Source organism: Clarias gariepinus, chromosome 21, assembly GCF_024256425.1.
Source record: "Clarias gariepinus isolate MV-2021 ecotype Netherlands chromosome 21, CGAR_prim_01v2, whole genome shotgun sequence".
NCBI classification, from domain to species: Eukaryota; Metazoa; Chordata; class Actinopteri; order Siluriformes; family Clariidae; genus Clarias; species Clarias gariepinus.
In genome coordinates, this window is record NC_071120.1 from 9,977,952 (window position 1) to 10,108,264 (window position 130,313).

Below are 130,313 nucleotides of genomic sequence, written 5' to 3' on the forward strand. Positions count from 1 at the left end.
TCCCAGGCAGACCACACGTGGCATCCATGCGACGAGATCTCCAACCAGAAGCAGGACACCAGGACGAGTCAGACACCTGATATTATATACTGATATTCTACTGATAGTACTGTACACTCCCACTCGCCTGAAGAAAAAGAAATCCTACAACCACAGATACAGTGGCACTTTCACGAAACACAGACAAAAGCAACAGTGGAGAGAGTTGAACTCTGCTTGCTGACCACACATTTCTTTTTTTTATCGCCTTTTTATTAAAAAAAAGCTTAAGACTGTGTGTTTGTTAAAACACAAACACTGATTTTAGTTCATTGCCAATGTGCATATGCATTACTGTATTTGCGTGTGCTTGCAGGTGTGCAGTGTAGCACAATTGAACTATAAAAGCAGCTCATTCTGATTCTGACCTGCGGGGCAAAGTGGTCCAACGGAAGAAAGGCCAGAGTGAGAGAGATACTGTGTGTGTGTGTGTGTGTGTGTGTGTGTATGTGTGTTGAGTGTGGAGAGCTTTTTAAGTGCAACAGACCGAGCTATGCATGCAGGAATGTCTAGACGATCCAAAGTAGAATAGAGTGCTTTTTATGAGCATGTCTGCCCATCTCAGAAACCCACTGCCACATCTCTCATTTAACCCCGAGGCCGGCAGGCACACTCAAGTACCCCAGCATGGTTAAATCACATGAGCATGCGTTAAACTAGATCGTTCTCATTGATTTCAAGAATAAATACAGTGGGGGTTCATCTTTAAGATTCACTGAGCTTGACCTGATTATTATTATTATTATTATTATTATTATTATTATAAGTATTATTATTATTATTATTGTTATTATTATTATTATTATTATTATTATAAGTATTATTATTATTATTATTATTATTATTATTATTATTATAAGTATTATTATTATTATTATTATTATTATTATTATTATTTACTCAGAAACAAATTGACCTTATCAGTTTACTTTCAGACATAGATCTCAAGGCTTCAATTACAAGGTTGGACTGAAGGTGCACATAATTGCTGGTTCAGACCTACTGTATAATGGTTTGATGTGTGGATAAGCAGAAGCAGCAGCAATTTTTGAAGGACTGCAGCATCAAAGGAATCTATAATCTATATTATGCCTACATATCACTCTGTTACCCTCTGTTATCACCCAGATGAGGATGGGTTCCCTGTTGAGTCTGGTTCCTCTCAAGGTTTCTTCCTATTGCCATCTCAGGGAGTTTTTCCTTGCCACTGTCGCCGTCACCCTTGGCTTGCTTATCAGAGACATTTCATTCATCATTCATTCATTTAATTATTATCTAGACACATTTTTCTCACACATACACACTTCCAAATATTTTCTTTTCTTTTCTTTCTTAAAAAAAAAAAAAAATCTTTCATTTTTTTTCTTGTGAAGCTGCTTTGGGACAATGACCATTGTTAAAAGCGCTATATAAATAAAATTGAATTAAATTGAATTGAATACATGATATCTGTATAGGAATTATATTTTTGGGATAAGACTATACTTATACAGATGTTATACTGGTCTTGAGTTACCTAGTCAGTCAATCAGACAATAATACATATGGCGGTGTATTGATAGTGAAAGTGTATTTATGGTTTTAAATACATGGGTGGCCTGTGATTGACTCTAATGAGTTTAGAGAAAGTGTAGGGTATATAGGGGTCTGATAGTATAAAGCATTGTGGTATAGAGGCAAAAAAGGTCGTTTATAGGGATTGCATGTGTGAGATTGTGGTGGATATTGTAGATGCAATAGAGAGGTTTTAGGGGTTTGGGTTAAGAGAGCCGTTTAGGGGATTAGATGTAAAACACTGTGGTGTACAGGTGGTATTACCAGGTTTGGTGTAGTGGGGGTGGATGTATTTAGGGGTTTGGATGTAGAATGTTGTGGTTGAGAGGAAGTATGTGTATTTTGGGGTATATTTGTGGAACAATTCAGTGTAGAGGTGGTGGAGGGTATTTAGGGGTTTGTTTTTAGAACATTGTGGTTTAAAGGTTTAGATGTAGAACATTGAGGTGTAGAAGTGGGGAGAAGGTATTTAGGTGTTTAGTTGTAGAATATTGTGTTGTAAAGACTGTGGGTGTATTTAGGGATTTGGATGTAGAAGATTGTGGTGGAGAGCCAGTTGGTCTATTTAGTTTGGATGTAAAATGTGCTTGTGAAGATGCAGTGGGGGAATTAAGGGGTTTGGATGTAGAACATTCTATTGTAGAGGCAGGTTACTGTATTTAGAGATTTGGATGTAGAACATTGTGGTGTAGAGACAGTGGAGGATATTTAGGGGTTTGGATATAGAACATTGTGGTGTAGAGACAGTGGAGGATATTTAGGGGTTTGGATATAGAACATTGTGGTGTAGCAGCAGTGGAGGATATTTAGGGGTTTGGATATAGAACATTGTGGTGTAGCAGCAGTGGAGGATATTTAGGGGTTTGGATATAGAACATTGTGGTGTAGCAGCAGTGGAGGATATTTAGGGGTTTGGATATAGAACATTGTGGTGTAGCAGCAGTGGAGTGTATTTAGAGGTTTAGATGTAGAGCATTGTGGTGGAGAGGTGGTGGGTGTATTTAGGGGTTAGGATATAGAACATTGTGGTATATTTAACATCCTAATGTTCAGGTCACAACCCCTAGTTTGGGAATTCCTGCAGCAGATGATATTCAAACACTAAATGACTGTAGGGCCTAAGCCACTAACCAGAACACCTTTCCCCAACATGGTGAACACACACCGACATCCCCGCAAGGCATGCTGGTCGTCAGCCGCCGCCCCGCCCACGCCACACTGCCCCCACCCGAGCTGTGACCGTCCCTGGTCACCATGACGGACTTTGTATTGGAGGCGTGGAGGCGGTCGGCGCTGGCGGTGGGAACGCCGGCGTCCTCTGGCAGGTGAGGGGTGAACGCGAATGTAGTCCTGAGGCGGTCCGGCCTCCAGAGTTCGATGGTTCCAGGGCGTGCGGCTGGTGAGGCGCAAGACGGTCCCGGTGGGGCAAAACTCGTGCCCGCCCTGCCAACCGCACCCGGTAGATGACATCGGAGAGCCGAGCTGGCTGTAAGTGTCCACGCCCATTCGCCCCATAGGTGCCCCCACCCAAAAGTCTTGCAGCGGTGCCCGCGAGCGCTGGGTGGGGCCCTTCTGCCTCGCGATGAGCGGTTCACAGTTCCACAACCCGTGGGAAACAGTGGAGCCGGTGTCCACGAGCGCCCGCAGTAAGACGCCGTCCGGCACACAGTCGATGTAAAGCCCCGCGGGGCTCCCCAACCGTCCACCCGGCGCTAGGTTAGCGGCTGCTGGTGTACGCTGTCCCTCAGGCCTGAGAACGTTGAAGCGGTAGTCCGGCTGTCCCTCAGGCCTGAGAACGTTGCAGTGGTAGTCCGGCGGTCCCTGGCCTCGGCGTCGTCGCGGAATCTCGGAAGCGGTGTCGAGGCCTAGCCGCGACGGGTAGCCCTGTCCCCGGCTAGGTTCACCTACCAAGCGCCACTGAGCTGCGGGCGGTCGCTCGGCTCTTTCGCTGTGATGTGCCGCCATTATGGGCTCAGCCCGCTCGACCTCGCGCAGCGCCTCCTTACGGTCACCCGCGCCGTCGCCTCGCCGCGAAACGTCGGAGAGCTGCTCGTTGCCTAGCCGCGACGGGTAGCCCTGTCCCTGGCTAGGTTCACGAACCGAGCGCCACTGAGCTGCGGGCGGTCGCTCGGCTCTTCCGCCGTGGTGTGCCGCCGATATGGGCTCAGCGCGCTCGGCCTCGCGCAGCGGCAGGTCGCTTTGCCGGCTAACGGCGCACGGAGCTGTATCCTGCTCCGGCGCTTGCGCAGCGCCAGCCTCCGCCCCGAGATCCAGCGCCGGGATTTTCTGCTTCCCGCTCCGCGTTGGTTGACGTGGTGTGCTCGCGCTAGCTCCGCCAGGAAAGCGCTTCTTCTGCGCGCGTAGTCGCTCCGCTACTCGGCGGCCCGCTTGGATTTTTAGAAGGTCCTCCTTTGTGCGCTCGAACCCGTTATTCTCCATCCCACTTCTGACACCAATGTAGCGTTTTTACGCCGGAAAGGATGGTGGAGAGACGAGTGAGCTTATTTGCTGCCCAATGCAATGGCTGGGAGTACTTTATTAGGTACACAGCAGGTATGGCATGAACAGCACCTTCACTCGGGAGCCTACATCCAATTCAGCCTTAGCAGGAATTGAAGCACATTTCACACGTCACACCCCCACACACACAAACAGGGCCGAAGCCACTCACCCAAACACCCTTCCCCATCATGGTGAGCACACCGACATCCCCGCAAGGCATGCTGGTCGTCAGCCGCCGCCCCGCCCACGCCACAATATACACGGTGGAGGGTATTTACTGTAGAAGACCACAGATGTATGTGGTTGTTGAAAAGGCGGAATTTAAGGATTTGAATGTATTGTATATGGAAGAGAAGAGTTGTGGGATATTTTAGAATTTTGATCCATTTAGTTGTGGCACTGGGTTCAAAACCCTCTTTGAGAGGTTAGTCCTTGACACAGCAGGAGAAGAACTTCCCAAACTGATGATTGGAGGCATCCATTATTGATGATGTCCTGATGTGACTAATCAAGCTCATTCAAGTACATTCTTTTTAAACCTCCTTCATTTTTTCCTCCTATTCAAACCAATAACAGCATTATTACATTCTAATCGCCATGAACAATGAATATTTATATCAGAGGGAAAATTGTGCTTTCCATATTCATGACCTTTTCTGTTTTTGTTTTCCTCTTTTATCTGCAGGAGGTCTTTTCTCCACTGATTTAATTATATTATAGCATTGGATATTTATTTTAATAGCGATGGCAGATATTTCTAATATTTGTTACAGTCCGTGTAAGTGGACTCATAGAAGCTAAAGTCAGTGACCTTATACTGTACAGTATGAACCCTACACGAACCCTACACACAGGACCTTGTAATATTGGGGGAGTCTGGTGTTTAATATTTATTGTCCATATCATATTTGTACAATTTACAACATTGATGCTTGATTTGTAAGTACATCGGAACCGTGGCATAGGAATAAGATAATTTTGTTTTATGCAGATTTTTTCACTAATTTCATGCTAATTTCCATAATTTTTTTTTGTAAATTCTGTAAAGCTGCTTTGCAACAATGACCATTGTTAAAAGTGCTACACAAATAAAATTGAATTAAATTGAATTCATTCTGAAAATTTGTATTGCAATACACATTTTAAACAAAAAATGATGTAAATTCAGAAAATCCATTCCAACCGGGCCAAAAATATTCTAAAAAATATATAGTATATATCACTATTATAGTGTATATACTATATACTGTAAACTGTAGTGCTATGCAGTGGGACACATTTCAAACTAATTTCATTAACAGAAGACACAAAGGTCTCATATATGCATATTAATAGCATTAAATATTCAAGCTCTAGGGGACAGAGATGAGGCGTGAACCAGAGAAAGAGGCTTGAACCAGAGAAAGGTTACAGAAAGCCTCCAGTGTGGATGTGTAAGCAATGCTATGCAGATTATCCTTAACCAAATGTCCTAAGAGGTGTTTTTGGGCAATTTGTAAAAGGTCAATTTATAGAAATTATTAATACTATTTGTACTTAAAAGTAATTTGTGGGAAAAAAAAAACACTACTTCAAGGCAACATGGCAAGTGTGTAGGACATGTGTGGTGGGCACAGCAGTCACTAAAAGGACCAATCTATCCCCTCTTGAGTAACAGGAAACGTAAAAAGGTTTGCTCCGGTTCCTTACTGCTTCAGTGATTTATTTTGTGTGTGTGTGTGTGTGTGTGTGTGTGTGTGTGTGTGTGTCAGGTGTATGGGTTCCCTGCAGCAATGTGTAATAAGCAGTATCTCCCTTGTTGGGACGCATGGAGAGGAAATGGATTAGGCGAGGGACATTGCAGGACATGATGACAGTGATGTGTTAAAAATCTGCCCTCTGGCTCTCTCTCTATCTCATTCAATACCACTCTGTTTTTCTCTCTTTTTCCCCCTCGCCACCCCCCCTCCATTTCTCTTTTCCACCCCCTCGGTCTCTCACTCTGCAACCATGAACAGTGGATCTCCAGCAACTCTGTCAATAAGCATACATCAGTCCATAGAGAATACACCGATTACACACACACACACACACACACACACACACACTCTCTCTCTCTCTTTCTTTACACAGCCAGAGGGCTTCCATTAGTTTGACCACCTGCTGTGTGTGTGTGCCCCCATACCTCTTTCTACGCAGGTCTCAAAGCAAACCCCCTCTGAACTGTGTTCCCCCATCTCCCAGTCGTTTGCTCTTTAGCTTTTATCCTCCCTCTATCCCTTCATTTGGTTCATGCTACCTCATTTCAACCTTTGTACCTCCCTTTTTTCAGCTCTCTGTGCATTTGTTCTCGCTGCTCCTCTGACATCGTCGTAGCTCAAACCCACACGGCTCTCTGATTGCCTTTGGCCTTCCCAACCATCCATAAGCACAGACGTGAAGTTTGTAAGAGAGCGAGGGAGAGAGAGAGAGAGAGAGAGAGAGAGAGAAGCTCCTGCTCCTGTACTCCCCCTTTTCCCTCTCCCCTCGTACTCACTGGGTGAAGACGAGGTGACGCGCTGCAATTACTTTAATTGGTTGTGACTTCTTCATTTACATGACAAGTGTTTGCACATCCTGGGAAACAACGGTCTGTTTCTCCTGGAGAAGAGAACCATGGACTGGCGTGGGACACTGAGTTTCGGGGGGGGAGGGGATGTCGGTGGGGGGCGGTCACAGGGGAACACCGACACGGCTGAACAAAATTGCCGGATGTCCAACCATTTCAGCACAGTTTACTTACTTACTCCAGTCTGGGACTTCTAGATCTAGGATGATCAAGAAAAGCTTAGCACAACTACTGTTGCTTCATAACCACCTTAGACATTTGAATGCAATGCCTTTAGCATTGTATGACATTAAAAAAACAAAATTATACAGTAGTGCTATTAAATACTTTACTAATATTTGTACATAAACAGCAGTTCCACTTGCAAGGTTTATAAATGTGTGATTCAATACTTTATGTAAATACCTTGCACAGTGACTTTTAAATGGAGTTTGCATGTTCTCCCTGTGCTTGGTGGGTTTCCTCTGGGTACTCCGGTTTCCTCCCATAGTCCAAAGATATGCAGGTTAGGCTAATTGGCGTTCCCCAATTACCCGTAGTGTTTGAATGGGTGTGTATGTGTGTGTGCCCTGTGATGGATTGGCACCCTGTCCAGGGTCTACCCTGCTTCGTGCCCTAAGTCTCCTGGGATAGGCTCCAGGCCCCCTTGCGACCCTGTAGACAGGATAAGGTTGTATAGATGATGAGTGATTGAGTATTTGGAGGTACTATTTCATTAATCATGCCAATCCCTGGACCTTCAGTAAGATCCACCACCTTCGCAGACAGCATTGCTCCTATGCAAATAGATTTCGCTATTTGACTCAACATTCAAACCTACGTCCACATAACCTACAGTAGCCAAGACAGGATACCCTATAGCATTGCGAACCCTCATCGCTGCAACCATGCTGTCTAACTGCTACAAGCTTTTAGTCTCAGACGTGGCTTTTCCGTTGGTTTTTCATAATGAGGCTACTCAAGTGAGGCGGTATTATGGTAATTTTGCGTACCCTTTTGTCGCATCTTTGCTATGCAGATAAAATGGCATCTTGCCCCCGAAGTTCCTGTCAGCTTTAATCTCATTTATATGTGTAATCTCTAATTTGGTGCTCACTGTGTAAGGAGGAAAACACTCTTCACTATGACCATTGGCAATTCCAAACTGTTACATGTATATTTATCATTTAGCAGATGTATTTATCCGAAGTGACTAATAAGTGAGGCAGAATAAAAACTAAGCACAGAGCTTTTAAAGGGAAAACTCCGTCCTAATAATGGCTGTATTCAAAGGTTTGTTGGTTGGTTATTCTTGTGCGAAGGCCACAGGAGAAAATGTTCAATAACAAATCCAAACTTAACTAATAACAGTCCATTTTAACCGCTAACTCACCTAAGACAGTTTTGGTTACAACCTAAAAGAGACTTAGCGTTGCTAGTTAAAAATCTTAATCTTACTGAGATAATTAGTGTGATGGTGTAAATAGTGGTGTTAGCATGAATGTTTAAGCTTTGGAAGTCGTTGAGTAGATTTTATAGACGTGGAGGTGAAAGTTGCAGACGCTAAAGTGCTGCTACAGTGTATCTCTCATTTTATTAGAAACTTGAGGTCACCCTCAGAGCCACAGGTCCGGATGCTTGTGTGCTAACATTACCTGCGAATGGAGTGTGTGGTTAACTCGCCGCGGCTTCTCTCGCTGCTTGCTCTTTAGGCAGCCTTTACTTCTGCCTGTCGAATGCGGTGTCGCTGTAGCGTCGCAGGTTTTGTTTGCTTATCGCATGTACTGTTCCTGTAAACACTCGACAGTGTGATAGCTATGAGCTTGGCCTGACATACCTGTTTTCACAACTGTTATGTTCTTTTCTCCTTTTTCATCTTTTGGTTAACCATCACACCCAAATACTTAAAATATGAGCTTGCCCTGACATACCCGACACCTGTGTGCTACCCTTTCCTGCGAATGGATTGTGCAGCCAACTCACTGCCATTTTTCACACTACTCCATGGTTTCGTCAGCCCTTAATTCTGTATATCGTATGTGCTTCCTATTTGTTACATTCAGTGCAGAAAGCCTGTGACATGCTCACTGTTCGGCATAAAAGTTGTTGATGATGATGATGATGGTGATGATGATGTCTACTGTGCCGATGTCTTGCCTGTGACAAAACTAGAACCTACCAAGGATTTCTGTTTTATATTAAAAGACTAGCATTAGTCATCGTAGTTGATGGGTACAGTATGTAGAAATAGTTAAAAAGTTAAAGCTAAAAATAAGCTAATCTGCTTTAATGCAATCAGTGATATTATTATTTCAGGTTGAAGTCCACGTACAGCACGTGTCTGTCTGTCTGTCTTTCTGTAACTTATTAATACAATGAAATAAAATTTTGTAAGGTTGAGTATCTCACACCTTGTTTACGCTAAGTTGTACTTCTTTCATCGTCAGCCCAATACACTCCCTGTTTGGTAATCGGAGAGTAAATCACAGTTGAGAAATTTAAAAAGTTGGATAAAGCACATTAAAATTCACTTATACCACTTAAGCGCTGTTATTTCAGCGGTAAAAATATGAACTAATCCCAGTAAAAATATTCGGTTTAACTTTTCTAATGAATATCTATTGGTGCAGGTGTTTGTTTACATTGAACAAGTATTAAGCCAATGGCTGGACAGACATACAGACAGACAGACAGACAGACAATTTTCTCAGATGAGTTTCGGGTCCTCCAATGTATGAAATATAAAGATATCATTCAAATGTACTGGTTAAAACCATTGGTTTATTTGTATAGATGAAGCTCCCGTTGCTCTGTATGCAGATGAGAGAAAGTCGAACTGAAAGAGTCGACTCAGATTTGCATTATAAATGAAATATTGGAAGCCATTGAATATGACATGATTGTAGACATATTTTCTACAGTAACCATGATGATTTGTTTGGTGAGAGCGCCACATAAATCAGTTAAAAATACTGTTCTTTAACAAATAAAAACCTAAAATGATAAAATACTGTATGGTGATTTGCAGTTTCATTATTTAATATTGTATCAGTCACGGTGCTCTGTGAAGAGGAGTTTTCATTTTTCAGTTTCCACAAGCTGCATTATATTTTTGTCTTGTCTGTATTATTAAAAAAAAAGACTTGACAGTCTATTACGTTATTCCATCCATCCATCTTCAACCGCTTATCCAAAGTCGGGTCGCGGGGTACGTTATTCCTTTCTTATTAAAGAACATATATAAAACTGACACTGAATTACTGCAGCAACAGCTAGTGTCTCTTTCCTGAACATGCAGTTCACTGTTGTAAAGCAAGGATATTATTTAATTCATTTAGATTTATAATATTAATTATTAATTTGTTCAAAAACCTTACTTTTCATTCCAAATAAAAGCTATTTTAGTATTTATGTACTGCATGTATCATTGAGTTCAATGAAAACCCAGTGAAGAGAATATTCGGTTCCTTAAGACAGGTGCGGATAATAGTGTAATAAAACACATTTCATGTCCATGTCCAAGCCTGCTCTTTTTTACATCCATATAATTATCATTCAGGTAAGAATATCAGTAATGCCACCCTTTCATACTGTATATCCGTATTAGATAATTCTGTAATTCTGATAATCACTTCTAATTGCCCAAACACACTGTACAGCATACAGACAGGTTTCAAGGTATATTTAAGTGCAGTGAATAAAGTGATGGGGACAATTTCATGACCTTGAAGTCCAAATCATTTCCAAGAGTGTGTGCACACTCGAGCTGCGGCTCTAGATTAGCACAAATGAAGGGAAATCAATTCTGTTTCGCAGCTCCCAGGGGTCTCATCTGACTTTGGCTCGTACGCGCCGCCACCGTCACATCACCTCGGCGCTGGAGAGGTGTGCGTTCTCGTGTGGAGGCGGCACAAAGCCACCTTTGTGGTGAATGTGAGGGAATCTTTTAAAACAAGTGCCTCATCAATGGCAGAGTGAGTGATACCAAACTAACCCTGGTCTACCTTTCCAGCTGACAATGAGAAAAAGAATGGCGCGATGTGTGCGATACGGTCTAACAAAGGAGCGGCTTTTCTTCCGCCGGGAGCGCACCGCTGCCAGCTTTATGGGCAAGAAGAAGAGGAAGGTGTAACTCTAGGCGGCCGTTTTGGGTTGATTCAGGTCTGGTTCAGCTTTTCTCACGCCCGCCGGGGTGTGTCCCACAGAGAGAGGGGTTTTCTAACATTTTCACACACGCACACACAGTGAAGCGAACTCTGATACCTACCATACTCGCTAACAGACTTTGAGTTGTGCATACTCGACCATGTTACCTTAAGATCACTCTACTTTCTAGGAGATTTGGTCATTTGATTTCCTGGAACGTAGTTGTGAGACAGAGAGAGCGAAAGAGATCGGCATGTCTTGTAAAAGAAACCTCAGCATCGCTTCCTTTTATAGCTTACCCGCTCTGTCAGTCTTCTCCTTCTACCCATCCCTCAATCTCTCTCTGGGCCCGGTTGCTTTTTTTAATAGTAGTTCAATCCTGAGCAAGGTCATTAATTGCGGCTGGGACCTGGGTTATCCCAGCTCTACTACTACAAAGAGCGACAGAGAAAAGAAAAGAGAGGAAGAGTGAGACTTTTGAATACCAGGCGTCTACTGAGATTGCCCGTGATTGCTTCGTAAGGACCCCATGGCCCACAGCAATTAGGAATGGTGGACCTCGTCGGACTGTGACCTTCTGACCCTCTGTCTTTCTCGCGCTCTTCTTCTGATGGAGGGAAGAGAGGAGGCAGGAGGTCTGGGAGAGCTTAATGACTTCTCGAGCTAGGGACATGAGTAGTGGGTAATTGGTAAAGGATGGCATAATGAAACAATTAGAGACGTAATGACTCTGTACACGTGTGGAAGCAGGGAGCGAGCTGGATCGTGGCACTCGAGAGGTTCAGATAGGGAGGGGGCGAGAAACAGAAAGTATAAAGTGCAAAGAAAAAATGAATAGTATGAATAAGCACTGTTTGCTTCCTGGCTCGTACTGTTGAAAATTTCAAAGCCATTACCAAGAAATAGTTTTCATTTTAAACTAATACAAATTAACCAGATGATAGGACTGTGTAAATAAGGCTGAACGTAATTTGAAGGCCAAATGAGTGTGTATAAATATATAAAAATATATATATATTATTGAAGCACAAGCAAACAGTACTGAAAGATTAGAAAAAGAGAGATGAGAAGGATCAGCAGCGTATGGCAGGACTACCTTGATAACAGAGCAAAATGAACAAAGCAAAACTACAAGCAACAGGCAAGGGACACAACAAGTCAAGAGAACTGAATATAGTGTGTGATCAAGGTGACAAGTGGCAATCAAGGAAATGGGTTTGGCTGCTGATGAGGGAATTCTAGTTTTCAAGAAAAATATATAATCCAATATTTCATTGTCAGATTACCCTTACCAAAAAGATATTTATTTACATGCGTTCGTATATTTATTACATTAGTTTTAAATTAAAAATAAGTAAGTATGCTTTGGGGTCACTTTTATATACTTATTAGAGATACGTTAAACAAAAATATTCTTGGCTTGAACTGATAAGTATACAGAATAGTTTAGTATAGCTTGGCGTATATTTTGTACCTAATAATTTTATCAACACATACTTAAAATAATTATAATTTAGTATTATTGCCTTATCCATCAAGTTCAAGTTGGTGGCTCAGTGGTAGGTTTCTCGCCTGCCATGCAGAAGGCCTGGGTTTAATTTCAACCCAGTGCCTAAACCCCAGCCACTGGATGCAGTGCCGGTTCCAAGGCCGGATAAAATGGGACTGTTCTTTCAGGGGGAGCATTCAGCGTAAATCCTGTGCCAAGTTGTATGCAGATCGAGTGGTCTGCTGTAGCGACCCCTCAATGGGAGCAGCCAAAAACCAATAACATAAAGTTCAAGTATACTTTTGATAGAATAATATAGAGTAAATAGTACATGTATGGGTGGAAGTAAACCTGATATTTTGTGTACACATTGTTATTAACTCACTCAAAAACTAATAAACATTTAGTTGATTTTACTGACAAATGTTTTAAGGTGTTAGAGTTGGAGTATAATCTATGATGATGTGTATGTGTGGGATATTCCCAGTTCACCCAAAATGGTCCAAGGTTTCATGTACACTACACCTACAATTTGCAAATTAGCATCAGAACTAGACCTCAAAGCGGTGAAAGTAGGTGGCCTTGTCTGATTAACCACATTTTCTTTTACACCATATGGTTGGTGGGTGGGTGTGTGTTGCTTATCTATGCATTTATGCCTACAGCTGCATCACAGCCATGATGATGAACTCATCCTGTGATTGTGATCATGTAGTGAGCCACTGGGAGCAAATTGGAACAAGGTAAAAAAAAGTGTTAAGATTTGGTGTGCACAGTCCTTTCTAAAGTAATTACAAAGATTGTTGAATATCATGAGAAAAATTATAAACAATGCATCATCAGCCTCCTACTCCACCAGTTTCAATTTCACTTTTGTTGTTGACGTCAGCATTTTATTATGTGTATCTTGTTATATGTACCGTATAACATCCATCTACTCCTTGTCCAGCTGTATGCACCTGTTGGCCCATAAAGTTGCAGGATATTATACTTCAAATATCCCATGAATGTCTCATGTATTTTTTATGGGTTGTAGAAAAATATTACCATAACATGCATCATGGCGCCCAAATGCAGCGAAAACAGTGCTAGTCATGGATTTAAAAGTAAAACAAATTGGTACAGTATAACACATACAGTCACTTTGGTAGGTGATTCATACAACATTAAAATTGCATAATGTCTTGTTTTGCAAAAATACTGTATCGCGGACAGTAATTGATGAATCTCTGTAGTTCGATATTGCTGGAGTAATTGCAGTAAAAGAAATCATTTTCCAACATTCTCTAAAAATCTGTTCAACACATTTAGTTCACCCACGGTCGGTTGCTTTTCTGCAAAGCAGTCAGTGATTAATGTAAAAGCATTGATTTTTACTATAAAATGTGTCCATTTCTTGTTATAGTTTGCCTAAAATATACATGTTCAGTGCTTTTAAATAAGAAATATATAGCAGTTTTTAAATGAAATGTGTTTTATAGACAACTTTGAGTTTTCCAAAATGAGTAAAAGTCAAAAACATGATGTTTACTGCATTCTGCACAGGGTTCAATTATACATTTAAAAGTATGCAGCGAGATAACATTTTATTAATTTTTTTATTATCTTTTTTTACCGAAAACATTTTCAGCAAAGGAGCATCAATCTTTAATTTGTAAAGCCAAAAGTCATCCAATCAAACGGCTAATCATTACATTATGAAAAAAGTCAAAACACCTCTCATTCCCAGACAAGAGGCAAGTTGCTTCACAGACAAGGTGTATACAGTAAAGTTCATAACAACAAAGCGTCTGCAACATGTGAACGATAACTTTAGGTGTTTTCAGGCATTTATGTGCACAAAGTAAATCCCAAGTCAGAATCAGCTTAAACTGGGCTAGATGAATACCCGAAGTGAAAATTAAGATTTCATCCCATGAGATATTGTCCAATAACCAATACAAGGACTACATGCTACACGGCTCACACAGGAGTAAACACCAATCCCACATATAAAAAAATAACACATTTGTTTTAGGTTATTTCTACCACTAAAATTTATATAATTGAATTGTGTTTCAGTCGGAACAAATTGACTGTGTTAGCAAATTAAATAATCCTTTACTAATATAAATGTAATGGTTCTGATGAATAGAAAGATTAGGGAAAGATGCGATGAAACCCATTTACACACAAACCACACACACATGGACACACACATCAACTGTGTATTGGTAAGTCTCATTCACTTACTGTATCACCCTGAGGCATTTACGCTCTCTCATAGCCATTCCCCCAAACGCTCACCACCTCCCAACATACACACACTCACACACTCCTGAACACTGGCACGCATAATTGACATTATGGTTAACCCCAGATGATGAACGCCCTTGATTTCCCATGAGTCTAAGAAACAGCATGAAGTCTAGGGTTTACAGGACTAAGTCTCATGACCTCTATCCACTACACACACACTCTCACTCACTCACACACACACACACACACACACACACACACACACACACACACACACACACACACACACACACATGCATACACTCACTCACTCACATTTAGACATGCTCACACACACACACGCACACACACACATGCACACACGCACACACACACACACACACACACACACACACAGGACTGCGGGAGGACACTTGGGTTTTGGTTAGTTAAATTATTGATTCTGTTTGTAAAGAGCTCAAAGAAATCATTTTACTGCCTTGAATTTATTGCTTGTCACTAGGAAAAAAAATCTATTTTTAAAACAGTTTTATAAGTAAAGCACTGAAATCCTTGATGTGGGTAATCCATATGTATGTTTTTTCACTGTGGTGTTTGGAATAAAAAATCTTTCATATTGTAAAACTCTTGTATAGTGGTGTCCATAAATGAACACAGAAATCAAGCAGAAATGTTTCTAGATCTCCACATAAATAGATTTAGGAATTAATTTTTGTTTGTTTGTTTGTTTGTTTGTTTTTAAGTCAATCTAGTTTGACCAATACCCAAAAAAATTTTTTTATCTTGGTTAAATTTATTTTCTATCGTATTCCTTTTTATTCATATTTATTTCTTATCTATAAGCTTTTATTTTTAAGGTCACTGGCGGTCGTATAAGCATTTCACTGCATATCGTACTGTGTATAACTTTTGTGTGAGAAATAAAATTTTAATTGAAATTTTTAATTTAACAAAATGTGCAAAAACCCTTAGACAGAAAGCAGGAACTTATATGAATTACATTTTTATAAAGCAGGAATGCACTTGTGGTCTCAGCAACAATAACATATCAAAAAGGTGGGTGTATGATTGTAAAAGTCTGTGATTAAAGACATGCCTGGATGAATAAAAACTACTGATAACACACGGATGGAAAGACCACAATTATGCTATAATTAAAAACTATTCTCCTCATTCTTTATTCCAAACACCACCGTTTGATCTAAACATTAACTGAAGTTCTTGACCTTTTATTCACTGGACTGTTGCCACATGATTGGCAAATTAGATAAATGCATAAATGAGCAGGTTTGCAGGTGTTCTTATTAAAGTGGACAGCGAGTGTACATGCAGAAGCTCAAGAGAGATTGTAGCAACCGTTGCTCAACCCTCATCTTTTCTTATTTATTACCATGCAATAATAATAATATTAATAATAATAATAAACCATAGGCATGGCATTTATAGTGATTATGTTTTTTTTTTTTTTTTACAAGCATGTTATCATAAGGTCTATTGTGGCACCCAAATCTCACAAAACAACAGTGCTAGTGAGCATCAGCAAGAGGCAATGAGAAGTCTGGATTTGCTTGTGAATACAAGATCGAAGCACAGTATAGCTTTACTATCATAATTAATCTTGTGTTTGAATAACAGCCAAATATATTTCACTTCATTAGGTGTGCAGCTAACCATTAATGCAAATATCTAATCAGCCAATCACATGGCAGCAGCTCAATGCATTTAAGCATGTACACATGGGCAAGGCAATTTCCTGTTCAAACCGAGCATCAGCATTGATAAGAAAGGTGATTTAAATTACTTTTAACATGGCATGGTTCTTGGTGCAAGAAGAGAAGGTCTCTATTTTTAAAGTATTTATGAAACTGCTGTGTATCTACTGTGTGTTTCTGAAAAAGAGAAAATATCCAGTAAAGGCAATTCTTTGGGCAATAATGCCTGTTTAATGCCAGTATTCTGACCAGACTGGTTAGAAGTAATAACAGGAATAACATCTTGTTACAAACAAGGTATGTCGAAGAGCATCTCTGTATACAGTACACAATACGCCGAACATTGAAGCAGATGGGCTACAGCAGCAAAAGATCACAAAAGGTGCCACTTCCTGTCAGCTAAGAACTGAGGCTACGTTTTGCATGGGCTTACCAAAATTGGACAATAAACAGTTGGAAAAACGTCGCCTGATCTGATGAGGCTCGATTTTTGCTGCGACATTCGGATGATAGGGTCAGAATTTGGCATAAACAATATAAAACTTATATCCGTGGTTTAGGCTGAAGATGGTGCTGTAATGGTGTTGTCTGGTTTACCTTTCAGTACCCATTAAACATGGTTTAAATGCCACCGTCTGATGGCGTATTGTTGCTGACCATGTCTCACCCTTTATGACCACAGGATAGAACGCCATGTCACAAAGTTAAAATGATCTCAAACTGGTTACTTGAATATGTGATGATGAGAAGACTTAAAAAGTATACACATTTTAAATAATTTAATTACTTATAAAATACGTCTTTTCATCCATGTCAAAATCAAACTTTGAAAACAAACTTTGTGCACAACTTTGAAACTTTTAAAGCTTCACACGTGCTTTTGTTCATTTTAATAATGTTCAATCATTTTTATCATGCATGAGTTCCATGTGGCTTTCAGAATCATTTTCTTTCTTTTTACATTTCTAATTCATATGTTATTTGTTTATATAGATTAATTATTTACCATTTGTCTGCATTTTCACAAAAGTTCTAGGTTGCAGTTAATGACCCTCCCAATGTTGTTTTTCTCTTTTTCATTTCTTTCTTTTTTTTTTTTTTTTAGTTTTTTTTTCTTTGTTCTGGAATAAAAACCGCATAATTCATGTACATCGGCAGAAAGTGTATTAATTATTGCCTTCTTTTTGGTTATGGCTTCATGGTGTTTTGTTGTTCTTGTTTTTCAGGAGGGAGAGAGAGAAAGGCGGAAGTCCATTAGGTCTAAGCTCGTAAAGCAAGCATAAGGTCAAATGAGGTGATCATTGAGGAGTTAAACTTCCATCAGAAGAAAGTGTGTGCGCGTGTGTGTGTAAGAGAGAGAGAGAGAGAGAGAGAGAAGTTTGTTGGAAAACAGAGATGTAAATGGCCTTGTTTAGTAATTTATAGATGTGGGAATTGAGCACGAGTCTCTACAGAGTCATAAACTATTGATGAAGCTAATCTTTTAGATCCTGCCAACATGATAATCAGAATGTGAATGACAGCGAGAGGCAAAGCTTCATCCACACATGTACACACACACACACACACACACACACACACACACTGAATTCACGCAATCTGCATTACTGTTCATCTGTTTTAAGTAATATAGCGTACCCTAATGGTAACCATGCCCTGTTGTTACAGTATTATATACAGACACCTTTTATAAACATGTATGTTCAAAAATACAGTACAGAACACGTCAAAGTAAAAGTCTTCAGCTCATGCACTCGGGATGAAGTGTGGACATTTCTCATGCTCGAGAAGTTTGCATGGTGTTTACAGGAGTGGTAAATGTGCAGGGACGTTACTGTTAGCTCCAAAATGCACTAAAGAGCAAGAGTGTCTTTACTGGAGATGTGATTTCCTAGTGATCTGTTTAACACTGACAGTCTTCGTAACAAATTCACAAAAAAATCTGATTTTATTCTGCATTTCCATTGAAGTTTCCTTCTAATTCAGTTCAATTTCTTTAACACCTTACTTACCACGTCTCTCTTTAAATCACACTTCTGCTGTTTGTACAGTATAAGGTCAATAGAATCGTGTATTCAATAGAATTGTGTATTATCATACATCAGTCAAATCTTGTACAAACCAGAATTTGAACCAGCACTGCTTTCTCGATCCTTGCACTGTCTCCTCTTGATTAATTAAACTAAAAGAAAACCACAGCTCAGCGTCATCGGACTCCTAATTTATTCTGACAATTACGAAGCCTCCTATTACAAAGGAACGGATGAATAATGTACAGCACTCCACTGAGCATGGCTGTAATATCCCCCATGAGCGAAGACGCAACAGAGGTTTATACAGCATACTGATTAAACATATTCTTTCAGCGCATCTTTAACGTTTGCCATAAAATGTAAATTATGCAATGACTCGGATAAATTTTTAAATCTTTTGGTCGGGACGGTGTGTGGAACGGCCTTGCGAAAGTCACGCTTAGGTGAGGAATTTGTGTAATGAGCAAATACTGTACATGTGATCAATAAAGGTGTGTGGGTGGAAAAGTAAAAGGTGAAGGAAATTTGCTGTAGGTTAAATGTTTTCTAAGCCTTTAGGGTCAGGTCCAGTTATTATAAAACTACTCGAACTTTTCAGATCCATTATTATTTATGGTAATATCATACTTCAGAATAAACAGCAGTTTAATTCATATGTTGACCATTTGAAACATTATTGTCAATTCTGGGATAGATTTGTGATAACTGTGTAAACATTTATAATGACTATAATTTAATGATAATAGGAGGAAAATGTGTCTGAAGTAAAAATTCGAATAAAAAATCAATGACTGTAATATTAAAAATTCTAACATAATTATCTTAACTAAAAACTTTTGATGTCTTGATGGTGTAAAAACTATAAATAAGTATTATAATACAATATTACCATTAACATTATTACAATAATAATAATAATAATAATAATAATAATTATTATTATTATTATTATTATTATTATTTAGTTCTTTATTTTTACACATTTTAGCACTCTGTATAATTTACTGCAGTCTTGATTATTTTTTTATTAAGTTTAACAAATTGGAACCTGTGTTAATTGATTCCATTCATACATTTCATTCCATATTTTTTTCTTTCTATTTTGATTACAAATATACCGTTTATTATAACATTAACTCTGTAAATGAATTTATAAACAACACTTCAATACAGCCTTACAAGTTTACATATAGTATAATTTAGAAAGTGATCCCAAAGGTTTAAGCGGTTGTGTACACAGTGATATACACAGTTTGACAGTGGCTTAAACAGTTAAGGCTGTGAATTACCGATCGAAGGTCGAGGGTTTGAGCCAGCCCCAGACAATTTGCAACTGTTAAGCCCTTGAGCAAGGGCCTTAACCTTCTCTGCTCCAGGGGCGCTGTTTCCCGGCTGAGCCTGTGCTCTGACGCCAGCTTCCTAAGTCGGATATGTGAAAAATTTATATATATATATCATTATTATTATTATTATTATTATTATTCCTGTTCAACAAAGCAGGTGCCATGAGTGGTTTAAATGTGTTCGAAGGCATTTTGGAGAATGTTAAACGTCATGGCTGAAGCTGCTGTGAGCTGAAATATATATATATATATAGCTACATTTATATATATATACCTTTACCTCCAGGGTCTGTGTTCGATTCCTGCCTTGGGTCTGTGTGCGTGGAGTTTGCATGTTTTGCAGGGTTTCCTTCCACAATCCCAAAATGTCCATACTGTCTATTTGTATATATATATATATATATATACAGGCTCCATATACACACACACACACACACATACAGTACTGCTGCATAAGTATAAATACTGAAGTAAAAGTATTCGTGTCCATTTGAAGTGCTTTTCTTTGCACTGGAAGCATAATTCAACATATGACATAAAAACTGTTGTTTACTGTGCATAAAAAACAGAGAAGGAGAGAGTGTGAAAGTTCATTGTAATCTATAATTAAACCTGCCAGCCACACACACACACATACACACGCACACACACACGCACACACACACACACACACACACACACACACACACACACACACACACACACACGCGCGCACACACACACACACACACACACACACACACACACACACACACACACACACACACACACACACATATACACTTAGCCATTAATGACCAAGTCCCAGGCAACTGTGTATGCTGCTGGAGCCGATGCCTGATAGAAAGTGACAGCACAGCCCAGGGCTTTCCCAGAGAGGGCGGAGCTTAGTGGAGGACCATGTCAGAAAAGCAACCCTCTTGAGCAACTAATTTTACTAATAGGATTGATATTAAGTTCAAAAGATGAATCAGGTGTGTACGAATAATGTGATAATAGTAACATATTATCGCTTTAGTGTTTATACTCTACTTAAGCATACATGCCTCATGTGGCGTGCACTACACATGCATATTCTATGTTTAAAAACAGGCAGGGCAAAGGTGTATTTAGTTACAGGTGTGTAATTGTATCACTGTTGTATTCTCCCAGATGCACAGATGGTATAAGCGCATGCATACCCAAACCCATATGTGTTTCTAAACACATGCACTGAAAATAACACTGAATATGGAAACAGAGTTGCATAGCACATGCTCTAATGATCATTGACAGCATGCGGCAAAGTGACGTTTTCTTTTTTTGCCCAGCTGTTCTTTCCCATAATATCTGCACTTTAATTCAGCACCCTGACACCCTGTGCCAAATGTTATGAAGCAGCCGGCACAACAAGACTGTTGGTGTATCATTCTATCTTGAATTTGTATAGTAACAGTATTTTAAATTTCACATAATACCCAATATAAGTTTTACAATGGGTTGACAAATTTTATATTAATAACCTGCTAATATATAGTACTGGCACCAGGTCTTTTTATGTATTTATTTTTATTAAATTTGTTATACATGTTTATTTTATAAAATCATTATTAAATCAGTACACACAAAACATTTTTGGTTTCCAAATTTTTGGAAACCAATTTTTTGGTTTCCAAGCATTGGTATTCCAGCATAAATTTTAATCATACAGGAAATAATCTGTAGGCCAGAAAAGAAAACTTTGGTCATTAATGCATAGCCTGCAATCAGTTTAGGCAATTTTATCTTTACCAAAAAGTAGTAGTAGCTTTTTCTTTTATTTTGTAAAAAGGTCATTATCTGCCACAATAGGTTATAATGACACAACCATAACCAAGAGTTTAAAAAAATATATATTATAATATTTACAGGGAAGTACTTGCAAGCGTTACTTGAGAAAAAGTACAATTATCCTACAAGGAAATGACTTTGAAGTTACTTTAAGAAAATGACTTTAAAGCTTAAATCTGCTGTTTACTGAATTTACATATCAAACGTAGTTTGCTGACATTAAATGTACTTTAATTAAAGAAAAAATTACTCGTTAGTCTTGTTGTTCCATTAGCCATATATCTGAACAGGCTTATGTTAATAACTAACTACAGTAACTAACATTAAATCACATTTAAATAGTATACATTAATTGCATTAAATAGCATTTAGTAGTACTTCACTTCACCAACATTAATTTAACTTACCTTTTTAGGTTGGGGGGGAGGTTTTTGAATTCTAATATTTGAGTGACTTTCAGTAGATATAAGAAGGACCTCATCAGTGGAGGAAGAATCTTTCAATTCACTGCAAGAAACATTTCTTAGAAATAGGGCCAGGCGTGTGTAAAGTTACAGTATATTTGTCACCACTACGGAGTTCACCGAGTTCACCAGGGTGGTCAGGGTGATCATGACTTGGCAGTCTGCTAAAGGCAGACATTACATCATCAACTTGAAGTGGTGCATTAACTTGCAATCAAGGAGAACTGATTCACCAAAACCCGCTTTCTTGCAATCTAACAAATTTCTTCTGATTTTATTTTGCAGTATCGATTAACAAAGATGCTTAGGGGAAATGTATCACAGTAAAAGTATACATTTTATTTAGAAAAAGTAGTGGAGTAAATGTAAAAGTTTCCAGAAGTATAAATAACAAAGTAAAGCACTAATATATGAAAATCTTATTTGAATACAGTAACCAGGTATTTGTAGTTTACAGTTTACTACACTGTAGCCGTGCAACAATTCAGCCCAGTTTGACTTAACGATTGTACTAAAAACAAACCAAAAAAAGGAAAAATAGATTTATGAACCAAGCTTTATAATTGCAACTCAAGTGTACTGGAGGTTCATCATATCTTCATTAATAAATACAAACAAAAAATTCTCCAAATTATGTAATTGAATAATCAAGTTTTGATTTAAATAATTGAATAATTTGCCTTTTTCTCAGAGAAACTGATTGAAGCTTAGTACGAGTGCCTGAGACATCATTTTACCTTCCAAATATAAATTTGTATAAGATTTTACATGGCATTTGAAAGTCATGATGCAGTTCAATATTTAGAAAGTAACATTTGCAAAAAAATATTAAGCTGAGAGATAAGGTGCAACACTTAGGAGCCATGAGATCGCTTTGTGTACAAGAGACATCAAATACAAATAATGTGTGTGGGAAGCTGTTATAGAGATACGTAATAATTTTAGGGGCTATTGACGCATAGACATTTGTTTGGAAATGCTGTAAACTAAAGTTTTTGTGGTGTTTTAAATGTCCATCTATATTTGTCATGATCTTTAACAAACACTTCTAATGGCACGCCATCTAATCGATTTTCTCCAGGTGTATCTAAACTTCTGGATTTAACTGTATGCATATTTAAATATAAATTAAACATACTTATTAATCCTGGCCAGGTCAATTTATTATTATTATTATTATTATTATTATTATTATTATTATTATTATTATTATAAAATAATAAGGTTGAAAGTGAATCTCTGGGACTAGTGACACACTGGAATTGTCTTTTGTGACCTGTTTATCTTTAAAAGTCATAAATAAACATTTCATAGAGATTTTTAAAAACTCCCACACAGGTTTATCAATTACCAGATTTTATTCATGCAGAAAATGTACCTAGTAATTCACATGCATTACTTTTCTCCTGAGAGCTGCAGGAAGTAATTCATTTGCTAGAAAACAGTTCAGTAGCTTGAAAAATATAATAAAATAAAAATCAATGCCACTAATGCTTTCTCTGTTAATTAATGGACTGGACAATTGAATACAACACTATTTAACTATAATAGTGAGTAACAATGGATTTGCGTAAACTGTTCAAAAGCTGTTTATAAGGGTCTGGCTATATGAATGTGTTTTGATATATGGACTGAAGTGCTTAGAGTCTCACTGAAGTAAAAAGGTCAAAGGCCATATCGGGTTTATGCATTAGTGAGACAACAGAGAGCCTGATAGCCATGAATAAAATATTGTAAAGCATAAAAACGCAAGGCTTTCAAGCTGCCAAACAGGGAAAAACATAGCAGAGGATTACATACATTATATGTTGTCTGAGTGGGTTCATATTTGTAGTTGTTTATGTATATACCTATGACATCTAGCAAATTTAAACATATATTTAAAATATTAAAAATTGAGACATTATTGGAACAAGCGTCCAATGTTTTCAATGCCCTAGCTAGCGTTTTGACGTCCCACATGTCTGGCTTAATTTTGCATTCTGCATAATTCTGGTCAGCATTATGTTCTTAGCAAAACATGAAGTAACCACAAGTATTAAATTAGATGATTGTTTGATTGTTATGAGGCTTATTATTTGTCCAATTGGATTCCATGTTGACTGAACTGGACCACTTGGGGAGGTGCTAGGTCACTAGCTTCGAGGCTGAACCATATAGGCAGTGATATGATTTATATTGACATCTATATTTACAGCATTTATCCAGAGTGATTTGTATAGTAAGTGCTTTGACGCTAGACCAATTTGGGAGGCACCAGATAACTTACCCCTTGTTCAGACTGCAGACAAATCTAGTTTGTTTCACGAATCTTATCTTTAGGACTGAATGTCCACAGTGTTATTTGAAAGTGTTCAGATTTGTCCCTAGTTCAGACTAGCAGTCAAAATCTGACATTTCTTGACGTATCTGTGTTGTTTTCAGGCATAACAATGCCATAACAATGTTGTAAATTGTAATTATTTATAATAATTGTAATTATTTATTTCATTTCAGTTTTCATCCATGTTTTTCAACCCATGATGACCCACCACATGGTCATGTGGACTTGAACTTCCAGATGAGGTTAAGTGGGTAAAGCATCCAGATTTTAGGGATTAGGGCCCGTATTCACAAAGCTTCTTAAGCCTAAAACTTGCTCCTAGTGATGAAATTCTCAACAAAACAAAAAGAATTATTAGAATTATGCCATTTTTTTTTAGAATTCCCCCTTCAATTTAGGACTAAATCTTAGAAAAGGTGAGCAATTTTGCTCTCATTAATCTGAAATGGAATAGTAATAAAATTAAAATCGGTATGGTAAATAAATGTAAGAACTAACTACTGTGTGGAAATTGGTTGCTTTAAAAGTAGACACATTTTAATTAACGTTGAGATATTAGAAGCCTATAAAAGAAACTTTGCATAAATTAGCCTGTAGTCATGATTATATTTCTTTATATACAAACATGATGTCATTGATTTCACTGTTATTTTATTATTATTTATTCTATTTTCAGAAAAAGAGCGCATTTCAAGACCTTTACAGATTTTCTTTATCAACCAATCACAGTCCTTGAATTGCTGCGTCATCCTTAGCAATGGGGTCGACCACACCTCCTCCCTAAGATAAAGGTTTTTGTACTTTCCTTACTCAGAGCTGCTCTGAAAAGTTTCCTAAATCACTTTTAGTCTAGGACTCCCAGGTAGGACTTTTCAGCTAAGATAGGAGCTCTCTCAGAGAATTCGTAAGGCAGTTTGTAGAGAGAGAGAGAGCATGCTTTTAGAGAAAGCTAGAAGTGAGAGCTGGAAGAGAGTGCTGTGAAAGAGCTGAAACACTTTGTGAGGGGTTTAACCAATTAGAAATGGAATTTATCATGTATTTTAAGATCTGGTTATGGTTACAATGCCTGATTGTTGATGATTGTTATTTCTCTAATTTCTCAATATAAACAATTGTACTTCAATGCCAGTGAAAACGTGTGTTGAGTGTGCTGGTCAGTGGGAGCAAGTGTATTGCTTTATGCTATGTCCTGAGTCTAGACACAAGCTAGCCAAGCTGGCCTGGTGACCTACATGCAGCATTTACTACACCACTTACTCTATTCAGAGAATAAGAAAAGGGAAGGGATAAGAATGCAGGGGGATGGAGAAAGGTCAGAAAATGGGTGACATTAAAAAAATGCAAGAAAAAAATGTGTTTGTACAGTGCATCTTGAAAATCTTGGTTATTCATTTTCTTTTAACTATGACTATTAAGATTCTTTCAAAATTTAATTTAAAAAGTGAAATTCAAATCTTCTAAATTAATTATATGTAAAGTTTACAGCTCTTGAAAATATTTTTTTAATGGATTCCAAACATTGTTAGACAACAAGGAGGAAAAAGAAAAAACTCAAAAATGCACTCAAAATATCTTAAAATATTATAATATTTTTTTAAGATCAATCAAAAAGCATTTACAATACTGTACTTCTGAAAATGTTTGTTAATTTATGCCCTCAGTAAATGGTCGGTGCTCCTTTAGCATCATGACATGTGGGTCTCTGAGGCATCATTAAAGACCAGGATGCTTTAATAGCAGCCTTCAGCTCGTCTGTACTGTTGGGTCAGGTGTTTCTCATCGTCCTATGGACAATAGGCCATAGATTCTCTATGAGGTTCAAGTCAGTGATGTTGACTGGCCAATCAAGCACAGTAATATCATGGTCAGGAAAGTAGTTAGTGGTAGTTCTGGCTTAGTGGTAGTTAGTGTGGCTTTCACTCCTTGTGAAGGGTGCCAGTGATTATCTTCTGGACAACTGTCAGGTCAGCAGTCCCCATATGTGTACTGAACTTGACAAAGAGATGCGTAGATTTATTTATCTCTCTCAGAGATTTATTCATCTCGCAATGAAATGATCTAATATTTAGACGTTTTTATTATTATTTTCATAAGCTGTAGGTCATATTAATGAATATGGAAAATATGAAAATATCTGCAAGAATAACAGATAAAGACAGAGGTAGAAAAATGATATAGGTGTAACCTTAAATAGTTCTAAACTAACAGGAGAATTATCTCATGTGTGTCAAAGGGCTAATTAAGTCCCATTTGCACTTTATTCTCTATTCAATTATAGATCCCGTTCAGATGTGAACACATTTTACCTATTTACTTACACATATCTGCACAAATACATCCTCTCTCTCTCGCACATTAATATATCAATATTAATTCTTCTTTCAGGATAAAACCTTTAAATGTACTTAGCTAATTTGAACATGTATTGATTAATTGAAGACAATTACAACCATGCTTTATTACATTTCTTCTAGCGGACACTGTTAAGTCTAGGCAGATACAAAGTCTATCTATAACATTTAAGCCACTAAAAGTTTGAATAAATTATGTTAATTCTCTCCTCACCATGATACTTGTCAGTGAGAAGAACATATTAATCAGCAGGTGAATTGTATTTGTAATGCATTGGTCAGTACCAAAATTGGTCCAATTGTGTTGCTTCATGTATGGAATCATGTATTCAGAATGTTCTTTATTGCTCTTTGCTGTTTAGATTAGTCTGAAGCTGAAGGTGAGTGTGTAGATGGTCATGGAGGTGGTAAGAAGCAGTGTCCAGAATAAACAGCAGACTACCAAGTATCTTCTTTTGGGAGGTCCAGGGAGGTTTGTCCTGAAGACCTGTTTGGCCGTGGTGATCAGTTTTTTCAGTGTGCTGGGATCTCCTGGAATGTAAAACACTAAAAAACACTAATAGACAATAGAAGACATGGTCTAAAGGACAATGGATGACCATAGAAATATTTTCTGGTTGAAGTAAACTATTTTTGATGAAGTAAATTTTGTTAAGGTCTGCAATAAAGAGATGCTTCATGAACATAAATACATTTAGTATACATCAAAATGCAAACCACTGATAAACTTCAAGAACAGTAAGAGCGGATCAAACTTGGAAAACATTTAAAAACAAAGATTTCTCATTTCTGGAATAAAATTTGATTGGACACATAAAACCAAGATTAATTTATACCATTGAGGAAAGAGAAGAATATGGAGATGGAAAGGAAGGGCTTTTGATCCAAAGCTTACAAAATCAAACATGCGTCTATCAAACATGGTGGAGGCTGTGTTATGATATATGTGCGGTGACACTGATGGTATTGCTGATATGATTTTGATGAAGAGATCTTTATCTTCTGTCAAATGTTGAAAAACTGAAAGGACAAATGGTTCACAGTACAGATGGATAAGAACCAAAAAATGACTCCAAAAGCTATCTAAGTGATTTTTACGACAATCAGATGGAATAGTCTTGAATGGCTGAGTCAGTGATCTGAGCTTAATCCGCTTGAGCCCCTTTACACTTACTAAAGACAAAGACAAAGACAAAAACTGACAAATATTTAGAGATTGAAGGTGGCTACAGCAAACCTCTGGCAATGAGGAAAAACCTCTTACTGTACAGTATATGAGGAAATTTGATGATGTCTGTGGGTTTTAGACTTAACTCTTTGATGCACAAATCATTTGCAAAGTGTTTGTCAATTACTTTAAAGCATTTGAAAATGAAGAAATTGTTGTTTGTAAACACCTTGAATTAAAGTCTACACGTAAACCACATACAGTAAGAACTGCTTCATTTTAAATCCAATGTGGTTGGAGGCGAACTTATACTGTAGGCAAATACTTATGGACCACACTGTATATTTGAAAAACCTGTTTATAAAGCATTTGCTTAATATTATTTGCCACTCTCAGAGAGTCAGCATAAGGATAATCCTGCACGTGTGGCATATGAACTGCTGCTTTTTGTGTTGTGTTGTGTTGGTGTGGTGGGTGCAGCACTAATCCCACTCCTAGACGCGGATTAAATCCAACAAAAGCTAAGAAGGAGAGTTGTGTAGAGGGGTAAACAGGATGTCTTATAACCCCTCAGTATCATTATTAACCCTATACTCACACTCAACAGTAGAAGTGTCTCTGCATTAGCAGCTGAGGAGAGTAAGACGATAGACCAATGATTTCCTTTCATGTCATCTGGAAAATGGCTCCAGATAGCACAGGGTCAGGGTTTAATTGTTAAGTGTGGCTGATTGAGATTGGGCTTTACAAGTGTCATTGAATTCTGGGGCATTTAAGTTTAACCATGAGGAATGTGGCATGACAATGAAACCTAGATTTGGGTTATAATTGTTTTGTTAAAATTCTTAAGTGATACATTTACTACTGTGACATAAGAGTGTCTTCCAATGACCCTGGGTATTACATGACCCAGGTAGATAATGAAGTCATTTGTTTACTAATTTCCCTGTATGACTTTGAGAACAACACTGATTAAGTAAACCAATAGTGCAGCTTCCCCAAAAACACATTGGTACGGCTTTATTCGACCTTGCTAATATGAGAAGCGACAATATATGCCTTGACGCTACACTATACATGGTATCTATAGTACACAGGGAAAAAAAGCAAAGTTTGTTTGCTTAATGGATTTGATGACTCAATAGCTAAGGTTAGAGAAAGCAATGTGCAGTATATATACAGTATATATATATATATATCCCATATGTTGTAAGAACACTAATCACACTGCTTTCTCTAACCTTAGCCATCAAATCCATTAAGCGAAGTGAACCAAACTATTTAAGTGCACCACTTACAATCCCAATTTGTATGTAAAGTCATAAATGATTAAAGTCAGAGCATTGCTTTGAAATAGTTGTAGTTTATGACTTAATTGAAATGAAATCCAACAATATTTGTCCTTTGATGTGACAAACCTGTTTTTTTTTTTTTTTTTAATCAAATTCCAGAATATAGAGTGCTTTAGAGAGATCTAGCAAAAATAGCCAGGTTATACCCTCACTTTGTGTGCATAGCGCTGAAAGCGCTGAAATTAACCAATGACAAAGCATCAAGGTGTGTACCCAGTAATACAAGAACCAGTTGAGGAGTGTAACGAGTAAACCAACATCTAAAAGTTTTTGGGTCTATAAATATCAAACGCCTTCTAATATCATGATATTCGCTAAGTAGACTAGCCCAGACTAGCTAAGCAGGAGGATACAACTCATAAATGTAATGTGTATACAGTAGGTTGCAAAAGTCCAGTCTTGGGTAATAATTGAAAGCATTGCGGATACATGGACGTTTTTAGTAATCCCACACTAATTAAAGTGGTTTGTTTGTGGTAATGCTGCCTTACTTGGTCTAAGTACGCTCATTCTCGGCTTCCAAAGGCTGGATGGTCATAAATTCTTAAGTTAATCTGTTATTCGCAAGAAAGAAAAGGTGACGTAGTATTTTGGACTGTTAAGTGGTGGGCTGTGCTTTGTCTCTTGCAAACATAAATGTCAATAAAAGTACAATACATACCATGTGTATACAGTAAGTAGATAAAATTTTCGTTTAAAATGTGATGTATTTCATCTCTGTACAATATATCTGTTTGAGTGATATAGAGAGAAATAAAATTGACAGTGCTTTCTCTGTGAAGCATAGAGGGCAGAAAATAGAGTTTGACAAAGTGGAAAAAATGATGTTCTTTCTTGTTTCGCACATCTTGTAAGCGTGTGTGTGTGTGTGTGTGTGTGTGTGTGTGTGTGCTGTCAGTGGTTCTCTTAAGGACAAGGTGAATAATTTAGTCAGTGCAGAAGCTTGTTCCATTACCTCAGCCTTCTGTTTCAGCCATACAGTCCTGTAGGTTACTGTTTCAACCGGGCCCATAGTTATCACAGCAGGAAATCAGTTTTAATCAATGAAACATTTTCATTCCTTTACAGATCTGTGTTCCAACCAAGTACTATTTGAAAAAGAAATTGCATGACAATTACAAGAATATTTCTAAGAAATATAACCATTAGGTCACCAGTTATGAATGCAGCCTTCACAGTATCAGTAAGAGTGATGGACAGGATTGATACCTAGGAGTTTTCAAAAGATGGGCACAAACGGAAAACTTGTGGACAGTTAAAGTAAATTTTATCATGTTCAGGGTCAAAGGGGTATGGAGCCAGTCCTAGTAAGACTTTGAAAGACAAGATGAGAGAATTGCTCTAGATGAGATGTAAGTCTATTGCAGGGTACCACAAACATTAACACAATGTTTGGGGTAATCTGGCATAATGATTCCACCTACCTGGATATCGAACAGTGGGAGAACACCTGAATGTCTGGAGGAAAATATGTGAAAAAACATGTGAAAGCAATCACAGGATCTCAAGATCGGACCAGGTACTAGAAGCTCTGAAGGTGCAATGCTGTCCACTACCACCAACAACAATTTGAGAATTGTACTGTATATTGTATTGAAATACCATATTTTACATGGATGTCAATTTCTGTAAAGCTCACCACGAGACAAAAAAGTTACAACTCTGATAAAGTGATAATGAGGGGCCAGAAAATACTTATCCTTGGAATTACAGTACTTGCTATGAGCAAAATGCTGATCCCTAGACTTTCTACCGGCAAACGAGCACTCTATATAAGAACACCTTCTTCTGGTTGAACAAACTAGTGATTATGCTACAGAAGGAGCTGGGCACTGTAGACCAATAGAGTGCAGCTCTCTGTATAAACTTTTAGAACTTTTAAAGCAAGTTGGATTCACTTGCCAACTATGTTGGATCCCTTGCGTCATGTCAGTTTTTTTTTTTTTTTTAATAAAGCCATGCAAAAGACTTCACTGATCAAATATGTAGGTGTGAATTATTAAGGACAGATTTGTTATCAGATGAATAAGAAATGCAGAGTTAATGGCCAAGTTCTACAGTATGAGTGTAAGAACTTCTCAAAAGTGCATCTTGCTGTTTGAACTGGCGTATTTAAGATAAAGAGTGGTTGTAATGTTTCTGATCAAAGGAAGATAAAATATCTTTTTCTAGTCTCTGAAAGCAGTGGTGATAATGCATACCTGCATATGAAGACTGCGCGGATTCAGTCACATGTTAGGGCTTTGGGAGGTGATAGTGATAATTATCTCAGAATAAAAAGAATGCCAGTGTAAATATTAAAATAGAAACTTTCGAGGACATTTTTAGCAGGTGTTTATTTACTTGCATTTACAAAAGTTTTTTTTTTTCTCTCTCTCTGATTAAACTGAGAGGGACTGGCATCCGTCCTTGCAACCAGTGAACCTACAGTAGGATGTGCTCTGGATTCACCAGGATTGACACTTATTGAAGGGGAATAAACTAATAAATTAATGTATTAAATAAATATTAAAAATGTTTGCCCTTTGTCTTTTATAATACAGTACCACAATTAATTGAATAATACCAACTGAAGTGGCAGAAGTTAGTAGTGTCTGGTCTGATATCAGTGTTTTCTCCAACGCTCTCCACGTTTTTCCCGCTATTGTATTCGAAGCTGCCTCATATAAAAAATGGTCTTGTGAAAATACGAGTTGGAATTTCAAAGATTCAGCGTCGACATTTGTTACCCTTTGGAAACTAAATCAGTGGTACGTTTATTTTGAGAACTTGCCTCAGGCCACATGAGCATATTTTAATATGCTTGTTAAAAAAAAAAAAAAAAACTCCCCACAGTAAAAGCAACACTAATATCTTAATGGCCTCGTTTAAAAAAGGAAGAAAGAAAAAAATGATATGCAGAAAAACATGGATTATGAAGAAATCCAATTATAATCAACTGATTGGCTGTCTGTAGTAATAATTTGATGAAGAAGAGGCAGTTCAATTTTGGAGCGATTGCCCTTATTAAAACGCTTTGAGGAGAAGCATGCTTATTACTCTGTTTTGATACAGATGAGATGGAGTCTAACTTTATTAATTTCCCGTAATATTAATAATCATGTTATCCCTTCGGCTGTGCTGCATTGGGAGAAGAAGCTGAAATTATTCCTTGATGATTCCTGAAATTATTCCACACATGGGATTCCTAAAAGCAATCATGTTTTTAAAGTATAATTTGCCTTTTCCTTTTTTCCTTTTTTGGAGTTTATAGCCCTAAATCTACCCATTCCATTTGCAATCAGAGTAAATAAACAGGTTCTGAAGCTATAAATTATAATGAGGCAATAAGGCCAGTCTAGATTTGTTTGTTATTTCTGTCAAGAATATAGTAATACATGTTAAACATGGTCTCAAAGGTGCAAATTAATACTTATTCACATTAACCAGGGCTATGGTTATTATGACGTAATAACAGAAGACTTGTAAAAGGGCAATTACGTACATAAATCTAAACAAATACTAAAACCCTAATACTGGTAAAAGTTGAAATACATGTTTTCTATATAGTAATATATAGAAATATATATAAATATATATATATATATATATATATATATATATATATATATATATATATATACCTATTCTCAATATATACAGTATCTGCTTTTCCTTATGGAACCAACTTAGCAAGGACAGCAGCTGTATTCCTGACCTAAGAAATGTTAGCTACCATGATTATATGTATGATATCATATTCGGTTTACAGTGTTTTTTATTTTTTGCTGATCTTAAAACTCTGGGGAGATTTGTCAAAATCTGCATAACACATTCAGAAGCTGATCTCAATAGATACAGCAATGGTTATGAATTTGCATAAAATCATGCTGGCAGATCACTTCATTTATTTACTGTACATTGTATTAATGTTACTTAGGTTTTAGATTTTTACAAGATCCACAGTCCACATTACCTCTATCATATTACAAAACCAGAGAGCTTCTCATGAGACAACTGCTCCTTTCTACTTTATAGACAAGGGTTTCTCAGCTCTAGTCCTGGACCCACTGGATGGCAGTTTCAGATTTTTTTTATTCCCTATTCCCAGCACACCTGAGGCAAAGCGTCGAAGCGCTTGATAATTAGTGGGTTAGATGTATTAGGAGTGTTGACAATAAAAAAAAAATGTTAAAAATGGAAAAAGAAAAAGGACAGTGTGACATAATATGGAAATCTGGAATATCGTGTTATATAATTCCAGCGTTATTGAATACTAAAAACTATTTGGCCACAAGGTGTAGATTTTTTTTTATTAATCGCCTGATTCCAACATATTTTAAGTTGCAATTTTCAAATTAATGTAATTGTTTACAGTGACATGTTGTCATTTACAGTAAGTGCAAAAACCAGAAGCATTGATATGCCTTTTTTTGTCTGATTAATGTCTATTCTGTTATGCATGGTGACAGAATTACTGTATAGATCTGCTACCATGCATTTTCATAACAGGAATGACTTGCAGATGTTCTGCAACGTTAAATGTATAATACCATAAAACTATAAGCTTTTATTCTTTGAATTATTTAATAGCAGATTTCTGTTGTGTAAAAGACATACACCACCCTGAGACATGCAATCTGGAGCAGCATCACACCCCTGTCATTAACTTAACTGATGTTACAAAAACTTATTTATATATCCTTACTGTTAGAGGGGTTTTTTGCCTTGTGAAATTGATTATCTAAAGATACAGAACAGGAAGCTAAAAGCAAGTCCTAACATGGCAGGAACTCTTTGTAGATCTTTGAGCATGGTGGTGGTAGCATTTTGCCATGGGACAACAAAAATTAAAAGGACAAAGCCAATACCAGAATCACTTAGGGACACATCTCTGATTGTGCTTAATTGAGAGAAATTGGGCAAATATAGGTGTGCAAAACTTGTCCCCAAGCGTATACTCCAAGCTGTAATGGTTCCAAATAAATAAAATAAATAAATAATAAAAAAAAAAACTTTAAATTAATTGATTATTGCAAATTCAATGTGGACATTACCAGGCAAAAGTCTATTTAAAATAAAATCTTTAACAAGGGGTCTGAATACATTGCATGTATCTCCACATATAATTATTTATTTAATTATCTGTGTACAACTGCCAACTTAAACTTATGTTTTTTATTGTTAATAAAAAATGTTAAAAAGTTGATCTTGCATGAGTGCAATATGACATCAGCTAACAATATATTTGTTTAATTGCAAAATCAATTAAAAATAAATAAATAAAAGTTTTATTATGCAATTTAACTTCTTCAGACAGTTTGGCGTCATCCAGGAATTCTTTCTATTTTCATGTTTACCTTTGACTGAATCACTTTGTAATGAGAGCGTTATAAAGACGTAAAACAAGGGCCAGCATTGGAAAGTTCCATGAGACACGACACATACACACACTTTTTAATTGCTCTGTGTGTGTGTGTGTGTGTGTGTGTGTGTGTGTGTGTGTGTGTGTGTGTGTGTGTGTGTATAATTTGGTGCTCTTTTCTTCCACCATTTTTCAAGGTGACACCGCAGGGTCCTTCAGGGCTTTCTTTCCAATCCTTTTTGGGATTGAAATTATGATGGAGTAATTTTTCCACCGAAAATTGCCTCTGTCACTTGTGGTCGGTATCTCTCCGTATATTTCTCAAGTGGATTTCTCTCTCTCTCTCTCTCTCTCTCTCTCTCTCTTTCTGTCTTTCTGACAGATACTATGGCAATCCGGTTCTACTCATTAATCCTTAGTATGATGTTGCCCGAGATAAGTTGATTTAACATTCAAGTTTTTATAACGTTATGGGTCTTTACGTTGCTTCTGAATATCTCAATTATTTATGACTGCCTAACAATCGGGCAATCACCAGAAAGCTATTTAAAAAAAAAGAGAAAAAAAAAATATATATATATATATAATGTATGTAACATAAAATCTCACATTCAAAATAAAAATAAAACCAAATACACTTGTGCTTGCAAATACACCTGCTTGTTTCTGGTGTAAAATAAAAAAAGGGTTGTGTCATTAGAGATTTACTGGCTGATTCCTCTGAGGAAACTTGCCCTCATTTTTATTTTCAATAGAAACTTCTCTAATTATATTGAAGTTAACTTCCTGGTGGTCGATTCAAGGGCAAAAGAGTTACGTGAGCGTGGTTTAACCCTAAAAGCACGGCTAGGTGGAATATTTCTGCTATTTTTAGCCCCGCAACGTGGTACAGTCGCTGAACGAGCATGATGCAGGTGACAGTTACGTGGGATTAAAAAGGAGGGCAGGAAATAATATCACATTTAGACTTGAAGCAATGTGAAAGGAAAAAAACTAGAATGGAAAAAAAAGAAGACAAGATTAAGTAAAGTGAAGAGAATAGTGACAAAATATTTTAAAAACGAAAAATAAAGATAAGAAACGATGACCGTTAAACATGCAGGAGTCTCAGGAGAGAACACTGAGAAGATTCAGGCAATACAATAATATTATAATATAAAATATAAAAAATATTATTTGAACACAACTGAGAAGGAAAGAGAAGACAAGAGCAGAGGCAGTGCTTGGGTTTTAATCAGTACACCAAAGCCTTTAGCCACTCCAGACTTCTTTCTGCTTCAGGGTTTTTAGACACCATATGGCGTTGAGAGATGAATCATTCATCTCCCACTGTAATTCTGTAATTCTGCCTCCACGTCCGTAACCCTGGACAAACATATTTTCATACAACTCCTGACCTGCACTTAAGGAGATTTTTTTTTTTTGGTAATATTTGTAATTTGTCCCCAGGCTTGTTTTGAATACACATACAGTACAAAGCTGAAAAACCACATCAAATTCACACAGACGTCTAAAACATAACGATTTGACTTCGCAGGTGAGCTGACACAGATTTTTTTTCCACCCTTTTGAATAGGAATACAAAAAGCTCCTTTTTTTCTCCAGCGTGAGACCGTCTGCCCTGTCCAGCACACATCCATTTGTCTGCTCTGGCTTATTGTCCTGCCTGCTTGCTTCGGTCATTACATCACAATTATGAGGGGGGAAAAGGAAACGGCCAGAGAGAGAGAGAGAGAAAGAGAGAGAGAGAGAGAGAGAGAGAGAGAGAGAGAGAGAAATTTAGGTCAGTGGAGATGAGCTTGCGGCGATCTGTCTACCACGGGAGGAGTACACACACACACATACACTCATATATGAACGCACACACACACATGGGAGAAGGGTCACTCACTAGCATCATTTCCATTTTAATGAGAAATAACTGATTACAGGTTCTTATTATACAATAAGTGTATGTTATCTACTGTTAAATAATTTCACTAAAAATATTACAAATTGAAATATTACAGACTTGATTGTAACTAAACAGGAAGTGAATTTCCTGTAAATCAGGGTGTTGAGACATCCCTCACTCTTTAACATTCCTATTAATTTCAATGAATACAGAAGCTACTGAATAATGTGCTTTAAAATGAATAGCTGAGAGTTTAATATGTAAAATTTACCGCTCACTTTAGAAACATACCTTATAGTGCATGTTATCTTCACTTATACAGTACTTGAACTGATTCTCTATCTCATGCCTATACAGTATATGGAAGCTGTGATTTTATCCCCAGCAAGCGTTTGGCCAGGTCGAACATGGCACCACACTGTCAGTGTTAAACAGTGACAGAGCAAAGATCAAAAGCCTGTAATTGTGACAAGTTAAAGCACCAGGTTTGTTAAGACTGCCAAAGTCAAAAGAACAAGGGCAAGTTTAATACAGCGGAACAGAAATTAGAATTAGCCTTATATAAATAATTGACAAAACATCTTTAAAAAACTCACATACCTCTTTTCAATTAGACTTTGTAGTAATGTTTTTTTGTGACATTTTTTAATTCCATCCATATTTGACGTTCCTTTGGATCTCTTCTAAGATCTTTATGAGTGGGAGTATCCAGGTAATAACCATCTTAAATGTTTTTGCCGTATCAGCTATTTCTGAATGAAAAGGTACCGGAGACAGGCCAGTGAGAATCACCTTCATCACAAAAGCCAGGAATGTCATAAAAAGGACTCACCTTTGCACTAACCATAAAGGTGGTCAGAAATAGCCACAAAACTTACACTATTAAGATGGATGATGTTAAGGTTGTAGAACCTGTAGAAGGTTCAAGATGATGCCATGTAGCAGCAAAACTGACCCCTAGGAGCCAAATAAACTAAAAGGAAGAGACATTGCTTGGACATTGTTATTTGTCTGACCTTTAAATAGGCCATGGCACTGACACTCACCACCCAGCAGATCAGGATCTGCTCAGACAAGCCTGCCATATCGATGTCAGATACTACTTTTTATCATAGGTAATTTGAAAGTAAATATACTAATACATTTTTTTGGCTGAGATATCTTTTTATTTAAAGCATGGATTTACACAAAATAAGACACATCAAATGCTTTTGAGGGATGTAAGGGCAGGAATTCGATTAAAATGTTAAAAGGATTTGTTTTTAAAATGTTAAAAATGTGGCATTTGAACAAAAAACAGAAGAACTGGTGAAAATTTATTTCATGCGAATTGTTTCAATAGAACGTAAAAATCACTCCATTTTCCAAACTCCTACGTCCAAACTCCATAACTTGTGAGACATGTTACTCTATGTGATTCTACTCGGATTAAAAGTGTTTCTTGCCACTTTACATGCCTTCTATGGGAATATTTTATTGTTTGCTTTGCATCTCTTTCTTTTCAGCTTCTCAAATATTTTTATCATCTTTGGTCATGTAACAAAGTGCAGCTTTTACAAACTTCTGCAACTGAAAAAAATTATAACCATGTAATAAGCCTGTTGTTGAAGGGTGGAGAGTAACATTGTATTGCGTGCATTTCCCCAAAGTCGGAGTGACATGTTAGACCTACAGAATGAATAGGGTGATAAAATAAAATGTTAAAAAGTCACATGTTTTAGTCAAAAGTTTTGACACGTCTACTTGTAGAATTCTTCACATGCTACTTTTAATATAAAAAAATATTATTATAAAAATATAATAATAATAATAATAACTTATTAAGTTATTATACACTGGATGTTGAGATGGCACTGTGCTTTACTTGGTTTGCCATCTCTCAGTCATTATCAATTTTTAGACATTTGTAAATATATTTTAATAAGATTGATTTCTAAGATGGCATCAATGCTTGATTATTGTATTAGAATTATATATTTTATATATAATATATATATATATAATATTTAACACACGAGCTTTTTATAAGAAGTTAAGGAGGGGCATAAAGTACAAAAAAAAAAAAACGAATAAACAAACAGCTGTGCGGAAGTAATTGACCGGGGGCGGGGCGATCGGTGATGAGGGCGGAGCTTAGCGGGCGCTCGAGAGTGGGCGGAGCGGAGAGCGTCGCTCCAATCAGCGGCGCGCTCGCGCGGTTGCTCGCGCCCGGCGCGGTGAAAACCTCGCGGCCGCAGGTGTCATGTGAAGCGCCGCGTGCTCGCTGTGTCTGCAGCAGTGTATCCGTGTGTGTGTGTGTGTGTGTGTGCGCGTGCTGGAGGAGATGTTTCTGTTCTCTGTTGCACAGTGACACCGGGCAAAAACTTTCTCTCCGAGGATCTTGATTTTGTCCTTCTTGCTGTTGTTACTTGTGTCCTAAGTGTGAGTGTGTTTGTGTATGAGTGCGTGCGTGTGTGTTTCTTCATGCCTGCCGCGTCCGGGAGCGAGTCGCCACCACTATGCGAGGTAAGAACTCGGACTCCGTGCCTGCCTGCGCGCGCGTGTGCGCTCGTGTGCGCTAATGCATAATTCATTACGGAGCAGGTTCATATGGACCATGACTCTGATTCATCTGCTCAATGTTTGTTTTTCTCTCGTATCAGCCGCTGTGGGACAGTGTAGTGTGTGTACGCTTTGTAAACTCACAACAGCAGTGCATATGAACACTGACGTTTAAAAAAATATATATAAATCCTTTCATTTATATGGTTAACTTCATTATTACTGTGTGCATTGTCTTTGGCATCCTAACTGTTGCATTAGTACTGTTATGGTATTTATTATACTGTAACACTGCTGTACACTTTGCTTACTGCAGCACTCCAACAGTGTTAACTCAACACTGGCTTCTGTTTGTACGATCATCATCAGACACTAAAGTTATTGTGTTTAAATGTGTTTGCTCGAACTTTCTCCTTATAATTGGGTTGTGTGACCACTGTATTTATTCCCATTTTTACAATGGTCATTATTCACACGTGCATTCACACTCTACGGGTAATTTGCCTAAACTGGGTGTCTTTGGACTGTGGGAGAAAACTGGAGAACCCGGAGAAAAACCCACCAAGCGCAGGGAGAACATGATGCACACAGACCCCGAGGCGCGGGGTGACAGTGCTAACCACTAAGCTACTGTGTGCTGTTATGGTATTTATTATACTGTACGCCTGTAAACTATGCTTACAGAAGCACTCAACAGTGTTGATTCAACCGGACACCTATTTTTCCGTGTTTACAGACGTCTGGCTGCGAAATATACTCTGTGGCAACCTGTAATTTTATTATATTTCCTATTTTAATTTAATATAGGAGTTTATACGCTTTAGGTTTAATACTGAACAGATTTACTTCTCTCTCACTACAGTATGTATGTGTGTAATTTATTTATTTTTGTTTGCACAGTGATTGAAAGCTGTAACATTTCCTCCTACAAATGTTTATTTATTGATTCATTCACTAAATGTACTCTAGTCAGTCCATCCACCTCTATCTGGCTCTCTGACGCTCATCATCTCGACTCTGTGCAGCTCCTGGCACGGCCCGCTCCATGTAGTAGTTGTACAATTGTATTTATTTTACAGTATATTTTTTCAGGTTTAATACATGTTTACTCCCATACTTTCCTTATTTCCCCGCTACATTATGTCCTAATGTCTTTACTTATTTATGTCTTTCCAAGCCTGAGAAATAACTAACTGTTAGCGGTTGCTAGCTGACTGAGCCTTTGTCCAAACTGACAGAGTGCACTGATGGAGAACAGATACAAACAGACATGTTAATAAGGCAGATGTATAATTATGAGAAAATAGGCTGAAAAATGGAACAATGTCAGATATTATTCATACTTACATTTATGGAAGAGAAGAAGAAGAAGAAGAAAAAAAAAAACACTGCTCTGAAATGTGGAAAAACAGTGTTGACATGTTGAGGTCGTCCACAAGGCGCCGCTTCGCGCCCAAAGCCCTCACTGCAGCTTCCGGTCGGACGCTTCCTTCCTACACCTTTTTAAAAATGATTATTATTATTATTATCCTTTCCATACTTTCTGTCCCCTACAATTATTTGGAGGCTTTTATACTTGGAATTTCTTCTTTAATATAGAGAACAAACTCTCTATATATGAAGCGTTTTGTATGTTGTCATGCACATTACCGGGCCTTGCGGAAAGAGACACATGTCCACACATCACTAACTGCATTTATTTTGCTCGCAGCTACCGGGTGATTAAGTGACATAAGATATAAGAACGTATTATTCCTTATTTCATTGTTTCTGGATCAATACATTTGCTAATGCAAGTTGAAGGGAAATTAAAAGCTAGACGTACTCTGAGTTTCTGTTATGGTTAAAAAACAAAAAAAGGTTACCAAACTGTAAGTTAGCTTGTCCCAGAGGTGTGTATCTTTTACACAGTAATGTTAATGTGGTGCAAATGATTTACAGTGCATATTTCTATCTTTAGAGGACTTTAAGTTCCCAGGTGAAAAATACACACTAAAAGGACAAATCATAAACGCACCTGATTGACTATGAACAATACAGCTTACTGAGAATAATAAGACTATAACAATAACTCAATAACTGTTTTATTGATCATTTTAAAATAACAACGTGTCTATAGCCTATATATTTTTAATCACAGAGACAAAGCTGGATCTGTTTGACTTTATAAATTTGAAGATGTTTGCCAGTGACGTGCTAACGTTGATTAATCCACTATTTCTTCTTTTCATGCTCTATATTAATGACTGTAGCACTCTTTAGGCATAGATAAGGTCATAGATAAGTATAAATATGTTTAAACCTTCTTTCCTCTTGTGCAAAAAGAATAATAAAAAAAAGTTATGGAAACTTATGCAAGTTATTACAGAATGCCCTTTTTTAACATATGGATGTGAACAGATTGTGCTTAATTGTCCGTGAGGCAGCAATTATTTTTGCCCCAGGGATTTTGTCCTTGTAAAAGCAGGTATAACCATGTATATACAATATAATATTGAACTGGTCATTTTTATATTAGTTTAAAAATCAAAACAATAAAAGGCATATCTTAATGATTTTTACAAATGAATTTTCATTGTCCTTTATTTTCCATTGTAACTTAAATATTTTTAAGCCTAATAATAAGTTGAAACGAACATGCAGCTTTAAACCCAGTGATTAAAAATATCAGCAGTCCATAAAGTTTTAAAAGCATGTTAGCTTGTGTGAGTTACGTGACTAGACACACACTGACGTTTAATCTTTGTTTAGGTAAGGTTTGTGCATAATATTAATGGTTGTTGTATTAAGTTATGGTTTATAACTTATAGTTTAACTCATGTCTTTAGAAAAAAAAAACAAAGATTTTGATATTATTTAGTGGAAATCTGCCAAAGTGTTGTGCGAGATTTATGACAGTATGTTGTTGCTGATGGATTTCATCATGTTGTGAGTTTTACATGAGGATACAGTTAGAATGGCCTGCATGTCGCATTGTAGCATTCGACTCTTTTAGACTTCTAACCATCCACCGTACGTATCGTTGGACTCTAGTAACTCCTGTTAGTAAGTCGTAAAGCTTCTGCCTGCCAGTCACGTCCGAATGTGTTGTAGGAGGCTCACATGTTTCAATGTTATACAGGAATCAAAAGCTTTCTCTGATTGCCAGATTGATTAAAAGTACACCAGCAAAGCATCCGATCTAGTAACCCGAGACCTGGTTGCCTTCCAGAAGCCTTTCTCTATTTCACCAGGATGTAATTCCTATACACTCTCTCTCTTTAGAGAAACAGAGAGAGAAAGAGAGAGAGATTTGGAAATAATTGAAAATATATTAGCAAGGTTTTTACTTTCTCTAAAGTTTGCTTCAGTTCTGATTAGAGTGAGAATCTCTCCTTCACCCCATTTTTGTCTGTTTCCACCATAAAAAAGACCAAAAACCTAAACTGAACCCCACTTTCAGTGAGTTTGTTGGGAAATTTTTCTCGATTTTGGTAAAGAAACAATTACGATTCTGTGTTACACTTGCTCTAGATTCTGTCACAATGTGTGTAGTAGTGTTAGTGTGTAGTAGTAGGGCGTGTAAAAAAAAAAAAAAGGTCTCGACAGTAGTGTTGTTGGCATTAGGCACCACAACCACTAGTGCTCACATCATAACACAACCACCTTTTACACAATCTGATTAGTTCTAGACCGTAAAGCCTGGAACAGACGGTCAGAACAGGAAACTAATTAAAAAAAATATTCAGTAAGTTGAGGAATGCACTTGAGTATTCCTGTAGCAAAGGATGAATCGTAAATCCTTGGCTTAAAAAAAAAAATGACATGACAGCGTTTTGGAAGAAGACTGTTGTGATTGGTGATCTTGTAATACAATGGGGAAAGTCAGCAAATTATTAAAAAACTAAGATGTTTCTGATGTATGGAGAGGAATAGTATGTGTAACTGTTTATGCCTCAGATTTGTTTTGTTGTTGTTGTTGTTTACAGTTTCTAATGTTATGTCAGGTTGACGTGTGAATGAGGGCAAAATATCAGCTAAACACGTCCTTGTCATTTTGAGCGATGTTTTGTTCATTTAAATTTAGATTTGCACGACAAATACTGAAACGTGACGTTGTTTATGCATTACACTTTTGTGTGTAAAAGTTTAAAAGTCAGAAACATAATAATAAAACTTCATTTGATGATAAAATAACGACCACTTCTTCAATCAGAATGATCAGGATCAATCAGCAACAATGTTTAGAAGTTAAAAGATTTATTATTGCTCTTTTTCTTCAGAGTCAACAAAACATTGTGTAAGGAATCAAATATTAAATATTTTTTTATATTGTGTATTCTCATTGAATTCTGAGGAATTCTCTTGTCTTGCCTTCATAGCAGCCTCCAGTCAACAACGTGAGGGACAACTCCTAAATTAGGAAAAACAAATAATGCACTTTCACAGTACATTAGCTGACTTAATTTCTTTCTCTTTGTGTACATATGTGTGCATGTGTTGCCCTCTGTTTTTAAAAGAAAAAGCGTGTCCGCGTCTACTTCTAGCCAGGCGCACAGGCAACACAGCAGCTCCAGGCTCTAAGGCGGGGGTACTCCGCTAACATAGCGCTGTACATGCACGATTGTTTACCCGAGATGCTCAGGGAGGATGGGTTTCACCTGTGGGAGTTGTTTCAGGCTCTGGAAAGAATACAGAAGAATGCATACCTGTGCTGCACGTTAACCTCAGAGTGCTCTATAGTTTCCACGGCGGTCTAAAGTTCCCGCAGTGCCATAAGAGGAGATGTGAATGAAGTGAATGGGGGGGGGGGTGCATAGGAAAGTAGACATGCATGGTGATCTCGTGTTGTGCCAGTGGATACTTAAACGTGCACGGTTAGGAAAGGCTAAGGATGAATTTCAGATTGATGCTACTACCACCATGCTTCACCGTGAGCATTATGGTAATTAAACGGGGGAGGGGATTCCAGTTAAGTGCACTGACTTACTCCATCAGCGTCGCTCTCCTGTCAGTATTTTGACTACTCACCATGATTATGTCAGATCACTAGCACACACATGATGAACACACACATACAAACACCGCGGCTAAGTCAGTTTCAGCTTTCAGTAAGAAGTTACCTGCCTGTAGTGTGCGATAAACAGTGTAAAATCTGATGGGCCTGAAAACGAACAGCTTTCAGCCAGGGTGTGTGTCCGCTTGCGTGTTGCTTTTTTTGTCAGTGTGAAAGTGAGATCCGTAAAAAGATTCCAAAGAAGGGTGTGAACGATGGGAGAGAAAGGAATAGATAAGCGGGGCCTAGGGAGAGGAGGAAGAAAGAGATGTTAGAGAAATGCTGGCTAGATAAGCGTGTTAAGGTAGAACAAGGATGTGTGTGAAAGGGAAAAAGAGCCAAAGCTGTGAGAGGACAAGTCAGATAGAAGAGAATGTAAAGAAAGACCAGTGTGTGTGTGAAAGCGCGCGCGCACGCGAGAGAGAGAGGGAGAGAGAGAGAGAGAGAGAGAGCTCACGGCTGAAGAAATGTCTGTGATGGTTTTGCGTCAGGCTCATGGGGCCACTTTGGGGAAAAACCTCGTTATCCTGAATCAAATTGTGGCCCGAGGCGAGCTATTAACATTCTGCCCTGGGAGAGGAAGCACACACATATACACACACACACACACACACACACACACACACACGAATATTTGCACACTTTTCAGAAAACCGGGTCCCTGTTCAGGTGCGTTCTCAGCTGATGACTGCAACGAACAGTAACGTTTAACACCTAAAGCTTTAATATGACATCACAGAGGAACGGGAACACAGAGAGAGAGGAGGAAAAATGAAACAATCAAACAAATAAACAGATAAAGAAATAAGGCAGGGAGAAATAAGCAAAAAAGAGAGGGATGTGGAATGGGTGAAAAGAAGGAAAAGACAAAAACAGACAAATAATCGGCGTAGGAAAAAGAAAAGAAACACAACAGAATTGAAGTAATATAGGAAGACAGATAGAAAGAAAATAAGAAAGGGAAAAAAGGGAGGTAGAAGAAAGAAAAAAAGGGAAGCAACAGAACGAAAAACAGGAAAAAACAGAGTGAGCAAGAGAACAAACAAACACAAAAATACATCATAAAGAAATAAAAAAAGAAGGAAAAGGGAAAAATGAGAGAGAGTCAGAGAGAGAGAACGTAAATACAAAAATACATAAAGGGAGGAAGAAAGAAAAACAAACACGCATTTAAAAGAGAGGAAGAAGTAAATAAAAACAAGAAAGAGAAATAAATAGAAACAAAGCGGGATGACAAAAAAAATAAACAAATAAAACAAAGAAAGGAACATGCAGAGAAAAAAAAGAAAAACTAAACAATTAAAAAGGTAGAATTAAAGAAATAAAGAACTTGGGCAGTTTATATTAATAAGGGAGACAGTCAAGCAATTAATCAGAGTAAAATAAAAAGGAGAAAGATAAAGTTAATTCATCAGTAACCCTCATTACGTTTGTATACAGCTGCAGGACGATGTGTGTCTCTGACAGATGTTGTTACGTGTCAGTGATTCAAAGTCCAGCATTAAGATTAAAACACACTCTTTGCGTGTAAACTCTATCTAAATGTAATTTAAATGTCTGGTGTTTAGACACGTGTTGGTAAGTGATTGAGATCATCGTTGTAGATATTTTAAACCCTGGCCGTTCCCATGTTCCACTTAAGAGCCTCGATTTCTCCAAGGAGACTGATGAAATCTCTCAGGAGCTGAAGGCCAGCCATCGTCTTCATTTTGGACAAAACGGGAGGCGTCCTTCAGAGATTTCTATGACGGTTTAAAAAGACGGAAGACAGGACTGTCGCTCTGACTGCATGATACATTTACACACTAAGATAAACATTTCTTTTCATTTGATTTGATAATAGGTCACGTAGAGTATCATTTATTAATAAACGCGTGACGCCTCGTATTAGTTCGAATAGGTGATAGTTTGATGTTGTTTTTGTTTGTTTGTTTCAAGGACTAATTTTATTTTGAAATAATTAGAAGAATAAGTGAATATAAACCCTGCGATTTCTTGTAAAGTGCAAAGGTGAAGGTTATGTTTAAGGGTTAAGAAGATGGAAGGGGAACACAATGCAAACTGCATATACACAAATTACAAATGAGTGTGTGTGTGTGTGTGTGTGTGAGAGAGAGGGAGAGGATGCTGTTCCACAAACAGCGAGTTACGACACTGTTGTACCACCCTGAGGCAAGTGTCATACTAACCTACTTAAATAGTTTAAAGCCACCCCCCCCCAACACACACACACACACTTACACACTATCTTTAGAATCTAACTTTAACATCACAGATTAAAATTAATTAATCTACTATTAAGTGGGTTTTTTTTAGTAACCCTCTAATAGGCAGCTGTGATTCGACAACATACAATCATCCAGTGTACAGTGTATCAGCTTGCTTTGTGAGGTTTATGCGTACCTTAGCAAAAATGCTAAAGCTAGCTCAAGACATCACATGGCAGGTGATCCACATGCATTTGTAATGTACAGTACATGCAATTTTTACCACATAGTCCCAATTTTCTTCAGACATTTTATTTTATTATACACTGTTTGCACTTGCACATTAGCTGTTTAGGGTAATTAAGAAAAAATATATATAAAAATGAAAACATATCAAAACAAATCCTCTTGTTTCCTCACAAAGGATTTTTAAACTATTAAACCATTTTGTCCTTAAATGTCCAGTCCACTTCACCTCCTGCTCGGGAAATGTTAATAGTGGTAAGCATGGGGCAGCTCGATCCTCATTTCTTCATAGTAAGTCAAATTAATTTATATAGATTGAATTAAATAAATAAGAACTAATGTTAAAGCACCTAAAGATACAATTTAAAAATTGGTTGTTTATGTGACAACTTCAGCAGCTACCTCATTTTCCCTCTCGTCTGTTGTACCCGTATAATAAAGCAACCAGCCTGATCATCTGTCATCATCTGCACCTGTTTCTCACTGGATCATGTCTGAAGTTAGATGTTTTTTATGCTTGAATTTTAAGTGAGTTCATGAGAATGTACATGGGTGAGAATGTCCATTTGTGAGCAAATATGTATAAAAGTACGTAGGTACATAAATAAGTATTTAAGCAAGTAAGTAATTAAATACTTATGGAGGTAGGAAGGAAAGAAGGAAGAAAGTATGGATGAAAGAACTTTCCTTCACGTATTTATCATCAGATTATCATAAACCATCATTTAATAATTGTTAAAATAAATGAAAATATATGTTCTTTATATCGTTATATATAATATGAATGTATGTGTGTGTGTTATTGAAGTGTGTATGTCATAGAGGAAGTACATGTGCTACACTTAAAGAAAGAAATTTGGATCTTTGTCATCCATGTGCAGAGCAAAAGCATACAATAACTGTACTGAGCCCAATATATTTGCATATGTATGTCACATACTGGACTCCAGCCATAGACAGCCTTCTGTTATTTTAGTGAATTAGTCATTCCCAGCTCAGTGCTACAGTCAGGAACAGATGATACCAGGCCAGCCAGGGAATGCCCTCAGCGTCACCAACAGTTTCCCACAGTTCCAGGCAGTCTCCCACCGCGGGGTTATACAGGCCGACTCAAGCCCCTGCTCTGCTTGTGGATCTACAAATTACTATTGGGGTGACATCTTCTCAAAGTGGTTTATAGGGTGTCAACCTTTTTCCAAGAGTTCTACATAGAGTTACCAGAACCTGCACGGAGGCCGACTCTCCCGAGGGCTAGATTTTCTATCTCTAGTAAAGATACAAACTATCTCTATCTCTAGTTAGGATATTCGATACCGGTATCAGGACTGGCCAATAGATGGCTGCACTATCTATGTGATGGCTATCATGCTGAACAATTCAGACGTCTGTGGGAAAACGTCAGTTCACAGCTGTGAGAGTAAAATATAAATTGGGTTAAATCTTGTAATTTGTGTTCCCTTTTAGGCCGTTCTGTAGTTCTATACAAACCACAATCTGCAATGTTTGGAGCAGCCTGAATGCCTCATGGGTTTCGCCATGCTTATAATCTTATTACTGGTAATGCCTGAAGATCTATCGTCCATATCTGACTGCTCCAAGCATGTGTCTTTGGAGCCTACCCGAAGGCAAAAGTTCTTAAACATAGATGAGCGCCACATGCCAGTCCAATCTGTGGCCTCTTGGTCATATTTTTACAAGCACCGATCAGTCAGTGCGTACTACTTTAGACAGTTTGACATGGTTTTTGCAATCCTAACAACATCCACACCTGGCACACATGATGCACTTCTTTACAAATGTTAAGCAAGATTTAAATAATAATAATAATAATAATAATAATAAAATAGGAGCAATCTGTAAGGCATTTACATAAATTAGACTGAACTTTTTTCGTTTACTATAAAAAAAATGACAAAACCTTTAAATACTTATTTCTTTACAAATTATACACATTATTGACTGTAAAACTATTAGAGGTGTGTTGAATTTAGTTTTATGTATTTCCTGGTTCCTGGCTTACTGATTGGAACCCAAAAAGAATCAACAAGCTGCCTCTGTTGAGCCCTCGAGCAAGGCCCTTAACCCTATTTGCCCCAGGAGCGATGTATCCTGGCTAACCCTGCTCTCTGACTCTTAATTCCTAACTGGGGTATACAAAAAAATAATAATTTCATTGTGCTATAAGGTACTGTACATGCAACAAATCATTGAATCGTATTCTTAATGTCCTGATGCATCCTTGTCCACACTACTTGTCCATGCTACCAAACATTTTTTTACCGGATTTTCTTCGGGTTCAATAAAATATCCGTCCATCCATCCATCAGATAAAGTCTTTTGCAGTTTCCTAACACCTTGTATTTTTACTGCACTCAATAACCTGATTAGGGCTACTGCTCTGACCAGTCACCTTGGCCAATCTCATGGTCTAAGTAAAATATTTTATCATTTTAAGATGTCTTTTGCGGGAAGACGCAAGAATTTTCACAGTACACACCTTGCAATCAGGGACAGGGTTCCATCACAACATATCAGATGTACCAGTATCCCTTTTAAAGCTGTTATTGAAAAACCTCATCTCAAAAAAACCTCTAACCAGCAACATACCTCATGTAGTGAGCTGCATATACTGTAGTGTAAATAATCGCTCGCCTCCACAGTGCAAATCTCTGATTAGAATATTCATACACAGCTTTAGCATGTCAACAGGCAAAAAGCCAAATAACACAACACTGGAAGTAAGCTCATAAATATTTCTCAGAAATTAACCTCAAGCTTTATTATATATCTTTCAACTTTTATATATTTTAACTTTAAAAACTTTTTAAAAAATGTTCTTTTTGCATAGGTTAAATACATTTTTCTAGGAATGCTTATAATGATAACGATTATTATTAATGGACTATTATTAATGGACCATTTATTAGGATAACAATTTAGACATTTTTACATTTCATTTTTACATTTCATTTTAACTCTTTTATTGTGTGCGTTTGTGTGTGTTTGAGTTGACCTGTACCACGTCCACACTAAACTGCAGTATGCTAAAGCAGCGTGGTTCAGTGGACCGATGGCATTTAGCCTACATGCTAGCAGCTAGGCTAGCAGAAGCACAGGCATTACAGTGTCATCTGTCCTCGGCTAAGCTGAATTAAGCATGGAATCGCCAGCGCTGCATTCCCTGCCTTACATAATCTAAAGATAAAGAAGCCCTCGTGGCTAATAGGCCTTAGCGCATACAGACGCGCCTTTTATACACACCAGCATTCGGCAAGGTCGCTTGATTTTGTGGCACTTTCTCTTAGTGGATTTAAACTAACATATGTGTTAATATGATAGATATGGTCAAAAAAAAACTATAAATACTGATGTATATACTGTAGTAGGAGGGTGAAAATAAATCAGTTAACAAATGAAGTTATATATAACGATGCTGAATTTAATTTGTATTATAAATGATATCTATCAGATATAAGCCATACTGATAAAACATTCTGTAGACTGGGACGGTCATACTGACATCATATCCTGCCTGAACGTGACGGTGGCATGGATGATCGCAGTGACAGGGCAACTATACGCGCCTCCTACCCACAAACCCCAGGGAGGCGCTGGTCGTCCTGGCAACGGAGGCACAGACACGGACATCTCCTTATTTTTTATGACAGGCCTACGCATGTAGAGCCTCTGGCCATTCTAACACACACACACTCACACGCACACACACACACACACACACACACACACACACACACACACCCTTAAGAGTGTCTTCGTGCTCTTCAGCATCCCAATATCACATTCATCTTACAAACCGATTTCAAAGTTAAACAAAATGGCAGTTTCTTTGTTTTTCAAACTCATTTGGTCATACTATAAAGAAAGATTACATCATCACTGAACTCTGACCCACACCTGGCTGTCCTGCTTTCAAGAGGACAAAAATAGACCAAGGTCTGCGTTTTATGGACAGTTTGGACTTGACATAATTTTACACAACACCGCAGCATTTTATGAGTCTGTGTGTGTCCTCTCCATGCAGTTACACTGTTTGACCCAGTTTGGCTCTGGTGCGAGGCGAAATTGGCCAGCGTTTCTTGATGGCAGACAGCTGGACATAACTGACATCTGCGTGTTGATGAGTTTGTCCTGTGGAAATGATCCTTTTTTAAATTAGACAGTTTGATTCAGTTTTGTAAACAAAACCACAGTTATAATCGCTGTTCACAAAACTCATTGACTCTAGGAATCACTAAAGCACTGCATTTCCATATTTATTTAGAACCCTGATTGACCCTTAAAGGACTTGTCCTTGTCTTGGTCTCAGCTAGTCCTGGTCCTGGCTTTGATCCCTTCACGACTTAGCCTTGACTCACTGGCTAGTCTTGGCATTAAACCCTTTTAAGGATCGCCCTTGACTCAATCTTGGCCTTTTAACTCTAAAGACTTGCCTGTTACTTGGTGTCGGCTAGTCCTTGTTTTGGCTTTGACCCCTTCAAGACTTGGTTTTGATTCTGTCTTGGCTAGTCCTGGTTTTAGCCTTTAAGCCTTGAACTTATGGTACCTTGGTCTAGGCTAGTCCTGGTCTTGTACTTGTTGTGAATTAAAAAACATGGTCTTACCTACAGTACCAGCCAATTGCACAGTATCAGATTAAATCATGAGTACCAAAGTTTTTGCTAAGTTAAATTTTTGTTTGGATTGTGGAAAACAGCAGGAGCACAAAATAAATCTTACACCAATGCTTATGCAAATATCATTTAATAACTTCAGTGGTTTTACAACCTCACAGTTGTTGAGTGTGTTTGGTTGAGCACTTACTTAGGGGCAGCAATGAGCACAAAGCACCCCCCCCCCCTTTTTTAAAAAAAAACAAAAAACTAAAACTTTAAAATACATTTCATGCACATCTATATATAATACATATATCCATGGGAGTTGTACATTGCAGAATAAATATGCATAAGTATCTTTAGCCTTTAGAAACCACACATGTACACACACACACTCACACACACAAGCTTCTTTGAGAATGTATTTACAGATGATCAGGCACATCCATGCGCTGACGCACACAGTGCACGTGTGTGTCTGCGGTGCTTTAGGAACAAAATGAAATCGGATGTCGTCGGTAAGTGAAGTGACTTCATCAGTTTTGTTTTAGATTTCTATACTCAAGGTAATTTCATATTCAGTCGTTTCTTCCCTTTAAGTTAAGCTATGCAAAGTTAATGTGATCTGTAAGAGGAAAGCGTGTACATGAGGCGTACTTTATGGCTCAGCAGAAACTAATGCAGCTAACTCAATGTCTAACGTTCCATAGCCTGTTATGTTATTTATTTATTTATTTTATTTTATTTTTTTACATTCGGTGGTGCAGTAAAATGTGCAGAGAAATTAATTGAGAGTTTCTGCTTCAGATAAGCCTGCACAGACCAATGTGTGTAGAAATGATTTAGGATTAGAACAGATTGCTAATCTCTTTATAGTAAGTGTGCAGCCTCAGCATGCAAACTCTCTCTATCTCGCTCATCTCCTTCTCCTGTCTTGCTCCGTTCCTTCTTTCCTCCTCATTTCAATTTCCATTTTTTTTGTCTCATATAAGGAACGCAAGTTCGGATTGTGGATCTCATTGTCACTGCAAGAGAGCCTGTCCTGTAGCCTTAATTAGGCTTAAACTATAGTTTTTAATATTTCTCTCTCTGATATGAATAAAAACATTTAATTTTACTATTAAACATGTTCCTTCATAGGACATATTGTGATTAATTGCTATAAAGTTTTAATTTTACCTTCCGTTCTTGATGTATTAGCTACTATTATCATTTCCCAATTAAAAAACAGTACATTAGCCAATTAGCAGAAGCATGGCTCTATTGCACAATTCCGTATCAACTGCCAATTTTACAAATTTGATATAAGATAATGACAACCCAAATAAACACAAATAAACTTTAAATTGTTTAAATTGGAAAAAATGAGAAACAAAACAAGTTTAATAAGCCTTGTGTAAAGAATTAAATAACCTCGTAGTTACTAAAGTAATCGGTCAGTCAATTAGACTAGACATGCACAAGCTTGCTTTTTGCCAGTCCTTTTGAATCTAAACATAATTTAGGCTAGACCCTTACCAGAAGTTTGAAGTTCTTACCAAACTGCACTTTATGCCAAAAATAAAAAGATAATCGTCCCAGAAGACATGAGAAAGAAGGTTATTGAAATATATCAGTTGGCAAACAGCTACAAAGCCTTTGCTAAGGCTAGCGGGTTCCAACAAACTACACCAAGCTAAAAAAAAAAAGTAGAGAAAATGTTGTCAGGCTACCAAAATTTGTGCAGTGGCACAGAGATGATTTGTCCTGGAAGTCAGAGAACTCGGATAAACATGTGAGGGACTGCAGGCCTCGCTACGAGCTATGAGTCCACCATCGCTGCAGAGGAAAACCCAATGCTAATACAGTATAGAGGAGCTCAAAGGCTAGACTTTTGTCTTTGAAAATAGTCTGCTATGGACTGATGATGATTTTTAAAAAACATGGGTTTGTCGAAAAAGTAAAGGAGCAATATACAATAGTATAACATGGTGCTGGTGGTGGTGTAATATGTTTGTTGTACGGCGTTGCTCCTTCAGGGTCCTGGACAACATGCTACGGCAAAATGCAACCTAGAGTTCCACTGTTACTACAGTAGGTAATTATAAAGAAGAATATCCAGGGATTGCTCTGCAATCTAAAGCTCAAATGCTCAATTAACAAATCTTGGTGAAAAAATCATGAAAGTCGGTTAACAAATCATGAAAGTTATAATACAAGAAATTTCTGGATGCTTATACAATCCTGTTAAAATATTACTCCTCTTTTCATTCTGTGTGTTTTGGTGTAAAAACAAGTCAAAACAACTAATTATAGTGAGGCTTAGAATAAGGCAAATAAAACCTCAGCATACCCAACCTATATGTTTTTTTTCACTGTGCCATTTATTTATTTAAGAAAAATGTTTTTGTTTTTGTTTTTCTAATCATGTGAGCAATACCAAGTATCGCCTTACAGCGCCGGCAGGATTTAAGTGGGCCAGTTGCTGCTAATCATTAGGCCTTGATTAATTGGTCTACAGCAGGCGTGCAGTGCAGGTGAGCAACACAATGCCAAGAGGGAAAGACGAAAGCAGTGGTCTTAGAGAAGCAGTTGTTGCTGCACATCAACCTGGAACAGATTATAAAACTATTTCCAAACAATTTAAAGATCGTTGTTTGAAAGATTTTTCACAAGTGGAAAGCATTCAAGACTCAAATGAGCAATGCTCAAAAAAATCAAAATAAAAAAATACCCAAGAGCTACATCTCAGACCCTAAAGGCATCACTAAGCATGACAGCACAATTAGAAGAAGACTGAACAAGTACTGTATGGTTTGATTAATAAGTTTGGCAAAAGAAATCTCTTTTGTTTAAAAAGAACACGGAAGCATGACTGAGGTTGGCAAAAATGTGTCAGACAAATGAGATCAAAGTGGAGTTGCTTGGCCTTAATGTCCACCGTGATGTTTAAGGGAAGAAAAAAAAAAAAAAAGAACATTTCAGCATTTCAGTGAAGGGGGGTTGATTTGGGCTTCTAATGTAAGGCCATCTGTCCGACAACTAAAGCTTGGTCAAAATTTGGTCACGCAACAGGACAATGATCTGGAGCACAGCAGTAAATCCAAAGAAAAGAATTGAGGTTTTAAAATGGCCTAGATAAAGTCCAGACCTCACCACAATCTAAAGAGAGCTGTGCATAATAAAGGGCCACAATTCCTTAACAACGTTGTGAGGATCATACAGAAAATGATTCCTTTAAGTTATTGCTGCTAAGTATGGATCTACAAACTATTGAATTATTTATAGCCTATAAATAATGGCATGACGAAAAAAGTTATGTTGTTGTTTGTCAGAGGTTGTCTTTGCTTAATATTGAGAACCGCTATGATCAGATTTTTATTATGTCTTTAACCCACAAAAAAAAAAAAAAAAAACAGAATTAAAAGAGGGGGCACTAATTTTGAACATGACTGTATATATACTGTATATAAGTTTTAAGCAAGATCGGATAAGTGTTCTTAAAAATATTGTCTTTCCAGTCTTTGAATTAGTTCTGTCTTTCATCAGCCACTGTACTCCATTACATAACAAGTGAAGAGGTTTCTCTTGTTCAGTTTCTTTCAACAAAGACGGCCAACCGCGGCACCAAACAAAGAGATGAATTTTGTATTTCCTTCTGTATTTTTTCCCCCCGGAACAGTCTGTTCCTGCTGCGTGCTGGAGAGGTTGGCGTACATGTGTAGCAAACGCAAGGTACCTTTTCACCCTCTCTCTCCTTCGCAGCGGGCTTCATGTCGACAGCTTTTGTGAAAAGGGCCACCCGTGTCAAAATTATTAGAGAAGCAGTGTCTTGGGTGTGAAGTGGCCCTTCATTATGTCAGGCTTTATCTAACCGAGAGCGATTGCATAACATTCTCTCTCTCTCTCTCTCTCTCTCGCTCTCTTTCTATCTCTCACCTTCTCCTTTCTCTCTCTTTCTCTCGGCAGCCCAAATTGAAGTTATACCATGCAAAATCTGTGGAGACAAGTCCTCAGGGATCCATTATGGGGTCATCACATGTGAAGGGTGTAAGGTGAGAAAAGCATCACTTTTTCCTCTGGTAGCTGTTTTCTCCTGGTCTGATAATCAAGGGCTGTTAGTTTAGAGCATGTAAAGTTAGAGCATGTAATGTTCACCAACGTACTCCTTTCCAGAGATATCATTTAGGCAAAGTTTTTTCATACAATAATACGAATTTTATGATTGGCCCTCATATTAGGTACACCTGATTACCTGCTCATTTGTAGAGTTATCCAGTCATGTAATATTAGCACACTGAATCCTGCAGACCAAGCCATGGTTACTGGTGTTTGTGGTGATTTAAGGATTGTTGATGAGAGAAATCTAATGATACAAAGGCCAGGTTTGAGTGAAGAGAAATTTAAATGATCACTTTCTACAACTGTGGTGAACAGAGCCAAACAAACCTTGAGGTGGGTTAGCTCCAGCAGCAAACAACCACATCAGGGTCCACTCTGGTCAGGGATCTGAGACTAAAGTTGGCACAGACTTACAGAAACTGCACGATTTTATGCATTGTGCTTCTGCCATATGATTGGAGCATTGCTTGAACGGGCAGGAGTTCTTAATAATGTGTCCACTGATCTTACAAGTGTAAAAGTTCATATTTTGCACCCTAATTGGTTAATATTAATATTAGCCCTGTTAAATCTGACTCGCAATGGCGCTGCCTTCATACGTAGCCAGACGGAACGTCATTTATCTCAATCGCATCGCTTAAAAATGCTCTTAAGTCAGGGTTAAAAGTTTATTTATTTGTATATTGTCTTGTGTTGCACCTCAGGGTTTTTTCAGGAGAAGTCAACAGAACAACGCTTCTTACTCGTGCCCTCGGCAGCGCAACTGCCTGATCGACAGAACCAACCGCAACCGCTGCCAGCACTGCCGCCTGCAAAAGTGTCTCGCTCTGGGCATGTCACGCGACGGTAAGGCAGTCGCTTCTGTCTCTGTTTCTATTGATACTAATAAAATTTAGGCAGTGGTAATTAGGTAATAATAAAACACACTATTTATCATTTAAAAAAATGCAACAGTATTAGCTCTCTGGAAAAAAATAGGGCACGTGCCATTTGTTTTCTGCTGCTAAGATTATAACTGTAATCATACCAGTGGGGTTTCTGATGAACTGCTGTTCCTTCTGATCCTTCAAAAGTTGTCTTCAGGTTCATACAGATTCAGGTCAGCGCACCCCACAATTGCCTGCTACAGTGATCTATAGTGCCAATCTTGTTTTCTTTTTAAACATAAAGCACAAAATGTAACAATTGACTATACAAAATATTGCCTATGTAAAAGCACTCTATAGCAGTCCTGTGGGTGGATATAACAGATTTTTGTCTGAAGAGATCATTATTAACAGTTTTAATAGATGTATAAATAAAGTTTTTAGTAAAGGGTTAAGATTCTGAGTTACTGAACAGTCGGTCGGTGGTTCAATCGCCAGCTCCACCAACTGTTGGTCCTTGAGCGAGGCCCTTAACGCTGTCTGCTCCAGGAGCATGGTATCATGGCTGACCCCAGCCCCCAAGCTGGGATGTACAAGGCAAGAATTGTGGTGTGGAGTAATGTATATCTGAGAAATAAAAGCTTAACTTCAAACACACGTCTGTTTTAAGACTAAGATTAATAGTTTAGGCTTAGTACTCAGTACTAAGTGGAAACTGCTTTGCATTGGAAATTTCCAGCTGTTGTACCCTTCTTTAAATTACAACTTTCATGCATTTTACCCGTATTAGAGGGCAGATCTAATGAGAGTACAGCTTTTGTTTTTCTCTCGCACTCATATTTACTACTCTGTTTCATTCTTGTCAGCTGTAAAGTTCGGCCGAATGTCAAAAAAGCAGCGTGACTCGCTATATGCCGAGGTCCAGAAGCACCAGCAGCGGCTGCAGGAACAGCGACAACAGCAGACAGGTGACGTTTACTCGTCCAGTCTGAGCACTCTCGGGCACGACCTGGGTGCTGCCTACACCAACGGACATGTCATTGACATGGCCAAGACGCATGCCAACGGTGCAGCCTCTACCTACTACAGCATGGACTCGACCCAGCCGAGCCCAGACCAGTCCGGACTGGACATGGCAGGCATAAAGCCCATCAAACAGGAGCCTGGCTATGACCTGACACCTGTGCCCGACCTCTTCCCCTACAACTCGTACCAGGACAGTCAGCTAGCACCTGGAGTGTCCATGGGGGAGCTTGGTAAGACACGACACTTTTTCAAAATAATTTAAATATTCATAGCCAATTTAAGAAGATCACAGTGATTTTTTTCTTAGGTTAAAAAGTTGCCACTTAGAGCAAATCCATTAAATACCTAGATAGTTTAAAGTCTACAACATAGCATAGGAACGTCTTCACTAGAGCTATGAGATTTAAACCATTATGCTATTTATGATTGGTGAATTCAAGTAATGTTCAAACTAAAAAAGATAGATGTAATTGATGAATTGAGATACCACAACTTTTGCAGAAAACACAATACGCTTGCAACATCTGCAAATACTCGCATTTTGCAAGACCATGGCTTCCTTTACTTTTGATTTTATCAGTTGTTGGTTCAATACCCCCAACAACTGGAAAGGAGTGTAGAGCAGAAAATCTGCAGAAGAAAGTAAAAGACATGACATTTACAGTATATAATCACCAGCACAATAAACATGGTTAAGTAGCATTTTAATGTTTATTACATACCTTCAGTAGTTCTTTAGTTTACAAAGCCTGTTAGAAATGTAGATGCTGAAGACAACTGTTTAGATGGTAACAGCAAGCATTAGTGCGAAAATCACAATAGGCTTTAATTGAATCAAACTGAATTAACAGTCTAGCTAGGGATCACAGCTCTAGTTTAAAGATGAGTTGTTGTAGTTCTAAAAAATAGTTTTGATCTCATGGAGACTCCTGGAAGGAGTCCAACTTAAGTTTAGATTTAATACTTATTGAAGAGGGTCAGATGGAAAAACTATTTAAGATGATATAGACACAAATAAAAACTGAGAACATGAGTGGGCATTATGTTTAATAAGATAATTGTATAGATTCAACGTTTTCTGAATTGTTTAGGAAATACTTAAAATAAATGTTCTTGTTAGTAAGACTTACTGCAATAGTATGTGCCCTTTACTGTAAAAACAAACCCGAACAAACTCAACCGGATTTACTGTAATACATGCCTTTTAGCCCTATTAGTTTACATCTTGCATTATGTATTTTCTTCATTTTGGAAAGGACATCCGAATTGCATCAAGGCAAAGATGCTAAACAGACAATACATGCTGTTTAGCTAATGTGCTAAATGTGTAAATCAGATTGTAGTGTTTTTTGCATGTGGTATTGAGTCGTTTTAAAGGGAAACACTTTATTAAGTCAGAGCCAGGGGCAAAACAGTCATACATTTTCAATGCAAAGCAATTTAAACGTTCTTTAGACTGCTTTTATAATCTAACGCTCTATAAAGCAGAAGTATTGTTTGTATATAATTGCACGACTGGCCCATATGTTTGTGGTCAAATAAATAATTTGGTCTGCTGATGTCCTGACCTTGCCTGTGCTCATCTCTCAAGAATTCCTCCTCATTTTGTCCTAAAGAGTTTTTCCTTGACATTGTCCCCTCTGGGTTGTTGTTCGTTAGGGATTTAAACCTACATCCATGCCCGGATTTCTGCGATGCTTCTTCGTGATTATATCTGTCTTCAGTAACCTCAAACTACAGTATAAGTGCATGCTGATCTTTCTTGCCTTTTCTCCAGACCGAATTGCACAGAATATAATAAAGTCGCATTTGGAGACGTGCCAGTACACAGGTGAAGAGCTACAACAGCTGTCCTGGCAAACACACTCATATGAGGAGGTCAAGATCTACCAAAGCAAGGTGAGGATAGTTTTATTTATTCTATATTTTTGCTCATCTTATACGGTAAAACCGCAACCTCCTTTGCCTACTCACCTCTAGATCAGTGTGAGTATAACAGGCGTTGTTACAGTATGTTTGGTAATATCCGAATAGTAAAAACACATCATAGGATCTTCATAGTTTTAGTGACATAGTGCACTGTTCATTCCTGTCCTCTTATACTGAGGACTATTTCTCTATGGAGATGTTTATTGATCAGTTATCAGATTCTCCAGAACATGACAAGCTATCTGTATTATACATTTAAGTACATAAGTACAGTGCATCTCAAAAAAATAAAAATATAATGAAACCATAAACTCATATTCTAGATTTATTACATATAAAGTAAAATATTTCAAGCCTTTTTTTTTTCATTTCAATGATTACACAACTTACAACTTATGAAAATATCAAATATTAACAATATTTCCTAAGATTACTCAAACAAAGGCTTTACAATATAGAAATGTACAAATTCTGACAATTATGTTAATATATGCAGACAACACTTGGTTGAGGCTCAGAGGTGATCAGCCTGTGTTGGACCAGCCTGTCAGACCAGGTTGCTTTGACAGCCTGTATTGTTGTTTCGGGTGTTTCTCATCTTCCTCTTCACTTTACCACATAGTGGCAATCTGTGGTGTTCAGTGCGGTCAAGCACAGCAATATCAAGGTCAGCTAACAGAAAAATGGAGAATGCTCTAAAATCTCTGGGTGGATGACTGCATCAACTTTGGACTTAATAAAACACAGTGGAACAACAACAGCAAATGACATGGCAGCACAAATCATTAGTGACACACTGGAGTTCAATGTCAAAACTGTCAAAACGTCACACTAGAGTTCAAGTAACTTGGATTCTGTGTCTCTTCAGTCTTCCTACAGACTCTGGGACCTTGATTCCCAAATCAAATACTGCGAATTAAATCAAATACTGCATTTTATTATATTTGAAAAGTAAAAACTTCTGATCTGAACTTTGGTGTGGCTTGATATTAGGAATCCAATAGTTGGAGCAGTCTGACATCTGCGTGTGGTGGCTTTTGATGCACTGGCTCCAGCCTCGCTTCACTCCATTCGAAGCACCACCAAGTTCTTGGATCGACTTTGCTTGACAGTCCACACTTTTCACTTCCAGGCAATGTTCCATGAGTATGCTTTGATGCAACACTCTGTGAACATCCAGCCCTTTCAACTGTGACCTTCTGTGGCTTACCCTCCTTGTGGTCATATGTCACAGTCACAGTGTCAATGACTGTCTTTTAGCTAACTGTCTTCCACATGATTGTGGTTGCGTGTACTGAACAGGTCGCAGTGTCAGCAGTCTGAGTAGATATGCCCAGACATCCCTCTCTCCACCTCCTTCCGGTCATGCATCACGATACCAAGGCACACACCTCTAGTCCTGGGTCTATCCCAGGGCCTTCTCCTCATCGGCCATCCCTGAAATGCTTCCGTACAGTAGGTGGGAATCCAGGGTGCATACTTTTCAGATGTCCGAACCACCTCTGCTTGCTCCTTGCCATAGAGGAGCAGCGGCTCTACTTTAATCTCCACCCAGATGACTGAGCTCGTCTCCTTACCTCTCAGGTTGAGCCCAGGCACCGTAAGGAGGAAGCTCATATCTGCCACTTGTATCCGCAAGCTAAATATCTCTGTCACTACCCAGAGCTTGTGGCCATATGTAAGGTTTGGGAGATAGATTGAGCGGTATATTATGAGCTTTACCTTTTAACTCAGCTCTCTCTTCTCTACAATAGATTGATACAATGTCTTCATTACTGCTGATGCCACACTCATCTGTCAATATCTTGCTCCAATTTACCCTCACACATGACCCTGATCTACCTCAACTTGGATCACAATCTCATTTCTAACATTGAGAAGACAGTATTGGCAATTGCTTGGTGGTCGAAAAGCAGTGGCCTTGGCCTTGGTCTTTGGCTACCAAAACTGGTAAGCCGTAATCATTGAAATTAAAACATAAAAGGCTCAAAATATTCAATTTGATATTTTGTGAATCTAGAATATATGATTTCTATTTTTTTATTTAACTTAACATTTTTGAGATGCACTATATGTTCTGGCACACCTTGTACACAATCTCTTCTCCTTACTGTATGTGATAGTACACATGGTTTACAAACCTACAAGCTGTTTCCTCTCTGTTACTGAAAGAATGAGGAAGAAAAAGGCAGGAGACATATCCCAAGCTCTTCTCATGTTTCTGTATGAAATGGATTTTTGTTAATTATCCTGCAGCCCTTCGAAACAGTGTTTATAAAGATTCAGTAGACAGAAAGATTGTGCACTTTGCTGACATTTGCATTTTTTGATTTGTCTTCTGGATATGCGATAAAGAGAAAACTTTTCCATGTGTTGCAGTTTTCAGTGGTGCACCAAGCTATTTTTTTTCCTGCTCATTTAAAGTTAATCTGTACAGTTTAAAGTAATGAAAAAGTATTCACCATTGACATGTAATTTATATGAATCAAGGCCCTGAGTGTGTTTACAGCTAAAGAAAACCTAATTGATATAAGTTTAAATATTAAATTTCTCTCCGAGTCTCTCCTAATGTAATGTACATGCTATCTCCATTATAACTGCTCAGAAATATATTGTTCTGTAAATGTCATATTGAGGTAATGTACAGTAATGTTAAGTTTTTGTAATGTATTTTTTTTTATATATATATTTAACACTGCTTATACAATGTCAGGAGAGGGTTGCAGAAGTCACTATGTAATTGCAGATTTTAAAGCTTTAAATGGTAAAAATAATAATAATAAAAAATAAACCAACACAATAACATAACTATAAACAAGGATGATCCAAACCAAATAACAGTACTAACTAAATCCAACAGGTTTATCGCCGTTTATCGCCGTCAATAAACAAGATGGCGATAAACCAAACAGTAATACTTAACAGCACTAACCAAAACAGATATGAGACACTTCCAAGAACAGGCCTGTTTACACACTTCATAATTCGACTAAACTGGATTCAGGTCACTGCAAAGAAATTGACCCACCAATGCAAAGCTCACTAGGAAGTGAAGTCCCAACCCAAAACATGAGACACAGTTCATGAGCGATGAACGCCCTCCAGAGGTTATCCCTGACATATGATAACACACTTGCATGCATGCTGTTGTAGGAAAAATAATCAGGGACCGAGTTACCATTGCTGAATAGTATAAAAAATGTTTTATTTTTCTTATCCCCCAGCCAACTGCCAATGATTTTGTTCATTAAAAAAAAATATCGATTTTTAATTAGATGTATTTTTATTTACGTGATTCTTTAAAGTATATTTTATAAAGCTTTATTAAAGGGAATCACAGAGCTGATGCCTTGACTTTAGGACTTAGATCACAGATCATAAACAAGGCTTTGTGTATATCCGTGTGTGTGTTTGCAGTCACGGGAGGCGCTGTGGCAACAGTGTGCAATTCAGATCACTCATGCCATTCAGTACGTGGTGGAGTTCGCCAAGCACATCACCGGCTTCATGGAACTTTGTCAGAACGACCAGATACTGCTGCTCAAATCAGGTCTGAACTTTCCCCATCAAACGTATTATTGGATTTCGAATAAAATACACATTTAGCTCTTTTTCTATCACTTACGCAGTGCTACAGTTGTCTGTAAATGTGTGCTACTACAATACGCTACACATTAACAGTATCAACAATGATGTGAAGTGATATTACTGAGTATTAAACTATACGCTGTGTCTCTTTCAGGTTGTCTGGAGGTGGTGTTGGTAAGAATGTGCAGAGCGTTTAACCCTCTCAACAACACGGTTCTGTTCGAGGGTAAATACGGTGGCATTCAGATATTCAAGGCACTTGGTACGTATATTTTCTTTCATTTAACCATCATATCTATATTTTTTTTATAGTCTGCATGCGTCTCAGTTGAGCGTTTGCATTTCTTTCCTCTTTAGGCTGTGATGATCTCGTCAGCGCCATGTTCGACTTCGCCAAGAGTCTGTGCTCTCTGCAGCTAACGGAAGAGGAGATCGCACTGTTCTCCGCAGCCGTTCTCATCTCCACAGGTCAGTCTGAATGCTCAAAGGTTTGGAGAAGATACTGAGGTCGTCTCAGAATGGAAGAATGTCTAAACCATGTCAGATTTGCCGAAATTAAGCGCATAATGATGGCGCCGGGGATGGTGTGGATTTTAACTGTCTTAAAATTTTTCACTGATTTAGGAATTTCTTAAGCAAAGCTCTACTGTAAGTGGATAAAACTTAAAAGGTGCCTTGGTTATAAGGCTGACGGCTCCAGAAACTCAGGTTTAACCCAGAACTCAGGACTGTCTGTGTTTTCTCCTGGTTCTCTGATTTTCTAGCCTCACTTCCAGTGTTCCAGGGATTGAGATAATTGCTGGATACCTAATCCCGGCTTGATTGATGATTTAATATAGAAATATTTAAATACCTGGAAAGAGAAAGTTAAGGAATAACAAAAATTCGGGGTGTTTCCTTAGATCGGCCTTGGCTAATGGAACCGAGGAAAGTCCAGAAGCTTCAGGAGAAAATCTATTTGGCCCTCCAGCACATTATGCAGAAGAATCACATGGATGAAGACGCACTGACTAAGGTACCACTCTCTTAAATCCTCCACTATTTCGGATCGCTGACGGTTTTAAAAAAAGCAAATTCTTTTACATTTTTGCTCTGTCCCAGCCAGTGGTTTGAGAATCAGTACTGTAGGTGTGTTTACATGGACAGTAATATTCTAGTAAGCATGGAAGTAACAGTCCCATGGAAAATTAAAATGTATCATGTAAACACCTCAGTCAGAACAGTCTAACCTAATAAGAATTAACAGGCACAAGTGTTCCAGCAGACACGAGCCGTTTGTATGTATATTTGTCTGAACATAGACTATAGGAAGAGTTACCACATAATGAATCAGGAAGCAGAATGAGGAGGTTGCTTTAAAGGCATAGAGGCATGGGAAAGATTGCATCATATTATAAAACCTTACACAGAGGATAATCGTCTCAGCAATTCTTACACAGTAAAGTGTAAAGCAGTCGTAATGCAGAAGGTCGGTCAAAACCACTTTGCACATGTCAAGAAAGTTGTATTCTTATTCAGTTCTTCGAGAATGCAAACACTTATCAGATCAGTGTCCTCAAAGTTATCAACAATCTCTAATCAGATCGATTTCAGTTGGACTGAAGAAATATTGTCCATGTAAACTTAGCTACTAGCTTACACCAAAAGAACACTTGTTCAGTTTAGCGTGCTCTGAACTCCTATTGAAACACTCGCGCTGTCAGGTGTTCAATCACAAAAAACAAGTATCGACCTTATATTATAAAAATAAATCAACCTTGAAAAAATCATTACTTTATCTCAGAATCAATTCAACAGATGGCACTGTGCATTTTTTAATACATAATGCAAAAGTTCATCTTAATAAACGCAATCTTACATCTTCATTCTGTGCACTTTAACACCTAAAAGTTTTAGTTCATTCCAAAATTCAACAGATGGTGTTTTACATTTTTCAAACCTGCTTATGAGTGTGTAATTAAATTTGTGCACAACTAGTCTACTATATAAATGTACTGTGTATAGAAACCGGGATTAGGAATGTTCTTCTGAACTACAGTATATTTGCAATCCCGGATTGTTTAATATATCATACAAGTTAAACTAGCTCCAGAATTAATTAGCCGTATTATATAAACATTAATATTAGCAATTAGTAAAAATAAACCCAATAAATAAAAAGGTAAATAATAAAATAAGTTAACTTAAAATAATAACTAGATTTATTACTGCTTCAAAGCAAACTACTTGTTTTTATTATGTCTGCTGTTAGCATTGCCGTACATCTTGTTGTGAAAGCAGTTTGCTATAATGATGTCCCTTCTTTGCAGCTGATTGGTCGAATCCCTACGCTAGCGGCCTTGTGCACCCTGCATGCGGAGGAGCTTCAAGCTTTCCAGCAGTTACACCCTGAAACAGTTAACATGCTTTTCCCTCCACTTTACAAGGAGCTTTTCAATCCTGATGCAGCCAGTGTCATGTCTAAGTGATAAAGGTTTAAAAAATAAATAAATGAAGGGAAACGAGCACGATGGGAGAAGTTCCAGGGGGCTGAGTCACTGAGGCAGAAGAGGCGGAGCCAAGTGGGTCACCTTGACAACGCGGCGATGTTGGCGTACAGCAATCTGAGGCAACGGAAATAGTGGTAGAACTTCAGAATGTCCAGCACTTCAACCATTCGACTTCAGTTTCACCGATCCAGTCAAAAGAATGTATATACGCACCTGTTAGTGAGGATCTGACCAGAAATGTACAGACTTTAGAGCAATCATTTAATAAGCTGTTGTTTATTTGGGTAAGTTTGTTTGATTAATATTATTTTTTTTTTAGAAACATGATATGTAAAAGAGGACAAGGGTCAGAAAAAAGAGGATCACATAATAATTTCCTAGTTCTGATATATTCCAGTATTAAATCATGTTCTGTTCATATTCTAGTCATAATTTATAAGCGGAAACCCAACAGGCCGGTACTTCGTGTAAATTTCTTTTTTTGTTGTTTTTGTAGTTTAATGTGTACATAATTTGAGAGAAATGTGTAAAATTATACTAGAAGCAATGTCATTTTGAGTACATTTAAAAAAAAAAAAAAAAAAGCCTTGTCTGGGCCATGTAGATATGTATAGACGCTACACCAATCTTCGGAAATGATGGAAATGTAAATGATTTTCTAAAAGAAGAACAATAATTGATTACTAATCTTTTTCCATAATACAAAATAGAGAGATATATATTTTATAAATGCTTACGGTAAATCATCATGACGTCAGTCGACGCTGCAATAATATCTACAAGCACTATTCATTTAGCAAGATCGGTTTATGAAAGACCCTTGGAAAAACATGTTAAAATAAAATAAAAAAATAAAAAACGTAGATCTGTCTTTAGTTTAACACGAATAAGCAAAAAGCACTAGCTTGTTTAAGGTTGATCATCATGGTCACGCCCAACTTTCCCTTTAAAGCTGCACTTGTTCAGCAAGGATGTCCAAACTGTGACCTGTTTGAAAAGTGAAATAGCCTTTGTCCTGCTACTTTAGTCAAACTTTCTGAATTTGAACACGTGTGACTGTGATGGAAAACCTGATCTCACTGAAGTTGTTTTTACAGTTATATTTTTTTCTTTCCCCCTCATTTTTGTCAACCATTTAACTAGCTAACTAACTGTCCGTATGTCAGTAACTGTAGGTTTCCAAGCAACTTAAACCCTGGGACTGGGAAGCAACCAGGAACTTTTACTTTCCCTGGGAGCGACCAAATAACGTTCTAAACCTTTTGACGAGTAAGTGTACAAAACTCTCAGACATTTGATTGGACACGGTGGGACCAATTGAATGCAAACATATGATTGAAGCAAAATTTGCTTATCAGTCAGTGTAATTAATGAATGAAATGTAAACTTGTTACACAGGTTAATTCATACAGCTTAAGGGTTGTAAAACTACCAAGCCCCTTTACGGACATAGGAGGGGAAAAAATGTAAGAAAAAAACACATTTTTTTTTTTTTTTTTTTGCCAGCAAATATTGGTATGTAAGGTTAAGAAATCCTACCTCGTGTGCTATGATTGGCTACAAAATTTTGATCTTGTCTATTAATAGGTAAAAACCTAGAGCAGAAGGTGGGACTTTAAATAGTTTTTAGGCTCAATCCCGGAAGTATGTGAATCACTCTGGGTTTTGCGAGATCTTGCAAAAAGAAGGATCTTTTTTCTGTCCTATGTTTTTTTAATGAGATTTTTTGCTCTTCTATGTATTTTTTTCTTTCATATCTCTTTAGGGGCTCCGTATTAAGCTAATTAAATTAAATTTAAGTTGATTTAAATTAAAATGCAAAATTAAACTACCAGTGACAGACCGATACATTTTTATTTGTAATATTGTATTATATTGTGTCCCACATGCAAAGTGTTGAGGAAACGCAGCATTGAGAACAAGCTATTACTTTTTTTTTTCAGTTAAGGTTATTAAGCAATTAAGTTCGCAAGCTAAAAGCAAGTAATAAATACCTTTTAAGTGCTACACAGATAGTTGTTTACCTAGTTTACTAAATATATAGTATCAGCCTATATCTAATCAGTTAGAAACCTTGCTAACTGGATTATCAGTTGCTGTGTATATGGTGAAACTTATGTAGTTAAGTAATTTAAATATAAAAATAGTACTGGTCAGTGATGTTTGTATTAATTTGCCCAAAATTAGACACATAAAAACAAGTATAAGATTTAAACTTCTTTTTTTTTTTTTTTTAGTCCAGCAATAATCCACTTTGGGGGGAAAAAATGCCACCATCTTGACTTGTAGGGTTACACAAAGTAACGGGCAGCTTTGAAAAGCCACATTATTTCAGCCATTTTAAATTAAACTTAAACAAATACAATGCTTATTGAGTCTTTTATAGCTATTTTGTAACTTTAAATGATATTCGATAGTTGTGGCAGTCTTAGGGAACGCTCTGCAGTGGCAATATTGTAGCTTTGACAATCATGTAGCTTTGGATTATTCACTCTTTACAGCTCCAGTACTATAAAACTGAGCAGGCAGGTGTCATCTGTATATTTGTTCTGGCGTAGTTTACAACATTCATATTTCTCAGGCAAAGCAGTTTCACAAGAACCCCCCTTATTTATGCGTACCTAAAAGGGATTGAAGTAAAAATCAATCTCGCACAACTCAGTGGCGATTTAAAATAAATTTCAACTTTCCGTTATTTCTACCATAAAGTTTAATTAAACCTATTGATTAAAGCCATTTCCAGGATTTTGACATTGAAAACGTCATAAACATTATAGCTGCTATAATGTAACCCGTTAGTGGAAGTTTCACAACATGAAATGTAATGTAAAAATAAGAACAAATGGAAACGGAATGTTCTTATTTTTGCCCCTGTATAACATCACAGTGGGTTTAAAATGAAGCAGTCAAGATAACCTTTAAAAGGTTCAGACTATCATAACTATAAATATTAGGATTATTTTAATACTTGCATACAAAAAGTATTTCACATTTAGAGTCTGGAACCTACAGTATGGGCCCGGGGATCGTATTTCTTCTCAAGTTGTTTTGTCAGACCTTTACTGCAGTCGTATTCATTTGCTGCTTCTTTCTGGGTCTCTCTGCCCTCAGTTTTGTCTTCAGTAAGTGAAGGACATGCTCTACTGGGTTGAGGTCAGGTTGCTTTTGTGGTATGTTTTGTGTCATTGTCCATCTGTACTGCGAAGAGGTTTCCTTTCAATTGTGCAGCACTTGCCTCTATCTGATCAGAAAGTGGGGCTCTATACACTTCTGAATTTATCTTACTACTTACATTAGCAGTCAGGTCATCAATTATCATTGATGAATATGATTAAAATTTAAAAACATCCAAAACAGGACATGGTATTGATATGTCTTTGGACTGCATATTGACTGCTGAACTAGAAAAATGCAAATTGAAAACTTTAAATCCATTTAGGGACTAAAATGGTTTTAATACCTATCCTGTTAATGCTCCGTTGTTAAAGCTCGAATTCGACATCTCGACTGCTTCATTTTACATCCATTGTGGTGGTTTTCAAAGGCGAAAAATTCAAACAGTAAATTGTATCTTTAATTACTAACACGAATAGATAATACAGTACATACACTAATAGAATACACCCAGGTATAATAAAAACTGGCTATGCTTCATAGACACAACTTTAAGAACCACTATAAACCTAAAATAGGTAGGACTGTAAAATCACAATGGTGCAAGTGAAATAAAACCCTGTAATTTATTGTATACGTATATGATTATTGATTCTTGGTTCAACCTGTTTAGAACAGACCACAAAGCCATAGTACCAATTTACAAGTTTTGCCGGCTTAAACGCTGTTCGATTCACACTGTACTCAAATGATCGTGCGTCGTGCAATCAGTAAATCTGAAGGAAAATGAAGGAACGATTGAATTTTTAAAAAAAGCACTTACAGATTAAACATTGAAGGCAATACAAGAAGTGCTGAGGATACACACCTGTGCTGAAATGCTGAAACCTTCTATATTAGATAGCTGATGTTCGCTTGCTAGTGCGCTTCGGTGGGGTTGTCTGTAAGCGCTATCTCTACAATTTTTTTTCCTAATCAAGACAATCACTTCTGGATGTAACCTGAAAGCATCCATCTCAGGGATTTCACCTTTTGTTATTTTCAATAGACGAAGACTCCTATTTTACAAAGAAAATGTAAATTTTCGAGTAAAAAAAAAAAAAAAAAGTAATTTTTAGGATTTCTGAAATAATACCTGAAATAAGACCTACCCAGACAAGGCTTTGGCATGTGTGTGTGTGTGTGTGTGTGTGCGTGCGCAAATTGCTGACAGGTTAAATGCTCAAAATTATTAGGCCCTACTTGTGAAAAGGTCCAGAGGCCTAAAAATATTGTTAAAAGTGCTGGAAGCATTTCATACAGAGAAAAGAGATGTTGAAACAAATATAATACTGTAATTTATTATTATCATTATTATTATTATTATTATTATTATGATTTTCTTATGATCTCTATGTAATTTAGTTTATTTATAGAGTGTATTATGCTCAATAAGCTGCAGCGACAAAGGTTTTTATTTTATTTTATTGTATGGTTTAGACTGTATCGATAGTGGTCACAATGTAAGCGAAGGGTTTAACACTGTTATAGGTAACTGGAGCAATAACTGGACACTGACTTTCTCTCCCGTTTGCATTGGAAGGTTATTTTTTATTTTGTTATTTTCCTGATTTTGCTATTATACGAAACCCCAGCCCGTCGTTCAGTATCCTTTTATACTGTTTCATGGCTTTGGAGTGTAAAGAAAAAAGAAAGAAGAAAAACACTGCTGAATTTGCATCCTCTTATGACATCACATGATACTGTCAGGGTTGGGGGTGGGGTGAATTGGGGCGGGTTGTTTTTCGTTGTGAATGTTATATAGTAAGACTGAATACATGTTACCCTGTCAGTCTGCTGTCTCACAAAAACATACTTTTTGTCCCTTTTTTTTTCATATGAAATGAAGAACCATGCAGGCACTTAAATAGTTTTATGAAGGACATGGTATTAAAATTTAAATGTAATGCACAATAAGAAACATACAGAAGTCAAAGCGTATTTTATCTAATCTGGCTGTCAGAATATTCAATATAGCCATATTTCTAATGAGGTCAATACAATTCTTTTTTAAACAAGGCCCAAATACTTCTGTCCCTGTTTCTGCACTTAAATATGAGACTCCTATTATACTAACCTTAATGATTCTAGCTATTTATACCACAACACTGGTAAATTCTTGATTCTGAGTGCTTAGCAGGTGTTGATTAATTTCCCTGTAACAGCAGCTATGATAGTAGTCCAGTAGTAATAATGATCATAGCAGCACGCTACTTTTAGGTAGCGTTTATGGAAGAAATATCCGGTTTTAGTGCTCTCTCTAGGTCAAGGTGAATGAAATGTTCAATCGTCATTTAATTGGATTAAAAGCAATAACACTACATTGTGCATAACTCTACTAGCTATGTCTTTGATCCTGACATTAGTATGTTTTTATAAGTGACCTTCACATGAAGGCTTTGCGACAGATATACATCGAGTTTAAATAACGCATTCTTGAATAACAATCGATCATTTAATAAAATAAACAGTCCTTCGACACGGACATTCTGGAGTCTGTTTTGGCAGTAATCAAAGCCAATAGTGTATTTTCATTTGAATTTATTTCATTTCTTTCTTGTAATTACCTTTTAATGTGATTTTTTTATTTTGCTCACAAATACTTAAAATGTTGTTCAACCACGCACATTTTCGCAATCTTTCTTCCTTCCTTACACACTACAAATGTCCAACATGAATAAATACCATGTACATGATTGTTTACCTCTAGAAGTGTAAAAACCTGTTTTTCTCAATTAATCAGATATTCATGTATAAATTAGAACGTCCTGCTCATTGGATTGAACTGAAAAGGAATGCTTTTTTTTTCTTTTTTTTTTTTTGAGGTGCCATAGCTGGGGTTCAGTGAAGCTAAATGGCACTTAAGGAGTAAAACTAGGGATTTACTTGTGATGACACAATGCTGCAGAAAGACAGAACAGGCGAGAGCAGGAAGAACAGGGTAACTTGCCAAGTGTGCATTTGTGTGTGTGTGTGTTCTGTGTGCATAAAATTTCAAAATGAGAAGCATGAGTGCACTTGAGTGCAAAATGACTGACTGTGTGATTGTGTGTGTTTTATGGGGTTTAACCACAGCGAGTGTGTGTACATTTAGTCAAGCTCTTGATTTGTCTCCTGCGAGTTGTATATAGCCGGCAAAAAAAAAGCTTTTGTTAAATGATATTTTATCGCTTTTGTAGACTTTTCTTTTGTGGGGGAAAAGAATTAAAGACGATTTTATGAACACAACCCTCTGACTCATTGTTATTTATTTATTATATTATTTATTATTATAAACCAAAATAAATTGCATATTTTTTTTATTTGGCATAAAATTGGTCATGTGACATATGTTTCTGTCACTTGTGACATATGACCGTACTCACTTGTGATTTACTGTATAATCACACCATTAACGATATTGTTGGCCACTTTAATAACCCGATCAGCCAATGGTCATGCAGCCACATCCAGTTAATGAATCCAGAAAAAGCATCAGGAACTCATTATCAGAATATCATCATTTTATGGTTGGTCTTACTGTATATCCAGTAGGTTTTAACAGAAAACTAATATTATAAACCAAATGTTTAAGAAAATCCAGACCTTGTAAAATATTTCTACAAAAAATTCTTACAGAAATTACTAACATTCTTCATGCTTTCCCACGGGTAATGAAGGTCAACCTGTGCTGACCTGCACTTCAGAAACAAGCTCATGAAGATGGCTGCTCTTCCGCAAATCTGATGAGGCAAACACACATACACACAAACATGTTAGGCATGAATAAATGAAAGACACTGTATGAGATCCTGTGCGCCGATTTATAATGAATAATTTGCTTTGATTCAGCGTGCTTCTTGAAATGTATAAAAAGCACGTATGAACCACTGAACAACTACGGCGGCGTTTTTTTTTTTTTTGTTGTTGGTTTGTTTTTTTCCCTCCCCCGCACTTCTGAACAAGAGTGCTCTCTCTTAAGACGAGAACGTCGACTCGTCTCGTCGTTGAGAGAATGATTAATATCTAATCAAAGTGAGCGCACAAAGGGCTATTAAATATGTAATCAAAGACAGCTTTCAACATGCCAAACATAGGAAGCCCCGCCTCCACATCGCTCGCTTTTGTTGTCAGGCTGATTCAATGATTTTCAGCTCATTAAGCCCTTCTTTAAGGTGTTGTTGTTGTTGTTGTTGTTGTTGTTGTTGTTGTTATTGTTGTTTTCTCACCTTCTGGCATAACAAATCAAACTTTTTTATTTCATGGTTTTTATTTAAGACATACCATATGAGCGTTACTGAGGAAATAGCGAGAATGAGAGCTCACCTGTAAGGCCAAGTTTCTCGCAGCACAAGTTGCACGTATGTTTGAGGACAAAGTTTTGGACTGGATCGTCATCCCAAGTGGTTGAGCCAAACACCAAGTCTCTGGATGAGCTACCAAAAAACAAAAGATCATACTTATCCATCTTACTGTAAACACAAAGAAATCAGGTGCTTTATGTAGATTACATCTGGGTGGTCCAGATAAGAAAGGAATAAAATCCTTGGCAGGCTACAATCAGGTAACTTGATGGAAGGCGAACTTATGCTTCCACCATGGACTGGATAGGAAAAAGTTATACCTCTCGTCCTGCCAAAGCAATTTACTAACATTTACCTAAGAAGGACATTTCCCTTTCAAACCACCAGAGGGAGCCATCACTTTTACCACTTCCTGCATTGATATATACAGGTATATAGCTGTGGCAAAAAATTTTGAGAAAGACAATATTAATTTTCACAAATCTGTTTCATCAGATCACCCAAGTGTTCTTGGATGGATAAGAGAAGTTGCACTCGGACAATTTTTCGGACCATTCTTTGTGTTCTTAGGCAAAATTGTGAGTGAACCCACTCCTTTGGCTCCGATTTTACACCAGAATTAAAATTAATCCATCCAATTTTGTTAATTTTAAATGTACTACCCTTATTAAAATGCTAATTATTGTAGTAAAATAGATTGTAGTAAAATTGCTTATTATATTTAGTAAAATAGGTTAAATTCTAAAAGTTGAATGGACGTGTCTTAGGTACAATAAACCATAAACTAAAGGCCATTTATGAGCAAACACAAAGCTCAAGGACAACGTAGAGCCTATAGATGATTTTGTAAAAGTGCTTTAAAATAAGCTATTGAATTATGTTGAACAAATTCGTTCATATGTTGAAAAAAAAATCAGCTGAGAAAATCTGTAAAGCTTAAAGAGTAAAACATGCACTAAATATTACACTTAAATTTAAGTTAATGCAGTTTAACTCTTATCTGTGTTCCTGAATTTTAAGACACACTGTAATTTTTGTTTAACGTTTAAAGAATACTAATATGGGTAACTTTATTACATGTTCTACTTAACAACCTTTTATCAGCTGCTCTGATCACAGACGGTTCTGTCAGCTCCACCCCCACACCTTAGAAAAGTAACAGCATTAATGCAACTTTCATCCATAATATCAATTGACAGAAATTGTGCATTTGGCGAAGTGAATATAAAGACAATATAAAACAATGTATAGACCTTGTAAGTCAAGTACCAGGAGCTCTTTGCCTGTATACTCATAAGTCCAGTGTGAGAAAGCCAACACTGTCTCCTCCAGGCCACAAGAGGGCATGATTTCTTCACCAGTGTTATTATTGTACTTCCTGAAGTCACCATTCATGCTTTTCTCTATGGTAAGCCACTGGCCTTTAGCCTGCCACCAAAGCAGGCACACATCCAGAAATCTAAGTGAGAGAGAGAGAGAGAGAGAGAGAGAGAGAGAGAGAGATCATCCATAAAATACCAAAGACATTTTTTTTTTTCAGGTCTGATAATCTATGTAGAAGAGTCTGGAGCACATTGTTATTATGTAGGTTTGACTAACCTAGGGGAATGTGGCATAGAGCTGGGCTTGACTTGATTGAAGACCTGCATGAGCTTTTGGGCTGCTCTCTGCTGTTGGATGTCCTATGGAGTTTTACAGTGCACGGCAATAGAATAGAATAGAATAGAATAGAATAGAATAGAATAGGACGGGACAGGACAGGACAGGACGAAATAACATAGGATAGGATAGGATGAAATGGAATGCAATAGGATGGTAGGAAATAGCATGGAATAGGATGAGACGAATAGAAGAGAACAGAATATAATGCATTGTTACAATATAGAATGGAATCCATTTCAGTAAGTCCCCCACATACAAACACAATTTGAGTTACGAACTTTTGAAGATACAATCAAGTGTTTGTGCGTGTTCACTTGCAAAAGTTAGATATTAGTTTAATAATATTTAATATTAGAATACAACATAAAAAAAAACATTATGACATAATTGAACAAAATATTAGAAATTAATAATAAATAAATGAGAAATTCCCTCATACTATTAACAACCTTTTCTTAAAGTGTTTTAAATTAACATTAAGGATAACAAAAAGGCTGAATGATAATGAATGAGCCGGACGATATATAAATAATATAAATTGTGATGTGATATAAATGGCTGTGGTTATTACCCTTAAGCAGAGATGAAGAGTAGTGTTGGTGGGAAACTCTGCCTGCCTCGTGTCCACCACCTCCTCACGGAAGGATTTAACTACGTACACACAGCCAGGCCTGAGCACATCTTCCTCAGCCCAAGTGCACAGCACCCACTGAGCCCGGCGCAACCCGCCATCCAGCACTCCCTGCTCCGTCACGGGCTGCAGCACAGCCGCGCGACCTCTCTGACACCACGAGGAGGAGCTGGAGAGCATGGAGTCTGGCTCTGACTCCTCCAGATTGTAAACGTACACCTCCTCTCCTCCTAGACAGACAAGGAAAACATCTGAGTGCACTAAGAAGACATTTTTTTTACGTGAAAAAATATCTGACCAATTAACTTTAAAAATAAAGCAGTGCTATACTCTACAATAAAGTAAAATAACAGATCAGTCCATTTTCTCGAGCAAACAGTATCGTGTAACCCACCCAACAGGGACACCGGTGTGAATGGTATCGTGTGTGCTAATCGCATCAGGTTGTTCCTCTCCATAGCTGCAAAATCAAATCAAACAAAAGTCAGTCTATATCACGTACAAAGTCCATGAGAGCCACAGAGAGCCTCCTTTAACTGACAGTCAGGCATGAAACAATAAACAGAGTGTAAACCAAGCCTGACGTGCCTGAGTAATGTGGGTCCAAATCTTCAGTTGACTTAAACACGGAAGGTCGACCTGAAGACACAGAGGAGGTGACGTTCAAACTCTAGGATTACTAAAATGAAATGTTCTAAAGTATGGCATAAAAAAGATTGTGAAAACTTACGCTCAACTGCTGCCCAGCTCTGTACTCTGCACAATACACATGAAAAATGATTCAAATGTAATTAGACTAAGAAGTTAGGTCAGATTGAAAATTTGATATTATTATAATTTTTCCTTGCAACTTACGAGGAACGACGACTGACGGAGCGTGCCCAACTACTCCAAACCGATTGACTGGGGCTTCTTGTATTCTGGTGGAGATAGAATCAATTCTTAAATGTCAGAAAAATGTCCCTGCAATTCCTAATGAGTACGATTTTTTGCTCTGATATTCAGCAAATGACAGATATCTACATCTAACTATTTTTATGTTTTACAAATCATTGTTCATGTCCAGTACAAGTATTGCACGATAAAATTATAACTCATGCTTTAAAATCTCACCTGACCCAAAGCACCTGATTTCTGTAAGAAATCCACGTGATCAAAGTCTGCAAAATGACAACAGTGGCATGTCAAATACCATGACAGTCAGTCATAGTGTTATTACCACCCACCTAATATTGAGTAGGTCCACCAAAACAGTGATGTACTGTCTGTTCTGACACCTTTCTATCAGAACCAGCATTAAGCTTTACCTCGATTTGAGCTACAGTAGCACTTCTATTGGATTGGACTACACGGGCCAGCCTTCACTCTCCATGTGCCACACATGGCCACCCATGACCCTGTTGCCTATTTACTGGTTTCCTTCTATGGATCACTTTTGCTATGTCCTGACCACTGCAGCCTGGTGCATCCCATAAGAGCAGCAGTTTTAGAGTTGCTCTTACACTCAGTCCTCTACACATCACAATTTGGCCCTTCTCACAGTAGCTACAGCACATTTTCTGTATTTGTTAGAATGGTGGCTGCAAGTGGGTGGGATACATTAAGCAACAAGTGAGCCCTTTTTCCTGAATTTTATGTGTTTATAAAGCAGAAAAAATGGGTGTAAAGCATAACGTTTTAAGTGACTTGCCAGATTCAGATGGCTAGAGGACTGGGTCGGAGCAACTTCAAAACTGCAGATCTTACACGATGTGCCTGGTCACCAGTGGTCAGGAAATGCCAAAAAAACACTAAACTGGTGACAGGGTTATGGGTGGCCTTACTGATGCACATGGGGACCAAAGTCTGGACCGTGTAGTTTGATCCAATGGAAGAGGGGGTGTCTATCAAATTGAGAAACTGGTTGGTGAAATCAAATTGAGGAAACTCGCCGTTGTGGTGGCAAACTAGGGGACCTACTCAATATTAGGTGGGTGGTCACAATGTTGTGGCTAATCGGTGTAAATATGGTAATAAGTAACGGCCATACTGAGCTGAGACAGACTGACAGATGATCGGAATTTTCGTCCAGCTATTCCCTTCCCTTTTCGTTTGCTCCTCCGGCTCAAATCCCTTTCCAGTCTTCTCTGCACAATCGACGTGAAGAGACAGATTTTGATAGCATGAATTAAGGCAAAATAACTATATACATTTGTATGTACTTTTTATTAACTAATATATTTTAAAGCCTTTTCTTACATCAGTTGCTTCTCCTTCTTTGATTTTGACACACTTTCGGCCAAATGATCGCTTCCTTTCCAGGATTCTGTAGAGACCTGTCAATGACAAGACAAAGAAACATAAACTTACAATTGCTTCAATATTTGCTGATCAGTTTTCGATTAGCTAAACCGCTTTAGAAATTTTCCCTAATTTATATTTTCTCTGATCTCTGAACGTGCTATGAGCTGTCAAGACTTGTGAACAATCCTCACCAGTTAACATCAACCTGGACCCATGTGGTTTGGGTGCCTATGACCTATACTTTGGTATAAAGTCAAGAAACTGCTTAAATAAAGATTTTTTCAACAAAGTTGAACAATCTCAAAATCATATCAGTTTGGGAGCATATTTGGAAATACCTCTGTCTTTCTGGCCTGGATGCAGTGGTATGGGTTCTCCTGAAACACTGTGCCTTTTCTTGGGTACGGCTAAAGTCTCCACACTAGAAGAGAGCGAGCGGCTGTGCCCCAGCTTTCTCTCTGTGGTGAATGGCTGCTTCCTGCCAAAATGGCTTTGTCTGGGGATGTCTAAATCATGGTCATCACAGAATGCTGGATTCACAATGCCCAGCTCACTGTCCTTCTTGGATCTAGTGTCAATAAACACATCATCATCGTCGTAGTCATCCTCTTCCATGGACTCCTCCTGGCTGAGCACCTGCTGTGGCTCATGATCCCAAACTGTGGTAAGAGAGCTACCACATGATTGCCCAGGTGACCCATGCAGGTCTGATAACAAATTGGACAGAGATCCATGTGAGAGACGGAATCCTACAGATGAGTCTCCGCCAAGTCTCTGTCTTGGATTGCTGTGCTCTGCCTCCAAATTTCCCAACACCCACTTGAGCTTGCTGTCAAAGCAGCTGCCCGAGCTTTCTTGTGAAAGCTCTAAAGAGTTGCAAGACTTGCCATGGACTATGCCACGCCGCAAGGAGGGTGGATTGCTAAAATTGGCCTTTGGAGACGGAGGGATGTGGCTCGGGGTGACATTCCCAGGAGTGGGAGAACAAGACATAACTGTGATTCTGGGGCTTGGACAAAGATGGACAGCTTTCTGCTGCCTGTTTTCAGATGCTGAAAGAAGGTTAAGAGTGTCCACAGCAAGGGCAGACAGATCCTGCAGCTGGCCGAGGTGAGCGTCCAACGTCTGCAGGCTTTCTTGGATGAACTGCACCTTCTCAGATACCTCAGCTAAGGTACCCATCATCTCTTCTGCCCTGATAGACACAGTGCAGAAGTGGTTACTGTCATTAGCACACTTATTATCGGGTATTAAGTAGAAATTGAACATTTGGATAATGTCTGGTAATGACGGGGAAATAATTTCTTATGTCTATATGTTTAAAGTAAATTTCTAAATTGTAAAGTCGGGGCCAACGGCGTGGTGGAAATCGCACTTGTCAGCTGCGAGGCGGATCCGGTTAAGCTCACTGCAGTGCTGGCTCTTGTGCTTCTCACGGAAATATCCAGCTACACATCTTTCCTCAAAATCAAGCAGCTTCTTCAGATCATCAGGAGCCAGGAACAGTTCTGGAAGAAAGTCATATTTAATAAGTACAAGAGAGGCTAATTGCCTTAGACACTTTTTAAAGTGTATACACTTACTGTATTAAGGTCATGAATACGATGCATAAACCTAAAACTAAGTCAACCCTTAATCTCAGTACCCTCCCGCCAAACTGTCAGATTTTACTCTCCATGCGGAATCATTTACAAGCTCTACAACCCCCCAAAGCGCACACACATATACACACAATCAAACACATACACACTCACTAAGGCCAGAGCCTCTGTCCTGTGTGGATGTCCTTCTACGTTTCTGCCAGACTGTATTCACACACGCTGCCATGTGACTCAGGATGATCAAAGGAGGAGGCAGGAAAGGCTTTTTATGATAGGTCATGATGTAACGGTAGCGGTTGTACCTCCACAGCTGGTTAGATATGGTCTTCATGTGGATGTAAACATTACTATAGGGTGAAAATAACACATAAGGAGAAACCAGATATGTCTTTATATTGCAGCATTCTTATTATTTGGCTCATTTAGAACCCAAGCGACCAAATCTTAAATTTATTATCCTGTAAATTGCAGTCTTTATAAGATTACAAAAGAAAGCTGGTGCATACTTGTAGAAGGCAATAAGGAGGTTGACCATGATGATGTACTGCATGAAGAGGTAGACGGCCTGCAGCGGTGGGTTGAGGAATGAACCAGAAGGACAGTCAGGATCTTCTTCACAGGCTGTTAATGATAATAATAATAATAATAATAATAATAATAATAATAAATGTTCATGAAGTTGGAATATAGCTGTAAGATATGTATAAGGAATTGCGTTCTTGATTTGTTCATACTCATTTACATACATTTAGATAAAGCTCAATGTATCTCATAAATTGTCAGTGGGCGTGTCTTAGTTTATATAAAATAGAATATGTATAAATATAATATAGAATATATAAAAGAATAAAATATTACATAGAACATGAAAAAATGGTCTATATCTCTGTATTTAAATGTAATAGTCTTAACAGTAGGATTGTGATTCACTGCTGAGAGTATTTTGGAGAGGTTTGGGCTCCAACTGTCTCTCCTCTTCTCTCTCTCTTTCTCTCTCTCTCTCTCCTCATCTCTCTCTCTCTGTCATGGTACACATGTCGCTTCTGAGCTGCCAATGATGCAGACTCTCTCTGCCCTCTGGACCTGTCTGACTTACCCTGGTTATGGTTGGAGATCTCGTCAGATGGTTGTCCCTGTTGTCTGCTAGTGATGCGTGTGGTGACCAGTGTTGGGGGACGTTACTTTTGAAAGTAACTAATTACATTTCAAAATTACTGTCTTTAAAAAGTAATTAGTTACATTACAGCGTAAATGTAAAGTAACTAGTTCGAATACTTTTCCATTGCAGAAAATGAAAACTCCTTTGTGATTCCTCATGTATGTTGTTTTAGTCATCATCACTCAGCAAAGTTTGGCCCATAACTAATAATACTTATATAATAACAAATAATACCCCCATCTCACCTACGCGATCGTATACGTTTGATTATGATTCATCACGAGTTTTGGCGATTAGGTTTCCATATTTCCGCCATCGGTCCTCGCATAGTCAAACCGCATAGGTGAGATAGGGGTATAACAGCTGGAATAACAGAGGGGGGCGGATTACATAAATTGTCTGAATAATGGATTACATTTTTGAAAACAATAACTAAATAACTGAGGACTTAAATGATGGAAATAACTCATTAGGTTACTCATTACATCAAAAAAGTAATCTAAGTACTTTGTAACGCGTTACACTCAATGCTGGTGGTGACTGGGGACAGTTCAACTTTACCATGAAGAGAATCCTGTTCTTTGAGGACTTGTAACTGCAGTTGCTGAATAGTTTAGGACTGTAATGTTCACGAGTCTACCTAAGCCTCCAATAAAGAACTTGACTCCATATAAACTTAAAGATATCATCTGTGATATGAACTTCCAGCCGCCTAACACCTAGTATGACTGCAGATCAATTCCTGCTATCCGTTATCACCTAAATGAGGCTGGGTTGCCTGTTGAGTCGAGTTCCTTTTCTTGCACATCATTTTTAATTCATACACATTTTTCACATTTCAAACAAACTTACATAATTTATTTTTGGATTGTATAAAGCTGCTTTGCGACAATAACAATAGTTAAAAACTGTCCTTCCTTCCTTCCGTCTCAGAAATGATGTATTTATTTCTGTTACCCACGATTAATCTCTCCAGCATAGACCTCCCCAAACATCATGAAGTAGGGCTGGAAGAGCACTTGTTTCAGCAGGTCCCAGGACGGTTCCTCGTGTGGATTTAGGATGGACCACCGAGGTGTACCAAAGCTCAACAGCACAATGCCCATGATGACCACGATGTATAACATGTTCTTCAACTGTAACACCACACCCACACACAAATACACGTCATTGAAAGTCACATGACACGTCATTGAAAGTCACATGTTTCAGATGAATCTTTGGGTTGTATCAATGAAAAAACATACCATGTTGGAGATCATGGTGAGATAGGGTCCGGCTTTCTGATTAATAGCCAACAGGTCCAGCAGACGCACGAACCAAAAAATAATGTCGAGGCAGTAAATGATGCGGCCCGTTGTGTGGATGAGACCCGTGAACCAGCGCAACGCCATGCCCATGAAGAAAAGAATGATGGCGACAAAGTCGTTCATGTTCCAGTATTCGCTGAACCACATTTTCAGCTTTTTTTTGAACTGTCTAGGCTCAGACACCCACACCTGGAAAAACAAAATATGGGGGATTTTCACATAAAAGGAAAAAAATACAGCAGGTTTATAAGCAGGCGGGGCGGGGCTTATGGCAAGGTGTAATGCAATTTAAAACTTGTTTTTATATTACAGTCCATGTCAATCAGAGAAAGACTCATCATTATTCTGTGTTTTTTCTGCTCTTTTCTTCTGCTCACTGACGTCTTTACTGTGACTGAATTATGAAATGAAAAAAAAATGTCATCAAACATTGACAACCAGCTTGAAATGTAGCTAAAGTGTTCCAGCCGAGGAGATCAATGTTTCATTTTCTTGTAACTTCTCACTGCTTTTCTCACCATATAATCTGCATACCGAAGTTTAAACAGCCTCAGTTCGTCACGTTTGGAACGTACTGTAAACAATTGCATTGGGTGAATGATTAGCAACACAGCTGCTTATTTACACCCCTGAGACAGACAAATGTATGAAGAAAACATTGCCTTAGAGAAAACTGGTATAAAGATAAGAGAAGACCTTTGGTTCTAGTCAAGTTGATAAAGTCGGCCTTCAGTTTATTTTTTAACAGATTGGGACTTCGAAGAAACCGAGAACCCATTTAATTCCCACTCAGCGCTCGAGGTGTCTTTGTTTTAGTTTAAAAAAGACAGAATATGTCAACTTGTAAAATGAATATTGATTACATTAAACAAAAAACAAGAAATTGACATGACAATGACCTCGATCCCAATTTGCCCTATAACCTCAGATGGACATATCAGTCTTTCTTATTAATAATTCCATAAGCCTAATGGGTAAAGTAAGCATTTTGCTTCAGACTCACCTCCCTGATCTTGTCTATAGCTGTGGATGAGATGTAGGAAATGACCAGCCATTCCGGGACACTGGGACTCGGCTCCATCCTCACCAACACCGTGAAGGAGAAAAGTGCAAGGAACGTCAGGTAGAACATCTACCAAAAAAAAACACAAAAAACAAGGAAAAGGTGAAATAAAAGGTGCAGATCAATAGTGATTAGATCAATAGTGTAAGTAAGGATAAGAATAAAGCAGGAAAGAAAGACCAGGCAGTAGATGCATGTGTGGATGAAGAAGCAGAATATAAGGAGAAAATATAGACACACGAGTGAGGATGGACATCTAGAAGACATATAGAGACAAAGTAAGGGAAATATATCTAGAATACAATATACAGAGAACAATCTTTGATCTGACTTATCTGAGGTTAGAGGAACAAGACTTACAGTATGGACCCAGAATTTGACCACAGGTGCACTGTAAAAGTCATAGACCTTCCTGCACCAGGGTAGCCACCATGCCACAGGATTTGCCCTGTGCCTCACATGGCTCCGCCCTCTTTCCGCATCACTCTCATCCTTCAGAAAAGAGAAAAACACCATAAACCAAAAGCGTCAATCCATGTTACTAGAAAGTAATCTTTATGTGATATTGGGGTATTTTGTACAGCCTATTATTAAGACATTATGGCATCATATAGCTAATCGATAGATGTATGAAAGCATCAAGGGAGCAATACTGAGTAACTGATGCAAAACAATGATGAGATGTTGTTGCTCTCACTGCTTGCATCACGTCTTCTGGTTCTCCTAAGCTGCCAGCATCCCTCCCAAAATGCAGAGCCTCGTGACTCTGCGGCACGTGGGACATCTCAGCCTCGCTCTTAAACTCCAAGAGCTGGATACCCACAGGGAGCAGGATACTAACAATGATCTTGGTTAAAAGAAACAAAATAAGGGTGATTAATAAATGATGCAAACAAAAAAATTTACATATAAATAGCATATAGTGATCTTCACTTGAACTGAAATTAAGGATTTGGAATTTACATCTACAATCTAAGAAAACATGTCATTCATCAACCTTAATTTTTGTGGAAAAACAACTGAAAAATAATAGATATATTCCATTCACAATTTGAGTCCTGGAATATGGCTGTGTCGTCAGAGCATAAAACCTCCATAGATGTGATACCCTGGTCATTCAGTACATACAGGTCATGAGCTGACTTTATTTTATTGCCACAAAGCGTTGCTGAGTCTAGACCTGAGCAACTGAAGCAACCCCAGATCATAACACTTCCTCCAGAGGCTTGTACAGTAGGCACTAGGCATGATGGTGCAATCTCTTCACGTGCTTGCCTTTTTACCCTGATGAACCCATCAATCTGGTATAGGGTCAATCTGGACTCATCAGATCACATGCCTTTTTCCATCACTCCAAAACCTGATTTTTATGCTCCCTAACAATTTAAAGTGGGTTTTTTTGTGATGAGTCTTTCTTACAAGTGGTTTTCTAAAGGACACACAGGTGTTCAGCCCAAATCTATTAGTTCTCATCAAATTGAGTGTGTTTGGAAATGCTCTTACTTTCAATATAAAATATACAGGGGTTGGACAATGAAACTAAAATGCCTGGTTTTAGACCACAATAATTCCATACTATGGTGTAGGGCCTTCTTTTGTGGCCAATACAGCATCAATTCATCTTGGGAATGACAGATACAAGTCCTGCACAGTGGTCAGAGGGATTTTGAGCCATTCTTCTTGCAGAATAGTGGCCAGGTCACTACGAAAAGAAAAACGTTTTCTGACTCGCTCCACTAAAACACCACAAAGTGGCTCAATAATATTTGGATCTGGTGACTCCCATGCAGGCAATGGGAGATGTTCAGATTCATTTTCCTGTTCATTAAACCACTCTGTCACCAGTCGTGCTGTATGTATTGGTGTATTATTATCCTGATACATGGCACTGCCTTCAGAATACAATGTTTGAACCATTGGGTGCACATGGTCCTTCAGAGTGGTTCAGCAGTCCTTGGCAGTGACACGCCCATCTAGCACAAGTATTGGGCCTAGGGAATGCCATAATATTGCAGTCTAAACCATGCTTCACTCTGGGCATGCAACAGTCTGGGTGGTACTGTATGCTTCTTTCAGGCTTCTCCACACCATAACTCTACCGTAAGTGGAAAAGACACTGAAGGTAGACTCATTAGAGATCAATGCATGTTTCACAATGTCCACAGCCCAAAATTTTCACTGCTGGCACCATTGAAACCAACATTTGGCATTGGCACATGGAACCAAAGGTTTGGCCATAGCAGCCCAGCCATGTACATTGACTCTGTGGAGCTCCCGACGAACAGTTTTGGTGAAAACAGGAGCGTTTAATTCAGCAGGGAGTTGTGCATGTGGTTTTATGTTTTTTAGATACAGTACAATCCGGGTTAGCACCCAGACATCAATTTCAAACAGTTTGTTCTTGCATCCACAGTTACTCCTATTGGATGTGGTTCGTCCTTCTCCTTGGTGGTATACTGATATTACCCTTGATACCGTGTCTCTTGATACATTACAAAGACTTGCTGTCTTGGTCACAGATGTCCCATCGAGATGCGCACCAACAATTTGTCCTCTTTTAAACTCTGATATATCACCCATAATATTGTGTGCATTGCAATATTTTAAGCAAAACTATACTATTACTCTGATAATTAAACCTTCAGTCTCTGCTCTTACTGTTGGAATGTGCAATAAATGAAGACTGGCCACCAGGCTGGTTAAATTTACCCATGAAACCTTCAACACTAAATTGGCCAGTGTTTTAGTTTTATTGTTCAACCCCTGTAGATCTGATTTTTACTCTTGATTTTTTTACCATGCAACTTCACTAAGTATTTAATAGATCTCCATTTAGAATTCTTTTTTCTAATCACATTTCTAACAAAAGTCCCACCAGCTTTTAAAAAATGTTTCAAAAGGTTCTTAACCCAGTTCCAACAATTTCAAATCTTCTTAGCTGTTTTCTTTGCCTGATTGCCCAATAATTTGACCTTTTTGAAATGGTTAGGTTTTTATTTGGGGACAGGCAGTGTATACCATATGTCTCTGGACTGTAGGAGGAAACCAGAAATACCCCAAGCAAACCAACAAACACAATGATACCATGCAAAATCCACACACACACACACTGAAATTGAGATTCAAACCTCTAACACTCTAGATTAACAGAGTGTGTCCAGGACATAAAAGATTGGATGGCCAATAACTTTCTTTTACTAAATTCAGATAAGACAGAGATATTGCTCATCGGCCCAAAAACCAGCACACAACAGCTTTCACAATTCAGCCTGCGTTTGGAAGGATGTACTGTTACTACCAGCTCAACAGTAAAAGACCTGGGCGTGATATTAGACAGTAACTTGTCTTTTGAAAATCATATTTCCAATATCACAAAAACAGCCTTTTTCCATCTTAGAAATATTGCCAAACTTAGGAGTATCCTATCCGTATCTGATGAAGAAAAGCTAGTTCATGCATTCATGACCCCCAGACTGGACTATTGTAATGCATTACTAGATGGTTGTCCTGCATCCTCAATAAACAAGCTACAGTTAGCCCAAAATGCAGCCGCCAGGGTTCTCACTAGATCCAGAAAATATGATCATATAACACCTATATTATCATGAACACCTATATTACCCTGCACTGGCTACCTGTTCAATTTAGAATTAATTACAAAATAGTATTACTTACATACAAGGCTTTAAATGGTTTAGCTCCCACATCCCTAACCAGTCTTCTGATACGCTATAATCCACCACGTCCTGTAAGATCACAAAACTCCGGACTTCTGGTAATTCCCAGAATTTTAAAATCTACAAAAGGGGGCAGGGCATTTTCATATTTGGCTCCAAAGCTTTGGAATAGCCTTCCAGACAGTGTTCGGGGAGCAGACACGGTTTCCCAATTCAAAAGTAGACTCAAGTCGCATCTCTTTAATCTGGCATACGCGTAACTCATCCCATAACCTCATACTCCAGTACACCTATCCTGAATGGCAACTACGCTAATTCTCTCCATCTTTTCTGTATTTTTCTACCCATCCCGAGGTATCTGGAGATTGTGCCAGCTTTAGTAGACAAAGGCCAACCCTGCGAGGTTTCTAAGGCATCTTGAGAAGGACCTGCTCCAGCTAGATTCTGCTTTATGATGGGTGGAGCTACCATCCTGCTCCTGTGCTTCCAGTGATCCAGACCCCATCTGCCCTCTGCACCTACTGCTGAACTGAATCTACACAACTTCTGATATATTGAACTTTCACCTGCACAACACACTTGATGTTATTTCTATCTGTTATCACCCAGATGAGGATGGGTTCCCTGTTGAGTCTGGTTCCTCTCAAGGTTTCTTCCTATTGCCATCTCAGGGAGTTTTTCCTTGCCACTGTCGCCGTCACCCTTGGCTTGCTCATCAGAGACATTTCATTCATCATTCATTCATTTAATTATTATCTAGACACATTTTTCTCACACATACACACTTCCAAATATTTTCTTTTCTTTTCTTTTCTAGAAAAAAAAAAATCTTTAATTTTTTTTTTTTTTGTGAAGCTGCTTTGAGACAATGTCCATTGTTAAAAGCGCTATATAAATAAAATTGAATTGAATTGAATTGAATTGACAGCAGTATTGTAGGTAACAGTACTGGTGAAAAAGTTCACCATAAAAAACATTGTATTCTTCAGACAAGAACCCATTCAACCATCAAGTCAATAGTCAATACCTTTAACCAGGAGTTCTTCCTCATGTTCAAACGGCCCATCCACAGGTCGGTGAGAAGCATCTGGGTGCATGAGTGGGTCACAAGGGGTCTGTGGCCTGATGCCACTGCCATTTGCAAACAAGTAAAGTTGCTCCAATCTGTCATCTCCCATGTCAGCAGCTTCATGGCCATGCGTTCATTCTCCTTAAAGGCCTTGTCCAGAAGATCCACAGCAAGCTGGCCGAACTCTCTTGAAGAAAAGACACACAGACATGCAGTTTTACTACTGCGCTTCAAAGTTAAAATTGCATTATTTTTTAAAGTGGTATAACATCACTGAGACTGACAAAGAATATTTCCTCAGTTCATCAGCAATGCTGGCATGCATGCTGCTTTCCTTGGCTTCACTGGCCATGGCCTGGTACAGCCTGCATGCCACCACTGCTCTGGCCAGGGCCTGCATTCCATGCTGCCACAGGAAGAGTGCCATTTGCTGCCTCCGCTTCAATACTGCCCATACAAACAGGTCATTGAAACTGTAAACAAATGGTGATGTGTTGCCCTGCTCTTCCTCCGCTGCCTCTACTTCATTAGGCTCAGATTCTGATTTCGTCTAGAGCAAAAAAACAAAAAAGAATATTAATATAAAAATTTATACAGCATGTTTGCCTGCTCAAAAGATGCCACAGAAGGTCATTGCTGAAAGAGCTAGCTCTCTGCACAGTGCTGTATCAAAGTGTGTTTAGAAAAAGGAAGGAAATGTGTTTCAGGAAAAGGGGCACAACCAATGGGGATAACTGCAGCCTTAAGAGGATTGTCAAGCAAAGTCAATTCAAGAACTTTGGAGAGCTTCACAAGAAGTGGAGTGAGGCTGGAGTCTTTCCTGGGATAGGAAAAAAGGAAAAAGTACTCTTTTCACTCACTCACTCACTCACTCACTCACTCACTCATCTTCTATACCGCTTTATCCTGTATTCAGGGTCGTGGGGACCTGGAGCCTATCCAAGGAGGCTTAGGGCACGAGGCAGGGTACACCCTGGACAGGGTGCCAATCCACACTGCGGGCAATTTGTGAACGCCAATTAACCTAACCTACATGTTGGACTGAGGGAGGAAACCGAAGTACCCGGAGGAAACCCACCAAGCACGGGCGAGAACATGCAAACTCCATGCACACAGAGACGGGAATCGAGCCTGGCCGTGAATCGAACCCGAACCCTGGAGGTGGAAGGTGACAGTGTCCTCTTTTCAGATGAAAGTAAATTTTACATTTCATTTGAAAATCAAGATCCCAGAATATGGAGGATGACTGAAGAGGCACAAAATTCAAGTTCCACAATCTGTGATGATTTGGGGTGTCATCTGCTGTAGTGAGGGTACAAAGTCAATTCAGCCATCTGCTAGAAATATTTCATGGTTTGGTGAGTATTTTATGGTTTGATGTCTTTATAAACTTTATGGAGATGCCGATTTCCTTTTCCACAAGGACTTAGCACCTGCTTACAGTGCCATAACTACTACTAACCGGTTTGCTGACCATGTATTACTATGCTTGATTGGCTTGATTGGCCAGCCAGCTCATCTGATCTTAAGCCTATAGAGAATTTTATCAAGAGGAAGATGAGAAATACAGATATACAGTACAGATATAGAATAGAAATATAACAATACAGATAAGCTGAACGCTATGTGCATAAATGAACAAACTCTTCAAAAGTTAATTTAGGTGTGCTGGGAGCTGAGAAAGCATGAAAATGAGCAGAGGACCAGGACTGAGAACCACTGTGATATATTGAACCGATAAATTAATTAAATAAAAATAAAAGTCATAAAATTAACAAAAACAAATACCAACAATGATTTGTTTATTATGCATATGATTTACATTTTATTATTACATTATTATATATTATTTACAGTATATTATTATTTGACTAACCTTGCGTTTGTAAGGATCTGCAGTTCTATGGAACTGAGGTTGTGGTTGACTTGTCCTAGGTTGCTCTGTGCAAGTCCTTCTGGATGCTGAGCGCTCCTCACTGACTTCCTAGCCAATATGACATCTCAATTAACAGTTACATTAGAACTATGGCATGTTATTAATGATAATGTTTATGACCCTGATATTTATGATATGTGGAAAATCTGGACACGTGGTAATTAGAAAAATCATTATGCAGTTAAAATGGCAAACAATACTTTTCGCAAATATTACTTTTTATCTATCAAGTTGATGTATGTATGTAACTTATTTAAAAGCAACTAAGAATAAATCTATAGTTATTACTGCAGACCACAGTAGAGTTAAGTCATAAATTCTGCTTGTATCCTTTTCCATTTGGGGTGTATTTAGTCCAAAAGTTATAACTATATAAGTTCAGGAAAAGTTGCCTGTATTTATGGTTGAGTTACACTACTGATTGCTTTCTGGGCTTTCATGATTATGCAAATTATTTACAGTAGATCTAGTACCAACAAAATCAGATCTTAGACCTATCTCAGAATAGGCAAACCTACTTCATGTGCATAACTCTTGCCTAAAATCATAGTAGCACTATGTATCTTGCCTAAAATCATAGTAGCACATAGTAGCACTACAATCATAGCTAGCACTAGCTAAAGCTAGGAATGAACACCTGAATGCTTCCTAGTTTTGCCACCAAGTTACATGGTGACCCTACTAAAAAAACACATGTAATGGTAGACATTCCAGGTTCCTTATTTTTCTTTACATTTAGCCATTTGGCTGACGCTCTTATCCAGAGCAACTTACATTTTTATCTCATTATACATCTAAGCAGTTGAGGGCCTTGCTCAAGGGCCCAACAATGGCAACTTGGTGGTGCTGGGGTTTGAACCTGGGATCTTCCAAACCGTAGTCCAATGCTTTAACCACTGAGCCACCCCTGGCCCCTACTAGTCTTTAAGTTGTTCCTCTTAGGAGTCACCACAGCAGATTTAATCCACATACCTATTTTGGCTCAGGCTTGGGATGAGCACTGAGAGCCCACTGACGTGTGCGACAAAAACAATCGTGGTGATTAGCAAAACAGGTAGATTTACTCCTAAGATTTTCTGTTAGCCAGGTGAGGTTATCTAAAAGTTGATTCATGTCAACTGGACTTCTTCTTAGTTTAGTAGAAACATTTTACTACTTATTCAAGTAGCTGCTTCAGTCTAAGGAATGTTGGAAAGTTCCTCGTATTTAAGTCCTCCAAGGGCCTCCCCTATCTTTCTTGGGATTGATGAATGGGCAGCATGAAAAATAGGAGACAGGTTGTGTCAAAGACCTCCACCTCTGTTCCACCTGCACATCGCTTCTACAGATGGCTCCTTTCACCCCTATATCGAATCAGTTACTCTCTCTGTTCAAAATTTCCTACATTTTCATTCTGAAATGTGTGTCCTTTGACCAAATGGGGCATCTAGTGATCATAAGATCCCCTAAGGAATAATAGATGAGAGAAGCAGCACATCCTAGGAGGGCTGCAAGCTGTAAATGCACAGAAACAATGATGGACGATAGCTAAAGAAAACTGCCTAAACAAAAACTTGTCATTTCTCAAAACAAATGGCTAAGCATTAGATAGAAATTGAAACCATGAACAGGTCTGAGTTCACGGCCAATGGTAGTCTAAAGAACACCCGAACCTGATTTCTAATGCTCTTGCCAGTCAAAACACCAAGAAAGTCCAAGAAAGTCCCAAATCAGTAGCACAGAAAGTTATATGTGGGTTAGTGCCAAGGTTGTCCAGGTGTTGAAACAACACACCAGCATTTATCAGGAGAGAAACAGTTAAACAGGTTCAAGTTTAATTTCACTATAAAGTCCTAATAAAGGTTTTATGGTTTGGAGTTTATGGACAGACCTTCAGCTCAGTATGGATTCGGTTATATACAGCCTTGAAGCTCTTCTTCCTGTATGTGCTCCGATAAGCTCCTCCTATCAAATATTCAATCACCATGCCAATATCGATCAGAGAGATCTTATATTTCCCAGGGAGACGACACTGGAGACACACAAAAAAAAGGCAAAATACCAACTGGCAAAACATTATTTAATAGTTCTAATTAATTTAATAGTACATCATTTTATTTAAATATTCTATAAGCAAAGTAAGAAATGGTTTTCAACTTATTTCCACATGCTAAAATCATACCAAAAGTATGGACAATACTGTGTATATATTATGTTTTATTTAATTAGTACCTTTTTGGCATCCTCAATTATATGCCGTAAGAAGTGATCCAAGGAGCCTTGGTGCTGCTGTAAAGAAAACAGAAAACAGAATTTTGTCAACGGAATTCTCTACCGTGTAGCGCCCAGATTTAATTTTCAAATTTGATGCAACCTGAATGTACTTGTGGGCTAGTTTACTAGTCAATAAAACCCCAATAAAATATTTAAAGGCAGTTGAAGTGTACAGAATGTGTTACCATGTTATAAAGTTCCTCCAGACGAGACACTGTCAGGAAGTGCTTCATGGTCACACCGTTCTCGATGAGCAGCTTCACGAAACTGACGCGGTCCATCAGCAAAGCATTCAGCATGGCGTGCTCCAGGGCCCCCACCTTCAATACACCATCACAACACTGCATTAGTATACCCCTTTTTTACATCATGCTACTACATTATATCCCACATGCCATACTGAACCTTCCAGTGGTGTCCATACACCAGTACATGTTGCTGAGCAATGTCAGCTCTGTCCCAGGCCAGTGTGATGTTTAGTTTCTCTGCCGGTGCGCCTGATAGCAGAATGCACCATGGGAGATTAAAGCAGATAAACTAAACATAGTTTGGCAAAAGAGTATTATTTTGGGAAGTAAAATGTGTTTCCCACACCTCTTAGTGAAGCTGTCAAAATCGCCACATCTGCTTCCAAATGGTCTTCCGATTCCGAGTCGAAAATGGTGATCTGAAAAAAAGGAGGTTCATTTGTTTGTTAGTTTCCCAACATGCTACTCAAAGAAAATGTTATATGTAGATGTCCGTTATGAAACTAAAAAAGAAATGATTCAGAACAGCTTAAATAAAAGGTAGTCCTGCTCAGCCGTAGTTCATCACTGCTTCAACAAAACTGCACACAAAACATGACTCATCTAGACAAATCCTGCCTCATGCTTCTTAAAGGTTCACAGTTATTTTTATATATCCTCTCTAACATTTTTGAACTGTGTAAAGAAATTAATGTTTAAATAAATAATTGATGGGGTGAGTAGGTCCATTTCCCAGTTACTCACCACATCTCTGTGGTCCATACAATGTTTAAGCACGGTGAAGAGCTGATGCGCCTTCGCTCTAGCAACACCAAATAAATTCTCAATGCGCTTCAGGAAATCCTCCTTTATATTCACATCCAGCTCCCTAGGTGACACCAACAAAGCATTACCTTTTCAGGAAAAGTGTATGGTTAATGCTCCATATTGCTTTCAATACACTGTTTAGGTAAGCTCAAATAATTGGAAATAGATTACATTTTTTAATGATTTTAATGATTTATTTACCCATTTATTTATCTATTTACAATGAATAGAAAGAATCAGCCCCTATCAAATAATCCCAATTTGTTGCTGTCCAGGCTGAAATAAAGACAGATACTGTTTTTGTTTAATCCAGCCGTATTTACTCAGTGCAACATCCAAATGAATCATATAACACCGACATATGAGAAAAGAATTGAAAAACAGAAATCACTGATTTGGAAAAGGATCACCCTCTCCTAAAAATGACTTGAAAACGTAATCAGGTGAAGCTAATCACCTTTTCAATGGCACACAAAGCTTTGCACATATGGACTTTGCAATATTTGCCCTCACTTCTTTGTGGAAGCAGTAAGATCAAAGTTGAGATAAATTTGATGGTGACTGTTTGTAGACTGCAGTCTTTAAGTCATTCCCCAGATTTTAATAGGGTTTAAGTCTGGGCTCTGACTAGGCCATGCAAGGACATTCACCATTTTTACCTTTAACCATGGTGTGGTAAATTTTGCTGTGTGCTTTGGGTTACTGTCATGTTAAACCTTCTTCCCATTAACAACTTTCTGTCAGAGAGCACATTGTTGACACATGCACTCTTTGTCATAAATTCCTGCAACTGCTTCAGAGTTGCTGTTGGCCTCTTGGAAGCCTCTGATCAGTTTCCTTCTTCTTCATAATAAAGGATCCACTGTGCTTCTAGGCAGGGACTTTTTGGATCCATGTCTATTTTTTTAACATGCTGGAGTTGTATCTCTCAATAGGATGTTAAAAGTTACACTGAGTAAATACAGCTGAATAAAACAAAAACTCTATGTGCTAAATGTGACTATTATAAAGGTGGGTGATTCCTTACTACACCCACTGCATATGCCTGCGGTTGTGATGGAGTAACTGAAATCAAATCTACTATAACATGATATTGCAACAGTGATGTAGGCTATCAGCATCACAGATCAGCCGTAATATTAAATCCACCAAAACAGCCATTAGCACCAGACGCTTTAAGTCTTGTAAGATGCCTCCATGGGTCAGACTCATTTGTCCAGCATTACCTCACAGTTGCAACTGTTTGTGTGGTTCATCAAAGTATTCCTGAACAATTATCCATTGTGCGGGCAGGGATAGCTCGCTAGTTAAAGCACTGGCTTAACCGCACTACTGATCAAAAGGTCTCAGGTTCAAACCCCACCACCACCACCAGGTTTCCCCAGTTGGCCCTTGAGCAAGGCCTCGAATCCTCAACTGCTCAGATGTATAACGATATGAAAGGGTAAGTTGCTCCAGACTGCCCTTAGGGAATACAGTTCAACACAGTGTTTATGTACAGATTTTACAGTTCATCTGCGCAGACAACCTTCTTCCCCAGTTCCATGTTCTGATGTTAATGTGGCCATTGGAGCCACTATCAGTAGTGGACAGAGGTCAGGGTAGGAAACAAATTGTAATACTTTTCTATCAGAACCAGCATTAAGCATTTCATCAATTTGTTGCTTAAGGCCTGCTTTTGATCCCCATGTGCTTCAGTGAGCCATGGGTGACCCTGTTGTTCCTCTCGTACCACTTTTAGTAGATACTGTACCAACCGCTGCAGACTGTGAATCTGCATAGAGATTGCTCTGCCCCAACCGTCAAGCCACCACAATGTGACCCTTGTCTAAGTCACTTATATCAATTTACTTTTTTTTTTACATGCTTCTAAATTTTTCCTGCTTCTAACAGCCAAATTTAAGAACTGATTGTTCACCTGCTGCCTAATATATCTTACACATTGACAGGTGTAATTGCAACAAGAAAAGCAATTTTCTTCACTTCACGTGTCAGTGGTATTAATGTCACGGCTGATCGTTGTAAATGCAAGGATTTCCATAAATGCTTTTAATCCAAAATACAAATCAATAAAGATTTTCTCCCATACATGTGCAGACAGCTTTTTTTTTTTTTTTTGAATAGCACATCAGACTGGCTATTTTGCAGTATTTAATATGCTTTCATATATGATTAGGACTGCAGAACATGCCAGCATTAGCGTTGGTATATCAGTTAGAATATGCTCTACTGTAATATGATTATTATTTATGATCTACTATATTATTTAAAGAGTAGATTTTTTTTTTTTACCCCACCTGTCTGCTGCAGTCTGTTTGTGGATGAGTGACAGCAGGTCTGCAGCACGGCCCGTGCCCTCAAACACAATGACGGGCACAGGAGGGGACCTGCTCACATAATCTAGCACTATGGAGAGCACTGCAGGACCCCCCTCAACCACCACACACACCAGGGGAACTCTCTGACCCAGTCCTGAAGAAATGCAAAGTGACATATGCAAAATAACTCTTATTGTTTTTTGTTTTTGTTTTTGTTTTTTTTTGCTTCTGGGTAATCCATAAGGTGTGAAGCCTCTGGTTCATATACATGCAGAAATGCATGCACACACACTCACTTGGATGGATCCTCTGCCGTTGTATATGTCTCTCCAGCTTTCTCCTCAGCTCCTGCTGGCCTCCAGCTTTACCCAGAGTTCCATCATCCACCAACAGGAAGTGCGAGTGCATGCCATTAAGACTGGAGCGCTTACTGAGTGGATTCCCCAAAGTCTGGTAGTGCCTCAAAACCTGGTGTGTCACAAGGGTAGAAGTATACACAGACTTGCGATTCTATTGACTTATTGAATACAAGATGTGCCCGCAACTTCGTTCATGTGGAATTTAATTGCACACTCATAAGCACGCTCTAAAAATTTACAACACCATCTGTTGAATTTTGGAACTAAATATTTTACGTGTTACAGTGAAGTTTACAGAATGAAGGTGTAAGACCGTGTTTATTAGAACACTTAGACTAGGGACAGGGGTAGCTCAGTGGTTAAGGCATTGGACTGCGGTTCGGAAGATCCCAGGTTCAAACCCCACAACCACCAAGTTGCCACTGTTGGGCCCTTGAGCAAGGCCCTTAACCCTCAACTGCTCAGATGTGTAATGAGATAAAAATGTAAGTCGCTCTGGATAAGAGCGTCTGCCAAATGCCTAAATGTAAATGTAAAAGACAACAAGTGTTTAAGTAGATATCAATTGCACACTCATAAGTGCATATTTAGAAAGTTTATCAATTATGTTTTATTGGAAAAAACAGTACTGTGTCATGAGGTGCACTTCACAATGGTTACAATAATACTGCTTCTTGATGGGCTACATCACACAACCACATGACTGACCATTTATTCCACATTACATTTAGAAAGTTCTGACTGTCAAAGAGACTTTCAGTTATTATCATTACCCATTATTATTGTTATGAGGTAATCAAGAGATAAAAAATAAATAAATAAATAAATAAAAGCTCACATCTCGTCCTATGAGGTCTGTGTGGTTCTCGATAAGCCCCCATGGTGTGATACCAATCACAGTCCTCTTCCTGCGCTCATGTGTACCATAGAGTTTCACAGCATCTCCGACATACATTGATACCCCTAAGTAACGGAAAGACAAAACGTACCCAATTACATAAATCAATAAATGAAAGTAAGAAAAACAAACAAGGACACACAGACAAACCTGTATTAAAGCCATCAGTGAAAATCCAGGCTCCCGCAGTCTCGGCAGCCCTGATGAGGCCCTTGCTAAATGCCTGGCCTACTCTTGGGGGTAAGGAAAAGTTGTCCGTTCCTCCATGCACTGATATGAGTAGCTTGGGCTGAGCCATGTTCCACTCTCGCAGCATTAAATGGCGAATTTCCTCAGGTTTAGCATCGCAAGACAGACGCACATACTGTGGGAAAAAAAACAAAAAAACAAGCCAGAAGTAAGTCACAGATTTTGTGTTTTCAAGCGATCCCACTAGCAAACAACGAACCTTAGCACGGCAAGAAGACTTGTTGCTGTGCTGGAAGTCGATAGAGCCGAATGCATCGGTGGGTCCGGTTTTGGTGTGTTGAACAACACACCACGCCTCTTCTTCTCCAGACAGAGGGAGCCAAGAACTGGAGTCAAGCTCTGAATGCTCACCAATTAGCCTCCCACAGCAGCACCTGGGGGTACAACAGATGCAAATCTGTATATAAACACTTCAGTTGTGTTTAGCAAGTTTAGTTTTTACCCTACGCTAAAGATCTCATCTGTTACATACTGTATAAATAAAAAACAATTATGAAACCACATGCTTGCAAATAAGATTTACCAAACTGTACTGTAGTAATGAGGATTGAAAAAAAAATCATGAATACAAACCTGACTAGATTTTGGCAAACATGACAAACAGGGAAACACCTGAAAAAAAATACACGAAAGCCTTCAATTAAAGTGGAACACTATTTCAACAGACTTTAATGGCAATGTCAAATAAAACATACGAACAAATAAAATATAGCACCTGTGGTGGTCCCTTGATGCTGGTAAAAACTTGACACACTCCCTTTTGTAAAAGGTTGTCTGGATCCATGACTTTTTAGACTGGTATAAGAAAACAGGTAAATAAAGATGATTTACATGGGAGTGTTATGTTTGTCACTTTATATACTATCTGGGTAAAAGAATGTGGTAAAATGAGTGTTTAAGGACAGAACTACCGATCCAATGGTTCCAGGTTCAAACCCCAGCACTAACAAGTTGCTACTGTTGGGCCCTTGAGCAAGGCCCCTTCTGCTCAAAATGTAAGGCGCTCTGGATAAGAGCATCTGTAATTGCTATAAATGTATATGTGCTTGCTGGACATCATATACTGTTATAATAAGCTTTTATAAGCAGGCTATGCAAGTTATTTTATCCAGCTTTAGCAAACTATGACTTCATGGGGCTCGCTTCATGCACTGGGGAATAGTTCAACGTTCAGATGTCCACATGCCGGTGATTTGTGAAAAAAACTAATTTCAACTCAAGGTTTTAGTTCATAGCATGTTCTGTCCTGTCCCTTAGACTTACACACTACAAGCTTTATATTACTGACCCATCAACTTTTATGTTAATTTCCTGCTTACAAAACTATGCAATTAAAATACTGTTTTTGATTCCTGTTACAATTGTTTGCAGAGGATGATAACAATTGAAAGCAAAACAATGCTAGTTTACATCATTAATGTTCAGAGTTCAATTTAATTCAATTCAATTTTATTTGTATAGCGATAGTCTAGCGATTTTCAGGGTTGGCGCTTCGGAATCCACGTTGGCACAGAATCAGCACTAAGGACAGCGGCGCCAAAGGCTCTCTGGACATAAATTAACCCTTTGTAAGTTCAGCATAAGATCTGTGGAACCGTCTAAATATAATTTGAATATAGTCTGACACATAAACAGACATATATTGTTCTGCTAGCGTGAACTTGTGGTTCCTCTGGACACTTTGGCTTATTTTCAAGAGATAGGTTTGACACTTTCAGCTCTTTAGCAAAACCTTGAAATGCAGCCAACCACTTTTCATTCTCTGCTTTTCCCAAAACCTCCTTTACAACTAGCCTCAGAGGCTAATCAGGTTCTTGTTCAGTCTCTTGTGATTTCAACAAATGTTCTATCATATGGCAGTTTCCAGAATGTAGCTGACAACTTTGTTTTAATCTTCCAAGGTTACCCCACATCACTCAGTCTGCAGCTTAATTAAAATACTATTTCTAGCCAAAGAAAAATCAGAAACAGACAGAACTAGGAGAAACTGTACCACATTCCATTTGAGCCACAAATACACCAATTAGCCATAACATTAAAACCACAAAACATTAACATATTAACCTAAATTATCAATTATATACCAGTAAACTGATGATAAGATCATGGGCACCCAAGGCTCACCATGCCTGTTGGGACCAAAACCCAGCCTGTCTGGTCGGATTCAACAGATAAGGTAATGTAACACAAATTGCAGGAAAAATAAATGATGGCCATGATAAAAATTAAAAAAAAGCACCAGAACACCCAGTAAACAACAGCGCACTGCACACAGGGCCCAGTGGGCAAAGAGCCCAAGGCTGTCAACCCAGCCTTCAAATTGCCCAGATCCCAATCCTACTGAGAATACCTGGGATGTGCCAAACAAGTCCAATCCATGGAGCAACCAAATGTCCATCCTTAGAGAATCCAACAGGCCCTGGTCCAATCTCCCATAGTACCAAAGTCACAAATTAAAGAACAAAGCTTAAAAGTGCCTCGATATGAAAAGGGCACATACAGTACATATACGTATAGTGGTGTAATGTGTTAAGTCTTTCTTTATCCCCCCTTTAAGTACAATTATACAACAATTTCTCATACACTGACTGATCAGTCATGTTTTTGTTTATAGTTTTCTGCTGCTGGCATGATACTATTTCCCCTCCATTTAGATAATACATGCCTCCCTCAATGCACATTATAATCCCTTCCGGAATATTAGGGATATTATGCAATGTTGTCTTGAGAAACTAACACTATGAGCAAGACTGAAACTAAAAACAACAGTTAGCTATTTATGTAGCTAGCTAAATTTAGTATGGGAAACGGTGTCAGGAGACAGCCCTTACATCAATACATGAAAATGCTGACTACCAATGGATGACCCATTATACCATATTGTGTGTGCGGAATGTTGCAGTATTATCGTTGGAAACCACTTATCATTCTGTGCTTTTTCCAAAAACTCTAACCCTGAGAAACAAAAGCAGTAAATTATTGGTGTAAAGTTAACACCAGGGTTCTTAAAAAGTTTAAAGCTCAGCCTGATGGATGAGCACAGGGTCAGGGGGTCAAAACAGGCTGGATTTTAATGTCCAAAAAAAATCAATTCTCAACTTAGATTGAGATTCGGTATTTAATTAAAAAACAAAGATCAAAATTACAGGTTCAAATAATGGCTAATAATGTGAGAGATGAAGTGATAATGATATTAGTAGTTACATTAGTAGTAATAATGGTGACTATTTATTGCGTCTAGTTGTGGTTGATGTCATAGTAGTAGTGTTGGTGGTGGCAATAGTAATAATAGTGTTAGTAGTAGCAGTAGCAGTAACAGTGCTAGTAGAAATAGATAATATAGCTATTATTACTAACAGTAGCAGGAGTAGAGGAGGAGAAAAATACATAAACCAAGTCATTCTATCATCAAAATCCTAAATAGCAGAAGTGATCATTTGAGCTGAACATGCTTTAAGTGTGACATTCAAAGCTCCAAAGCATCCAAATCATTTTCTCACCTCCACCTTGGCACTATGTGTGTGTGCGCGCTCAGTCATCTCTCCTCACTCGCACGACCGCGGCCCCCGTGCTCTGAGTTCCCACACGAGCTCGCACTGAGGACAGCAGGAAAGACAATGGGCGTGGCTGTGAAGCTCTGAAGGAGCAGTGGAGACTCTGCAGCAGTGGAGTGTGTGCTGAGGTGATCCCAAGCTGGGCTTTATGTCTAATACCAAAACACAGTCATCAAAATCAATTCATAGTTGCCCCTCATACAACGTCTGCAGCCTTTTAACATTTCTAAACTGAACTTGACTTTGTGTCACAAGAACAAGTGGCGGAAAGGTAAAGGGTAAAGCGTGACTGTATAAACAATCAACAAGCTAGTGTTATTAGTACAAATTGTAAAAAGGAAAACAGCACTATAGGCGAATATACTATAGCACTATAGTAGTAGTAGTGTTAAGGAAAAATAATTTCCACTCATATATAAGTCATTAATCTTATTTCTAGGCTGTGAAACTGATTCTAAACAACTGGCATCAATGCAGATTGAAATTATTTTGAAAGGCTAAGAGAGACATCGCCAAGACATGACAGACTAATTTAATGGCATCATTTAAGAAATCGTACGTTTGAATCCCGCCAGTGCCAGGTTGCCCCTGATGGCCCTTAACTCTGTGCCTCTATATAACACCCATCCACTAAGATGCAGGGTAACCTCAGTGCCAGTCCCAGGCCTGGAGAATAGTGCTGCACAATTAATTGCCTAATACTTGAAATTGCAATATGGATCTGTATGCTTGATTAATTGCAAAAGGTTGCAATTTATTATAGGTAATTTGTGTACAAGTTTAACAATAATAATTTAATTTTCTTTTTTTTAAAACCTTAGAGGTGATAAAAAATATTGACAAATATTATTTTGATGGGATAATTTGTGCTATTATTCGCTGTTAGCCTGTAATAAATACATTTAAATACAAAACAGCTGTTACATATCACAATGTGAGCTTTTATGGAAATGTGTGGATTGTGACAGGAAGAGTGTAAAACTTGTGCCAATAATCAAATGAAAGTAAGTGATTCAATGTGGCGATTCCAGGAAACGGGGGGAAAAATGGGGATTTAAAATATAAAAAAAAAAAAAAACACCACAGTACATACATGAACAATGGGTCCTTCCTGGACAATTGGTGTGGTACCAGAATTAAACCCAACGTAAACATTTATTCATTCATCTTCTATAGCGCTCGTCCTGTGTACAGGGTCACAGCAGCCTGGAGCCTATCCCAGGAGACTATCCCAAGAGACTGAGGGCGGGGTTACATCCTGGACAGGGTTGTGTTGTCACAGATAAACATTACGGAAAATTTGGCAACGGCAATTAATCTGATCTGCATGTCTCTGGACACCGAACATGCAAGGCCACAGTGCTAACCACTACGCCACATAAACATATTAATCATTATTCATGTTAGTTTATGCACCCGCTTAGGAATATATTTTGCATCTTCTTTTTGCAATTTCTTGTAGAAACTTTTTAGAACAATACACAGAACAACAAAGGACCGTTTCACACTGCAGTTTTTCTAATTCACTTTTGACAAAGTACCAGTACAATTATTTGTAAACACTTTTTTTAATGTATGCTACGTTTTTACTCCATTGTAATAACCCAAAAGGTCACAAGACAATAGAGATTACATGTATACTTCCCTCCCCGCGCATTTACACTAACAATCAGCACGCTGGATCAGTATATTAGAGAGCACAGTTCATTGCTAAACTGCATAAATGACCACCCACAATTATGACTGCTTAATACCTCAATTACTCTTATTAAACCTTGCCCTTATCACATATGCACGTTTATATAAGGAGGTAAGCTGATCTTTGACCACCATTTAACTACTACGAGGCTCAATGCACACAATTCTAGCATGAAAACTAACAAAGTGTAAAGGCAAAGATAGAAAAGCACAGCTTACCATATTAGACACAGTTTGATAAGGTTTGCTAAGAAGGTAGGATGGTCTCCATGCCTGGTTTATCACCGGCTGTGACTCATAAATAGAAAAGAAAAAAGGGAAAGAAAAAAAAAAACAGAAAATCTTACACTACGTTTTCCTCCTTCACTCGGAGCAAAGGTCTTTGGAGGTTGACCCGACACAGTGGCAGTCTCAAGGTTCTTTTATTTCTTTTCGAAAGTGCCGCCTACTGTAATAAACAGCTGCTTAATGCTGCAAAGAGATTATATGTATAATTAGTTGTAATTATTTAGAAATCATTAAACGTATTCAGATCCATATCAAGGGACTTGCTGATTTGTGCCCCAATTGTGCAAAGCTTGTAAAACGTGCCATTTTTTTCTCGATATCAAACCCTCATTACATCACCACTATGATGGCAGAGTTCTAGATGGTGGTTAATTTGATATAAGGCATAATATTGAACACATAAGTAAAAACAACTTAGAAATAAATTTCACAGTTTAATAAGCAAAAAAGAGAAGGCAAAGAAATAAATCACACACAAGCTCAGTATGGTCAGTCTTTAGGATCTGAAAAGTTTTATTTAAAAAAAATTGTCTCCCAAGTACAAAAGTAATTGATTTCCTGAGGCGTTCTGATTTTCATACGTTTTTTTTATGCTGGTTTTACACTCATCATGCTGAAAATAAGCATTGTAAAAGCAATTTTGTTCAAAGTTCTTAAAAAAAAGTTTTAAATAATAAAAAAAAAAACTTAAACAACCTCCCATGGAAAAAGTACCAGATATTGTAAAGCAGATTTTATTAACATACTTCACATCACCTCGGCGCTGGACCCACCATGACCCTGACAAGGACAACTGCTAAATGAATTACAGGTTTTTATTGTATGGATGCCCAAGTGCAGCTCTCCAGCTAATAAACGCTGAATTACAGAGTTAACATGAATTCAAATGCATTGTGAACAAAATGAGAAAACTAAATACATTAGAACATTGTCACTTCGACAAATAGTAGGTAATCAGTTTTGCACTCGAACACTGACTCTAATTACTGACCATGAACTTAAGTATTTTAAAGTCTTAGTAACAGGTTAGAAATATAAAATGTCTAAAAAGACGATGAAGAAAAAAAAAAACAAAAAAAAAAAACAGTACAACATAAAGGGGCCTGAAAGCATAACCGTCATGTGGTACTGGTATTCCCACCATTCTTTTTTTCCTTAACAGGGCAATTTCAGACGCTCTGGCTTTCTTCAATACTTAATACTTCCAAGCTGATGTTGCAGCACAGAGTTTATAACGCATCGTGGAGTGACGCGTCACGTCTCCATTTCCTCTGTGGTGTCTCTGACAGAACTGTCCTCATCGAGCACTAATGTGGACGGGCTGTCCAGGAGTGACAGATCTAATGCAGGCAGAGGAGTTCTCCAGAACTGGAAGGAGTTAAACGCAGAAAGCTCATCCCCATTGTCGTCAAACCGTGTTACCTGTAACAGGACAGGCAAGGCAGAAAGTAATTACCTCTTCATGAAATTCGCAACCATCAGTAACAGCCTAAGCTAATAGTTATTAGAAATTATTTATAATACATGCTGTTTAATACTGGATTCTGATTGGAATTGCATCATCATTTTTATGGTACCAGGTCATTCATAGAGACTTGGAAGGCAAAAGCTCCATATAATTTAAACCTAATTGGAATATTTAAATAAGGAAAGAAATATCACTATTAATACTGACAATCTTTCTGAAAGGAATGGATCATTTAATATTAATGAGAAGAGTATCTAGTCTAAGTGTAAAACAATTTTCCAATATAGTTAAGTCTTCATGACAGTTGTTCACTTGCTGCATTTTTATTTCCTTCAAGAGACAGAAATGAGAGTCTGGTGATGGTAATGAGTGTTACAGCTGTTATATCTAATGGGTTTAAATTTTACCGTTAAGGGGGCATTAGTCAGTTTCTATTACAATACTTAAGTTTGACAGTAGCTCACTTTTCAGGCAGCAAAACAAGTTTAAAAAGTCACGATCACAGAACTAGCCTAACAATGTGTAACTTTTCTTCAAACTTGAAGCCGTGTTGCACAACACTCATATAAACACTGTTGAGTAGGAAGCACAAACACTTTTTCAATCACAATTGAAATTTATCAGCTTATTTAAGTTATATTTTACTGCAGTGCAACTTAAATTTTCTAATTGAACGTGAAAGATCTAAATATGTATCCTGTACAATAAGTACTTATAGAAATACGTAGTGAGATATTCTTGCTTAAATCTTAAATTGTGACACCTTTATATTTATTTTGAGACATAATTTGCTTCATAAAATTTAAAAATAATAATAATTAAATAACCAATTTAAAGCTATACTGCACAGGAAAGAGCTAGGGAAACATTCTGAAGATGCCACAATGAATTTTCCCCCATGTCAGGAAGTTTATACAAGGTGATTCTGGTAAAACTGGTACCATTCCTTTATTTTCATGTTTATCTGATGACCTTTTCTAATTAAAATGTAAGTAATAATCCTGAAAAGCACATCACATCATTACACATCATTTTACAATAGAAATTTTAATTATGAATTTGGTCAAAACAAGTAAACAAAGTGAAATGTTCTAGTAGTTCTAGGAAATATAGCCACTTTACCAAACAATTTAGTGGACCGGAACGGTTATGTGAAGCTAAAACAACGTCCCAAGTTCTGCAATGCTTACATAAAGGGGTGTTCAAGTCAAACCAGGATTTGTGATAAAACGTTTTGTGAATGAAGACATAAAACCGACTAACTTTTCCCTTTACACTTATTAAACAATTCCATATTTCTGGAAGGAGATATCAGTGTCAGTGCTTTGTATTGGTCTGACCACCACGAGAAAATCTTCAGGACTGTTTTGGTTTTGTTGTCTTATTGAATTTATGTATTGTTCCTGTCAAATTTTAAACAAATAAGACAAAACTCTTAATTTCACAGGAAAAGAATCAACTTTACTGAATTCCCATCAACAGGTTGATTGTTTCCCTGTTTTCACTCGTTTATCTCTCACGCACAATAGTTAAAATCAAGCTGCTAGCGCCACAGTGAGGGAGAACTTGTGAACTGACACACAGACGAGTTATTAAAGCTCGTGCTGTTTGAGCGTGTAACTGACACGCAGTTTTAAATCCCCACCTTTGGTCGCGTTTCCAGTGTTGACCTGCTCGCGCTTCCTTTGGATGCCATCTCGCACGCACCGCTCGCGCTTTGGAAGTTTCCAGAAGCGCGCGCATCCCCGGTGTCCACAGCGTGTGTCGCGGTACCGTCTCCGTGCCGCGGTGCTGCCGGCGTGTCGCGGTGCTGATGTTCTTCTTGATCCTCGCAGCACCTCGGTCTCTTTCTGCGCCGCTCCCCGGTTAACGTGCTGAACAGCGCGGGCGCGACGGTGGCGACGGTGTGCACCGCGTGCACAGCCTCCGTGTCCGCATCACACACAGAGCGACATCTCTTCTTCTGCTGCTGCTGCTGCTGCTCAGGAGAAGCATCGTGAAGCAACGAGCTCTCGGCTCTGCGCTTTGTTGTCATCTGCAGGAGATCTACAGCTCTAACTTGCTGCACTAAACTCATGAAATCCGGATAAACATAGGCAGACTGCAACTTCACGTCCAACTTGCTCGTTTGATTCTAACAAATAACACCTTAGACCCAAAACGCAGCGCCCTCTTGTGTCTGGAAGACCGAACAACAAAACACTATACCCACATTAAACTTGTTTCTACTAAAACATTTTATTGTATTTATATCTATATATAAAAATTTTAAGGTAAAAATTAGATGATCAGTTTAATTTAATCAGTAATATTAGAAGGCCCAGTGACATGTCTGCCTGCAACCAAGATGAACCACTTGAATTTTTATTATTTCAAAATTTTTTTTACAAAAAATGTATTTGGTGTGATATTATAGGGTAGTAGATACCACTGAAGTAGTTGCTAAATATTATGAAATTGTATAAAATTTACCTATTTTTAACCTACTGTCAATTTATTACAATCAATGGGAAAGAGAGGACACCGAAAATGTTCACGCCTTGTTTACTTATTCGTCGCCAGTCAAATACACTCCTTGTTCAGTAATTAGAGAGTGAATCATAGATGGAAAATTAAAAAAGTAGATTGTATAAAGATAATTTTTTTTTCTTAAAACGACTTCAGCAAGTTCTTCTGAACAATGTGTGGAACGACCCATTTTATTTTCAAAGAGTAATACACAGGACCTTTTTTTTTTACTTCATCCTTGAATTTCTTTGACACCTGTTTTTTACAGAATAATTTACCTCTCTAATTGAACTTTGCTAATATTTTGAACATGCCCCATTTCAATTAATGACTCAATTACACAGAATCAGGTGCATGCAAGTCATGAATGTTGGGTCTGTTGTTTTATATTACTCCACTACACCTACAAGTAAAATATTTACCATGGAAAAATACAATTTCTCCCAAAAACAATTATTGATTTGTTTGCTGATGTTGGACTGCTATTATTTTAGACACTACTGTAAGTACTGAAAACATTAATTAAATTCCATTTAGCCAGTTTTGCTTAATGGTGTGGCAGAATCTGAATTGACAGACATACTGTACAAGCAGAATTTATTTATTTTTTTGCTGTATTTCTACTTTCTCTGAGAGCAAGGCAACACTGCAAATCACTACGCCATCGTGCTGCCAAGCTTTGAAACATAACAAAAAAACACTAAGTTATAAAATTGCATTATGTATTGAAACCTGCAGAGAAATATAATTTTATGATCATTTTCTAAACAGGCTAAGGATTAAACCTGTTTTTTTTTTGTTTGTTTTTTTGCGAACATGGTAAGGGCAAAATGTTTCCAGGAGTAAAAAGAAAAAAAAAAAAAAAAAAAAATATATATATATATATATATATATTAATTACTTACATGACAGCAAGTCCATTGTTTCACATTTTGGAAAACAAATAACTTTTTTTTATTGTAATACAAAACACACAACTGTACAGTACAGTAAGTTTAAAACAACTTATTTCATTAGTGCTGTGTGAACTTTTCCAATGCAGACAGACAAAATGTGCTTAAGGCAGCAACGATCCAGTGACAACAGTGACCGAAATGTAAAAAATGAATAATATATAAATAATAATAGATTTTCATGAATAATAATAAAAATATAATATATTTGGCTGTGTTTTCTGTCGAGACACGGAGAAACTCTGAACACTCTCCCATCTGAACATCAGCAAAAATAATTAACAATGCAATGACATTTTGAGGCGAGACGGTTCAGGTAGGTAAACAATTAAGGATACAAGAAAACAGGCAAGTGAAGACAGATTAACTAACTAGTTGGTGTCGGTCTGCTTCTATGAAAGCTTAAGTGCAGCGAGACTCGACCATGCTGCCTGTTGATATAGAACTATCTATAAGCTGGAGTGTGCCGGTGTGAAGGTGTACCTTTAGTATTGATCATAGCAAATTTGATGCCTTAGGTTCAAAAACTGGCGGATCGCTAGTGGTGGCTCAAAATGTCATTGTAAAAAAAAAAAAAAAGTCTGTTTTATTAATTTGTCAGAAATCAAGCAAAAAAAAAAAAAAAAAAAGAGGTCATTAAGCCATTTACCAAGTGTGTATACAAATCACACAAATAGCACCTTATTAACTGATTTTATAATCATGCAAATAAGGACTTCAAAACAATGTGTATTGCATTTACTTTTTTTTTTCCCCCGAGCATTTCCGCCGCACTACAGCCCTGTCCTCTGACTTTAGTAGCTGACATCTACACTATTAATTTAGTTTTTTTATTTGTTTGACTCACTTCACTGCATTCATTCACTTGGAAATGGGCAGAGATCACTTTTTCTAGAACACTTTCAAAAAACAGCACAAGGCCAAAAGTATATGGGCAGTATGTTCTTTTCTTTCTCTCACTAACATACCATCACAAACTTTAAAGCACAGCATTTTCTAGTATGCCTCTGTATATAGTAGAATTTTTTTTTAATTCCCTTCTATCAAACTAAGAGGCCCAAAATCATCTGCAGAGATACGGTTTGTCAAATTCAATCTTTCTGACATCAATCCTACTGAACACATTTAGGAAGAACTGGAATCTCATTAACGCTCTTGAAGCTAAATCAACACAAATCAGAAAAAACAGAATCTAGTGGAAGAGTGGAGGCTTTGATAACTAACAAAAGAGTTTTTAAAAGCATGTGTGTGTATGTGATGGTCAGATGTTCAGAATATTTTGGTTATGACATCTTTAGTGTGTTTATAGAGCATAACTCAGTGGTCAGTTGATTGTGACGTGTTCCCGTAGTGCACTGCATTCAGACGCCAGTTTAACATAAATGTCTTAACACCGGTAAATTAGCTGCTTTAATGTAAAGTGTAACATTAGCTGTTGAAGGCCAGGCTTTAAGTGGTAAATGTACTGATAATACTACTCCTGGAATTGATTCCGAACTTCAAAGCGGATTTTTAACCCTTAAGAACCTAAAACGTTGGTGACTTAGTAATAAAAAGCAGACTGACTTGGATGATTTGATCAGTGCTACAATGTAATGTAATGTACATACTGTGTGCTGTGTACCTACTTCATGGATTTTTGCCAAAAATGCTGTGTTTTACAACACACTCGCATCGACTTGGTCTTTACTCAATTCTTGTCACATATCCAGGCTGTCAGCTTTACCCTGTTCAACAAGAAGTTTTAAGAGGTTGTAGATATACATCACCTTTTTTTTTTCTTCATCATCGTACACTGGCAATTAATAACCTGCTTCCTCAACAGCGTTGACAACAGCGTATTTAAAAAGCACCCAAACACAGAGAAATGTACAAAAAGTCTCTAATCCTATTTTCGAGCTAATAAAACAACTTAATGTTTAAAGGCTCGAACACGTTCTCTGAGGTCATGTCGTTGTAGGTTCTGTTTCCTGTACTGAGATTTTTATCTCGCCGTCTTCACAGTTTTCCGGGTTGGCGTGTAAGACGGCGGGTTTCCGCACCACAAAAAACACACAATCGTACAAGTACTTGAGCATGGAGCGTTCATTCTCTGTGTATGTAGTGAGCACTGACTCTCTCTCCTCCTAATGAGACAAAAAAATAGAAAAGTAAAAAAAAAAAACTTACACATAAGGCCTTGTTCACACGGGCGTTAAAATCGAGTGTTTTTTTTTTTTTTTTTGGCGTTCGTAGCGTTCGGTGAGCGCAGAGTGTTTTCTACACATAGAAGTCAATGAGAGTGTTCACACAGGCTTTGGTGATGTGCAGTTTTTTATTGGCGTTTAAAACCCAACGAACGCAAGGAAACCGCTTTTAGTCATAAAAGACATAAAACTTCGTCATAGCTTAGATAATGTAGCTCCAGTTAAAAGAAAAAAATGATTAACTAAAAACTATATTTAAAACCAGACAATTTAAGTGATACAGATGATAAATTAATAACATCACATCAGAACCTAGAATACTTTACTCCCCTTGAAGCGAGTGAACTAATTTCACTCATCTCCTCTTCAAAATTGTCAACCTGTGAATTAGATCCTACACCAACACATTTTCTCAAGCAGATAGTTCCAGCAATAAGAGAACCCCTGTTAAAAGTAATTAACTGTTCACTCAGCAGTGGGTATGTTCCTAAATCCCTTAAATTAGCAGTTATTAAACCACTAATCAAAAAACCTGACCTTGACCCCTGTCAGCTTTTCAATTACAGGCTGATATCAAACCTCCCGTTTATCTCTAAAATTCTGGAAAAGGTAGTATCACAGCAGCTATGTTCATATCTACATAGAAATGGCATACATGAACTGTATCAGTCAGGATTTAGGCCTCATCACAGCACAGAGACAGCACTCGTTAAAGTAGTAAATGACCTCCTAGTGGCCTCTGATCAGGGTTGTGTCACTATACTTGTGTTACTCGACCTCAGTGCAGCTTTTGACACTATTGATCACAGTATTCTCCTTCACAGATTAGAAAATGTAGTAGGAATTAAGGGAATGGCCCTCTTATGGCTCAGATCCTATTTGACTGATCGTTATTAGTTTGGAGATTTAGATGGTGACCATTCCTCATGTTCTCAAGTTGAGTTTGGTGTTCCACAGGGTTCTGTTTTAGGCCCACTGCTTTTTTCCCTTTACATGCTTCCTCTAGGCAACATAATTCGTAAACATGGTATTAGTTTTCATTCTTATGCTGATGACACACAAGTATACGTTTCAGCAAAACCAGATGAAAAAAAACAGCTTACTAAAGTTGAGCAATGTGTGCAGGACATAAGAGATTGGATGTTAATTAATTTCCTTCTGCTTAATCCTGATAAGACAGAAGTTCTAGTCATAGGACCACAAGCAGCTAGAAGTAAGCTTTCTAATCACACTGTGATTTTAAATGGCCTTTCTGTTCCATCAAGTGCAACAGTAAAAGACCTCGGTGTGATTATAGATTCAAGCCTTTCATTTGAAGCACATGTAGATAATATTACCAGGATAGCATTCTTTCACCTCAGAAATATTGCCAAGATAAGAAATATATTGTCACTAAACGATGCAGAAAAACTGGTTCATGCTTTTATCACGTCTAGGTTGGATTATTGCAACGCCTTACTGTCTGGTTGTTCAAATAGGTGCTTAAACAAGCTTCAATTAGTCCAGAATGCAGCAGCGAGAGTCCTCACTCGAACCAGAAGATATAAGCACATCACCCCTATCTTATCCACATTGCATTGGCTTCCTGTGAAATGTCGCTTCGATTTTAAAATACTACTCTTGACGTATAAAGCATTAAATGGTCTCGCGCCGCAGTATCTGAGTGAACTACTAGTGTCTTACAATCCGCCACGCCTACTTCGATCGAAGGATGCAGGCTGTTTGTCAGTCCCGCGTATTATTAAAACTACAGCAGGGGGCAGAGCTTTTTCTTACAAAGCCCCAAAGTTATGAAATAGTCTTCCAAATAGTGTTCGGGACTCCTAAATAACCTATTTATTTAGCCAAGCATTTTTATAAATAGATTAGCCTTAGGTAAAGGAGCAGATCTGGGGGACTCATGGACGTAGAGTATTAGGTGAACTGGTATGTTTGGATGCTGTCTTCCCCACTCTCATTGATCACTCAGGTTTGTTGACGGTGAGGTGATTGGTTGCCTTACATCTCTGGAAGCCCTCATGTTTGTGTTTCCTTCTGGCTCTCCCTTTTTAGTTATGCTGTCATAGTAAGTCCTGCCGGAGTCTCTGCTTGCACTCTGCACTAAATATACATTCACTTTTTACATTGTTTGACTGTGACCATACCTAACTGTTATTTTTCCATCTCTTTGCTCTCTCCTTTTCTGCTCTCTCCTCTCTCTTTCTCTCTCTCCCTCCCTCTCTCCTTTTCCCTCTACCTCTCTCTCTTTCGAGCTATACATGTCGCTCCTGAGCTGCCAGTGATCCAGACCCCCTCTGGACCTCTCTAACTCATCCTGGAGTCCTGCTTCTCGTTGGAGATCTCATCACATGGATGCCAACGTGTGGGCTGCCTGCAATGCGTGTGGTGACTGGGGTTGGTTCCACTTTTCCATGAAGGTGGTCCTGTCCTCGACTGATGCAGACAGCTGTTCTCTGAGGACCTGTGACTTCAGTCGCTCAATAGTTCAAGGACTGGAATTTCTCACAGTCTATCTGAGCCTCCAGGAACAAACTGGACTTTAATCTTACACATCTCCTCTTATACTGAACTTCCAGTCTCGCATATTATTATGCACATCAATCCCTGCTATCCGTTTTTACCCAGATGAGGATGGGTTCCCTGTTGAGTCTGGTTCCTCTCAAGGTTTCTTCCTATTACCATCTCAGGGAGTTTTTCCTTGCCACTGTCGCCGTCGTCCTAGGCTTGCTCATCAGGGACAATCATATAATTTTGATTCATACACATTCACATTTCATACAAACTTAATTATTTTGATTGTGTAAAGCTGCTTTGTGATGATGTAAATCGTTAAAAGCGCTATACAAATAAAATTTAATTGAATTTAATTTTAGTTCGTTTTCTGCGCGTTCATTTTACGCTTCAGAGGACCGGATATATCCCATGATCCTACATGATATACATAGGGAAATGCGGAAAAGGGCAAAATAAAAAAAATAATAATTGTTGAAAAACTTAGCATTTCTTTATATACCAGAAAAAAAAAAAAAAAAAACTTCCTTTAACCCGACGTTGTGCAGTCAGAGAGTGAACCTGGTAGCGGCGGGCTTTCATATCCAGTTCCCGACACACTGCCCCCACAGGTTAACACACAAACTACAATTTGGGCTGCAGGCTGGCATTAGACAGAGACAAAAAACACCGGGGTAGAACTCAATCAAGCGCCACCACAAAATGAAACATAAATGTCTAGGACGTTCAGAGCAAGTTCGTTTATCCAAAAACTTAACGCCCGTGTGAACAAGGCCTAAGGGCGACCATATAATATGCATACACTCAGACTTATATTGTGATCATACCTCTAGCACAAAGCCACATTTGATGATGGCCTCCTTCATTTCTTCGTAGGTTAGCTCGATGGACAGCTCATTAGCCATGTTCTCGAAATGGTACAGAAGAGGACCTGTTCAAGAGCGCGTTTGATTTAGCAATTTTCAACAACTCGCGCATGCTGGATTTGCCATTTATACTGGAACTCACCCAGGTTGATCCAAATACCACCAGGTTTAAGAATGTTCCAGATGGTCTCTATATATTCGATGACGTTGTGTGCGGTGTCGATAAAGAAGCAGGTGGCTACACAATCCCACATGTCTAATCAAAAACAAATAAATTTTTTAGTCTCTAATGTAACTTCGCCGTCAAGACACACTGTGTATGGATAAATCTGATTACATATAATTAAATGTTATAAATTCAGAAATACATACTGTATGGCATGTGGTTATGCTATTAGAACATACTAGCATAAAAGAAATTCCATTCATACATCCCATGTATACTTTAAAATTATTTCATTTTGAGGTTTAAGTTTAAAAAGTTATAGTTTACCAGCATGAATACTTGAAGTAGAACATGATAAAGATAATACACAGTTACTTGAGGTCAAGTGACGTTGCGACTCACCCGGATCCGTATAGACTTCTTGGAAATCGCCAGCCGTCATTGAGAAGTCGCAATCAGGCGGAAGATCGTTGGGGTTAACGTCTGGGAAGGTCACGGCTCTGGTCTGGTCTCCGGACATCTTGTTGTTGCTGAATTGGTGAATCCAAGGATACAACGTCAGAGCGTTCTCCTTCTCGCACCTATCAATAGCAAATAGTTCAGAGTAAGGGTGTTTTCCCAATATTTATGATAGAGTGACGCCCCTCTCAATCTAGCGTACTTGGTTACATTTGCATTTTCACCCTCCGATACAGCAGAAGCCGGTATGCACCTAGTTGGTTTGTGAGCCGCCATTAAACAAAACGTAAAGAAGAAAACGAGGAATTCAGACTTTGTGCTATGCCTAACATTACTAATTTTTCCGATATACTTCCTACTTTATCGGCTATGGCTGTGTAGGTCAAAGGATGAGACTGACGCTTACTACTCGCCAACAGAGATTGCGAAAGGGACAGACGGCACTGATGATGACACGCTTACTTCCGTGTTCAGTAACAATTGGCTTCCGTATCGAATTCGATCCATGCCAGACTGCACTATACTGTGTTTAAGACCACCCCTTTCCAGCGGCCTCAGGCACGGTTCCCGAGCGTGGAAGGTCTGTGTTATAATTGTTCAAAATTAACTTGACCGTGGGGTCAAGCGTTCTCGGAAACGATTTTTCTCTGAAACACAAAATCGCCTCTAGAACACACTTATAAACTCAGGAACATCTGGACTCCTCCCTTCTTGATGACAGCATCACCTCAAGACACATGTTTGTACCTGTTAAGAACAAAGTTGGAGGAAAAAAGCATGAAGAAGCTCCATTCGTTGCCCTGGCAGGCGTAACCCAGGTTGGCGATTTCCCACGCTAGACGGCCCAAACCAGCTCCAGGAACCAAGACCTTCACCTCAGAGACCTCACTGTGGAGAGATGATTTATCAGCTTGTCAATCACTTGTTTTCACATACAACTCCACATCAAAATACAGCACATCTTAACAATACCTTTGACGTATTATACTGTGCAAACACGGCCAAAACACAGACAATATAGTAACTAAAGGTAATGTATATTTTGTCTGTGTCACACATCACACATTCAAGTCTGAATCCTCACCCAATCTTTAGCTGCCAGATTTCAAATTCTGTACTGATTAAGTGAATCCTTGCAACAATATGTATTGCGTATTATTTTTCAATCAGTGAACAATTTAACATACATAAAAATACATGCGGCAATGCAATGTTTGATGACATAAAATCATATACGCACCACTTTTCAGGAGGAAACTGTTTCTGTATCTCCTCAATGATGGGCAAGTAGCAGGAATCTCTCTCTGCTTTGCCTGATTCGCTCCAATCCCGTACAAACTGCTTTATGGTGGACTTCAGCTTGTCCATGTCAAACGTAGAAGACGGCCCGGCTCGCCTCTTGTCCTTCTTCCAACATGAATAAAAAGAACCTAATGAATACCTAATGAACGGTCTAAAATCTTGCTGAAAATGCAATCCTGCCTCGACCATTCCACTGAAAAGAAGGTGCATGTATAAAATATTTTCTTGTTAAAATCACTGGTAACTGAAATCGTACTTAACCCCGATTCACCTACATCCTCGTCATACTCCATGTTCTCGAACATGTGTGTGCAGTTCTGGACGATGGCCTGCAGGACCTTGTGGTTGCACTCCATGCAGCGTCGGATCTCAGCTAGCTTATCCAGGTACCCGGAGAGGAGCTGCTGATGGCGGCGAGGAAGACTCAGGAACTGCCTCTCGCACCGCTTTAGCCGCTCATCGACATAAATCCTGGTTCAGAAAAAGATATAAATAGGGTACAAATATGAGGTAACATTTTCGGAGAAATATATATATATATATATATATATATATATATATATTTTTTTTTTTTTTTTTTTTTTTTTTTAATCCACCAACATAAGTAAGACCAAAGAGCTCACAACTCAATGGTGGGAAGAAAAAAAATGCATAGACTGGAAAATATCTACAAAATTTAGACATTCCCAATTTTAAAAATATATATTTACAATAATAAAATAAAAAAATATATTATTATTATTATTAATCCAGTTAGACACATTCAGTAACTCTCTCAGTCTCCTCTCAAAACTTAAACTGAAAATCTGTGGTTTTTATTGAGTAGAGCAGCTCTCAGGAAAAAAAATAAACAAATCTCAAGAACTTCAATGGAAATGAAACAGTTGTGCATGGAAGATTGCCCAAGATCCCACCACAAGTTTTTGTTCAACTTTGTTAAAGATTACAGAATGAGGCTGCCATAATTGCCTGGGGACGGTCTATTAACAATTGAAAATATGCATTAAATGTACATTATTTTTCAATTATACAACAGATAGCTCATCTGAGCAATCTGATTGGACGAGAGGCATTCAACGAGTAGTGATAATGGGCAGTAACAGCACTGGGACGTTTAAATATGTATCTCTCAGTGTCCCAAATGTTATAAATGTTAATTACACTAATTGTCGGTCACAGCATGGGTGAAAGTTGGTCTCTACAGTCCACAGTTATGTTTAGCGTTTATCTGTCACACATACTGTACATTACTGCACTATGAAATTCTGTATTCTTCACATATCCCAGCTTTTTGTTGTAAATGTAAAACCCACATTTGAAACCAGTCACAGAAGCACGGTTATCAGGAAAACACTATCAAAAATCTGATAACGTTATACCAACTTGAACAACACTGTCGCCTTATGAACTACTTTAAAATCGTTCCAAATTGTCTCAATGTTGTTTTATTGATGCCTAAACTAGCTTCTAACAAGCCTGAATCCCAAATCCCACTCTAACCCCTAATTAAGAGCGCTACTTGGTGCGTAAAACAAGAAACTGTACGCCCTACGTAGCGCACTAACTTTCTATCTTCATGCTATTTGGTATTCAAGCCTAGAACCCAGAAGTTAGCTGATATTCCAACGCTGAATAAGTTGAAATATAACGAGAATCTTATGAGATTTACAGGACTGTCCACCACCTCCATGGTTAAATAAAGAAACAAGTCATACTCTGTTGATAATAAATGTTGTTTGTAGAACTTTTATATAAAAGCAATACTACACTCGAGGTTGTGCTGAATTTCAGTATGGCTGTGATTCCTTCAACCCTATCGTGTGATATTACTTAATTCTATATTTGTTTAATCGTTTTAAAGTGCCAAAAAAAAGTAGTAGTTGTAGTTTTATGTAGTAACAGTATTTCCACGTTATTCGATTTTCTTACTCGATCAAAAACTAGCATGTTAAACCTAACTTGTACTAGACCACACGTTCTATCACTCATCTAGTCCACTAGGTAGACTGCATTACTCATTAGTTTGTGGTCTCAGTAGTGCGCCTGTACAGGGAGGGGGCAGAATTGTTTGGGACACAGCCTAAGAAACCGGCACACTGAGCAGGTCTCGGTTTCAAACCTACATGAGCCGAATACGTACGTTTCAAGCGTTTAAAATACCCACAAATATCCCCAACTTGTGACTACATTTAATTAAGAGGTTTTTTTTAATTAATTGTTTAAATACAGCAAACGTATGGGCTTGCTTTTGTGTATGCTGCTAGCAAAGAGCCTGGCAAGGATTTAAACAAAACGCCGGATAAGTTAAGGTTACCTGTAATATTTAAACACGTTGATGATTCTCCAGAAATGTTCTCTTTCCAGTTTCGCGTCTTCCTCCGGGGAACATCTGGTTCTCCGTCGGTAGAGATAAGGGTTCCCTTGATTTTGGTCTGCAGATTCAGTCCCCATGCTGCTGTCGGCCATTGCACACAGATAAACAGAGTAGACCCGAATAATCAATAGCAGAGAGAACCGATGTGCGGCGCTGTGGGCCGTTAGCTCAGTAACACTATAGACCGTTAACGGTACAGACAGAGATTTAAATGATTACAGTGAGTCAGCGTAAATAACAGTAATGGTCAGAGGCGAACATATTTAAATCGCCGTTTTAAAATTTAAATAACACTCCTTTGTATAACTGTTACCCAATAACTAGCGATAAACAGCTACTTTCAGTAATACTTTCAGTAATGCCTTGCAAAAGTATTCATACCCCTTGAACACATTTTGTTGTGTTACAATAAAAATTCCAATACAATATTTTATTGTATTGGATTTCTGTAAAAGACCAACACAAATTGGCACATAATTGTCCAGTGAAAAGAAAATGATAAATGCTTAAAAAAAAAAAGTTTGACAAAAAAAAAATCTGAAAAGTGTGGCTTGCATTGTATTCATCGCCGATAGATAGATAGATAGATAGATAGATTGATTGATTGATTGATTAATCCCAGTTAAGCTGCCTTGCACCTCTAGGGTCTGGATTCGATATTACTCTTTCTGTGTGCATGGCGTTTGCATGTTCTTCACCCCTGCTTAGTGAGTTTCCTCCAAGTACTCCGGTTTCTTCCCACACACCAAAAACATGCAGATTTATCCAATTGGCATTTCCAAATTGTGTGTAGTGTGTGTTTATGCTCTGCGATGGATTGGCACCCTGTCCAGGGTGTACCCTGCCTTGTGCCCTAACACTCCTGAGATAGGCTTCCGGCCCCTGTGACCCTGAATACAGGATTGAATGGTATAGAAGATAAGTGAGTAAGGTGCATTAAAGAGAAAAAAAAATGCTGTCAAATAATATGAATATACTGCTTCTATGTACATAGCATACAGGTGGGAAAGAAACTACACATGTTGCAGTTTTTCTTTACTCTGATACCACTATCCGAGCCTCCAATAACGAACTAGTCTCCATATTAATGTAAACACAACTTCTGTTATATTGATCTTTCAGCCTCTGACCTATGACTGCAAAATAATTACTGCTATTCATTATCACCCAAATGAAGATGTTCCTTGTTGAGTCTGGTTCCTCTCAAGGTTTTCTTACTGTTGCTGTCTCAGGGAGTTTTTCCGTACCACTAATCGCCTTCGCTTGCTCATCAGGGACAATCTGATCATTTTTATTTATACATATTTTCTCAGACATTTTAAACACATTTCCATAATTTTCTTTTGAATCTGTAAAGCTGATTTGCGAGAATGACCATTGTTAAAAGCGCTATACAGTACAAATAAAATTGAATTAAACTGAAATAGCTAAGATCCAGTAAAACCAGTCACACATGCTTGCCTTACTGATTAAAAATGGTAAATGGATTTTATTTAACATAATGCAAAGTAATTATTTTGTTCTTTTAAAGGTAAAGATTTTGGCTTGTAGTTTGATGACAGTGTACTTAATAATTTGTCCTGTCCTCTTTTCAAAGTGCATAAGTTCTGCGTAATTTTGCTTTGGTGAGTTTTCCTTGCCATTGTCACCTCTGATTTGCTCATCACATTATTTACTTCTACAATTCTGTAAAGGTGCTTTATGACTTTTTGCGTGATTAAACACTATCCAAATAAAACCAGACTGAATTAAATGTAAATTTGTGGATAATAAACAAACCCCTGAAGCACTACTTCTAGTTTTAAGTGTACCACTAGATGTCAGTGCCGTATATTCTGTGTTTGCAAATATTATATATATATATATATATATATATATATATATATATATATATATATATATATTATAGGTCTATGAAGAAGAAGCTTGCTTGTTAAACATATTGTTATGGTTGTATGGTTTTTATGGTTGTTACTGTATCTCTATTATTTTATTAGAATAAAAAGGGTAGAATAAATCTTAGAATTACACTCTGCCACAGGGGAAACTATAACTATTTATACTTAATAATTCAAATAATCAATAGTTTTATTTGTATAGCAAGTTTAACTGTTATAGATTGTCATAGAGTGGCAAATCAGAATGATGTTAATGTGCATGCCAAGGGTGGTACGGAAAAGAAAAAGCGGGAGAAAACCTTACTGAGTTGACATAAGGAAAAAACGAGACTAAAACATGCCTGACACTGGATAGTGGGATTATAACTGGGATAGAAAAAAAGTATACACTTAAGACTGTGTTAAAAATATGTTGTCTCGTTTTTTTTCCCTATTGTCTCACAAGTCCTTATTAATGCATTTCATGAAGTTTGCGTATTTTTTAAGCAACTCTAGATAATAGTATTTTTAATAAAATGTCGAAACAGCAAAATAAATGCCATAGGTTACGGCCTTTGCTTGGGCTGATCAAGTAATTAATCTTCTTTAACTCGTAAGCCTGAAAGGAAGGTGTAAGGTCAGAGTTGAAGTCTGAGGACACATTGTGAATTGTCTCATCGCTTTTTGTTTCAAATTATCTCTGGGTTTCCTGTTTAAAAAAAAAAGAACCTTACATTGTTTTTGTGTAATTTACCTTCGGGAGTACAATACCAGACCAGGCTGGAGGCTGCAGCAGGAGCACTGCCTCTGAAAACTGAGCTCACACTCACACACACATACACACACACACATGGTTTCAGTTTACATACCAATGAGCTATACTGTAGTTAAACACTGGCATGCCTACACCTAAACCTTGACCTTGAGCAACCACTAACCAAACAAATGTTCTGCTGATTAGAAGTTGTTCCATATATTTTCTCGACAACATTTTCACCAAACAAACATACTCTATACATTAGCCTCTATTAGTGTAGCACATTAGATGCCTGGCCTAATATTGGTAGGTTTATGGGTAGGGATTAAAAAGTAAACTGTGTAGTTAAAGATCAGTAATGATATTAAACGTGAACGTTAGAAATCCTCAGTGGCAAGAAAAAAATTTAATATTCCAACATCGCAATACTACTATATTTCTGCATATTTCTAAATGGAATTTTAACCGCTAAAGGCTGCTATGTGTGGCATTTACATAACTAATGTTACTTCCTGTCATGGGTGATGTTTACTTAAGAGATTCGGTTTGTTTGTGAGAAAAAGGATTGGAACATACAGTAACATTGATAAGACTTAATGAAAAATGGTTTGCAAACGAACCCCCCCCCCCCCCCCCCCACACACACACAGCCCTATTCAGCTTTGTGTCCCGGTGAGCCAAATCATATATCTCCACCCTCCTCAGCAGAGTAAACATTTTTCTTGTGCCAGAGCAATCTCCAAACCTTTCTCTCTCTATCGGTGACTACCTCTCGCACAGACTTTTTCCTTCATCTTCAATTGGTTATCTTTTGTCCACTGCTTTTTCTGAAGCATCAGCCAAATTGACTTTGTCTCCTCTGCCTCAGATTCTTTACCATCATGTCAATGTGATGCCCATACTGAGATTTTTCCCTCCTTTTCCCTGAACATATCAATAAAGAGGATACACAGTAACAGTGACAAGCAAATGTTGCATAATATAATGAAATATCACACTATTTAGTTGTTATGGGCTCCTTGTTATCTCGTATCCATGAATAAACACAATATACAGGGCACGGGTTTCACTTTAACAGGTCATTGCCCAAGTGACAGTTCTATTCACACCCTGATGCTTTTCTGGTAAATGAGAATAATTAATATACCAGTAATCGACTCGTTACTTTTTTACCATTTATTTATTATTCTTTTATATGAAGCCGGCGGATCTAACGCATGACTGTTTCACGAATGGACCTAGCAGCAATAATCACATGACTCTGTTTTGACCAATCAGACGCAGTAACAATAACCACATGTAGTCACCCATGACCATACACAAACTGGCAACATAGCGGGGAAAATAATTTAACAAAATCTCCAGCCATGGTAGACAGTAAATGAAAACATTTGCAGAGGCATCTGTCTCCAATGCTACAACAGAAAAGGATGAACAGCCCTGGCCTCATAAACAAAGCATGTTTCGCTTACACACAGAGCAAAAGAACAGCTTCAGCATAGCTTTAAAGACACACACTTCAGCATATAAACACAAAAACTCAACTTCTGACCTGAGGAAACATGCTGCAGGAGGTTCAGCTGTTTCTCGAATGTTAGTATACAGCAAATAATTATTATAAAATAATATATATGTATATGCATATTTATACTATAAATATATCATTATTATAATTTCTATAAAAAAAATACATTGGAAATTATAATTGAAACAGTTACTTAGTTAGTACTTGAGTAGTCTGGTCACTGAATACTTTTTTACTCTTACTTGAGTAATAATACAGCTCTTACTTCAAATTTAAATTAACATTTTATTTGTCACATACACAGTACAATATGCAGTAAAATGCGTAGACAACTGCCTGTGACCTTAAAATAAAAGACTATTATTAGAAAATAAATATGAAAAAGAAAATAGAAGTACATTTAACTAAGAAAGAATAAAATATCTGTACAATACAAAATATACAATATATGAAAAATATAAGAAAAATATAAGAAAAAAAAACCTAGCTGCACAATATAGAAAATATAGAATTTATGGAATTTTTGTGGGGCAATGTAGTTGGCGTGTGAATGTATGTTTATCTTCTTGTAGGAAGTTTAAAACCAGTTTGTCTCATATGTTCTAAAACCACGGTGACAAAAAAAAAAAAAAAAACAATAATGTAAAGTGCCACTATGCGACAAAACACAGGTCATTAAAGCAAAGATATCCGCAGTGGTTTAAGGTAGGGGTATATGGCAGAGCAACCAGAGTTCTAAAGACTGATGAATGTGGATTGAAGATTTTTGTTTGCATTCCATACGAATGCAAGGAAATATACCAAGAAAGTTTAAATTGTCCAAATGTTTAATGCAGTTACTGAAAATTGGCAATAAATATTATTGAAATGCTATAGAAATGTTTTAATTTTTTTAATTATACAATGGCTGCATTTATAGAGATCTGAATCCTAATACAAAAATGAAATTCGGACGTTGACTCAAAATAAAAAATTTAAGCGACCGAACCTTATTAAATTCTAATTCACTTCCCCTACCCTAAGGGATAAAAATAGCCATGATTAACCTTCTGATAATTTGTGAAACACATAAAGTAGAGTACAAAGGTTTGCATATGTATCAAAATGAAAAAGGGTAAGGTTTTTTTTTTCTTTTAGTAACAAAAGAATAAGCGAAATGCAAAGAAATAAGCTTGGCAACCAAATAAAAATTTAAATCAGTATGTACAGTACTCTAAAATTTTACATAACTCCTATGGTTGCAAAGGTTGGACCATGAGTAGATGTATGGTCAAGAAATATCTTGAAGAAACAAGTACTGGAACATATACAAACAGATACTTAAAGACACACAATACATCACACCTGTGGTAGCGTGCAACTAGGGTATAAAATAGACATAAATGCCCCACAAAAGGTGCCACTCTAGAGAGCCATATGGTGGTCCCACACATCCCCTAAAAATCCTTTGTCAGGTTCTCAAGCATGAAGGCTGTGGTAAGCCTTGGCATGGGTTGGAACAGGGCATTGCACAGTGACAGAGCTGAACTTGGCATGGGAACAGAACTGCATGTAGGGGACATGGCTAGATCATGGAACAATGGAGCTTGGTACAGAGCTGGGTCTTGGCATGGGCATTGGGTTGGAGCTTGGCATGGGCATTGGGTTGGAGCTTGGCATGGGCATTATGTTGGAGCTTGGCACAGAGCTACAGCTTAACACGGGCACTGTGTCGAAACAGGAAACACTGTCACTGAGGCATGGCATATGTTTTCAAAGGCAGGCAGTGGCTCTGGCATGATCTTGTAGCTTCTATGCAAGGGAAGCATGAGATTTTCAACAAACAGGATAAGGAGCAAGAATGGAATTTAAAAATAGAATTCAATTCTGGTGGAAACTGGGTGCTACAAACCTGCTTCTCAAACCCCCTCTCAAGCCAATGCAGCTGGGTGGTGAGCACTGCTCCCTGCGTCCACTCCACCATTTGCTGTTTCACAGTATTTCCAGCACAGATGTTACACTTTACGTTGCTAGTGCTGTTGTGTCTGGACCTTTGAGTCCAAAATGACGACATGGTTCACCACGTAATTACTTTTTAACAAAATATTTAATATTTGCCTTCATGGGAATCCAAGGATTATGGGTAACTTAGTGGTAACTGTGACAAGAAAGCTAGACATAAATTTCTAGTATGATTGACTTTGTGGAATGGATAACAAAAGTTTCTTGTTATAGGCCCACCATTCAGGGATTGCACTTTCAAGAGGTGTTGCACTGAATGCAGTTGGATGATGTTCCCACTTTAATATGTAAACCTAACAGACAACAAAAAAATTGGTAAGAAACAGAGTAACTGTTACTCAGTTAACTCAGTTGGAGAAAAGTGTTATAGAATGCTTTAGATGATGGTCCAGCTGTGCACTGATTTCTTCTTTTGGTTCAAAAAAACATTGTTTGAAGTCCTTACCCCTGGGAAAGTGATCAAACACTTTGGAAAAGCTAGAGAACATGAATGTAGGAGGTTATCATCTCTTTGAGTCCACACAGCTGTAGTCCAAGCCAGTAAGTCAGTAAGGAGGCAGATGAACATTGGTGTGAGGATGTACTGTAGATAAGCCTAGTTCTTGATGCTTTCAGAAACCCCCTACTGACTAGCAAAGTGGAGCTAGCACTGTAACAAAAAGCCCTTAACACTCTGCAGGCTTGTAGTATTTTTCCTAGAACAGACCTATAACTTTCTGTAAAGATTATATCTCACAGTTGGCTTAAGAACATCTGAGGATCCCAAAGGAGGAGATGCTATTTGTGTCTAGGGATAGAGAAGACTGGGATGACATAATCAGCATGTTGCCATTGAGACCCCTGGCAGGAAAAGCTGAAGTTAAAATAAAGGAATAAATGAGTTTGTGGGGTATCATTTTAGAATGAATAAGGGTGTGAATGATATTACATTGATAGTTATTCATTCTAAGCATTTCACTGCATATCGTACTGTGTATGACTGTGTATGTGACAAATAAAATTTGAATTAATGGGGGTATACGACAATGTGTAAATAGATTTTGAAACCTATTTTTTTTTCCTATGGGATATGAGTATGCTGTAATAACTCATCTGCATACACACTGAGTGTATAACTACATCCGCTTACATTGCATTTACAGTGAATAGTTTTGGATCATCAAAAAATCTGAGCCTATTTTTTCAATTACACATTTGTTATACCTCTGAAATATAACGTGCTACATTTTAGACCTTTAAAATAACATTTAGCATGTCTCTAAAACAGTAATACCAAACGTCTCCTTTAGTCCTTTTAGTTTCAGGAGGAACCTGGGCACAAACTGTACACAGTTATGCAAAAAGGGACATTTCCCTCTGTGAAAATTCTGAATTGAGTATGCAGTTACAGGCAAAAGTTTATATGCACTCATCATGAGTATGAATGTCAGATCATGACTCTGTGTTGATGTCAGATAATTGCAAATAAATTAAACCTTGTGTACAAGGGATTTGGGGTTTTTCTTTAATTAGAGGTGTCTGCTATATAATCATTCTGGCACAGATAAAGACCATTAAAAAAAAAATGCAAGTTCATTGAGCCTTGACATTTACACTTATGATGAAAGTATCTTAAACATGAATCATTGCAAGCTGGCCTTGTCTCAACTGAAAAATGCATAAAGTTTCATGACATTGCAGGTTTGTACTAATATGTTTTTATGTAATATAAAGGTCTTAAAAGAAAAATACATCCATGTTTAAAAATAAGAACATTTATTATACCCGATATTCTAATTCACACACAATTTGCATTACTTAAAATTCTCTTCATTGCTTGTTATTGCATTTCCCACTCATCCAGGAAGAGAGCGAGAGAGAGAGAGAGAGAGAGAGAAATAGTTAACTGTGAGGATACAGTTGCATAATAAAGAGCATAAAATTGTATTCAAAATAGCAATACGATAATAGAATTTTCATTATTTATTAGCATTAGAGTTGCTAGTCACTATTAATAAAACATCATGAGTTTTTTTTATCTTTAAAAAAGAATAGCATTAGTCTTCAGTAACTGAAAGCAGCAGCTCAGCTTTATATACTTTGGTAAGACTGAATTAATAGTGACATACACTATATACCCGAAGGTGTATGCACAAGACTGATGCATACAATTGTCTAGATGGTCATCGTTTGCATTAAGAGATCTCCATCATTAGATATCAAGGGTCCAAAAATGCTCTTCCAGCGTTATAATACTCCTTTTGCACCATAAAGACAACTGTTTGCTAAGGTTGGTAGGGAAGACTGCTGTAGTGGTCTATTGCCTAAAAAAGTTTCACCAGGTAAATGTAAACAGGTTGCAATCCATTTCAAAGAACCTGAAAGTAATTTTTAAACTCCACAAAAAGGATATCATTGTGCACAAACTTCTCTGATGTAAAGACACTATGCAAACCATAATTCCATTATAACTCTACTTATCTTTGCAATATACACTGATCAGCAATAACATTACAACCTTAGCACCTCTGGCTCCTTAGGGCGTGGCTCCACAGAGCTGCTGGGGGTGTACTGAGTTGTCTGGCACCAGGACCATGGCAGGATATCCTCTGGGTGCAGTGGGTGGTGGGGTGGGGTCTCAGTGGATTGGACTTGTTTGTCCAGTGCATCACATGGGTGCTCATTTGGATTGGGACCTGGGGAGTTTGGAGGCCAGGATGGTTGTCTTGTGTTCTGGTGCTTTGTACTATGGCCGGCACTGACTTTTTGAGGATTGTGACAAACATAGATCAATAGGTAATTCATACCCTGACAGGCCAGTACAATGTGCTGATGCTGCACAATACGTAAACTACTGCTTAAGGCAGTTATTCATTCCCAACATGGAGAGGTAAAACCAACACTTATTTGTCTGAGAACCATGGGCTTAGATTTAGAAGTGTGGACAAACCATCCCAGTGCTTTTAAAGATCAGTCCTCAATTAAGACATACGAATTACTTAATTTGCAAATAACGATGACACAATCAGGTCACCAAATCTGACCCAGTTGTCCCCTTTGCTTTGCCTAGAAATACTGAACAGGATCAGTTAAAAGGGGAAGCCATGACAAGTACAGTGCAACCAGGGAACCAAACTCAATGCAGACCAAACTCTCACTTCAGTCATATACTGTAGGGTTTGCAAAAAAATACCTCCTCCATTACTCCCAAGGGATACAGTTGTAAAGACTATGTGAAGATTCCCATAAACTCTTCATTTGAAGGGTCTATTGTGTAAATCCATTGCACCTTCTAAATCTGAGGTCCAGACCCTTTTTTCTAATACGATGGCATACATACTGTAGGTACTGCAGCTCAGGAGTAAGATCACCCTTCAGTTCCTTGTTATTGGGACCACTTACAGAATTCAATCCAGAGGCACAGTCGCCAACCACTTCCAACTGCTGAAAAGGCACAGGAAGCCAGGACATCCCAACAACATGAATAGCCTTCAGGAACTCATGGCAAGTCTCATTCCTCTAAGTGGCCAGTAGTATGATATAGTGTTTGCAGCATTGACTGTTTGGCTGAGACTCCTCATTTCTGAATGATTATTCCTATTAAAGATCATTTGGAGTAATTTCCATTGCCAGACAGATGGAATGAACCAGGTGGAAGGAGTGCTTAATTCCTTAACTGCCTGCATAAAAGCTCTCAAAGACACAGATAAACACTGAGAGGACTTTAATCACTGGAGGGGGAAAAGGAAATGCAGATGCTGCTAATGAATATGAAATGACTGCTAAAATGATAGCTGTATTTTAAGCACAGCTTTTTAAGAAATGCCTGTTAAGAAATATATATCAGACTCTCTAGATTCTGTGAAGGTCTTAAAGCAGGAAGATCTAATTATAGCTCAGAAATACTTAGGTAAATTCTTCTAATTCTTCATTGAGATACATCAGTGTCATCTATAAAAAGAAATGCAAGCCAGATATTTTTGTTGATTGCTTGGGGAGCTGGGGCAGCAGATTATTGGTGAGCACTTAAGATAATCTCATTATTTTTTAATCATGCTGCTAATTAATTCTGCATGTGTTTTCAATAATTCACAGGCAATTTTTTTCCTTCTGTAGTTTTCAGCAAGAGCAGCTATGAATAATTTATTCTGACAGCCCGATCACACTCTGGTGGATGTGGGTTGCTATTTCCATAAAGTCCACAGGCCACTCTCTCTCTCTCTCTCTCTCTCTCTCTCTCTCTCGTAGCAGCAGAGAAGGTGTGAGAAGACAGTGCTCACACTCTTGGATTCTTTAAAGAGCTTAAGAAACGTGCTCAACTCAAAAGGAGCCTAATGTTTACAACTTGCAATTAGATGTTAGATTTTTTTTTCCTCCTTGATAAATATGATATATTAACCACTTAAAGGTAAAAATAGTCATTATCTTCAACTGAGGCCTGCAGGTTTTCTGTCTAAAATCTTTTCTGAAGCGTTCCATAATTCCCTCTATCTTGAAAAGTCCCAGTTAAAGAGAAGCAGCATAATAGCATGCTACCACCACTGTGCTTCGCAGAGGATTATTGGCTGCCTTGGCTTTTACATCTTTTAACATTATTCCTTATCTTGGTTTTAACAAACCATCACACAATTTTCCACATAGTTTGAGCTAATTGTATGTATACTGTAAATACAAGGGGTGTTCATGTATCCATATAATCCACTCACATGGTGCATCAGTGTACTGTGGTTGACATCTTATATAAATGTATTTTATTCCTTCATTTATGAAAAATTTCATCACAAGTCCTGGTTTGATTTGAAAACCCATCGGATAATGTGCAATTATATGCAATGATTCCCCTGGATTTCGTCTTGTAATTTTAGCAACTTTTGTAGGGGGCATTTCATTTTTGTTGCTGTCAATCATTGTGTTGGCCCATTTTCTTCACTTGTTGTTGATGCTTTCATGCCTTTATGGTGTTCCGTTGCACATCAAATGTTTTAAAAATCCTTTTGTATCCCTCTTCTAAACAATAAAAACAGTTTCAAAAGCAAGATCTATCTTGAATTATCTTGGTTAAATCTTTTCACATCACAAAATTTACAATATTACCAGTGGTGTGTGAACTTTTATATCCACTGTATATGCTTTGTGTAACAACATAGCAAAGGGAGATAAAATTATGCACATGTGTCTGTCTGTTCATGCTTTGTAGTTATACTGGAAAAAAGCAATGTCACTAGGGAATTGTCCTCATGCATCGATTCCTTTTACATAATGTTCATGTTTCCAGGGCATGGCTGTGGTGCATACATATTCTCTCTCTCTTGCTCTCTCTCTCTCTCTCTCTCAGGCACACACACAATGATGCATAGTCTACACACATACTTTTCATGATCAACAATAAAACTCAGGCCAAAAGTTCATAAAGGGTCGATGTCAGTTTGCTGTAACATGTACAATGTCTGATGTAAACTGAATAACAATACATGAGCACACGAGCAGTAAAATCTTCACAAAGCCAGCACAGCAAGGACCATTCATTCTGTATAAAATAGGGTTGCACTACTACATTTAAAAGTAATGTACACACAGTACCACTCTTTTGCAATGTTTGTCTTTTTTCTATCTGTGGCACAGTAGCATAGCCGGCATAGTTTTGAGAGCCGGTATCTCATTACAAACTGAACTGATTAGGCTCATCTATTTTCTATGCAGCACAAGGGCAGGCATAATATCTAACAGCTTGATGAAATTTGTGGTAGGAAACCACACGCCGCTGGCAAGGTTTTAGACATCTTTGCAAAAATTGCCTGTTTATTAAATTTTCTAAAAGTACTAAAATCCTAAAATTGTATAGAATCTCATTGTATGCTGTAGCATTAAAAATTTCCCTTCACTAGACTATACAGTCTTAACCTGTCTGTTCATGACACGAAAACGATACACAAAGCGAGCTACAAGAAGACATGACGTGTTAGGGTTGTAGTGAAAGAATTGAAGTGTTCTAAATGCAGTCCGGATTCCAACCCAACTGATCGCCTTTGGGATGAACTTGAACACTTACTGCACCCCAGCTGTCCTTACCATACACCTCACCAAACTTTTTGTGGATGAATGCACATAAGTCCTTAAAGCCACACTATTAATAATCTAATTGGTTGTGATTAGACAGTTGTCCACATAGTTTTACCTACAGGATGGGTAAAAATAAGCATTTAAAATTTGTAAAAAAAAAAAATTAAAAAAAAAAGTCAAAATATCTAATACAAATTTATTGAAGCAAATTGTACATGTATTTTATTCCACAGGAAATTAATAGCAAATATTTAAAATTTAACATAGTCACCGGTGGCGTCAACCAGTTTCCTCAAATGGCCGGGTGTGGACTGTGGAGTGTCTCCTGAAGGAAGTCGTTTGGGATACTGCTGGGAACTTCCTAAATCTGTGCTTGAAAGTCCTTCAGTGTGTGAGTCTTTGTCCTGTACACCTCTTCCTTTGTATAGACCCACAGGAAAAAATAGATGTCCTGGAAAATGCTGGTCTAACCGTGCACGTACAGTAAAAGCACTGGCGGTGTGATACAACAAGTTCTGTAGCCAATATTGTCAATTTTCACCCATTCTTTATATAATGTGGTATAAATGAAGTAGTTATTGTAAGCCTATATGGCTCTTATAGCACATATTAGATTGTTAGTATCAACTGTGTGACAAAAAAGAGCCTTTAAAAAATGTACTTTTTTTTTTCAATAAAATAAAAAGTCCCAGTTCATTTACCGTAATTTCTTACATAGATTTTTCTTTTTTCTTTTTTAAAATTTTTTTTACAGTACTGTATTGACTTAATTACCGTAATTGACCATTTCTCACTGACAGAATTTCTCCATGTTATGGGTATACAAGATATGCCTAACACAGCAAATACCCATAAATTAACACCTTTAAAATCTCTTCTTGTCATTTTCTTAAACAATGTACTACTTCTACATTGTAACCTGTCATAACACAAGGGACTCTGGTAACTATGGATTGGTTGCTTCCTTGATCCCAAGTTTACATAATTAGCACAGGACTTGAATAGATATTATCTCGGATCTTTATATGATATAGTATGGTATAGTATAGTATAGTATAGTATAGTATAGTATAGTATAGTATAGTATGGTATAGTATAGTATAGTATAGTATAGTATAGTATAGAATTATAGTATAATGTTGCCCAATTTGATTTACGATTCTCTCTTTTAAACATGAATTTGTTATCTAAAATCCAATACTAATGTTAATTTTTATGACCGTCCTTATCTTCTTTCGAAAATGCCTCACGTATATTTTTTCAGATGCAGTCTCATCGTTGTCACTTTTTATGAGGCGGATTGGATTAAAAAATAAAATTCTAGATTTATTATCGATAAAGGATTAACAAACACATTTGAGATTTAAGAAAAAAATTGTGTTTATATGGGAAGACACTGTCAGTTCCTGCACTCTGTTGCATCTTTCCCCATCATCTCCATGCACAGTTCTATTAGCAGTATATTCTTTTCAATTTCATGCTCCAGTTTAAGATATTCAGTTTCGTATGAAATTCAATAGCTAGACTTTCATGGATAGTTTTCACTAAGATTTTCTTTCTTCTGGATGTAATTTAAGCCTTTCTTTTCTGCTTTATGGAAGGCAACCTCGTCCACGAGTGTAATTATCTGTCTAGATTACTTTCTCCTTGAAATAAGAACGGGGTACTTAAGATTATTTAAAATAAATGTTGTGAGTCTTTTAATGTTGTTACCATTAAATGAACTACGTATTGATGTCCAAAACTTGCAATTTGCTGAATGAGTTCCAGATAACTTTGTTTCGGATCCACTCCAGGTTTTAATAGTAAACTTAGTACTGCAATATCTTTTTAACCCACAACCGTAAGTGGTTT

The 130,313-nt window shown here is 37.9% G+C and overlaps 4 protein-coding genes across 7 annotated transcripts; 1 reads left to right on the plus strand and 3 right to left on the minus strand.

Annotated features, from left to right (window-relative positions):
* Positions 1-38,694: 38,694 nt before the first annotated feature.
* On the plus strand, positions 38,695-65,235 carry rorb (RAR-related orphan receptor B). The gene is made up of 10 exons (XM_053481037.1): positions 38,695-38,832; positions 54,918-55,003; positions 55,775-55,916; positions 56,803-57,192; positions 58,740-58,861; positions 62,309-62,441; positions 62,634-62,741; positions 62,837-62,947; positions 63,382-63,494; positions 64,789-65,235. Exons 1-10 carry the CDS (start codon positions 38,826-38,828, stop codon positions 64,945-64,947), a joined length of 1,371 nt encoding a protein of 456 aa, XP_053337012.1. The 5' UTR covers positions 38,695-38,825; the 3' UTR covers positions 64,948-65,235.
* Positions 65,236-71,403: 6,168 nt separating this feature from the next.
* trpm6 (transient receptor potential cation channel, subfamily M, member 6) lies at positions 71,404-101,530 on the minus strand. 4 transcript variants are annotated; one of them, XM_053480859.1, is made up of 40 exons: positions 101,399-101,530; positions 99,428-99,633; positions 96,643-96,722; positions 96,501-96,539; positions 96,127-96,301; positions 95,829-96,042; positions 95,619-95,743; positions 94,718-94,889; positions 94,401-94,575; positions 92,041-92,164; positions 91,643-91,715; positions 91,454-91,545; positions 91,234-91,368; positions 91,007-91,063; positions 90,666-90,806; positions 88,736-88,843; positions 87,144-87,409; positions 86,818-87,046; positions 82,811-82,960; positions 82,474-82,605; positions 82,054-82,182; positions 80,988-81,239; positions 80,702-80,876; positions 79,088-79,202; positions 78,735-78,928; positions 78,356-78,488; positions 77,319-78,175; positions 76,936-77,012; positions 76,727-76,823; positions 75,811-75,857; positions 75,553-75,617; positions 75,428-75,453; positions 75,286-75,336; positions 75,092-75,157; positions 74,638-74,927; positions 74,004-74,086; positions 73,658-73,863; positions 73,499-73,550; positions 72,427-72,536; positions 71,404-71,843 (listed from the first exon to the last, which is right to left on the minus strand). In XM_053480859.1, exons 2-40 carry the CDS (start codon positions 99,464-99,466, stop codon positions 71,782-71,784), a joined length of 5,613 nt encoding a protein of 1,870 aa, XP_053336834.1. In that variant the 5' UTR covers positions 99,467-99,633; positions 101,399-101,530; the 3' UTR covers positions 71,404-71,781. The 4 variants fall into 4 exon arrangements, with proteins under 4 accessions (XP_053336834.1, XP_053336833.1, XP_053336835.1 ...); XM_053480858.1 differs by having other exon boundaries at positions 90,666-90,839; XM_053480860.1 differs by lacking the exons at positions 71,404-71,843; positions 72,427-72,536; positions 73,499-73,550; ... (11 more) ...; positions 78,356-78,488; positions 78,735-78,928 and having other exon boundaries at positions 79,116-79,202; positions 80,698-80,876; positions 90,666-90,839.
* A 651-nt stretch (positions 101,531-102,181) lies between these two features.
* wu:fa19b12 (uncharacterized protein LOC560551 homolog) lies at positions 102,182-105,059 on the minus strand. The gene is made up of 2 exons (XM_053481387.1): positions 104,581-105,059; positions 102,182-102,889 (listed from the first exon to the last, which is right to left on the minus strand). The coding sequence occupies exons 1-2, from the start codon at positions 105,010-105,012 to the stop codon at positions 102,722-102,724; spliced, it is 600 nt and encodes a 199-aa protein (XP_053337362.1). The 5' UTR covers positions 105,013-105,059; the 3' UTR covers positions 102,182-102,721.
* Positions 105,060-107,624: 2,565 nt separating this feature from the next.
* Positions 107,625-116,402, minus strand: carnmt1 (carnosine N-methyltransferase 1). Its single transcript, XM_053480422.1, is given in 9 exon segments — positions 107,625-108,364; positions 108,367-108,522; positions 111,921-112,024; positions 112,102-112,215; positions 112,528-112,706; positions 113,332-113,472; positions 113,825-113,988; positions 114,162-114,357; positions 116,201-116,402. Coding segments are annotated over 9 exon segments (1,275 nt in total). The 5' UTR covers positions 116,353-116,402; the 3' UTR covers positions 107,625-108,295.
* Positions 116,403-130,313: the final 13,911 nt, after the last annotated feature.

Coding starts and splice junctions, on each gene's coding strand:
- wu:fa19b12 (XM_053481387.1), bottom strand. CDS start 105,012: ATGAGTTTAGTGCAGCAAGTTAGAGCTGTAGATCTCCTGCAGATGACA. Junction 102,890..104,580: donor CACTGGAAACGCGACCAAAG/GTGGGGATTTAA, acceptor GTCCTGTTACAG/GTAACACGGTTTGACGACAA.
- rorb (XM_053481037.1), top strand. Junction 55,004..55,774: donor TCACATGTGAAGGGTGTAAG/GTGAGAAAAGCA, acceptor GTTGCACCTCAG/GGTTTTTTCAGGAGAAGTCA. Junction 62,442..62,633: donor GATACTGCTGCTCAAATCAG/GTCTGAACTTTC, acceptor TGTCTCTTTCAG/GTTGTCTGGAGGTGGTGTTG.
- trpm6 (XM_053480858.1), bottom strand. CDS start 99,466: ATGACTGAGCGCGCACACACACATAGTGCCAAGGTGGAG. Junction 92,165..94,400: donor AAACAGACTGCAGCAGACAG/GTGGGGTAAAAA, acceptor GGTGTCACCTAG/GGAGCTGGATGTGAATATAA. Junction 91,369..91,453: donor TGTATGGACACCACTGGAAG/GTTCAGTATGGC, acceptor GGTGTATTGAAG/GTGGGGGCCCTGGAGCACGC.